This window comes from Rutilus rutilus (genome assembly GCF_951802725.1).
Source record: "Rutilus rutilus genome assembly, chromosome: 8".
Taxonomy (NCBI): Eukaryota; Metazoa; Chordata; class Actinopteri; order Cypriniformes; family Leuciscidae; genus Rutilus; species Rutilus rutilus.
Window position 1 is genome coordinate 10,343,936 of NC_140222.1, and position 144,179 is coordinate 10,488,114.

General features: G+C 42.5%; 2 protein-coding genes and 1 long non-coding RNA gene across 4 annotated transcripts; 2 read left to right on the forward strand and 1 right to left on the reverse strand.

Moving 5' to 3' along the window:
* The first annotated feature begins 26,264 nt into the window (after nt 1–26,264).
* On the forward strand, nt 26,265–90,243 carry LOC311294962 (galactose-specific lectin nattectin-like). 2 transcript variants are annotated; one of them, XM_084416091.1, is made up of 6 exons: nt 26,265–26,773; nt 27,287–27,354; nt 27,434–27,519; nt 28,653–28,778; nt 28,962–29,073; nt 29,230–29,378. In XM_084416091.1, exons 1-6 carry the CDS (start codon nt 26,643–26,645, stop codon nt 29,325–29,327), a joined length of 621 nt encoding a protein of 206 aa, XP_084272217.1. In that variant the 5' UTR covers nt 26,265–26,642; the 3' UTR covers nt 29,328–29,378. The 2 variants fall into 2 exon arrangements, with proteins under 2 accessions (XP_084272217.1, XP_084272218.1); XM_084416092.1 differs by lacking the exons at nt 28,653–28,778; nt 28,962–29,073; nt 29,230–29,378 and adding exons at nt 89,523–89,648; nt 89,832–89,943; nt 90,098–90,243 and having other exon boundaries at nt 26,266–26,773.
* LOC311296060 lies at nt 65,708–67,404 on the reverse strand. Its single transcript, XR_014628473.1, has 4 exons — nt 67,333–67,404; nt 66,797–66,836; nt 66,222–66,296; nt 65,708–66,131 (listed from the first exon to the last, which is right to left on the reverse strand). It is a non-coding gene; the product is annotated as an uncharacterized lncRNA (long non-coding RNA).
* A 41,957-nt stretch (nt 90,244–132,200) lies between the features above and the next one.
* LOC311294840 (galactose-specific lectin nattectin-like) lies at nt 132,201–135,102 on the forward strand. The gene is made up of 6 exons (XM_084415883.1): nt 132,201–132,412; nt 132,910–132,977; nt 133,057–133,142; nt 134,281–134,406; nt 134,593–134,704; nt 134,876–135,102. The coding sequence occupies exons 1-6, from the start codon at nt 132,282–132,284 to the stop codon at nt 134,974–134,976; spliced, it is 624 nt and encodes a 207-aa protein (XP_084272009.1). The 5' UTR covers nt 132,201–132,281; the 3' UTR covers nt 134,977–135,102.
* The last annotated feature ends 9,077 nt before the right edge of the window (nt 135,103–144,179 follow it).

The window sequence follows — 144,179 nt, forward strand, 5'->3', positions numbered from 1 at the left end:
TCCGAATCTGTCAGATCAATTTCTTCCCCAAAAAATGTGTGATTATCTGAATCACCTTTTCGCTCGTACCAAAAGCAAAACTCAGCCAATATGGTTCACGTTCACTCACAATTATCAAATTACACTCAACTTCAATAAAACAATTTTGCCGTTTCTTACCCAGATGCTTTTTTTCTGTTTCTCCCGCAATCCGCGGATTCTTTATTGTCCTGGTGGGAGCTTCCCCTTCTGGTCCTGAACGCGGTGTTGGCTCTTTCTCTCGTAATCTGTTGAGTTTCTATCTCAAACCGTCGAGGTATGAGACGGCTGCCTGTTGCTGCCGAGGTTGTGCACTTTCCCGTCAAATCCGTTCTCAGGACCAGGAGAAGAAGCGTCCGCACAGGATCCCACTTCTGACACCAGCTGTAATAGCAATTTTTATCTCACTGGGAAAAACAGCATCACAGGGTTTAAGGAACACTCAAAAGGCAAAATTGTAATAAAGAAGAAAAGGCTTTATTCTTTGAGGAATCTTTTCGCAACCGCAGCCACCCAGATGTGAAACAGAAAGCCTACTGACATAATAAAACTGAGACATTTTATACAGGTTTCTGACATTCTTGACTCCTCCTTTCCCAGTCTCTGTAAATTTCCTTAAAGACATCTAGTATGGACTGGTTCTACCCCCCCCCCCCCCCCCCCCCCCCCTGGGCAGGTCATGCTGTTCTTTGTCCCTGAGAAGCCAAAAGGCCTTCATTTACAATCTAAATGACCTCCTGCTTTCCTCAGGAGGGGGCCTGGGACCCTACTATATGACATCCTGTATTCTTCGACTAAGATTCTTTCTCGTGCCTAGGTGTTTGTTATCTCCCCGGGCTATCTGGTTTATTACATCTGCTCTTTCCTACCCCCAATTCAGCTGTTAGAAATGCTTTTACACACACTCAAATGAAATCAACAAGTTTTAAATGAATGGACACAAGAACAATGAATTTTTCATTAACAATACCACTAAACCGCCACCTGGTGTCCTAACCAGGAAATGACATTTTTCAAGATTTGCTCCAATTTACGCATGACAAATATGAAACAATTCGGTTTAATAAGTAAATTGGTTGATTATTCAGAAATGGCTCTTTATTGACATTGTTGGATAGAAGGCAACTGACAACCGACAGTCGTGAAGTTGCGAAACCTTTGCAAATAATTTGTTTCAAACCTGAATGTTGATGTCTGTATGCAAAACACAACAAATGATAACCATTAAATTAATTTAAATAAGACTAAATTAATTTCAACAAAACAAATTGCTGTCTTTGCTGTAGGCTACTAATAGGCTACTGACACATAAAAAAGGGCCCAAAAAAGCCAAAAAAATAGTACAACAAAGCAATTGCTTAATTTATGCATGTCGATGTGCACTCTGGGAGTCAGCATAATACACAGTAGTACACATTTCACTTTAAATTATTTAGTTGTTGAAAATAGTAATTCTGAGTAGCTATAGCCTATCAAGAAATCCTATAGGAAACCTATAAATGATCAAATATGCTATCTGTATTTTTTAGTTACTTGAATGAAAGTAAACTCCACTAAGCATTTGTCAGTACAACATACTATTTCTATTTCACTTTACTTAGTTTTTACTCAGTTTGCATTTTTTCTTTGTGACTGTAATTACAAAGAGAAAATTCAACTGTAACCAACTGTAGAAAAAATATAATTAGGGATAATACTGTGAAGAGGATATTGTTAAAGCAGAGGGATTGTTAAAGAAATTATTACACCAACAATTTTAAAATTGTAGTTTAAAATAGTAAAATCCCCCCCAAAAAAGCTTAATGAGCTGATCATGTAAAAAAGCATAATATCCTCTTTGAAGTTCAATTAGTTCACAGTTTACTGAGGAGATCTTCTATACTTCCAGCGGCTGTAGAAAATGAGGACCCAGCCTCGAACTAACTAAGGACACCAAAAACAAACATACAATATTTCACGAACATGCAGTTGATGTCATTTCTACAGGTTCTGATAGATCAACAGTACAGATAATTCTAGCAACGTACTAACATGCTGTTAGGTTCTTTACGCAAATGTGGTTACACACTCACTGATCTATATAAAATGACATTCTATATACAGTCATTCTATATAGATCAGTGGACACACTGAGTTCTCATTCATAAGAAACTCTCATAAGCTGTTGATTCTTCAACTGATCTTCCATTAGTCTCCTCCTCTTGTGGATCTAATGTCATAAACCAGAAGAATGACAGTAGCCACACCCACCACAGCAGAGGCGACCAATCGGATCACAGCTTCAGTAGATCCACAGCAGTGGACTTCTAAATAACCAATGATAAAATAGTGATTTTAGTGAGCTGACAGTCTGTTTCATGTTGTTTCTGTTTCAATGTTGAAAGAAAAAAAGAAAAATATTGTGGATTTATTTGGGGCACACAAAATGTGAATCAACAGCAACTTTCATTTTATGAAAGAGAGAGAGAGAAAAAACCATCACCATATATCATAAACCATATATCATCAGTGCTGTGGTACCTGCACATGTGTGACAGAGTGTGTTGATGTCCAGATGTGTGGTCTGGTTGCTGATGGGATTGTTCAGCACACAGCTGTAGGTGTTTTTATCCTGATATTCCACCTCCAGAGGTAGAGAGAGACTGATGCTGAGATCACACACACACTGATGCTGGACAATACACTGATTCCTGCGTACCAGGAGAGAGTCGCATCACACACATTCAACACTGATGAACACACCAGTGAACATGATGATGAACAGTGTGAAGAGTTACTTGAGATCAGAGGAACAGGCAGACGAGCTGATAAAGATTTGAATAAATCACTATCAATACTAAGATACATACTTCAGAGTTACACTGTAAAAAAAATTGTACAAAAAAAATACAGCAATGGTCAAATGACTGGCCATATCACAACCTGTAAATGTATATACATATATAGTGAAGGAAATAGTGAGATGGAGGAAAAATATTGCGTTCCCTCACAAATACTTTTGTGTTCCACTGAGAATCTTTGCATTCGTTCACAAAGAGATCAAACTTTCTATAATGCAAAGTTTCTTGGTGGATTGTTAAACATATAGGAGAGAACACAAACGCATTGACTTATTATTTTTCCTCCCATCTCATATTTGTTTTCTTCTACCATGTCCATTAAAGGCACCACACCAGTTGGTGGTGAATTCACAAATTATTATCACGATTATTTTTGTAAATTTACATAAGCTACATTTGTATGTTTAAGAAAAAATACAGTCATTAAAAAAAGAGAATTAGAGAAAAAGAGTTTAGAGTACAAATTTTGTCGGTAAAATTTGATTTGTTTTACAATGCAACAAATTAAAGAAACAAATATTAAACTCACAATAGACAATGACATTGAAACTCTTGCTCAGATTTCTGATCATCTGTAGTTTATAATCTCCAGCATGTTCAGTTGTGGTGTTTGTGATGGTCAGAGATCCAGTTTGATCGTCCAGCTTCAGTCTGTCTCTGAATCTCCCATCAGGAACATCATCATATACAGTGATGCTGTCGTCCTGTACATTGATTTCAGCTATTAAAGTGTTTTAATCTCCAAACCTCCACAGAATCTGATCATCATCCATCATCTCAGTGAGATCAGAGTTTAGAGAGACTGAATCTCCCTCCATCACTGACACTGACTTCACTGCATCTGTGTCAGCAAACACTCCTGGAGAACAGAGAGTTTGTAGATAAAAGCTACATTTATGTCAGTAGTTTGTAACTATTTCAAAGAGAAGTGAAGAACAAACAGACGAGAAGCACAGACAAAAAAAAAAAAAAAAAAAAAAAACCTAAATGAAAAGAAAATCAACAGACAGAAGAAGAAATGGGAATAATTGGTGATTACCGCTTAGGAAAACAATATTTATATACAGTACAAAACTCCTGGCCTTTGTATTTGAGATTATGAATTCTTTGTTTACTGATGTTGCACTACAGAAATAACAGTTTAGAAGATTTTTCTGCCTAAAGACTTTAAAACTAGATGTATATTTGCATCATATATTTTACTGGGATATTCAGATATGAAGAGTGTGTGTTTCTGATTGAATCTGTGTATAATGTGATGATCTGTGATGAAAAACCTGAATCCAAACGAGATCTTACAGTAATTTATCTGCTCTTCTTCAGAGTATTTTATCTGGAAAAAACTAATACAAATCCATCATATTACCCTTTATGAAAAGCAGAGCATAAACTGTGTGTATCCTCCCCCATCAGGACCACCTATCAGAGACCACCCACTAGATATTACTGTCTCAATACAGCATTTATTAAGACTCACTTAATACAACATTATGTAACAGGCAGTTATTAAAATTATACATTTGCAGAATTTCATCTTTTATTTCTTATTCAGTCTTTCTTAGAATTAAAAGGAAATAGGAAATAAAGACACTCTTTACCCACAAACAACTGACACACACACCAATGTGCCTAACAATACTACACACACAGGTTCCCTTTCGAAAGGGAACTCTACACTACGTCAGAATGACGCTATGGGGAACGCCTCAGGCGTGACAGGTGTCTGAAATAAATATCAACTCACGTCAATTATGTTGACCGGCGACAGCCCGTGAATCATCAGCTTGATTGATTAACGCGCAACCTGGATGTATAAAGGGAAGCCTTGCATACATGACAACATCTTTTCGTCTTCAGGGACTGTTTTTGTCTGGTAAGAATATCGCTTACAGTAATATTAAAATGAAACGTACAGAGAAGAAGCAGGGCTTCCGTAAGTGTGCAGACCCGTGCCCAAGGTTTTTGACGCCGGGTGACACACACGATCTGTGCGTTGTTTGTTTGGGTGAAGAGCATGCACGAGAGGCTCTCGAGAGAGCTTTTTGTGCGAACTGTGAGAGTTTTTCTTTGAAGACTCTCCGCTCTCGTCTGACCCTTTTCTCGAGGGAAGAGGGTTCAGCTTCTGAGCCGCGTGGTGCGGGTCCCGCTCGGGCTGAGGCTCAGCGGCGACTCTCATCATGGGGGTCTCAGAAGGAGCTGGCCGAGCGTCTTGAGAGGGAGGTTCACCTCTCAGACAGCTCGTCCACTGACGAGAATGAGCTGCAGGTAGATGATGACGTGTTATCACTATCACCAAATGCGTCTGCAGCTGCTGCTCTTCCGAACGGGCAGGAAATGATTGATGTCGTCAGTCTGGCAGATACTGAGCCATCTCAACCATCCTGCCCTGTGTATGCGGAGCTGGTGGATGTTATGGGGCGCGCCACCGACAGTTTGCAGCTGCCGTGGAGGCGCGTCAGGGAAGAAACCGCTCGTGGTCGTCTCGACGATCGGTTTCTTTCCAGCTATAGGCCACCAGCTCAGGTGAGCCTTCCATTCCTTCCAGATCTCCATGCTGAGATCAAGAAGGCATGGAAGAACCCGTACTCCGCTCGTATTCATCCACATCAGCGGGGTAGTTTCGCTGCTGTGGATGGAGCTGCGGAGCATGGGTATGTGTCGATGCCGCCCGTTGACGAGACGTTGGCTAACTATCTCGTCTCTGGGCAGGCATCGACACTAAGAGCTCCTACCCTGCCATCCAAGCCGCTTAAAATAACTTCGCGCTTGAATGGCAGAGCATACACTGCAGCAGGTCAGGCCGGTGCTGCTCTGCACACACTCGCTGTGTTACAGGCATACCAGGCCGACCTGCTGCGGGATCTCGACCAGGGGGCAGGACTGTCCCCTGAGGCGGTTATTGAGCTGCGCCGTACCACGGATCTGGCTCTCCGGGCTACCAAACAATCTGCTGCCGCCATTGGCCGGTCAATGGCGGCTATGGTGGCCACGGAGAGACATCTGTGGCTTAACCTGGCCGACATCGGGGAGAAAGAGAAGACCTTTCTTCTCGATTCGCCGGTTTCGCCCGCTGAACTTTTTGGCCCCTCCGTTCAGACGGTGGTTGAAAAGTTCAGGGAGGCGAGGGCGCGCTCAGCTGCATTCAAGAGCTGCATACCGCTGAGATCCGAGTCCGCGCCCAAACAGGCGGGCAGGCCTGGCCAGTCTGGGTCTGAGGGCCATAGACAGGCCCAGAGGGCCAGCATCTCTTCTCGTGCGCCTCCTCCGGTCCGGAGTAGGTCACAGAGGAGACGCAGTTCCCGCAGGAAGAAGGATCTGAGGGAGGTCATCCAGCAAAAGCGCACTCAGCGGCGCTAGGGATGATCCCCCCGGATGCCTTCTTCTGATGTTCCCCAGGCGTCTCTTACATCAGGCCTGGGGCTGGGTCTATGATGAATATCATGTCTGATGGCCCCCCCTTCAGCCTGGTTAGTAGAAGCGCCTCTTTCAGGCATGTAAGTGGTTAACCCAGGTACTCTTTTGGAAAAGAGAGAGTTCCTGACGTGTCTTTACTTTACACGCCGCAGGTGTACTGTCTGGTCTTCTTTGTATAATGTTTTTTGTGCGCAAATAACATATTTCTGTTTCTCTTACAGACCGAGTATCCTGTATAGAGTTTGGGGGCATGTGTTTGGTAAGAAGGTAAAAATAAGATTTTTGGAGGTGCTGTATGGCAGGTAGTAGGCCTTTGCAGGCCTCCTTGACCAGACAGTCTTCTTAAAAAAATTATATTGTGGTTGAACTCCCATATATTGTGGTTAGCAGGTCAGAGGCCCCACTAGGCCTTCCTGAATATGAGCTCCCACACACTGTGGCTGAAAATGTGTTCCCACATTCTGTGGTTATCAAGTTTAGGCCTCACTAAGCCTTCTTGAATATGAGCTCCCACATACTGTGGCTGTATATGAGCTCCCACATACCATAGTCGCCAGGTGATAGGCCTCACTAGGCCTTCCTGGTTACGAGCCTCCACATGTCAGGTTACAGGCCTCACCGGCCTTCCTGAAGGTGAGCTCCTACATACTGTGGTCGTCAGGTTACAGGCCTCATCTGGCCTTCCTGGTTATGAGCTCCCACATTCTGTGGTTATCAGGTCAGAGGCCTCACTAGGCCTTCCTGAGTGTGAGCTCCCACATACTGTGGTTGTATATGAGCTCCCACATACTGTAGTCGCCAGGTTATAGGCCTCACCAGGCCTTCTTGGCTAGGAGTTTTTCACATGTCAGGTTTCAGGCCTCGCCGGCCTTCCTGAATGTGAGCTCCTACATACTGTGGTCATCAGGTTACAGGCTTCATCTGGCCTTTCGGGTTATGAGCTCCCACATTCTGTGGTTATCAGGTCAGAGGCCTCACCAGGCCTTCCTGAGTATGAGCTCCCACATACTGTGGTTGTATATGAGCTCCCACATACTGTAGTCGCCAGGTTATAGGCCTCACCAGGCCTTCTTTGTTAGGAGCCTTCACATGTCCGGTTACAGGCCTCGCCGGCCTTCCTGAATGTGAGCTCCTACATACTGTGAGCTTCCACTTACTGTGGTTATCAAGTTTTAGGCCTTACCAGGCCTTCTTGGATATGAGCTCCCACATACTGTGGTTATCAAGTTATAGGCCTCACTAGGCCTTCTTGAATATGAGCTCCCACATACTGTGGTTATCAGGTCATAGGCCTCACTAGGCCTTCCTGAGTATAGCTCTCACATACTGTGGTTGAATATGAGCTCCCACATTCTGTGGTTATCAAGTTTTAGGCCTCACCAGGCCTTCTTGAATATGAGCCCCCACATTCTGTGGTTATCAGGTCAGAGGCCTCACCAGGCCTTCCTGGATGAGAGCTTCCACATATTTTGGTTGAATATGAGCTCCCACTTACTGTGGGTATCAAGTTATAGGCCTCACCAGGCCTTCTTGAATATGAGCTCCCACATACTGTGGTTATCAGGTCATAGGCCTCACTAGGCCTTCCTGAGTATAGCTCTCACATACTGTGGTTGAATGTGAGCTCCCACATTCTGTGGTTATCAAGTTTTAGGCCTCACCAGGCCTTCTTGAATATGAGCCTCCACATTCTGTGGTTATCAGGTTAGAGGCCTCACCAGGCCTTCCTGAATGAGTTTCCACATATTTTGGCTGAATATGAGCTCCCACTTACTGTGAGTATCAAGTTATAGGCCTCACCAGGCCTTCTTGAATATCAGCTCCCACATACTGTGGTTATCAGGTCATAGGCCTCACTAGGCCTTCCTGAGTATAGCTCTCACTTACTGTGGTTGAATATGAGCTCCCACATTCTGTGGTTATCAAGTTTTAGGCCTCACCAGGCCTTCTTGAATAGGAGCTCCCACATATTGTGGTTATCAGGTTGAGGCCTCTCCAGGCCATCCTATGAGCTCCCACGTGCTGTGGTCGTTAGGTCACAGGCCTCACCGGCCTTCCTGAGTTTTAACCTCCCACAATTAGTGGTCACCAGGCTTTAGGCCTCTGCGGCCTTCCTGGTTATGAGTTCTTTCATGTCAGCAGGCCTCTCCAGGCCTTACTGAATGAGAACTCCCACGTATTGTGTCTATCAGGTTGCAGGCTTCTTCTGGCTTTCCTGATTATAGGTTCCCATGTACGGTGGTTCCCTGGTTACAGGCCTCACCAGGCCTTCCTGGGTTTGAGCTTTTACATGTCAGGTTACAGGCCTCATCCGGCCTTCCCGAATGTGGGCTCACACATACTGTGTTTTTAGAGTGATGAAGTACGGGCAACCTTTACTTCATTCCTTTTTGGTACATACGTTCCGTACGTTTTTGTCCATGCTTTTGGTAAGTCACACGACTTATGTCTTGTGTACTTTCTAAATCCATTTTCTATGGTAAGGGTCATGCGCGTATCGCTTCTGTCCCTTCCTATGTGGATCAGACCCTGGGTTTACCTCGGGTCCCACTCTAGATGCGTCCTGTCGTCACTTTATTACGACAGACGCCTTTCTCTAGTTAACTTTCACATTCTGATGAGCTCCCACACATTGTGGTCACCGTGTTACAGGCCTCACCGGCCTTCTCGAGTATGAGCTCCCACATGCTGTGGTTGCCAGGTTAGAGGCCTTATCAGGCCTTCTTGGGTTCAGAATGGCTAAGTACATGTACTTTCTTTCATGTACTTTCTATTTTTTATGGTAAGGGTGTGCGCTATAAGCTTTATTCCCTTTCTAAAGTGAGCTCCCACATCCTGTGGTCGCCAGGTTAGAGGCCTCACCGGCCTTCCTGATATGAGCTCCCACATGATGTGGTCGCCGGGCTAGAGGCTTCACCGGCCTTCCTGATAGGAGCTCCCACATGCTGTGGTCACCAGGTTAGAGGCCTCCCCGGCCTTCCTGATAGGAGTTCCCACATGCTGTGGTTATGATTGAGCTCCCACATAGTGTGGTTAGCAGGTCAGAGGCCTCACAAGGCCTTCCTGAATATGAGTTCCCACATACTGTGGTTGTATTTGAGCTCCCACATGCTGTGGTTGGCAGGTCACAGGCCTCACACAGGCCTTCCTGTATTTGAGCTTCCATATATTATAAGCTCCCCCATGTTGTGGTCGCCAGGTTAGAGGTCCTACTAGGCCTTCCTGGAGGTAGCTCCTTTTTAGGCCCTCTCAGGCCTCCTCAGTGTTTTGGAAACACAAACACTGGGTAGATCCATGGATCGAGTAGAGAGACTCTATGCTGAGTCATACTCTCCAGGGTTTCCCGTCTCTGAGATTCGGGCCGAGTGGTTCACTGCCTGTTTTCCAGTCCCTCGGGTTGGATGCCTTCTTAAGGCAAGTGTCCAGAGGCTCTGTCTTCAGACAGACAGGAAGTGGCCAGACTCTAGTGTCTTATGTAGTGACACCAGGTCAGGCCTGCCTGGTGGTATTTCAGGTGGCACGCTCCCCTGAATAGTGACTGGCTGGGAGTCCCTTGGGCCCCCTAGCCACACTCCCTAGAAGGGACCCCTTCTTTTGGAAGCTGTGGTCCTAAGCCTTTGAGCTGGCCCAGATACCCCCCCATTAACTATGTTCTGGCGGTTTCTTGGTTCATTAGCTTGGGTGATGACCGGTAGGGAGTGCTGTCACTGACAGCCCGATGTGACCTAAGGGTGAGTGGTTCCAGTGTTTTCTGAATTACTGGTTCGGACAGTTGTCACTGCCTTTGGGCATGCACTCCCCTCAGCATGGTGGCGTTGGTATATCGTTCCCCATAGCGTCATTCTGACGTAGTGTAGAGTTCCCTTTCGAAAGGGAACGTCTCAGGTTACGACTGTAACCTATGTTCCCTGAGAACAGGGAACGAGACACTACGTCTTCCTGCCATGCCTCGGGGCCTGCCTGCAACAGTCCCTTCAGACGATAGGATGTTGTCATGTATGCAAGGCTTCCCTTTATACATCCAGGTTGCGCGTTAATCAATCAAGCTGATGATTCACGGGCTGTCGCCGGTCAACATAATTGACGTGAGTTGATATTTATTTCAGACGCCTGTCACGCCTGAGGCGTTCCCCATAGCGTCATTCTGACGTAGTGTCTCGTTCCCTGTTCTCAGGGAACATAGGTTACAGTCGTAACCTGAGACGTTTTCCACACATCAGGTCGAAGTTCTCTGGAAATAAATGAGACCGCAGAGGTTTCGCTTTGACACACAAACTGAGCTTCTGGTGTCACTGAATTGCGTTCATTCTCTGAGCTAGAAAAGAACATGCGCTGTGGTTTGTCTGTTTAAATAGAATGTGGTTTTTACCTTGTAATTAGTTCTAGTCTGACATATTCAAGCCTGTTTGCACATCAGTTGTGAACATGATTTGTCTTTCTCACTGAGGCTGGATTTACATGCTTTCTATAGCAAATACACACATGTATGAAAGCATGAATTGAAAATGTGCAACTTGAATGCAATTTTTTTGGGGGTGTATGCATGGGGGTAAATTCATCATCACCTACATTCACAGGCTAAAGTTACTCCATGAATTGCATCCTAATTCATTACAATAGTTTAGGTTTGTGCAGGGCTCATGTTATGAAGTTAGGTTCGGGGAGGAGCCTAATCATTCAGTCCTGCAGTTTCAGACCAGTGGGATAGAAGTGAGGGGCGGAGCTTATAGAGCTGGGCTACACACGTCATCACACTCAGTCCGCTTTCACAGCATCGTAAATAATTATGCTCATTAAACTATTATAACTCAAACGCTCTAAAAACTGAGAGAGTTATCGAAAGCTTAGTGATGGTGAGGTTGAAGTCGTGGGACCGTGGGTTAGTTCGATTATAACCTTGTTCTTCTGGCGACTGAGTTTAGGCTTCAAAATTCATAAAAGTTGTGTTTATTTGTGACAACTATCTTGATGGACAAGACATGCAAGTATAAACTCTTGTTGATCACAGAGCTTGTTTTTTGCGATAATCCAAATCCAATGAAAAAATCCTCTTAGGTTTTTGTTGAGGGAACCAGTGTGATGCGAACTGCCGATTGGCCTACTAATTGACATCATACCTCCTCCACATACCTTTTCGATTTTTTAAAAACTTTACAGATTCTAAATAAACTGTAAAAGTGGTTTGAAAATTAGTGAAAATTAGGTTTTTAATTACTCCATTTAGTTTGATGAATACAAAATTTTCTTACAGTTTTTTCCAACTGCTTACACACAAAATCTTTTCATGTCACACGATTTTTGAAACCTCTCACTCAAAGTGCAAAACTACATGCCAAATCTTCAAAACCATAAGCTATTTCTCAGCCTTTGACTCAGTTTTCAATTGCATAAAACACTTTTTGCAAAACACTACACACAATTCTCTACCTAAAACACAAAGATCTATCAGGAAGTGACTTGCTTTCCTTTTCATAGCATCAAAATGCTACACTTATTCACCAGGTCACACACACACTCCTCACATGTGCAAACACTAATTGCTTAACTGATCACTAACCAATCACTGCTTTACTGTAGTATAGGCCTATAATGTTAGATGTTACAGTAATGTTACAATAATGTTAGACCTAATAAATATTTTCTGTTTCTACATTGCATTGGTGTTTACAGTGTACTTGTTACATCAGATTACTTTCACTGTAGAACATTGTATTGAAATGTAGATACAGTTTTTGCCCGTTGCTTGAACACTATAGACCCATGCTTAGACTAGAGTAACACAACTTGAAGCTTTTGTTACCATACCTCAAACACATGTAGCCATACCTTAAACAAAAGCGCTGCTTTGCACTCTAGTTGCAATTCTGCAACACACTTATTCCTTTATGCAACACACTTGGTCCTAATACTACAGTCTATTTCATACATAAGACACTTAGTTCAAAAATGAAATCTCAGGGTGCCATTTGGAAAACACATGTATCCAAAATACAAAACACATCGGGTAATTGCAACCACTCAAATATACACATGAAGGCACTTACTTGCAAAACTGAACACCAATCAGCCAGCTACAAAAAGCCCTCAGTTTAGCCATTTCAAGAATTTTGCAAGCATAGAGGGAGGGAGAGCAAGAGGCAGAGGTAGAGGAAGAGGAAGAGGAAGAGGATGATGAGGATGAGGATGAGGATGATGATGATGATGAGGAGGAGGAGGAGGAGGAGGAGGAGGAGGAGAAGGAGGAGGAAGAGGAAGAGGATGATGAGGATGAGGATGATGATGATGAGGAGGAGGAGGAGGAGGAGGAGGAGGAGGAGGAGGAGGATGCCGCCATGCATGGACCCCTATTTCTGATGATATAAGAGCAACTTTGGTGGACCATGTCATCAACCATGGCCTGACTATGAGGGAAGCTGGGCAGAGAGTCCACCCGCATCTAAGCCGCTTCACAGTGGCATCTGTAATAAGAACATTCCGACTAGAAAAACAGGTATGTCTACCTTCTACTCTACTCAGATGGTATTTACAGCATTGTACTACAGTATATCACATTACCACATCACATGTAGGGTATTGCAGGGTGCTAATGCTCCTTTTGCAGCCAAAGTGGTAGTTTTTGTGAAACATACCATGATGATTACTTACAGTATATTGAGATGTTTCAGTACAATGGATAATACAGTATATACAGTAAAGTACTGTAAGAAAAAGAAGCAAACCGATGACAATTTGTGGTTGTATTTCTCTAGAATGACTAGAAGACCTTCTGGGGGAGGACGCCAACGCCTGTTCACACAACAGCAGGAACTTGCCATTGTGGACCTAGTGAGGGCAGACAATGCCATCCGTCTCCACCAGCTACAACAAAAACCATGTGAGCATCACCACCATCAGACGCATTTTTGGAAAACACAACATCACCATGAAGCAGCTCTACAGGGTCCCATTTGAGGTCCATACAATAGCCAACATATACTCACATTTCTAGATGCTCTCCATAATATAGTTGTACAGAACAGACCGGATCAGCCCAGGTTTGTGGTGGTATGGGATAATTTCCATCGGGCTGCTCTGGTCTAGGCCTGGTTCACCAACCACAATCAATTTGAGGTGGTATACTTGCCCCCTTACTCACCATATTTTAAACCCATTCTGTAACAGTCTCCCTATCCACTCTTAGTGAGACATGCTACAAGATAATTTTTGAGGGAGGGACTAACAGACCAAACTGGTTTTTAAAAATATAAAGAGTGTTAACAGTTCAAAGATAAATCTCAACACACCAATAGAAATGCTTTTAGTTTATATCAGATGACCCATACGAGTATATTTACATAGACACCACCCAGCAAAGCTTCAATATACAATAATATAAACCCCAAAGATTCACACAAAAGCAATACTGTCATTGATGAGTAGCAGCAGTAATAATGACTGATAACATTAGTTCCCTTTCGTGGTCACTCCGAGTTACGTCGGATGACGACGATTGGGGTTTCGCTTAGAAGCCTATCACCTTCGAGTATTAGAAAACGAGCCAATGGCAATGAAATGCCATGGGTCTGCGGAATTTGCATAGCGTAACTCCGCCTGCCGCAGGGGGTATATAAGGAAGTACGCGAGCACAATGCAGACATGCTTTCGCTTCGGAGCCGAGAACTTCTCCACTCCTGTAAGCCAAATATTCTGAGTTAGTCTTCTCTTACCTTCGAGACGAGCGAACTCTCCGGTGTTGGTGTGACGGCGATTTCAGCGAGTGCTCACTACCCTGCTGGTCTGTTCAGTGATCTGACAGTTAGTGTGTTTCTCCCTGTTCGCTTCAGCATCCGCGGAGTTTATCCTCTCACAAAAAGAGCTTGCACGCGGCACGTCTTTTTAAAGATGCCTCGCCCGTGCACTTCTGGTTGCGGTCGCGAGATATTTTTCTCTGATGGGCATGAACACTGCTTAGCGTGTTTGGGCGTTGATCACGCTAAAGCAGCGTTCATGGATGACTCATGTTCTCACTGCGGGAACATGACCATCTCCATGCTGCGGTCGAGACTCAATGAACTCACCAGAGCGAGAGTCCCCCTACCCACACCCCGATCTACTGACTCCGAGAGGGCTAGTACTTCGGCTGGTGGCCGGGGTGACCTGAGGGTGACTGTGTGGGACATACCGCCGACACGTCCGCGGTCCACACACCCCTCTTCAGCAGTGGTTCCCGCGAGTGTACAGACTGAGACCGCTGGTTCCTCTTCGGAGCCCCAGCGCGTCTCGTTTGGAGCTCCAGAGGAAGATACTATGTCGATCGCGGCATCACAAGGTGGGCGCGAGTCCTCGGGAAGTGAGGATTCGGCTGCGTTGCCGCCCTCGGGCGTGTCAGCGTTGCCCGAGTCTGATCCCGAGCTGACCGCCATGCTTTCCCGGGCAGCCGCGGCCATTGGTGTTGAGTGGTCCCCGCCACCTGATCCAGTGCGCTCGCGGCTGGACGATTGGTTTTTGGGAGCGGCCGCTGACACCCGTCGCCGCCCAACCCCAATTCCTTTCTTCCCGGAAGTGCATGAGGAAGTCACGCGGTCCTGGAAGGCTCCCATGTCTTCCCGTGATCGTTCGTCGGCTTTCTCCGCCTTTCCTCCCCTCGATAAAGCTGATGCTTGTGGGTACACTGGGATTCCCACGGTTGAACGTTCTGTCGCGATGCAGCTGTGTCCGGCAAGCGCTTCATCACGTGGTGATCCAAAGCACCCTTCCAAAGCCTGTAGATTCTCGTCTACTATGGTGGCGAAATCTTACAGAGCGGCGGGACAGGCAGCTGCTTCACTGCATGCCATGGCCATCTTACAGGTCTACCAGGCCAAGATGCTCCGTGACATGCACGAGGGTAGGACAGACCCAGGGCTCTTTGATGAGCTGCGCGCCGCCACTGACCTCGCTCTCCGGGCGACGAAAGTGACCGCGCGCTCCCTGGGTTTGGTGATGTCCACAGCTGTGGTCCAGGAGAGACACCTGTGGCTGAACCTGGCCGATATGCGTGAGCCTGAGCGGACTCGTCTGCTCAACGCTCCCATATCCCAGGCCGGCCTTTTCGGCGGTGCAGTCGAGGACTTTGCCCAACAGTTCTCGACTGCTCAGAAGCAGACTGAGGCCATTAAACATATTCTGCCCCGGCGTGCTGTTGCTGCTAAGCCACCGGTTCAGAGTCCTCAGCCTGCTCGCCGCCGAGGGCGCCCTCCTGCGGCTCCCGCCCCTCCCGCACGGCCCCAGCAGCAGTCATCGGGGTCGCGTCGTGGAGGAAGCCGCAGGAAGGCGCCACAGCCCTCTCCAGCCCCGCCGCCCGCTAAACGCCAGGCTAAGCGGCGCTCCTGAGACGGGCAGCTCAGGATTGGCTTTCCTTTCTGTTCAGGAGGTGGTAGCAGGGCCACTCCTTCCCCCGGTGGAGGGCCGGGGGAGAATCTTTTGTTCTCCACTCCCCGCTGCTCGTCCCACGACGGGCAGCACCCTAATGTGGTTAAAGACAGAATCGAAAATCCCAATCCTGAGCCCACAGAGCCCGAGGGCCGCAGTGCGCGCCACCCTCGGGTCCCGCCACTGCCGCCCTCCTCTGTCCCAGAGGTGCGGGATGACAGCACGCGCCGCCCACGGGCCTCGCTCCTCTCATCCCCCTCTGTCGCCAGACCCCTGCCAGAGCACGCCCCCGTGGGACGCGCGCCCTCCCCTGGCCTCCTCTGGCAGGACGCGGTTAATGACCGTGCCCCCGCACAGGGCCGCTATGCCACCCTCGCCGGTGCCGGTCATTCCGCCTCGCTGCCCCACCGACGGTACGTCTGTGGTTCGTATGACCCCGCTGGTGCACTTTCTGGAGGCCTGGCTAGAGCTTCCCAGACTGTCCCGCTGGGTCGCGAGAACCATCAGGCTCGGCTACGCGATTCAGTTCGCGCGATCTCCTCCCCGCTTCAGGGGAGTCCGCTTCACTATGGTCGGTGGCAATGCCCCTGTCATGAGAGCGGAGGTCGCCACCCTGCTGGCGAAGGGTGCGATCGAGATTGTCCCTCCAGCCGAAATGAAGTCTGGCTTCTACAGCCCTTACTTCATCGTACCCAAGAAGTCCGGTGGGTTACGGCCGATCCTCGACCTACGCGTCTTGAACCGCTCCCTTCACAGGCTGCCGTTCAAGATGCTAACGGCCAAACACATCCTCCAGTGTGTGCGGCCGCAGGATTGGTTTGCAGCGATCGACCTGAAGGACGCCTACTTCCATGTCTCCATTTTACCTCGACACAGACCGTTTCTACGGTTTGCTTTCGAGGGACAGGCATACCAGTACGCGGTTCTCCCTTTCGGACTAGCCCTGTCTCCTCGCGTCTTTACGAAGGTCGTCGAGGCAGCCCTTGTTCCCCTCCGGGAACACGGGGTTCGCATCCTGAACTATCTCGACGACTGGCTGATCCTAGCTCACTCTCGAGACCAGGTTTGCAAACACAGGGACCTAGTGCTCCGGCACCTAGTTCGTCTGGGCCTTCGGGTCAACTGGGAGAAGAGCAAACTCTGCCCCGTGCAGAGGATCTCTTTTCTCGGTATGGAGATCGACTCGGTCGCCATGTGCGCGCAGCTTACGAGCGAGCGCGCGCAGTCACTGCTGACTTGTCTTCGTCAGTTCGAGGGCAAGAGTGCGGTTCCACTGAAACTTTTTCAGAGGCTCCTGGGGCATATGGCATCCGCAGCCGCAGTAACGCCGCTGGGATTGCTTCATATGAGACCGCTTCAGCTGTGGCTTCGCGATCGAGTCCCGAGGTGGGCATGGCAACACGGCACGCTCCAAGTCCCAGTGACTCCAGCCTGCCGTCAGACCTTCACCCCGTGGGCGAACCTCAATTTTCTACGGGCCGGAGTGCCCTTAGAACGAGTTTCCCGGCATGTTGTTGTATCAACAGATGCCTCCAACACGGGCTGGGGCGCCATGTGCAATGGTCATGCTGCCGCGGGCTCCTGGACAGGACCCCAGCGCCTTTGGCATGTCAATTGCCTCGAGTTGCTGGCTGTACGTCTCGCCCTGCACCGCTTCCGGGCGTTGCTCAGGGGTCAGCACGTACTAGTCCGATCAGACAATACCGCAACAGTAGCGTACATCAACCATCAAGGTGGTCTACGCTCCCGCCGTATGTCGCAACTCGCTCGCCACCTCCTCATATGGAGTCAGAAGCATCTGAGGTCGCTTCGAGCCATTTATATCCCGGGACACCTGAACCAGGCGGCCGACGAGCTGTCTCGAGTTCGGCCTCTCGCTGGAGAATGGCGACTCCATCCCCGGACGGTTCAGCTGATTTGGGATCAGTTCGGCGACGCACAGGTAGACCTGTTTGCCTCCCACGACTCGTCCCACTGCGACCTGTTTTATTCCCTGACCGAGGGCACGCTCGGCACGGATGCACTGGCGCACAGCTGGCCGCGGGGCCTACGCAAATATGCGTTTCCCCCAGTGAGCCTCCTTGCGCAGACCTTGCGCAAGATCAGGGAGGACGAGGAGCAGGTCACTTTGGTTGCCCCGTATTGGCCCAACCGGACCTGGTTCTCCGAACTAGTACTCCTCGCGACAGCACCTCCCTGGCCAATTCCTCTGAGGAAGGACCTCCTTTCTCAGGGACGGGGCACCTTATGGCACCCTCGTCCCGATCTTTGGAACCTCCATGTGTGGCTCCTGGACGGGACGAGGCAGGTTTGAGTACCCTACCACCTGCGGTGGTGGCTACCATCACTTCCGCTAGAGCATCGTCCACGAGACATGCCTATGCGTTGAAGTGGAACCTCTTCGTCAACTGGTGTTCTTCTAAACATCAAGAACCCTCGAAATGCCCCATCAGTGTCGTGCTTTCCTTCCTGCAAGAAGGGTTGGAGCGAAGGCTGTCTCCCTCCACCCTGAAAGTGTATGTGGCCGCCATTGCCGCCCATCACGAAGCAGTCGATGGTAAGTCTCTGGGAAAGCACGACCTGATCGTCAGGTTCCTGAGGGGAGCCAGGAGACTAAATCCTCCTCGTCCTCCCCTCGTTCCCTCTTGGGACCTCTCAGTGGTTCTAACTGCCCTGCAGAGCGCTCCATTTGAGCCTTTGCAATCAGTGGAGCTTAAGTTCCTGTCAATGAAGACAGCGCTCCTGGTTGCATTGGCCTCCATCAAGAGGGTAGGGGACCTGCAGGCATTTTCGGTTGACGAAGCGTGCCTGGAATTCGGGCCGGCTGACTCTCACGTGATCCTGAGACCCCGGCTTGGATATGTGCCCAAGGTTCCTACCACACCCTTTCGAGACCAGGTAGTGAACCTGCAAGCGCTGCCCTTGGAGGAGGCAGACCCAGCCTTGGCACTGCTCTGTCCAGTACGCGCCCTCCGTGCTTATGTAGACAGAACGCGGTGTTTCAGGACCTCAGACCAGCTCTTTGTCTGTCATGGTGGGAAGCTGAAGGGAAAGGCTCTCTCAAAGCAAAGGTTATCACACTGGATAGTGGATACCATTGCGTTGGCATACCAGCAGCAAGGTCGTCCGTGCCCCCTTGGTGTGAAAGCCCACTCCACACGTAGTGTGGCTTCCTCTTGGGCTCTAGCGCATGGCGCCTCGCTAACAGACATTTGTAGAGCTGCAGGCTGGGCGACACCCAACACTTTCGCGAGATTTTATAATCTCAGAGTAGAGCCAGTTTCTTCTCATGTACTCGCTTCAACCAGCCGGTGCTAGATTCTGCTCAGGTGTCTTCGCTTGCTCGCCATTCCCCTCCACGGACGGGATACGTGCGATATTTTCCTCAGGTGAGTCTGATAAGCTCTGAGTTCCTCCAGCACTGCTTATGTCAACGCCTGAGTTATGCCAAAATTCCATACTCAGCTTTTGCGCTTGACTAGGTGCCACCATGTGCATGGTCCCCCCTCTGGGCGACCCCCACATGTGTATTCCGCTGTAAGTCTCCTTGTGAGCGTGTGTCTTTCCCTTGGCAAGCCACCTTGCCACCCCTGGGGTTTAAAATTCCACCTGCGGCTGGACACCTCAGTGATCTTCCATATGCAGCCTCTGGCCATATGTGTATTCTAAGTCCCCCCCATCAATGGCTGGGCATAATTGCATACTTCTCTCTGGAGATATGCTTCCCAGTGTACCTTGGTATCCCTGTGTTAAGTAGGACTCCTTCGTTCGTGCTAGTCTCACAACAGGGAGCTCAGACTTACGCAGGGCACTGGAAGACAGCCGAGGTGGCGTGATTAGACTGGAACCCCAATCGTCGTCATCCGACGTAACTCGGAGTGACCACGAAAGGGAACGTCTCGGTTACGGATGTAACCCTCGTTCCCTGAGTGGGAACGGAGACGTTACGTCTTCCTGCCACTTCCGCTGTACCGCTGAAAAACGCCTGGGGCCAGTCTCGGCTCCTCAGCGAAGGCATGTCTGCATTGTGCTCGCGTACTTCCTTATATACCCCCTGCGGCGGGCGGAGTTACGCTATGCAAATTCCGCAGACCCATGGCATTTCATTGCCATTGGCTCGTTTTCTAATACTCGAAGGTGATAGGCTTCTAAGCGAAACCCCAATCGTCGTCATCCGACGTAACGTCTCCGTTCCCACTCAGGGAACGAGGATTACATCCGTAACCGAGACGTTCTCAATTGTCCTGTGATCCATAGAGTTCATCCAATGTTTTGTATCATACAATGAATTGTTCCATTGGCAGTGATGGAGAGGAACAGAATAATAGTCCCGTGACTGAGATGAAGCAACAATTAGTAACAATCCACAATGACTTTCATCCAAACGAACACAGTCAGGCCTTGAAGACCCTGTCCATTAGGAACTCATGTTCCAGTTAGAATTTCAATCTTGAGCCTCATCACCAAACAGGAAAATAGATGATACTCAAAGAGTCCTTCTACAAACAAAACATACATACTAGCATTAACACGCTGGTTTCAAAACAAACAACATCCGAAAACCCAACTAAATACAGCTTACACATGAATAAACCACCGTTGACATAAATCAGAAAAAAAAACTCCCCCAGAAGGTCTTCTAGTCATTCTAGAGAAATACAACCACAAATTGTCATCGGTTTGCTTCTTTTTCTTACAGTACTTTACTGTATATACTGTATTATCCATTGTACTGAAACATCTCAATATACTGTAAGTAATCATCATGTTATGTTTCACAAAAACTACCACTTTGGCTGCAAAAGGAGCATTAGCACCCTGCAATACCCTACATGTGATGTGGTAATGTGATATACTGTAGTACAATGCTGTAAATACCATCTGAGTAGAGTAGAAGGTAGACATACCTGTTTTTCTAGTCGGAATGTTCTTATTACAGATGCCACTGTGAAGCGGCTTAGATGCGGGTGGACTCTCTGCCCAGCTTCCCTCATAGTCAGGCCATGGTTGATGACATGGTCCACCAAAGTTGCTCTTATATCATCAGAAATAGGGGTCCGTGCATGGCGGCATCCTCCTCCTCCTCCTCCTCCTCCTCCTCCTCCTCCTCCTCCTCCTCCTCCTCCTCCTCTTCCTCCTCCTCCTCCTCCTCCTCTTCCTCCTCCTCTTCCTCCTCCTCCTCTTCCTCCTCCTCTTGCTCTCCCTCCATCCATGCTTGCAAAGTTCTTGAAATGGCTAAACTGAGGGCTTTTGTAGCTGGTTGATTGGTGTTCAGTTTTGCAAGTAAGTGCCTTCATGTGTATATTTGAGTGGTTGCAATTACCCGATGTGTTTTGTATTTTGGATACATGTGTTTTCCAAATGGCACCCTGAGATTTCATTTTTGAACTAAGTGTCTTATGTATGAAATAGACACTAGTATTAGGACCAAGTGTGTTGCATAAAGGAATAAGTGTGTTGCAGAATTGCAACTAGAGTGCAAAGCAGCGCTTTTGTTTAAGGTATGGGTACATGTGTTTGAGGTATGGTAACAAAAGCTTCAAGTTGTGTTACTCTAGTCTAAGCATGGGTCTATAGTGTTGAAGCAACGGGCAAAAACTGTAACAGGCTATGATACTCCATGAATTGCATCCTAATTCATTACAATAGTTTAAGTTTGTGAAGGGCTTATGTTATAAAGTTCCAAACATAGGTTTGGGGAAGAGCCTAATCAAATCAGTCCTGTCAATCAAGCTCATTTATCAGCCATCATTGAGAGATCTCCAGCTGCAGAACCCAAGAGGGTAATCTAGCAGGAGAAGGAGAAAGAGGAGAGGAGAATCTCGCAGTCAATCGGGGGGACGTGGAGGCATAAAGTCAAGGGAGAAGCCCATAGAGAGTCATAAAGTTGCTCCTGCTGCTATCTCATGGACAGCTCCTACTCACACTCTCCGTCTCTGCAAGTTTCGGAAGGGAATGATTCAGATTTCTCTTGGCACAGCTAGAAGACAGACGGGTTGCTCACGTCACATCTACGTCATCAAGCTCAGTTTGAGTCTGCGCAGTACGCTCAACCATCAGGAAGTGAGTGCTTTTACTTCACTTTTCTCCCTTGAAGTCTATGTGGTCACTGTGTCCATTTCTTATACTGTCTATGGCAGAACTCCAGTGCCAGCAGTTTCTGAACAGCGGGATAAAAGTGAGGGGCGGAACTTATAAAAAAAGTTCCAGGACTACAGGACTTATCTGTCCTGTAAAAAAAGTAAATGTTCTGCACAGTATTTTCAGTATGTAAACATGATTTTTTTTTTTTATCATGCAGAAGAAATGACAGAACAGAATGTTTTTTATAGCAAAGCACACAAGAAGCACAGACCGTACATGAATGTGATTCACTGCAGACTCGAGCAGCTCAAAGTAAACCTCTATTGACTTCAGCACAGAGATGTGGTTTGATGTGTTGATGAAAATAAACCTTCAGCATCAGTGTGTCTTCAGACGTGTGGTTTGTGTGTGTGTGTGTGTGATCGGCTGATGGAAAACAAAGTTAGTGTTAGTTAGTAACCCTTAGTGACCATCCTAAGACCATTCCAGACTTTTAATGGCAAAATATTGATCATAGGCCTACAATAAAATATTAAAATGTACTGCTGCTTGCAAAAACAAAAACTGAAAAGGTATTGTGTCCGGTCCGCCAACTACAACAGTGCAATACTAATACAGATGAATATTAATAACCAGTGGAAGAGTAGCAGTACGTGTACAGTAAGAGGGCGGTCTGAAATATTATTGGTGGAGAATCAGACGCAGTAACACTATCTCACAGTTTAACACTGTCCTGTTAGTTCACAGTCTCTCTGTCTCTGAAGTGTTTACATATAGTGCTATTATCTGAAAATGCTTCACATGTGTGTGTTGTTCTGCGTGTGCCGTCTGGTCGGTGAGTTATCATATTCAGTTTAAGACTTCAGTTTTAATGCATTATATTTACAGATTTAATACAGAGCCATTATAAGTATACTTTTGATCAGATTTCAGATAAAAGATGCTCTACCCAAACTGAAAATAACCAAAAATCTAATTTAAATCACGGGGCAGGTGCAAAAACAGCAGAATCAGTTTGGAAACAATGACATCAAATGATTTTTGGTTAATATTGCTAGTTTGACGTTTATTTTACTGTTTGTTGTGTATAGTTTGTGGTTTCTTAATTAAAAAATAACAATGAAACATTAATACTACATTTTTAAACTAAGAGAGAACTATATATGTGTATGTGCAAGTATAAAGTAAAGTCAGTGGTTTTAAAGGCTGTTCATTTGGGTCTTTTAGTTCAAGTATGTTTCTCTGTGAAACATTAGTGGAGTGTTTTTCAATCACTTTTCCTGATTTGCTCTATTTGGCTTCCAATGACCCTTCATTCTCCAGAGCAGAGACACTGAAGGAGCCAATCAGATTTAAGATGAGACACAATCACCCGTGTGGCTCCTCCCACAGATCACCTGTATTGTGATAACAGTGATAAAAAATAATAAAAATAATATCATGAAAAAATGTAATCACTGGCTACTTCTGTGCCTGTGCTGCTGTTCTCCATTACCGTTGGTAATGAAAATTGTCTATTTAAGAAAATCAGCAAAGTTATTAATCTGTGACTCTGTTCTCCAGGTGTGTTTGCTGGTACAGATGCAGTGAAGTCAGTGTCAGTGATGGAGGGAGATTCAGTCTCTCTAAACTCGGATCTTACTGAAATGATGGATGAAGATCTGATTCTGTGGAGGTTTGGAAATGAAAACACTTTAATAGCTGAAATCAATGTACTGGCCGACAGAATCACTGTATATGATGATGTTCCTGATGGGAGATTCAGAGACAGACTGAAGCTGGATCATCAAACTGGATCTCTGACCATCACAAACATCACAGCTGAACATACTGGAGATTATCAACTAGAGACCAACAATGTGAGAAAGAGTTTCAGTCTCACAGTCTATGGTGAGTTAAATATTTGTTTCATCTGTTTTTTGCATCAAAGTGGGCGTATCTTAATTATTAAAATGATGAAATCATTTCTGTTAAGCATCATTTTCCTCTCTGATATTTCTCAATATGTGTAAATAATAATCTTTTATATGTATATGGAGAGGAATGAAGATCACACGAGACACTGACTGACACTGCTGCTGCAATAAACACTTTCTAAACTATTCACTTTTTTCTTTCTCAGCTCGTCTGCCTGTTCCTGTCATCAGCAGAGACTGTTCACACTGTTCTTCATTATCATCATCATCATCATCATCATCATCATCATGTTCATTGGTGTGTTCATCAGTGTTGAATGTGAGTGATGCGACTCTCTCCTGGTACGCAGGAATCAGTGTATTGTCCAGCATCAGTGTGTGTGATCTCAGCATCAGTCTCTCTCTACCTCTGGAGGTGGAATATCAGGATAAAAACACCTACAGCTGTGTGCTGAACAATCCCATCAGCAACCAGACCACACATCTGGACATCAACACACTCTGTCACACATGTGCAGGTACCACAGCACTGATGATATATTCAATGAATTAATTTGTTGATTCGAGACTGATAACTTAGGATGACTTAAAGAATGTAGGAGCTTCTGTCATCATTTACTTGTGTCTTTATGAAAAGTTTTTACCTTCTTTTTCTTGTGTGGAGCACAAAACAAGATCATTTTTAGGTCATGACAGAGACTAAAGTCAGCTTTTTGAAAATCTTAATTTAATTTATAATTTGTTTCATTAGTTTCTCCAGAAGGCCACGCCCCCTGTTGTGATTCTGTTGAAGCTGTGCTGCGATTGGTCGTCACTGCGCTGATGGGCGTGGCTTCTGCGGCTGCTGCTGTTCTTCTGGTCAATGACGTCAGAGCTTCAAGAGGATGACAGGAGAAAACAGAACAGACATTATAAATAGTGTGACATATATTGCATATATTGGTTTAAAATGAGTGTGGTCTAATTGTGTAGTGTTTGAAATGCTTTACTCTGAACTGGATTGTAAAGGCTTTATTACTCAAATCTGGTGTATTGGGCCATCTGGTGGCAAAAACGATACTATAAGTATTCTTGAATATTTCATTTTATTCTTTAATGTCATCCATTTTACATTTCTTTTCCACTGCAGTGTTGTTGTTTTGTATCTTTTCTTAATTTATGTTATGTTGCTTTTTTTAATTTTGTTGTAGGCTATAATTGTATGCAGCAACACCACAAATACAAGTGTATAACTATGTCACACCAATAAATCCCTGTAGAATTGAAGAGAAAACTAAATAGTGCTTATTGAACTATCATACATAATTTAAGGGTATAATAAAAGAGTCAAAGCTGATCATCATAAACATTACAGATATTACATCTTTAAAGACGGGATCAAAGACTGGAAGAGCATTTCAACTTCTGAGACTTTTGACCTTGTTTTGATGATACAGAGTAACCACATTCATTAATCTGTATGGTGATGGGCATTTTCAAAACACTGCTTCATGAAGCTTCTAAACATTTCCAAATCTTTTGTTTTGAATCAGTGGTTCGGAGCCATAGACAGTATGAAAATATGGACGTATGGTTTTATTCAGAAATATTTTTTTCTCCACAGTCTTTGGTGAAAGGCAATTTCTTTTTTTTTTTAAAAACAATTTCACCAGCTTTAGAGACACCGACTACTACAACCCACGGTGTTGCCATGGTTTGGCTTCACTTTTAAAAGAAATACAGCCGCCAGGTTTCAAACCTGTCAACACTGGGTTGGGCTGTCGAAGCAGTCAGGTGGTTCACTACAGGAGTGAACCAGTGTGTTTGCTTCAGAAGTCATTTTCACGTGACTAGTGACATAATGATACAAGCTCCGAAGCAGTGGTTCATTGCAAGGACCGATTTGCAACTGCCCACACTGCCAAAAGAACCAAAACCTGGTTCAATGACCATGGTATTACTGTGTGATTTCATGTAATATTCAAATGTTTTGAAATCCTGTTTCCGTGGGTTTTATGAGCTGGAAGCCCAAATTATGTACAAATAAACAACTAAATACTTCAAATCGTTTAAGTTGTGGGCCCTGAATCTATAATCTATAGAAGTTTAACGTTTTTTTATGGAATTATGGAAATAAATAAACTTTTACATGATATTCAAATATTTTGGAGAGGGTAGAACCATTGTCCACTTTAGAACAAATACCGACATGAACTTGTGTATGGAGACTTGTTGGAGAAGACGTATTTGTGATACCGATAATGAATATGAAGTGCAAGCTAAAGTCATGTCTAACCAATTTTTAGGAAAGGGGCTATCACACAGAAACTGTACAAGAGTGATCCTGTTCTTAAAGTTTTTTCTGCATCTCCAAAAATTAGTTTCACACTACAAGATAGTACCTAGTCATCTTCCTGCCAAAAAACAGATTACTTGGCTTTACAGACAGTTAAAATGTACTTACAAATGTGGGTCTTGTAATCATTGTTCTAAAGAAGGCAAATAATTCTGTAATTGCAAGACACATAAGATGTACAACATAAAAGCATTCATTAATTGCAATACTACTTTTGTGGTATATAGGTTATCATGCAAATGTGGATGCTTTTATGTAGGCCGGACCAAGAGACGTCTTAAAGACAGAGTATCGGAGCATAAAAATGCCATTAGAAAAGCTCATTTAGATTACCCTATGGCAAAACACTTCCAAAATGTGCTCAATATAATCCAGAAGCCCTAATGGTTGAGGGTTTACAAATGATTAAAAAGAGTATTCGGGGTGGTGACCGATTAAAGTAAATTTTACAGAGAGAAACATTCTATGAGCTACAGGCCACAGTATACCCTGGGTTGAATGAAGAAATAGACTTCAGTCCTTTTTTGTGATTTATGCTTTCTGTGTCTAGCCTACTTTTGTCTTTCATCATAATAGTTTTTTTTTTTTTTTTTTTTGGTCTTTGGATTCAATTTGCAATGTAGCCACCTAGTGGACTTTCTCTGTATGTGCATGTATTATGTCACTCAGGTGTTTCTAATTAGCACACATAAAAGAGGAAATTGTTTGGTTGGAAAGCACACTCTGAAGAAGGCTGTTTGTGCTGCTACACGTGGGTTGCTTTCAGAAATACTTGAGTAAGTAAAAATTACTCCACAAACTCTAACTGGCCAAGTTAAATTTACTTTGTTAATTTGTCTTAATTTGTTAATTCAGTACATGTGACATTTCCTTAAATAATATGAGTGCAAAAACTTTTTCCAAGTTTTTTTTTTCAGTGAAGAACTAGATTTTAAACTCAAGACATGCACGTGTTTTAACAATTGAACTATCTTAATTGTTACTATAAATCTATAACTAATATGCCAGAAATGGTAAAGTTTGATCTTTGCCCAGGAAACCTGGATGTTATTGCCTGATATTATGTGTATAAATATGATCCATCTTCATTCAATTGATATGAGACTGTTCTGGTGTTACACAGGCTCTGGCTATTCACAAAATCTTCCTCTGAGATTCTGACGGCAACACTTTAACAACCGGAGTTCTGAATAAATGTTTTTTAGTATTTTTGTGCTTTGTGTTTAAATGTGTTGAGAATATCAGTGTGCAGCGTATGAGTGCATGCAGACATTTCACTTTTCCTTCAGGTTCATCATGGCAATGCTGAAATGTTGTCTGCTTCTTTTCATCATCTTCTCCATGGGGGATACAGAAGGTAACCAAGACATTTTATTTAGTAAAAATCCTTGCTGTTTTAAAACCTTTTTGGAAACGTACAATATTTCTTTTATTAGACACAGTTTGCCCCACTGACTGGACGAAATTTGGACTCCGATGCTACAAATACTTTTCTGATCCGACTAACTGGATCACAGCAGAGGTAAAGTGTTACAACAAGATTTGGTCACACTTTATATTAGGTGTCTTTAACTACATCTAAAAGACAGGTCTAAAGACATGTACGCAATAAGTGTGTTGTATCAAATTATTAATTTAAACTGATAAAAATTATTCTCTAGTGAAGTAAATGCTGCAGAAAAAAACTAATATAATTTCTACATGGGGAAAGTTAAGTTCAGGCAAGACAAAGTCAATTCTATAATATCTTAAATATCAACAATATAAAAATAAGTAAAACCTATTCAACTTTTATAATACTGGTGTTCCCATCATGCACTGTGGCATGAATAATTAATAATGTTGACTTCACTGTTTTTTCAGCTGTATTTACACCTTTTTAATCATCGCTTTTGTTGGCAGGTTTAGTAATTTGCATTTTGTATAATCTGAATTAATTTTCTACTCAACTACACAATCACTCAAACAATCTATCGAAAGTTACCGTCATTGTGTACCAACCAAGTATTGAGGTGTTCAATTCAAATTTATTTGTATAGCGCTTTTCATAATACCCATTGTTTCAAAGCATTGTTTACACGATGAGGACTGCTGCCGCGGTGCACTAACCTATTTTATACACGCCTAATACCTCTTTATTGGATACAGCAGGTCCCACCCTCCTGTTTAGTCAAGCGAAACTTAACAAGTCACGACGCACAAACAACGTCACATGGGCACTTTTACCAGAGTAAAAACACAGTAAACAAAACAGGTGTTCAGGTGATTCAATGTATAGATTCAATATGTAATCTATTCAATATCTATTGTATTAAAATGTTTCTAAAAGCATACACTTTAAATGTGTGCTTTAATTCAGTATTATATTGTCAGAGTAAAAAGTTAAATTTACTAAAGTCTAAGTAGATGTTACTTAATTCTACATGTGAAATTAAATATAAAGTAATATTTACGTAAGTACTTCAATTAAATGTTAAGTATAATTTAAATGTCAAACTAACTTTAAGCCCAATATTAAGTAGATTTTACTTGATAACAGTTGTACAGAGCAGTAGCAGTAAAATGAACTTAATTCATTATCAAGTAAATCAGACTTTGCTTTATTCTAACAAAGAATTGGTTTTGTATTGACAATGAAAAAATCTGTCTCTTTAGAGAAACTGTCAAAGTCTTGGTGCGACTCTTGCATCTGTGCTTGATAAACTGGAAAATGATTTCCTGCTGAGTCTGTTGCCTTCTCCTTCCACACGTTCTTGGATTGGTGCTAATGATGCTGATCAAGTAAGTTCAATTGTATGTCCTAAAGATACCTATTTGTTTGTCTGCATTTACTGTTTAAAGCAGAAATTTTAGTGAAAAGTTTCTAATGAAAATGGTTTGAATTCAAATCTGGCCTTAATCCGCTTCTTCCTGAAGTCTGACAACAGTAGTGCACTCTTTGTCTTCACTCTCTTCACTCTTTAGGAAGGACGCTGGTTATGGAGTGATGGATCTCTGTTTTTGTATACCAACTGGTGTGCTGGAGAACCTAACAATGCTGGTGTTCCCGAGAACTGTTTGGAGATCAACTTTAGTTGTAAGAATGCAGTCTTTTTTTTTTTTTTTTTACTTTTTATATATACTTTCAGTTATAATCTAAAATCCAACAGTAGCTATTTATGAAATCTATTTTATTGTGATTCTAACAACACCATGTGATCAGAATAACTGATTTCAATATTCCACCTTGCAGCTAACCGTTGCTGGAACGATGTGCCCTGTTCAATCTCATTCTCCTATATCTGTGAAAAGCAAGGGATGGACCGTGGAGGAGCCATGGTATTATATTAGTATAATATTGTACATTAAAAACGTGAAATAAAAATAAATAAATGGACAGTGTTTGTGTTTGAGTGTTTGGTGAAACCATTTGTTTTGCGTGCAGATCTCAGAGCCTAGGCTGCCTACAGAGACGTGTTTTTTTTGACGGCATGCTTATGGGGCGGGCAGCTAGTGGATCGTTAGGAAAAAATATATATATATTTTTGGGCCTGAAATCACTGATACCACCTTTAAGGGCTAGGCTGTTGTCCATTACATGATGTTTTTACTACTGAAATTCCCACAAGGATATGAACATATTATTTTAATTGCATATAGATACATTTTCCAAAGATCTTTAAATGTTGTCCAAAAATATGTTGTAGGCTACTTGTTTAAATTTGAAAAATACGAATAACACACGTGACTAATCCTGATTGGTTTCAGAGCCGTTGAACGGCTGTGATTGGTTCTTGCTGTGTGTATGTTCCTTGAATGTGATTAGATTTAGAAGTCTAATGGCTCGTTTTCCATTGAGTGGTACGGTATGGTTCGGGTCGGAAAACCATGAATTGGCTAGCTTTTCCACTGCCAACAATACCCTTACTTGATAGGCGTGGTGTATGGTGGAAAGTAGTGATAATGTCACTTGATGGGTGTTGTGGAAAAATGTAGTGTTTCTTATATTCATTTGTTTTTCTAGCTGTTAATTCCATTTAATCATGTTTCTGTGAGGTTTTCTAGCAGCTGAAGGGAGACAGGAAAGAGTGGGCCAATAAAACCGATGGCCAGGAAAATAGTGAAACGCCTGAGCACGGGAAAGAGTTTGGTTGAAGGAATACGGGGGGGTTGAAGGAATACGGGGGGGTTGAAGGAATACGGGGGGGTTTAAGTAATAAAACACCAGGCCCTGTCCTGAGAGGAACAGGAGGCAATTTGGGTCATAAATGAAGGACTTTTGGTGTCTCAGGGACAAAGAACAGTGTGACCTGCGAAGGGGGGAAAAGCCAGTTCAAACCAGTCTCAAGATAGGGTTACAAGGAGCTGGGGAGGAGGAGTGAATGCCAAGAAACTGTAATTGTCTGTGCATTGTTTAGTCTGTAGGTATTTTGTTTTCCGAACTGGGTAGCTGCAGTTTGTGAAAAGAATCCTCAAAGAATAAACTTTTCTCTTTATTACAATTCTGCCTTTGAATGTTTCTTATGCCTTTGATGCTGTTGTAGGAAAATTGCCATTATAATAGGCGAGGTGTATGACCAGTGGCGGAACTAGAGTTTTATACATGGGGTGGCCAGGGGGTGGCCACTGCTACTTTCGGGGGTACACCGTGCACACACACACACACACATTACCGAAGAATCCCATTAGGGCAATGTTTCGAAAAAGACCCAAATATAGCCTATTCATACGCCTATTCATTCTTTTTTTTTTTTCTCACGTGAATGGGGTAAAATTTTTAACCTTTAGATATCAACATGAAAATTACTGAGTTGATTACTTGCAGCAAGACAAACAAAAAATGTATTCCAAGTTTTTTTTTTATTGTTTGTTAAGATGGACAAACGGTGCATAATCTAATTATGTATGTGCTAATTTGCATAAATACCACAACAGATCTAAACATTGGGTCTAGCCAAGTGAACATGTCTTGTTGACACATAACAGTAAAATACTTAATGTTAAAATGGAACCCATTTAGGCTTTGGGGTTTGGGGCTGGGGCTGGGGCTGTGGGGGACGAGTCTGAGGGAAGAACAGGAGACAATGGTAAGGAGAATGCAGAAGACAAAAGGCAGGTGAAATTAAAAAAATTAAAACTGTTTCTGGGGATTCAAAACTTTCCCCTTATTTGGGATTCTTCTGGACTTTTTTTTCCTTACTCGGGACATAATGAGGATACAATTTTTTTTTGAGTTTGCTTCTGTTGCAATTTGTTCAACCTTTTTTCATAAAATGACTGGACTATGTTTGTGCTTATTTAAAAAGAACTCTGGAAATCCCCTGGCACAGATGGTATTCCAATCGAAATATATACAGCTTTCTGGTCTGACTTAGGCCCTCTGATGTTGGATATGATACATTTTTCAGTTTCTCAAGGTGCATTTCACTCATCGATTAATATAGCTATTATTTCTCTCCTTTTAAAAAAAGATAAAGATCCGACTTCCTGTTCTAGCTATCGGCCACTTTCTTTGATAGGGACGGATGTTAAATTGTATGCAAAAGTGCTGGCCCGACGTTTAGAGAGATTTATGAATAGATTAGTTCATTATGACCAGACAGGGTTCATTAAATCTCGTTTCGCCTCGGATAACTTGCGCAGGCTATGTCGTATTGTTAATTCAGCGGGTATGTTGACTTCCCCTTGCACAGTATTATCTCTGGATGCGATGAAAGCTTTCGACCAGCTAGAATGGAACTATTTGTGGTTGGTTCTACAGCAACTGGGTTTAGGATCAAGATTCATAAACATGATTAAAATTCTGTACACCAATCCAGCAGCTACTGTTCTTACAGGTTCAGTTTGTTCAAATCCATTCTTTATACAGCGAGGTACTCGTCAGGGTTGTCCGCTTTCTCCCTTGTTGTTTGCTTTATCCTTGGAACCCTTAGCTCAAGCGGTCCAACAATCTGAAATTATCTCCCCAATAATAATAAGGAACACACACCATCATATTTCATTGTTTGCTGATGACATCTTATTGTTTTTGGAGAAACCGTCACATTCTATCCCTCAGGTGTTGAATTTATTTGACGATTTTGGATCCCTCTCTGGGTTTAAAATGAATTGGAGCAAGTCATGTTTACTCCCCCTCAACTTTAAAATTGAGTCCACGCCCCTATCCATATCTACTCCAGTGGTTCAATCCTTCATGGGGATAGATATTTTTCCATCCCTGCAGGATATTATCTCGAAAAACCTGAATAGTGTTTTAGCAAAAATGTCCTCAGATTTGGAGAATTGGTCTCGTCTCCCTACTTCTTTTCATGCTCGTATATCTGTAATTAAAACTAATGTGCTTGCACGTATTAATTTCTTTTCATCTATGATTCCTCTTTCTCCACCTGCTGGCTTCTGGAATAAACTCGATGCATGCGTTTCTCGTTATATATGGGATGGGAAACGTCCTCGAATCAAGCTGACTACCTTACAGCGTGGAAGATTACATGGAGGCCTGCATGTCTCTCCCTAATTTTAGACTTTATGCACAAGACTTTACCCTCCGCCCTTTATCAGTCTGGTTTGATCCGGATACCTCTGTGTCATGGAGAGCAATCGAGGAAGCGATTGTGTATCCCTATGAACTGAAGCATATTGTTTTTTCTGGGGTTCCACTGAGGCAGTGTAAATTTCAGTTTGGTCCTATTGTAACTCATCTTCTCTCCACTTGGAGGGAAGTCGAAAAGCAAACACATCAAGTTACAATCTGGCATAGGCATTCACCTATTTTCCGTAATAACTATCTTTTGTCTGGCAAGGTCCCTTTTTATTGTCCGCAATGGACGACAAAAAAAGTGAACACGTTGGGAGAGATCTATGACGATATGGGTCTAAACTCATTTCAGAACATTAAAGCTCAATATAATTTACAAGGTACATCTTTTTATATGTATTTGCAAATAAGGGGTGCCTTGGGATTTCCATTTACCTATTCACCCACTGCGAAAATTAATCCTTCCTTCTGAGAGATCTCCCTCTTTTGTTTCGGTTATTTATTCGTATCTTCTTGAGCACTCATACAAACCCTTATCTATTACAAATGTTTGGGCCAAGGATCTTAATGAAGATGCACAGTTTATTTTTGGATCAGGTATGGAGGATGTTTAAGCTGTCTTCAAAGAACCCAAATCACCAAATGATACACTGGGAATTACTACATAGGGTTTATTTGACTCCTATGAAACGTTTCTATATGAATCTATCCTCCTCTCCCATGTGCAATCTTTGTTCTCAAGGATCTCAAGGCACGTACTTACACTTCTTTTGGGACTGTCCCTCTCTCTCACCTTTTTGGACCCAGCTCTCACAGGACTTATCATATCTGTTGGACACTGATATTTCTTTGACCCCACATGTTTTTTTTTTCTTGAACGACTTTAGGGACCTTACCTTATCCATTCAACAAAGATATTTACTGTTAATCGTTCTCACAGCGGCAAAAAAAAAAAAAATGTTAGTTAACCGCTGGAATCCTCCTCACACAATGGACAGATGAACATGGACAGTGTCTTAGCTGGACATTATATCAATGGAACTCTCGACTTCTCGTCGTATACATGGATCCAATGTTAAGACTGTGAATTTATGGCATGCTGCTTTTGATATTGTGTTAACTTTTTTTAACATCTATGTCATTTATCTTTTTTTATTTTTTTTATTAATAGCGTTGTTGTTGTTGTTGTTGTTGTTGTTGACATTCTATGTCTGTATTTGAGTTTTATTTTCTTGAAGTCTACCAGGGGTGGGATGGGGTGGGTTCTGGATTTGTATTGTTGCTTTTTGCTTTGTATTTTTGTTTTTCTTGACTTTAAAAATAAAACTCAAACAGTTGTTAAAAAAAAGAACTCTGATATCTCTCCCTTTCTTTTAATGTTTAATTGACCCTGTTCAAAAATGACAAATTTAAAATATGATATTCATATTCTAATCATCATCCAATTACCAACAATTTTATCTTAACATTCTCGCCAGTGTAAAAAAAATAAAAAAGGTGTTTTTGGTCATTTTCACAATTTCATGGTGTTCAACAATTTCAATAATGTTTTATTCTAGCTTCGTGCGTCTTTTATCAACACTTGAATGTTGGAAAGTTTCATAAAAGCACCATGAGCAAAAAGCTGAGAAAATCACATTTTCGCAAAATAATAAATAATAATAAAAAAAATGTGTAGCTTTAACAAGAATCAGTGTATATCTAATTCATACAGTGAAAACTAAGAATCCTTACTTGCTATCCTTATCTATTCTATAAAAAAAATCTATACAATTATATGTTGTCATATATACAATTCTTCGCCTGATATTGCCCCAAATTTGTGAACGATTCCGGCGTAAAATGATTAGCACAGATACCTAACGTTAAGCTAGTGGGGAGGGTTGTAGGAACCGCGTAATTAAAAAAGAATTTAATCCACTGGTCCCTGACAGCTTGGTCCGTTCTTGTGAGAGAAAACACATTTACATGTTGATTCTGGCAGTCAACAACAGAGCAACTCACGTGTGCACTACGTTTCTGCATCTTTCGCGACTGAATATGAGGGGGAGAGGGGCAGGGCGGGCTTCCTGCAGCATAGGTCTGTGGTGTCCATATATGGTATATCCTGCCCCGTCATGACGTCAAGTCAGGGCAGAAATTAAAATCGAGACACCCCTCGCTGCAGCCTGTAGCACGATGACGTAGTTGGATGATCCAATAGAGCATCACAGTCCCGCCCACAGCCCGAGAGCGCTTTGGTTCCGGAAGTAAATTTCCCATTCATTTCTCCCATTGACGTTTTGGAAAATCCGTATTTAAAGAGTTTTAGAGCATGTCTGAGGATAACCAGCTACGGCTGAACTCATAGGCATACAAAATATCGTTTCGAGTTAAAAAACGACGAGAAAATCCCAAAAAAGTCAAAGGTACAAGACTGGGTACATATTTTCATTTCCGAGCGAAGGAACTACTCATCCCATAAACCACCGCGCCTCACTGAAGTCGACTGAAGCCACAACCGCGAAAGAGCCTTTAGAGCGACTTTCAAATCTGACCACAGCCACGCGAACTTTTTCTTGTGCAGTTTATAGCAGTTATTTCAGTAGTAATCGTGTAAATAATAGTGTTTTATAGGTATTGTGTATTGAATTTTATATTTATCATCGTGTATTTTATCGTGTATTTTATATTGTGTGCGTGTGTGAAAAGTGGTTAACGATAACGTTAGCAGCTAACAGTTAGGGTTATTTTGTGAAAAGACATGTTTAATGAGATGGTTTAGCGTGTGTTCAGTGTGTAGTTTGTGTGTTTATTTCAAAGCCCTTTATGACACAGGGACACTCTGCTACACACTGATGATGGCTTAGGTCGAAACGCGTCTGTGTTGACATGGTTACAATAAATTCATGAAATTATACCTTGAGAGTGCGGTTTTTCGTCTTTATTTTTGATAACTTTTTTTATTACTCGCACCCATAAATGATTTGGGAGTTGAGCGCGCCTGTTCTCAATATTACAGGACACTCTGCTGACAGGACAGGTTGAAGATGTTTTTGTTCAAAGGTTCCAAAACATGTAGCATGCATTCTAGCCTACTTTACAATTATTTGTAATGTCTAGCATGTTGTGTTGTGTGTCTGGACGTGTTTATGAAACTGCCGGTAGCCGGGTCACCAACAGCCTACAAGGTTTAATAGTTTTGGCGGTCCGCGGCGTTCTGCTCATCAGTTTCAGCGGCCCACGGGCAGGTTGCTGACAAATGCCTCAACAATTTCCCACTTGTGGTCCATGCTCATTTTATTCATGAAGTTATAGTTCATCCTTAATTGTAATAACATTTAATGTATTTTCTTAATTACAACAAGTGAAAATTAAACAGTGATGGTCAGCAAACCAGAAAGTGCATCATATTCAGTTTATTAACTTGCCATGAATAAATTATTACACAAATGTTCAGTAAATGCATGAAGAGGTATGCCTAAGCTAAATATTGTTTTGACAGTGGCATCATAAAATGCTTGATATGACTCATACCATATGGAGGCTACAGTAGCCTAGCTAAAGTGAACGATAATGCTAACTAACGTTGCCATCTCCCTGCAAAACTCACCACAACTTTGTAAGTCTTGTCCCTCATGCTGGCCCTTACAAAACCCACAAGCTGACCCTCAGACACGCTACACTCAACTACATGACCCGATTTTAAGTGGTTTTCACCCCCTTTAACACTTTTGTTTTCCTCCTTGAAAAAAGCCATCATGGCAGCCAAGGAGATCATGATTGCACTGATAAGTCTACCGTGCAAAAAACGCAACAAACACAGGTTTTTTTTTTTTTTTAATGATCTTCAGTCTTCACGGACTTTCGCGGGGTTTAACCAGACAGTTACACGAGCTCCACCAATCAGATGCATCACTGTGGGATTGTTCAGGATTGTGGGTAATGAAGTACTTCTCCGAGACATCGCGAATAAAAGGCATTTATCCCAAAACAAGGTTATTGCCCCATGAACTTTTGGCGGTTATATGAGCATATACAATCGCTTAATACAGCCGTGGCTGGTTTAAAGTCTACCATGTATGGTTACGTTTTTATGGCTTATATCCCAACTGTCAATGGAGAAATTGTATTGAATTTTTACTTCCGGAACCGGCTGTGGGCGGGACTGTGATGCTCTATACGTACTGGACGCGCATGCTGGACTGGACGCGTCACGCGCATGGTGCGTTTTGGTCTGTACAAATTTATTATTATTTAAAAAAAAAAAAAACCCTGAATTTAAGTTAAATATAAATGATCACTTGAGTGACAACTGCGTGATCTGAATGCTGTGATCAGTTTGTATATTAAACTTAAATTCAGGTTTAAAAAAAAAATTATGTAGGCTACATCATGGCATGATGTTCGTGCATAAAACTCCGTCGCTATAGAAACAAAGACGCTAAAATACAATCATGCAATGAGCTTCTCACTACTTATTGTGAAATTGATATTTTTATATTTGCTATTAGTATTATCCATACTGCAAAATCCTTATGTTTTTATTCAACTATGTGTGGGCCTAATGAAAAATACGGGACAAATCCCGTCCCTTATTGATTTGATACGGGACGCATCATCTTACTTGTAAATACGGGACGATTCCGTATTTTAAGGGACCTTATGTACAGAGCACTGTGGAAAAAATAGTATAGCCATTAAAGAAGGAACTCTTACCAGGCAAAATATCATTAAGCACTTTTTTTCTGACAAGATTTAGTGTCTTGATGCTGTTATTAGGGGTTCAAGCACGAAGTGCTGAAACCCTATTGTAATTGTGCTGATTTTTATTATTATTATTATTAGGGGTTCAAGCACGAAGTGCTGAAACCCTATTGTAATTGTACTGATTTTTATTATTATTATTATTCTTCTGCCGTAAAACGCATCGTGCAGCCCAAACCGTAAGTGCTAGAGACTTGAAACTTGGCCAGAAGGTAGTACAAAAATCGAGGAGAGGTTCAGAGAGTATGACCCCGATTGGCCCATAGGTGGCGCTATAGTGCCAAAAACCAAAAAAAATCACGGTTTTGCTTAAATCTCCTTAACCCTTTGTCACAGACTCAAGTGTCTTATATCACTGTAATCCTTGTCTCAAGACGGACAAAATGTATATCTTCAATTTCATTTCCGGTATGCAAATTTTTCCGCCATTTTGAATTTTGTCTAAAACCTACTTTTGCAAACTAGTAGAGGGTTTTTTTGGCCAATCGGAACCAAACCAGTGCAGAAATGTTCTCTGGAGTCTGATTATCAGTAATTATCGAAAAAAAGTTGAAATTTCGATCCACGGTTGCTAAGGGGCGTCAAAACGTTCGCAGGAGGCGGAGCCAGTTTACTAAAATGGTTATAACTCATGAACGAAATTAGATATTTTCACCAAACTCGGAACACATGTGTATGAGTTCAATCTGGGGTCACAGTAAAAAAATCGCGACGATTGAACACTAGGTGGCGTTATAACATGAAAAAAACATGAAAAGGGCTATAACCACCTGACCGTTAGTCCAATTGACTTGAAAATTGGTATGCAGTCTCATGGTCCAGGGTGCCATGTATGTGTATGAGGACATTGGCGTATCTCGAAAAACATGGCCGCCATCGGCCAATGAAGTTGAGCACCTATTAGACAAGGTTAACGGAGGCCGATCGGAACAAAACTCGATGGGCATGTTCAACTCATGGCCCTAGAGGTATGTGAGATTTTTGAAAGAAATCGGCCACTAGTTGGCGCTAACGAGTTGTATGGCTCTGTAATCACGTGGTGTTAAACTTATTGTCACATTATGCATATCATTTGATAGATCTGCTCATGCTGAACAACTTTGCCTCAAGAACCACTACTGTCAATCAAACTGTTCATTAAATATTCGCAAACATGTTAAAAACCTACTTTTGCGAACTAGTCCCTGGTTTTTTGCCCGATCAGAACCAGACCAGTCTAGGGTAATTCTCTGGACTCTCTAGATCAATAATTATCGAAAAAAAGTTGAACTTTTGCATTTGGATGGCTGTAATAGGGTCATTTAGAAAATGGGCGTGGCAAAATACACTAAAAAGCCTATAAATCCTAAATGAAAACTCAGAACTTCACAAAAATTGATGAGCATATGTGTCAGAACATGCTAAAGAAGCATGGACATTTTTATGGAGATCGGAGCATAGGTGGCGCTATAACTGTTAAAACGCTTTAAAACCATATATTTCCTATGGTAAATTGCCTGTATTTGCTGTAAATGGTGTCTTCTATCATCATATAATGTTCATATCATAATGTTCAAAACCAGTGCAGCACAATTCTCTGAACTCTCTAGATCAATAATTATCAGAAAAAAAGTTTAACTTCTTCAAAAGGTGATTTTATATGAATATAATGACATATTAAGCCAATAAGTGGTATTTTACTGCCCCCTGCTGTCATTTCATCATACTACTCCCTAATATTGTTATAAAATTCATATTTAGACTTTATAAAATCATTATTTTAACATTTACAATCACATTTTGTCAAAACTCATCTATTGAGTATTACTATTGACAATTGTGTTACACTGAGATATGGAAATGGACGAAAGTAAATGAATGAAATGAAACGAAAGTAACGGCATTTAAGCCACGCCCCCGAATACAAATTCATTCATAACTCGAAAACGGAAAGTCGTTGCGCGCTCAAATTTTGATGGTGAGGACCTCTCTGGGCTCTTGATCGAAACGTGTCGTCGCGGGCCTCGGGAGCGCGCCCCCCGCGCATCGCGAATCCGCGGGACCCCCGATTTTGAGCGGCCATTACTCCCGACCCAGACCACCCCGAACATTGTGTGAGAGCTCGTTGGAAAGGGCGCGTCCTTGGCTAGCTTCGATTCAAATGTGGTGTTATTTGCCCTGGGCATTCCAGAGATAATAGCCCGAACAGATATGCCTTATAACAATCATAACTCCCAGCCCCAATCGCCCAAAAACACGTTGATGGTCTCATTCAACAGGGCTCCTCAAGCACTATCTATGCTCTGAGTTTCAGAATTTTTCGCCTTTTGGTTCCTGAGATATAAGTAAAAAAACAAATTCCCATTCATTCATTCAAACACTTCAACTGTAAAATGTAAGCTATAATACCACTGTTGTCCACTAGAGGGAGCAGCAGGATTACGCATGATCTTTTAATTCGCTTCAGTATTGGGAAATAAACAAATGCTTTAAGAAGCAATCTTTTTTATTATGATGTTTTTTTTTTTATTATGATATTTTTTATACATTTTATTTTTTATTATGATTATGAACGGTTTGATTGACATTAGTGATTCTTGAGGCAAAGTTGTTCAAGATGAGGAGATGAAGATATTTTCACAATATCACATCCTAAAAACATTGAAAACATATTTGTCTTTGTGTGTGTGTGTGTGTGTGTGTGTGTGGATGTGTTTGTGTTTGTGTGTGTGTCTGTGTGTGTAAGCATGCTTAATGGAAAGAACATGGAGAAACTGCTTTGTTTTACTGGTGGATAAAAAAGTCTTTCAAATGAAAGTGAGTCAATTAGTGGTCTTCTCCTGCCCTCTGCAGGACATTCTACTTAATAAAATATTTTCATCTGTGCTTTTGCGTTAGTTTTTGGACTATATAAAATTACTTGCATGAAAATCACCTATTATAACACAGTCATGTTTTGTCAAAGTTTATCACTTCATTTTTACTGAGCTCTCAGTTTGAACAATTCTGCCTCTCAGTGATTAATTTGAAATCTGAAAATGGTGTTATACAGAGGAGATTTGCAATTATCATTTTGTTACCTATCTTTTATTTTAAATATCTACATCTACAACAAAATGTGTGTGCATGTGTGTGTTCAAGCATGGTTAGTGTATTAAGTATTATTGTTTAAGTATTATTGTTTTCATTTACATTTTAACCACCAGAAGAAGAACACTCATTGGTTCATTCTGCTCACTAAAATATTATTTTTCATTTTTTTTCCATTTGAAATATTGTTTAAACTTAATAAAATCATTAAAATAACATTTCAAATCATATTTTGTCTGTTTATAAATCCCACAGACTCACATTGGCTGCAATACTAATGTTTTTGTAAAACACAGACCTGATAGTCTAATCTGTGTGTATTGTGCATATATTATTGATATTATTACTATTGCAAATCATGTTATTGTAACTCATATCTTAATTGAATATTATTTGTAATTTTAATTCTTTATTTCTTAATTGTTTTTTTATGATTACTACAGATATTATCACCAAAGATATCAACTACACCTTCACTTTTAGTATTGACACGCTGCACACACAGCACAATCACACACTCACTAATGCATTCAAATAAATGGAATCTTATTGTGCTACTTTATTTGTACATGATTAGAATGAACAGAAATCTAAGACTATTTTTCTTCTTTTGTTAAAGCCATTTCAGACTCCAAGTAAGCATTATATTACTAATCATCTATTTTAAAGGTGCCATACAATTGAAAACTGTATTTATCTTGGCATAGTTGAATGATAAGAGTTCTGGACATGGAACTGACATACCGTGAGCCTCAAACACCATTGTTTCCTCCTTCATGTGTAAATCTCTTGTTTGCAAAAGACCGCTGAAAAATGAGTGAATCCCACCATAACACCGACTGTGACGTTGGAGTCAGGATCATTAATATTTATACCCCCCAAATTTGCATTTTCCAGTCCATGTTCTAGGCCAGGCAGTGTTAATGTGGACCTGCACAGCCGAATCATCAGAAGATCTGCAGGTATTGTGAAGAAGCAAGCAAGGACAATAGTGAAAATGGCAGATCATGGATATAAATGTTATGTCTGAGGCTGTGCTGCGAATTTGAGAACTTTTCATTCCCTTCCCACAAAAGAGAACTGTCAACAGGCATGGTTGATGTTTACAACAGGATAAACTCACCATTTTAATTCAAAGCTGTTAGTTTACTCTTAACGGAGGCCGATCAGAACGAAACTCGGTGGGCATGTTCGACTCGTGGCCCTAGAGGTCCGTAAGAATTTTGAAAAATCAGCCACTAGTTGACGCTAACAGGTTTTACGGCTATGTAATCACGTGATGCATATCATTTGATAGATCTCCTCATACTGAACAACTTTGCCTCAAGAACTACTGCTGTCAATCAATTTGTTCATTAAATACTTGCGATTATGTTAAAAACCTACTTTTGCAAACTAGTCCTAGGTTTTTCGCCCGATCGGAAATATACCAGTGCAGTACAATTCTCTGGAAGCTCTAGATTATTAATTATATAAAAAACTTTAACTTTACCCATTGGGTAGCCATAACAGGATCATTTAGAAAATGGGTATGGCAAAAAACACTCAAAAGCCTGTAAATCCTAAACAAAAACTCAGACAACTCACTAAACTGCCTTATGTGCTTAAAGACCCTAAATGCTTGAACCCCGCTAAATGCTGCTTGCAGCTTTAATTATTAGGGGTTCAAGCATGAAATGCTGAAACCCTATTGTAATTGTGCTGATTTTTATTATTATTATTATTATTCCGCCGTAAAACGCATCGTGCAGCCTAAACCGTAAGTGCTAGAGACTTGAAACTTGGCCAGAAGGTAGTACAAAAATCGAGGAGAGGTTCAGAGAATATGAGCTAGATTGGCCAATAGGTGGCGCTACAGTGCAAAAAACAAAAAAATGGCATATTTTTGCTTAAATCTCATCAACCCTTTGTCACAGACTCAAGTGTCTTATATCTTTGGAATCCTTGGGTCAAGCCGAACAAAAAAGGCCTCAAGGATTTCATTTCCGGTATGCAAATTTTCCCGCCATTTTGGATTATGTCCAAAACCTACTTTTGCGAACTAGTCCCTGGTTTTTCGCCCGATCGGAACCAAACCAGTGCAGAAATATTCACAGGAGTCTGAAGATCAATAATTATCGAAAAAAATGTAAAATTTCGATCCACGGTTGCTAAGGGGCATCAAAACGTTCGCAGGAGGCGGAGCTAATTATACGAAAATGGCTATAACTCGTGAACGAAATGAGATATTTTCACCAAACTCGGTACACATATGTAAGAGCTCAAGTTGAGGTCACAGTAAAAAAATCGCGGTGATTGGCCTCATGGTGGCGCTATAACATGAAAAAAACATAAAACAGGCTATAACCACCTGACCGTTAGTCCGATTGACTTGAAAATTGGTATGCAGTGTCTTGGTCCAAGGTGCCATGTATGTGTATGAGGACATTGGCGTATCTCAAAAAACATGGCCGCCATCGGCCAATGAAGTTTGAGCACCTATTAGACAAGGGTAACGGAGGCCGATCGGATCGAAACTCAATGGGCATGTTCGGCTCATGGCCCTAGAGGTCTGTAAGAATTTTGAAAGAAATCGGCCACTAGTTGGCGCTAATGAGTTTTATGGCTCTGTAATCACGTGGTGTTACACTTATCATCACAAAATGCATATCATTTGATAGATCTGCTTATGCTGAACAACTTTGCCTCTAGAACCATTGCTGTCAATCAAACAGTTTATTAATTATTCACGAATATGTTAAAAACCTACTTTTGCGAACTAGTCCCTGGTTTTTTGCCCGATCGGAACCAAACGAGTCTAGGACAATTCTCTGGACTCTCTAGATCAATAATTATCAAAAAAAAGTTGAACTTTTGCATTTGGATGGCTGTAATAGGGTAATTTATAAAATGGGCGTGTCAAAATACATTAAAAAGCCTATAAATCCTAAATAAAAACTCAGAACTTCACAAAAATTGGTCAGCATATGTGACGTAACATCATTAACAAGCATGAAAAATTCTATGGAGATCGGACGATAGGTGGCGCTATAACTGTTAAAAAGCTTTAAAATCCTATATTTCCTATGGTAAACTGCCTGTATTGGCTGTAAATGGTCTTTTCCATCTCTGATCATATAATTTTCATATCATAATGTTCAAAACTAGTGCAATACAATTCTCTGGACTCACTAGATCAATAATTGTCAGAAAAAGTTGAACTACTTCATTTGGATAGCTATAATAGGTTCACTTCAAAATCTGGCCTTTACCAAGTGTCCCCGAAAGCCTATATCTCTTTAATCAATGCTCAGACCTTCTTAAAAACAAGTCAGAACGTGTGAAATATCACCCTGAACAAGCATGAAAATTTTCAGACAGATCGGACAAAATTTGCCTCTATAACAGTTAAAAAGGTGAAAATGATATGAATTAATGGCATGTTAAGCCAATAAGTGGTATTTTACTGCCCCCTGCTGTTTAAAATAGTCATTTTCTCATATTGGTATTGGTATCAGCCATGGTAAATCATGATAAATGATGGTGTGTGTGTGTGTGTGTTTGTGTGTGTGTGTGTGTGTGTGTGTGTGTGTGTGTGTGTGTGTGTGTGTGTGTGTGTGTGTGTGTGTGTGTGTGTGTGTGTGTGTGTGTGTGTGTGTGGTACAAATATAACAAAGGTTTTATTTTCCAACATGAAAACAAACATAACAGAGTGCTAGTGCACAAACAATAACCGACAATGATAATGGATGAGAGGGGAACTTAAATACACAGATCAAGACAAGGACAACAGGTGACGGTTATGATGATGAGGAGCAGGTGATGATGAGGAGGGTGATGAGGAGCAGGTGCAGGTGATGACGACAGATGGTGAATGTGATGAAGACAGAAGGTGAATGTGATGAAGGTGAATGTGACACCAATATCACTGAAACATTTGTGTGTGTGTGTGTGTGTGTGTGTGTGTGTGTGTGTGTGTAGCATTATTGTGTGTAGCATATGTAGCAAGTATGCATTATTGAGTTAACATGGAAACACTGGTTTGCTTTAGTGCAGAAAACTGGTCAAAATCATGAGGTTTAAAGTGAAAGTGAGCCAATAAGTGGTATTCTACTGCCCTCTGCTGGCCATTCTACTTATTAATTAAATTTTTCCACATGTGCTTGCATTTATACTTGAATACACACTAAAAATCACTTATATAGCAATAACTATTATAACACAATCATATTTTGTCAGTGTTAATCACTTTATTTGCACCGACACTTCAAATAATTGCTAGTAATGTGGTAAATCATGGTAAATCATGGTTAACTATGCTGTGTGTGTGTGTGTGTGTGTGTGTGTGTGTGTGTGTGTGTGTGTGTGTGTGTGTGTGTGTGTGTGTGTGTGTGTGTGTGTGTGTGTGTAAGCATGCATTGAGTTAACATGGATAAACTGGTTTGCTTTAGTGCAGAAAACTGGTTTAAAGTGAAAGTGAGCCAATAAGTGGTCTTCTACTGCCCTCTGCTGGCCATTCTACTTATTAATGAAATATTTCAACATGTGCTTGCATTCATACTTGAATACACACTAAAAATCACGTATATAACTAACTATTATAACACAATAATATTTTGTCAGTGTTCATCACCTCATTTGCACTGACACTTCACATAATTGCTAGTAATGTGGTTAATCATGCTAGAAACATTGTAAATCATAGTAAATAATACTGAAATGAGGTGTATCAAGGTAAATCATGCTAGAATCCTAATAAATCATTCTGGAACATAGTATATGATAGTAAATCATGCTAGAATCATATTAAATAATTCTAGAATGTGGCAAATCGTTGTGGGAGGAGCCTATTTTACTCAAATGGCTATAACTCAAGAAGTAAATGAGATATCTTCACCAAACTCAGTACACATGTTTATGGGTTCAATTTGAGGTCACAGTAAACAATTTTATGGAGATCGGACCATAGGTGGCGCTATAACTGTTAAAAAGTTTTAAAACCATATATATCCCATGGCAAATTGCCTGTATTGGCTGTAAATGGTCTTTTCCATCTATTATGTCAGTGGTTACATGCTTGCTAAATAAATCTTAATAACTTTTGATGCTTTTGTGCTTAAATGCCTTAAAGGCCTTAACTGCTTGAACCCCGATAAATGCTGCTTGCAGCTTTAATTATTATTATTATTATTATTATTATTCCGCCGTAAAACGCATCGTGCAGCCCAAACCGTAAGAGCTGGAACTTTGAAACTTTGACAGATGGTAGTACAAAAATCGAGGAAAGGTTCAGAGATTATGACCCCGATTGGCCCATAGGTGGCGCTATAGCAACCAAAAGCGCGAAACTGTTCATAACTCCTAGACCGTATGTCGTAGACTCAAGTGTCTTATATCATTGGAAAGCTGGATGCCTGACGAACAAAACGTATATCTCCGATTTCATTTCCGCCATGATAGATTTTCCGCCATTTTGAATTTTGTCAAAAACCTACTTTTGCGAACTAGTCCCTGGTTTTTTGCCCGATTGGAACCAAACCAGTGCAGAAATGTTCTCTGGAGTCTGAATATCAATAATTATCGAAAAAAAGTGGAAATTTCGATTCACGGTCGCTAAGGGGCGCCAAAACGTACGTTGTGGGAGGGGCCTATTTTACTAAAATGGCTATAACTCCCGATGTAAATGAGGTATCTTCACCAAACTTGGTACACATGTGTATGAGTTCAATCTGGGGTCACAGTAAAAAAATCGCGACGATTGGCCTCATGGTGGCGCTATAAAATGAAAAAAACATAAAACAGGCTATAACCACCTGACCGTTAGTCCGATTGACTTGAAAATTGGTATGCAGTGTCTTGGTCCAAGGTGCCATGTATGTGTATGAGGACATTGGCGTATCTCAAAAAACATGGCCGCCATCGGCCAATGAAGTTTGAGCACCTATTAGACAAGGTTAACGGAGGCCGATCGGAACGAAACTCAATGGGCATGTTCGGCTCATGGCCCTAGAGGTCTGTAAGAATTTTGAAAGAAATCGGCCACTAGTTGGCGCTAATGAGTTTTATGGCTCTGTAATCACGTGGTGTTACACTTATCATCACAAAATGCATATCATTTGATAGATCTGCTTATGCTGAACAACTTTGCCTCTAGAACCATTGCTGTCAATCAAACCGTTCATTAAATATTCGCGAACATGTTAAAAACCTACTTTTGCGAACTAGTCCCTGGTTTTTCGCCCGATCGGAACCAAACCAGTCTAGGACAATTCTTTGGACTCTCTAGATCAATAATTATCAAAAAAAAGTTGAACTTTTGCATTTGAATGGCTGTAATAGGGTCATTTATAAAATGGGCGTGGCAAAATACACTAAAAAGTCTATAAATCCTAAATAAAAACTCAGAACTTCACAAAAATTGGTGAGCATATGTGACATAACATCCTTAACAAGCATGCAACATTTCATGGAGATCGGACAATAGGTGGCGCTATAACTGTTAAAACGCTTTAAAATCATATATTATATGGTAAATTGCCCGTATTGGCTGTAAATGGTATTTTCCATCTATAATCATATAATGTTCATATAATAATGTTCAAAACCAGTGCAGTGCAATTCTCTGGACTCTCTAGATCAATAATTGTCAGAAAAAGTTGAACTACTTCATTTGGATAGATATAATAGGTTCACTTCAAAATGTAGCCTTTACCAAGTGTCCCCGAAAGCCTATATCTCTTTAATGAATGACTCAGACCTTCTTAAAAAGCCAGTGAAATATCACTCTGAACATGCATGAAAATTTTCAGACCGATCGGACAAAATTTGCCTCTATAACAGTTAAAAAGTGAAAATTATATGAATATAATGGCATATTAAGCCAATAAGTTGTATTTTACTGCCCCCTGCTGTTTAAAATTTATAAAATCACTATTTTAACATTTACAATTACATTTAGTCAAAATCCGTCCGTTAAAGTATTAGTATTGACAGTTTTATCACATCATATATTTCAAATGTCTGTATCTACAACATAATGTGTTTGTGTAGTCTTAGGTTTCTGAATAAATTCTGAATCTTCTGATTAATAGCTAACAAAGACTTTGTGAAATGTTTATAGACCATTCAAATATATTTTCATTATGACATATCCCAATAGCATTGAAAAAACAACAACAACATTTGTCTTCGTGTGTGTGTGTGTGTGTGTGTGTGTGAGTGTGTGTGTGTAAGCATGCATGATTGAGTTAACATGGAAAAACTGGTTTGCTTTAGTGCAGAAAACTGCTAAACTATAACTATATAGTTATAACTATAAATCCTAAATGAAAACTCAGAACTTCACAAAAATTGATGAGCATATGTGTCATAACCTGCTAAAGAAGCATGGAAAATATTATGGAGATCGGACCATAGTTGGCGCTATAACTGTTAAAACGCTTTAAAACCATATATTTCCTATGGTAAATTGCCTGTATTTGCTGTAAATGGTGTCTTCTATCTATTATCGTATAATGTTCATATCATAATGTTCAAAACCAGTGCAGCACAATTCTCTGAACTCTCTAGATCAATAATTATCAGAAAAAAAGTTTAACTTCTTCAAAAGGTGATTTTATATGAATATAATGACATATTAAGCCAATAAGTGGTATTTTACTGCCCCCTGCTGTCATTTCATCATACTACTCCCTAATATTGTTATAAAATTCATATTTAGACTTTATAAAATCATTACTTTAACATTTACAATCACATTTTGTCAAAACTCATCTATTGAGTATTACTATTGACAATTGTGTTACACTGAGATATGGAAATGGACGAAAGTAAGTGAATGAAATGAAACGAAAGTATAACGGCATTTAAGCCACGCCCCCGAATACAAATTCATTCATAACTCGAAAACGGAAAGTCGTTGCGCGCTCAAATTTTGATGGTGAGGACCTCTCCGGGCTCTTGATCGAAACGTGTCGTCGCGGGCCTCGGGAGCGCGCCCCCCGCGCATCGCCAGCCCGCGGGACCCCCGATTTTGAACGGCCATTACTCCCGACCCAGACCACCCCGAACATTGTGTGAGAGCTCGTTGGAAAGGGCACGTCCTTGGCTAGCTTCGATTCAAATGTGGTGTTATTTGCCCTGGGCATTCCAGAGATAATAGCCCGAACAGATATGCCTTATAACAGTCATAACTCCCAGCCCCAATCGCCCAAAAACACCTTGATGGTCTCATTCAACAGGGCTCCTCAAGCACTATCTATGCTCTGAGTTTCAGAATTTTTCGCCTTTTGGTTCCTGAGATATAAGTAAAAAAACAAATTCCCATTCATTCATTCAAACACTTCAACTGTAAAATGTAAGCTATAATACCACTGTTGTCCACTAGAGGGAGCAGCAGGATTACGCATGATCTTTTAATTCGCTTCAGTATTGGGAAATAAACAAATGCTTTAAGAAGCAATCTTTTTTATTATGATGGTTTTTTTTTTTATTATGATTTGTATATATTTTTTTATTATGATTATGAACGGTTTGATTGACATTAGTGATTCTTGAGGCAAAGTTGTTCAAGATGAGGAGATGAAGATATTTTCACAATATCACATCCTAAAAACATTGAAAACATATTTGTCTTTGTGTGTGTGTGGATGTGTTTGTGTTTGTGTGTGTGTCTGTCTGTGTAAGCATGCTTAATGGAAAGAACATGGAGAAACTGCTTTGTTTTACTGGTGGATAAAAAAGTCTTTCAAATGAAAGTGAGTCAATTAGTGGTCTTCTACTGCCCTCTGCAGGACATTCTACTTAATAAAAATATTTTCATCTGTGCTTTTGCATTAGTTTTTGGACTATATCAAATTACTTGCATGAAAATCACCTATTATAACACAGTCATGTTTTGTCAAAGTTTATCACTTCATTTTTACTGAGCTCTCAGTTTGAACAATTCTGCCTCTCAGTGATTAATTTGAAATCTGAAAATGGTGTTATACAGAGGAGATTTGCAATTATCATTTTGTTACCTATCTTTTATTTTAAATATCTCCATCTACAACAAAATGTGTGTGCATGTGTGTGTTCAAGCATGGTTAGTGTATTAAGTATTATTGTTTAAGTATTATTGTTTTCATTTACATTTTAACCACCAGATGAAGAACACTCATTGGTTCATTCTGCTCACTAAAATATTATTTTTTCATTATTATTATTTGTCTGTTTATAAATCCCACAGACTCACATTGGCTGCAATACTAACGTTTTTGTAAAACACAGACCTGATAGTCTAATCTGTGTGTATTGTGCATATATTATTGATATTATTACTATTGCAAATCATGTTATTGTAACTCATATCTTAATAGAATATTATTTGTAATTTTAATTCTTTATTTCTTAATTGTTTTTTTATGATTACTACAGATATTATCAACAAAGATATCAACTACACCTTCACTTTTAGTATTGACACGCTGCACACACAGCACAATCACACACTCACTAATGCATTCAAATAAATGTAATCTTACTGTGCTACTTTATTTGTACATGATTGGAATGAACAGAAATCTAAGAATATTTTTCTTCTTTTGTTAAAGCCATTTCAGACTCCAAGTAAGCATTATATTACTAATCATCTATTTTAAAGGTGCCATACAATTGAAAACTGTATTTATCTTGGCATAGTTGAATGATAAGAGTTCTGGACATGGAACTGACATACCGTGAGCCTCAAACACCATTGTTTCCTCCTTCATGTGTAAATCTCCTGTTTGCAAAAGACCGCTGAAAAATGAGTGAATCCCACCATAACACCGACTGTGACGTTGGAGTCAGGATCATTAATATTTATACCCCCCAAATTTGCATTTTCCAGTCCATGTTCTAGGCCAGGCAGTGTTAATGTGGACCTGCACAGCCGAATCATCAGAAGATCTGCAGGTATTGTGAAGAAGCAAGCAAGGACAATAGTGAAAATGGCAGATCATGGATATAAATGTTATGTCTGAGGCTGTGCTGCGGATTTGAGAACTTTTCATTCCCTTCCAACAAAAAAGAGAACTGTCAACAGGCATGGTTGATGTTTACAACAGGATACCTCACCATTTTAATTCAAAGCTGTTAGTTTGCTCTTAACGGAGGCCGATCAGAATGAAACTCGGTGGGCATGTTCGACTCGTGGCCCTAGAGGTCTGTAAGAATTTTTAAAAATCAGCCACTAGTTGGTGCTAACAGGTTTTACGGCTATGTAATCATGTGATGCATATCATTTGATAGATCTCCTCATACTGAACAACTTTGCCTCAAGAACTACTGCTGTCAATCAATTTGTTCATTAAATACTTGCGATTATGTTAAAAACCTACTTTTGCGAACTAGTCCTAGGTTTTTCGCCCGATCGGAAATATACCAGTGCAGTACAATTCTCTGGAAGCTCTAGATTATTAATTATATAAAAAACTTTAACTTTAACCATTGGGTAGCCATAACAGGATCATTTAGAAAATGGGTATGGCAAAAAACACTCAAAAGCCTGTAAATCCTAAACAAAAACTCAGACAACTCACTAAACTGCCATATGTGCTTAAAGACCCTAAATGCTTGAACCCCGCTAAATGCTGCTTGCAGCTTTAATTATTTTTGAATTTTCCCTTGAATGTGTAGCCTTGTAAGTTGTTAATTCTATGATTAAAATTACAGAGACAATTACTTGACTCATTTTTGCTTTCACTCAACAGCAAATGTGACCTGAATAAAATAAAATGGCTTTATTTTAAAATGTTCTGTATACACGCATTAGGTTTAAAATCATGCGATTTAAAATTTTGTAAAATTAACTATTTTGCATGTATGTAGAGAGAAACCAGGAAAGCATCACATTTATGTAAATAATTACTTAATCATCAATAATTACTTATTACTATTTATCAGTAGGCTACTACTACTACTACACAGGTTAAAACATAATCTCACTTAAGACCAGCGCATGCGAATTATGTTCATGAACGTGACAAATGAACGAAAGACTCGGAAGGTAAAGTAGGCTGATTATTTATGTTCCCTGTAAATGATTTTTGACTGCATTATAATGATTTCTTAATTCAGAATATGATCAAGATTGCGTAGGTGGATGTGTTCGGGGAATTTGCCAGTTAAAAGTATAATATTTAAAGCCCGAACGAACGAAATGACTCGAAAAAAGATTCATTCATTTTGATGAACGAGATCGAACAAGTGAGTCAGCAAAATGATCCGAACCTCCCCATCCAATACGTATTGGATCATCCAACTACGTCATCGTTCTACAGGCTGCAGCGAGGCCGAGGACTTCTTGTTAAAATCTCGTATTTGAGTGCGCGTGCACGTGGGCTGGTTTACGAACCCAGGGGTAAACAAACGCTTCACTTTTAAATATCGGCTTCCCGGCCAGTGTATAATCGTTAGGCAATCATAACATACATTGATTCTCGTGGAAAAGTGAAAATTACAGGTCATGACTCCTTTAACCCTTGTGCATTGTTCAAATTTACAACCTTTCGTTATGTTCGTGGCTGAAAACAGCCACTACTTTAAACTGCTGTAAAAATGTATCAGATAAATATTTTTTTCAATTTTTTTTGCATAAATCTATTAATAAACCTCAGTCCTGCTCAAAAATACTAAATGTTTAAAAAAAATTCAGGATTTTAACTCTTTAATTGCCAAATTCGTAAATGATGTCACTGATTTGGGAAAAAAAAACACACAAAATGACTCATTTTCAATATAAAATGTGATTGTGGACTGGATTTTCTTTTACCTTTTATCACAGTCTTGGACATGTCAAAGATTAGAAACAACATTGGTTTTGATGCATTGTTAGTTTTTGTGCAGCATCAGATTTTAACTTTTTCTCCCTCATTTACTGTTCGTGGCTGTTTTTGCCCCATTGACTTCCATTATAACCACATTTTTTGATTGCAAAGCCATGACACCATATAATCATGCATTTTTGATTGTTGGTGGTTTTCCCTGTTGGGAAGAGGTAAAATTTGTAATTTTTACTGTTGATAACCAGGTGGAACCATTAACCCTTTAGATAGGCCTGTGCAAAAAAAAAGCTTAGTTTCTGGCTTTTACATGGAGTTATATGGAGTTTATAAGGAGTATAATAGCATAATAAAGTGTGTGTGTGTGTGTGTGTGTGTGTGTGTGTGTGTGTGTGTGTGTGTGTGTGTGTGTGTTTGTGTGTGTGTGTGTGTGTGTGTGTGTGTGTGTGTGTGTGAACTCACCTTGATGCATCTGAGAAAATCAAAATATGCACCTCAGCTCTAAGAACTACATGGAGTAAACAAAAACAAAGTAAGTGTATTTATGCATCTGCTACCTTTTGATGGTGAGAAATGCAGACTAAACAAAAACAAAGCAAGTGGATTTAAACGCGTGCATGCAAGCCTGCTGGTCATTTGATGGTGAGAAGAGCAGCAAGCAACATGAGAAAGGGCTTGACTTGTAGTGAAGTTTAAGAGATGATTATGCAGCCTGACCCTTCCAGCGAGCTGCAGGATGTACCGTCTTCTCCCTCTGACACCACAGACTCAGGAGAGTCAGATCCTGATTTGGATGTGGCACCCTCATCATCCTCTCTAGCTTCCACTGAAGGCGAGGAGGATTCGGAGGATCCTGGATCTGGGTGGATTGGGAGAAACGGCGAAGTGTGGTTTTCCACCAACGCGGAGACAACTCCCTTTCTTCAGCCTGCCAGAGGCGTGACTCCAGGGCCGACGCGCTATGCCATCACAAGGCATAGTCATACATGTTTGTATGACTGTACAAACATGTATGTGTTGACGCAAGTCATGCTGACAATGAGGTCAATCATCTCCTCCGTAAAAAAACAGATTGAACACGGAATCCATGTTCTGGACCCTTGCGAAGGCATAGCGCGTCGGCCCTGGAGTCACGCCTGTAAACCTGTAAATTTCTTGTGGAGTCCCACAGGGGGCAGTTTTAGGCCAGAAATTGTTTCTTATTTATATTAATGATTTATGCCAAGTGTCAGAAGTATTGAAATTAGTGTTGTTTGCTGATGACACTGATATTTTTTGTTCAGGCAGTGATCTTCAGTTGCTAGTGCAGGAGACAAATAAGGAATTAGAGAAGATTAAATTATGGTTTGATACAAACAAAATATCACTAAATTTAAATAGAGTCAGAAGTTTACATGAAAAGACTGTATATTTCCCTCCATTGTCAAAATCTAACACCCGCGAAAACACAGATCGTTAGCGCCTATTTTACCACATTGTTATGCAAATTAGCTCGCGCACGCTCTCACATTAAGTACAGGATTGTTCTCAGTTTAATGCACATCTTAATGATTGAAAATGACTTATTTTAAAAACGTAATTCAAAGACTGAATGTCTAGTTTGGCGGTTAGTGTACCCTGTGATTCTATAGTCTCCATTTATTTTAAACAGACAAATAATCATCAATTAACTTGTACTTTTGACAATAAAACAAAAATATATTAATCAGAATGTGGCTTATTTTGTTTACATTTTAAGTGTTTTTATGATAAAAATGCAATACCCCACCCATTGGTAAGGGGGCCCAGCAAGATGGTTTGTACCCAGGGCCCAAAATTTGGTGCTACGCCCCTGAGTAGAAGTATAATAAATATAAATGAATAAATCGTTTTTTTACCGATGCAAATATGTTAGAAACGATGCATCGCGATACAAATGCCAACTTATCCGATGCACACTTATTTAAATCGATGCATCGCATCGTTAGCTTTTATGCCGATGCATCGATGCGAATCGGTTAAAGGAGAACTTGGTAACTTTTTTAACTTAATAAAACTGTCTAGAAATCATTTGGATGGTTAAACAACCTGTTCTGGTGATATGGGCAGTGGGCAGGTCTAACGGACCTGTACGGGAGAGTAAGACGACCCCGCCCTACCACGAGTCATAGGGGCTCACCATGGGCAAGTGACAGTACCCCTTTATGCCTCCCAACTATGGGTCAAATAGTAGATGTCAACTCGGCAGCAGGGGTTGGCAGCTGTTGTAGAGCATTGGAACATTCCTGGTTGGTCTACCACAGCTTCCTCAGTGGGCGGAGGATCCTTTACAGGACAACGGTCAGCGTGTATCAGGCCAAGTTAGTAGGCTACTGCGGGGCGATCCTGCTTTGCTCTTGACTGTCGTGCTTTGCACTCCGTCGGATCTAGTGGTGCAGGACCCAGAGGAAGACTGTTGTCCTGGGCAAACATCCGTCTTCTGCACTTTGCCCCGGCATTCGGTGCTATAGCATGCATGGAAAGTAATACACATATTCAGCGACTGGCAAATCGGGAGCCCTTGCACTGCTGTGCAAGGGCTGTCGTTGCTCGGCAGGACACGCGTGTAAGGCAGGCGCGGTCAGGTCGACATTCTGCGACTGCCTTCTCTTCATCTTCCTCTTCTTCTTCTTTGACATTGGCGGGCTGGAACATCAGAAGTCTTGGAGTGCACTCCGATCTCAACAGTGCTCCTCCTCGGAAATCAGCCGTCATTGACTGTGAACTATCTCGCCTCAGAGTGGATATTGCTGCTATAAGCGAGACTTGGCTGTTGGGCAGTGGTTCGGTGCGCGAGAGGAACTACACCTTTTTCTGGCATGGTTACCCAGACGACCATCATCCAATGCATGGAGTCGGCTTTGTTGTGCGAAACACCCTGCTGTCCACAGTCTCTCAACCAACTGCTTGCTCTCCACGTCTAATGTCCCTGCGGATGTCACACTCAGCTGGCTTTCTCACTCTCCTCTCTGCCTATGCACCCACTCTTGACGCATCTCCTGAGGACAAGGATGCCTTTTATGCCCACGTTAGCGAGGTCATTCATTCCGTTCCAGCTGGGGATGATCTAGCTCTGCTTGGGGACTTCAACGCCAGAGTTGGAGGGGATGTCATTGCCTGGAGGCCGGTCTTGGGTCATTTTGGGATTGGTAATATCAATGACAACGGCCAACGTCTCCTTGAGTTGTGCGCTGCTCATGACCTATGCTTACCGTCTTCCTTCTCATCTGGACCTATTAGATCCAAGGTTACCTGGATGCACCCCCGGTCCAAACATTGGCACCAACTTGATCACATTATTGTCAGGAGGCGCCAACTCAACGCTGTGAAGAGGTACAGGAGCATGCACTCTGCTGACTGTGACACCGACGACGCCCTTGTCCGCTGCTTTTTAAAACTCACTCCAAAGAAGTTTCACAGTGCCACTCCAAAGCCCATCCCAAAGTTAAACACTGAGTTGATGCGGAAACATGAATACGTGGCAAGATTTTGTGCGCGTATGGAGGGCCTTCACCTCAGAGCTGACGACACTCCTGAAAACATCTGGGCCGAGCTAAGAGGTTCCATGATGGAGGCTGCATCTGAGGTCTTTGGCCTTTGTAGTAGGAAACAGCCGGACTGGTTCCTTGCAAGCTCTGCTACTCTGCTCCCGGCCCTTGCTGACAAGCGTGCTGCCCGCCTCAGTGTTCTCCAAGATAGAAACGACTCCACTATCGCTCACTATCGTAAGGCCAGGAATGACGTTAAGCGTATCACACGCCAGGCCCACGAGCAGTACTGGCAGGATCTTAGTCAGAGGGTAGAACGGTGTGCAAGCACTGGGGACATACGCGGCATGTACAGCGGCATCAATGAGGCACTCGGTCCTACAGTGAAAAAAACAGCACCTTTGCGAGCCAATGATGGGACCATCATCAACGACCTTCCAGGCCAGCTTGATAGATGGGTTGAGCATTACAGCTTGCTGAATGGCACTCCTGTGGATGCCGACTTGAACGCTGTTTCTGCTGCAGTACCACAACTACCTGTCTTTAACGAGCTGGATGCGGAGATCTCAACAATGGAAATCGAGTGTGCGATTGCAGCCATGAAGGATAACAAGTCACCGGGCAGCGATGGAATTCCAGCAGAGCTGCTGAAGTGTGGCGGGGCAGTGTTGGTCAGACGGCTTCACTGCTTGTTTCGATACTGTTGGCAGAATAAATGCATCCCTAGCGAACTCAAAGATGCCAACATCATCACTCTTTATAAAAACAAGGGCGACAGGCAGGACTGCAACAACTATCGAGGCATTTCACTCCTTAGCCTTTCAGAAAATGCCTTGCCCGTGCAATCCTCCCAAGACTGCAGCGTGTTGCTGACCAGGTTCTGCCGGAAAGTCAGTGCGGCTTCCGTGCTGGTCGCTCGACCTTGGACATGATCTTCTCAGTACGCCAGCTTCAGGAAAAGTGTGTGGAACAGCAATGCCCATTGTACATGGTGTTTGTCGATCTGACTAAGGCTTTCGATTATGTGAGTCGCTCTGGTCTCTTCCACGTTCTGCAGCGACTCGGTTGTCCGGCAACTCTTTTGGCAATACTCCAAGGTTTCCATGATGGGATGCGGGCAACCGTACAGTTCAACGGTGCCCGCTCAAACGAGTTTGATGTCTGCTGCGGAGTAAAGCAAGGGTGTGTCCTCGCTCCCACCTTGTTTGGCATCTATTTCTCAGCTGTGCTGCGACGGGCGTTTCCGGATCCAGGTGGGGTTCTGCTGCACACCAGGTGTGATGGCAACTTCTTCAGCCTGGCTCGTCTAAGGGCCAGAACCAGGGTGAAGCGCGTACTTGTGCGCGAGTTGCTCTACGCAGACGACGCTGCATTCGTGGCTCACACTGAACAAGAAATTCAGGAGATGTGCAATTCTTTTGCCACTGCCTGCACAGAGTTCGGACTCACCATAAACCTCAGTAAGACAGTGGTGATGGCTCAGAACGTTCCTGCTCCCCCTCACGTCACCATCAATGGCACAGTGCTGTCGGTTGTTGAAAAATTTGTCTATCTCGGCTCAACTCTGACAGCAAACAACAGCCTTGAAGCTGAACTGAATACTAGGATCGGTCGTGCCTCAACAACCTTTGGGCGTCTTCAGTCTCGTGTCTGGAACAACAGCCACCTTTCTCTCAAAGTAAAGGTGCGCGTATATGAATCCTGTGTGCTTTCTGTTTTATTATATGGAAGTGAAACGTGGCCTACATACCGGCGGGAGGAGCACAAGCTTAATGCTTTCCACTTCCGTTGTCTACGACGGATCCTTGGCCTGTCATGGCAGGATCGGGTCCCGAACACCACCGTGCTGAAGCTCACTAACAGCAGTGACATGTACACCGCAATCCGGAGGAGACGTCTTGGATGGATCGGCCATGTGCGTCGTATGCCGGATGAACGTATCCCAAAATCCATCTTCCATGGGGAGTTAGCTGTTGGACACCGCCCTCGTGGCCGACCCAAGCTCCGTTTCAAGGATGTCATCAAGCGGGATATGAATGTCTTTAACATCAACCCTGACCGATGGCATCATATTGCGGAAGACAGGGCAGCTTGGCGGTCTGCATTGACAGAGGGCATGACTCTGTCATGCCAAGCTTACAATAGCTTTTGCACAGAAAGACGGCATGCTAGACATCGTTTAGATCGGCGCTCGCGCTGCAAAAGGCCTTGATGATGATCTGGTGATATTGGTGACTTTCCCCGCTCCCCCCAGCGTTCCCAGGCGGAAAACCAACCTTGCAACTTGGGGACTACCGTCCCGGCAAGATAGAAATTGGAAGTCTCGTGAGAAGCGAGAACGAGAACGAGCGCGAAACACAAATTGCTTTACGGCAATTCGACATAAACACACAAGCATGTATGATGTATTACCAGATTACCCACCTCGGTAGACATAGCTCCACACGATACAGTTGGCTTGCTCCGATCAAAACAAACGCACATGAGCAGCGGTAGAGAGGGGGGGGAGGCCGCCGCAAGTGAGTTTTTTACGACTGTGTTGTGAAATATACGCCCCCCCACAGCTGTAGGGGGAGCTCATGGGGAAAACATGCGACAACAAAAGGGAAAATCAGCGAAGAAGTGACTAGAGTTCGCTAGAGTTACCGAGTTCTCCTTTAATCTTACCATCCCTAATTTACAACCTTATAGTTCCTCAGAACACTATTCAGGATCGTAATTTTCTACATCTAGTAAGAAAAGTGTAATATAAAATCAGTTGAAATCAGATTTACAACGTTGAAATTGGATATACGGGTGTATGACGACACCACGCGAACATGGCGCTGTCACCAGGGAGTTGTACAACAAGCAGCAGATGGATGAAGCGCGCCAAATTATCTTCTTTGTTCATAACTCTATATTACAGTTTTACTATACAAGTGCTAGAGCAGTGTTTATCCCCTGTGACTCGGCTGCTAGGAGACTTTTGCGTTGAACAACTGAACAAAACTATTCAACTGTAAAGCGTTAATGTTTTTCCTTACACGTCATCGAGCAACGGACCGCCTTTTTGGTCGGAACAGAAGGATGATGACGTTCTCATCAAGTGGAAATATTCAACATGCAAATTTTTGTTTCCAACTTATGCTTCTGTATCTTAAACATGGGTTCATATGCCGGTTATTGACCGAGTCTACTACCTCATTAACTTCCTCTGCTTCGTGTATTGGAAGTGGAGCCCAAAGTTAGCAGATGATGTGAAACTATAAACAAATGAAACTGTAACAACAGCATTTGACCACTAGAGGGATGAGTACGCATATTGTAATTGTATACCACTAAAGCGCCACCTGGTGTCCTAACCAGGAAATGACATTTTTCAAGATTTGCTCCAATTTACGCATGACAAATATGAAACAATTCGGTTTAATAAGTAAATTGGTTGATTATTCAGAAATGGCTCTTTATTGACATTGTTGGATAGAAGGCAACTGACAACCGACAGTCGTGAAGTTGCGAAACCTTTGCAAATAATTTGTTTCAAACCTGAATGTTGATGTCTGTATGCAAAACACAACAAATGATAACCATTAAATTAATTTAAATAAGACTAAATTAATTTCAACAAAACAAATTGCTGTCTTTGCTGTAGGCTACTAATAGGCTACTGACACATAAAAAAGGGCCCAAAAAAGCCAAAAAAATAGTACAACAAAGCAATTGCTTAATTTATGCATGTCGATGTGCACTCTGGGAGTCAGCATAATACACAGTAGTACACATTTCACTTTAAATTATTTAGTTGTTGAAAATAGTAATTCTGAGTAGCTATAGCCTATCAAGAAATCCTATAGGAAACCTATAAATGATCAAATATGCTATCTGTATTTTTTAGTTACTTGAATGAAAGTAAACTCCACTAAGCATTTGTCAGTACAACATACTATTTCTATTTCACTTTACTTAGTTTTTACTCAGTTTGCATTTTTTCTTTGTGACTGTAATTACAAAGAGAAAATTCAACTGTAACCAACTGTAGAAAAAATATAATTAGGGATAATACTGTGAAGAGGATATTGTTAAAGCAGAGGGATTGTTAAAGAAATTATTACACCAACAATTTTAAAATTGTAGTTTAAAATAGTAAAATCCCCCCCAAAAAAGCTTAATGAGCTGATCATGTAAAAAAGCATAATATCCTCTTTGAAGTTCAATTAGTTCACAGTTTACTGAGGAGATCTTCTATACTTCCAGCGGCTGTAGAAAATGAGGACCCAGCCTCGAACTAACTAAGGACACCAAAAACAAACATACAATATTTCACGAACATGCAGTTGATGTCATTTCTACAGGTTCTGATAGATCAACAGTACAGATAATTCTAGCAACGTACTAACATGCTGTTAGGTTCTTTACGCAAATGTGGTTACACACTCACTGATCTATATAAAATGACATTCTATATACAGTCATTCTATATAGATCAGTGGACACACTGAGTTCTCATTCATAAGAAACTCTCATAAGCTGTTGATTCTTCAACTGATCTTCCATTAGTCTCCTCCTCTTGTGGATCTAATGTCATAAACCAGAAGAATGACAGTAGCCACACCCACCACAGCAGAGGCGACCAATCGGATCACAGCTTCAGTAGATCCACAGCAGTGGACTTCTAAATAACCAATGATAAAATAGTGATTTTAGTGAGCTGACAGTCTGTTTCATGTTGTTTCTGTTTCAATGTTGAAAGAAAAAAAGAAAAATATTGTGGATTTATTTGGGGCACACAAAATGTGAATCAACAGCAACTTTCATTTTATGAAAGAGAGAGAGAGAAAAAACCATCACCATATATCATAAACCATATATCATCAGTGCTGTGGTACCTGCACATGTGTGACAGAGTGTGTTGATGTCCAGATGTGTGGTCTGGTTGCTGATGGGATTGTTCAGCACACAGCTGTAGGTGTTTTTATCCTGATATTCCACCTCCAGAGGTAGAGAGAGACTGATGCTGAGATCACACACACACTGATGCTGGACAATACACTGATTCCTGCGTACCAGGAGAGAGTCGCATCACACACATTCAACACTGATGAACACACCAGTGAACATGATGATGAACAGTGTGAAGAGTTACTTGAGATCAGAGGAACAGGCAGACGAGCTGATAAAGATTTGAATAAATCACTATCAATACTAAGATACATACTTCAGAGTTACACTGTAAAAAAAATTGTACAAAAAAAATACAGCAATGGTCAAATGACTGGCCATATCACAACCTGTAAATGTATATACATATATAGTGAAGGAAATAGTGAGATGGAGGAAAAATATTGCGTTCCCTCACAAATACTTTTGTGTTCCACTGAGAATCTTTGCATTCGTTCACAAAGAGATCAAACTTTCTATAATGCAAAGTTTCTTGGTGGATTGTTAAACATATAGGAGAGAACACAAACGCATTGACTTATTATTTTTCCTCCCATCTCATATTTGTTTTCTTCTACCATGTCCATTAAAGGCACCACACCAGTTGGTGGTGAATTCACAAATTATTATCACGATTATTTTTGTAAATTTACATAAGCTACATTTGTATGTTTAAGAAAAAATACAGTCATTAAAAAAAGAGAATTAGAGAAAAAGAGTTTAGAGTACAAATTTTGTCGGTAAAATTTGATTTGTTTTACAATGCAACAAATTAAAGAAACAAATATTAAACTCACAATAGACAATGACATTGAAACTCTTGCTCAGATTTCTGATCATCTGTAGTTTATAATCTCCAGCATGTTCAGTTGTGGTGTTTGTGATGGTCAGAGATCCAGTTTGATCGTCCAGCTTCAGTCTGTCTCTGAATCTCCCATCAGGAACATCATCATATACAGTGATGCTGTCGTCCTGTACATTGATTTCAGCTATTAAAGTGTTTTAATCTCCAAACCTCCACAGAATCAGATCATCATCCATCATCTCAGTAAGATCAGAGTTTAGAGTGACTGAATCTCCCTCCATCACTGACACTGACTTCACTGCATCTGTGTCAGCAAACACTCCTGGAGAACAGAGAGTTTGTAGATAAAAGCTACATTTATGTCAGTAGTTTGTAACTATTTCAAAGAGAAGTGAAGAACAAACAGACGAGAAGCACAGACAAAAAAAAAAAAAAAAAAAAAAACCTAAATGAAAAGAAAAATCAACAGACAGAAGAAGAAATGGGAATAATTGGTGATTACCGCTTAGGAAAACAATATTTATATACAGTACAAAACTCCTGGCCTTTGTATTTGAGATTATGAATTCTTTGTTTACTGATGTTGCACTACAGAAATAACAGTTTAGAAGATTTTTCTGCCTAAAGACTTTAAAACTAGATGTATATTTGCATCATATATTTTACTGGGATATTCAGATATGAAGAGATTGAATCTGTGTATAATGTGATGATCTGTGATGAAAAACCTGAATCCAAACGAGATCTTACAGTAATTTATCTGCTCTTCTTCAGAGTATTTTATCTGGAAAAAACTAATACAAATCCATCATATTACCCTTTATGAAAAGCAGAGCATAAACTGTGTGTATCCTCCCCCATCAGGACCACCTATCAGAGACCACCCACTAGATATTACTGTCTCAATACAGCATTTATTAAGACTCACTTAATACAACATTATGTAACAGGCAGTTATTAAAATTATACATTTGCAGAATTTCATCTTTTATTTCTTATTCAGTCTTTCTTAGAATTAAAAGGAAATATGAAATAAAGACACTCTTTACCCACAAACAACTGACACACACACCAATGTGCCTAACAATACTACACACACAGGTTCCCTTTCGAAAGGGAACTCTACACTACGTCAGAATGACGCTATGGGGAACGCCTCAGGCGTGACAGGTGTCTGAAATAAATATCAACTCACGTCAATTATGTTGACCGGCGACAGCCCGTGAATCATCAGCTTGATTGATTAACGCGCAACCTGGATGTATAAAGGGAAGCCTTGCATACATGACAACATCTTTTCGTCTTCAGGGACTGTTTTTGTCTGGTAAGAATATCGCTTACAGTAATATTAAAATGAAACGTACAGAGAAGAAGCAGGGCTTCCGTAAGTGTGCAGACCCGTGCCCAAGGTTTTTGACGCCGGGTGACACACACGATCTGTGCGTTGTTTGTTTGGGTGAAGAGCATGCACGAGAGGCTCTCGAGAGAGCTTTTTGTGCGAACTGTGAGAGTTTTTCTTTGAAGACTCTCCGCTCTCGTCTGACCCTTTTCTCGAGGGAAGATGGTTCAGCTTCTGAGCCGCGTGGTGCGGGTCCCGCTCGGGCTGAGGCTCAGCGGGCGACTCTCATCATGGGGGTCTCAGAAGGAGCTGGCCGAGCGTCTTGAGAGGGAGGTTCACCTCTCAGACAGCTCGTCCACTGACGAGAATGAGCTGCAGGTAGATGATGACGTGTTATCACTATCACCAAATGCGTCTGCAGCTGCTGCTCTTCCGGACGGGCAGGAAATGATTGATGTCGTCAGTCTGGCAGATACTGAGCCATCTCAACCATCCTGCCCTGTGTATGCGGAGCTGGTGGATGTTATGGGGCGCGCCACCGACAGTTTGCAGCTGCCGTGGAGGCGCGTCAGGGAAGAAACCGCTCGTGGTCGTCTCGACGATCGGTTTCTTTCCAGCCATAGGCCACCAGCTCAGGTGAGCCTTCCATTCCTTCCAGATCTCCATGCTGAGATCAAGAAGGCATGGAAGAACCCGTACTCCGCTCGTATTCATCCACATCAGCGGGGTAGTTTCGCTGCTGTGGATGGAGCTGCGGAGCATGGGTATGTGTCGATGCCGCCCGTTGACGAGACGTTGGCTAACTATCTCGTCTCTGGGCAGGCATCGACACTAAGAGCTCCTACCCTGCCATCCAAGCCGCTTAAAATAACTTCGCGCTTGAATGGCAGAGCATACACTGCAGCAGGTCAGGCCGGTGCTGCTCTGCACACACTCGCTGTGTTACAGGCATACCAGGCCGACCTGCTGCGGGATCTCGACCAGGGGGCAGGACTGTCCCCTGAGGCGGTTATTGAGCTGCGCCGTACCACGGATCTGGCTCTCCGGGCTACCAAACAATCTGCTGCCGCCATTGGCCGGTCAATGGCGGCTATGGTGGCCACGGAGAGACATCTGTGGCTTAACCTGGCCGACATCGGGGAGAAAGAGAAGACCTTTCTTCTCGATTCGCCGGTTTCGCCCGCTGAACTTTTTGGCCCCTCCGTTCAGACGGTGGTTGAAAAGTTCAGGGAGGCGAGGGCGCGCTCAGCTGCATTCAAGAGCTGCATACCGCTGAGATCCGAGTCCGCGCCCAAACAGGCGGGCAGGCCTGGCCAGTCTGGGTCTGAGGGCCATAGACAGGCCCAGAGGGCCAGCGTCTCTTCTCGTGCGCCTCCTCCGGTCCGGAGTAGGTCACAGAGGAGACGCAGTTCCCGCAGGAAGAAGGATCTGAGGGAGGTCATCCAGCAAAAGCGCACTCAGCGGCGCTAGGGATGATCCCCCCGGATGCCTTCTTCTGATGTTCCCCAGGCGTCTCTTACATCAGGCCTGGGGCTGGGTCTATGATGAATATCATGTCTGATGGCCCCCCCTTCAGCCTGGTTAGTAGAAGCGCCTCTTTCAGGCATGTAAGTGGTTAACCCAGGTACTCTTTTGGAAAAGAGAGAGTTCCTGACGTGTCTTTACTTTACACGCCGCAGGTGTACTGTCTGGTCTTCTTTGTATAATGTTTTTTGTGCGCAAATAACATATTTCTGTTTCTCTTACAGACCGAGTATCCTGTATAGAGTTTGGGGGCATGTGTTTGGTAAGAAGGTAAAAATAAGATTTTTGGAGGTGCTGTATGGCAGGTAGTAGGCCTTTGCAGGCCTCCTTGACCAGACAGTCTTCTTAAAAAAATTATATTGTGGTTGAACTCCCATATATTGTGGTTAGCAGGTCAGAGGCCCCACTAGGCCTTCCTGAATATGAGCTCCCACACACTGTGGCTGAAAATGTGTTCCCACATTCTGTGGTTATCAAGTTTAGGCCTCACTAAGCCTTCTTGAATATGAGCTCCCACATACTGTGGCTGTATATGAGCTCCCACACTGTAAAAATTAAAGGTGCCTGGAGGAACCTTTTGGGGTTCTTCACTTTGCCACACCGGCGGAACCGTCTGTAGATCCTCTAGGCACCCTTTAAAAAGGGGCGGTTCTCTGAGGAACCACACAGGTTTCCTGAGGAACTCTTATATGAAGCACTGTGTGGAACCACTGTGGGTGCCTCCAAGAACCACTTTTTTTTTTATTATTATTTGTATTAAATTAATTTCATGTTGTTACTATGGTTACCATAAACTTCTATTATAATAAACAAACTGAACCAAATACAAAATAAGAATTGTTTATTACATATTTTAGATCCATTTTAATACATACACTTCAATGCACTTGGGGAAAAAAGCTAGTAATAGATTAATATCAATGAATACACACAAAAAAAAAATTGTATAATACATAAGTAACATGAATAATCAACCATGTGTATACAATAGGCTACACAAGAAAAGACATCTCAACAAAATGCATAGAAAACACGTTCCATGTAATAAATCAATGTAAAAAATTAAAATTGACTAATTAAAATTGTTCATCTTCACTTAATTTTAAACCGTGTTTCAGTTCGCTTAAGTCTGACGCAACTGTTTCCAAGTCCAAAAGCTCTAGGCACCCTTTAAAAAGGGTGCCTAAAAACAAACAGTGCTAATATGCACTCATTGTTCAGTAATATTCCTGAAAATTATGATCCTAACCTTTGTCTCTATTGCGAATTCTCAGATGGTTTAGTTATTCAGCTATTTTGAATCATAAAATGTTGAACTCTAGGATGCTGAGAGACTGGAGACTGTAATGTACACTATGGCTTTTGAAAAGCTTAAATGTGACTTGAATCAACAGTTCCCATAAATGATTGTTGAGTATTCTCAATATCTAGAAACAAGATAAAGGAAGTAGAAGTAGAGGCTTCAACCCGGAAACAGTATTCCTTATGTTACAACAAGCAGAAAACATTTTCCATTTGAACAGAGTTAAGGTGCAGTAAAATTATCTGTTGTTTTGTGAATGTTCACTGGTGAATTCAAGTCATTTCAGTAAGAATCCACACGATCAGCAATTTTGTGTGGCGCTTCATACATTACATTGCTACACTGCTGACAATGGTCAATGGACCTTTTTGCCTGTGTAATTTCACGAAATTCACAAATGTGACGCACCTTTACTCGCTGCAACATAAAATGCAATCAATTATAAAATCTTCACAAGGGACATGTGAGGTACTTAACGAGTTAGAAAAGTGAAAAGGTGCATCAGCTTCATTTTCCGTTTGTTTTTCCTCTTTTTTGGTGGATGGTCCAGGCTCTTCAGTGATTTTCAGGTCTACAGGAGGATTTTTATTCTTGTTCAAACTTGTATTTCAGCATACAGAAGTCCCTGCAAAGAACAAAATTTACTGTTAGTAAGGTTATTAAAGTGATAGTTGTGAAATTTAAATAATTTCCTCAGCCTTGTGACGTTCCAAACCTGTTTGACTTTCTGTCTGTGGACCCCAAAAGCAGATCTCAGGCATAATGCAACCCCAGTCACCATTCAGTTTCACTGCATGAAACACAGGCAGAAAAAAAAATTTGTAAATCATTCATGAAACCATTCTTATGCACACTTGTTTAGTTCAATTCAATGCAACAATTTATATAAAAATGGTTAAGCTCCAAAAATGTCCCAGAAAAGATCCTAAAAATAATCAATTAATTCACAACTCATGTGTTATGGGTTGTGTTGTAAGTCTTATGAAGCCATTTAATAGCTTTTTCCTTTTTTTGTCGAAAAAGACCAAACTTGAAGTTATAATTCAGGGTTCAAATGTCTTATATTCAAATGAATATGATTAAGGTATAGCCTATAAAAAATGCATAGCATTATTGGCTCCAAACCTGTGATATTACATGAATGTAACATGAATGAGATTTGAGAGCATGAGGGAAGAAGATTTTCAGAGAATAACTGATTAAAAAACACAAGTACACAGTCAAACAATACAATTGCACACAGAGAAAGTTCATAGTAATAAAGTACTTGCATGTGGTGCAGGTACTTACTGTAATTCAATGTTGCCACTGAAACATTGTACTGGTTGTTCTGGGGAAACAAAATAACAAAGCTGATTATTCACAACATAGTATTTATTGACCACTAAATGGATTCAAAATGATATTTGAGAGAATGAGGGCACCTGTAGTAAGTAAAGTTAGGCTAAACAAAAACAGACCAAACTATATTAACCTGCTTTTGTTATTCATAACAAACGCCAATGACGACAGCAGGAATCAGCTAAATTAGTTAGGCTGTAAGTTATATCAGCAATTTCAAGACACAGTTGTACAGAATATGTTGAATTGAATGACTAACTTTAAATCAATCTAAGACAATAAGTCAATAATTTCTATTTGTTCATTAGATCAACGTAGTTAGTATCGCGGCTAAAACCTTCATACCAGATACTGTACAATAAACCATAGCAATAAACGAGTGGTAAACACTGTAAAAACGTAGTAATGTATAATAAATTTAGTTTATATATGTGTGTGTTTGAATATATAGTGAGTATTTATATTTCTTTGGCGAGTTTACAAACCTTGTAACGGAGAGCCGAACAAACGGCGGAAGATCCGGCAGGCTTTGATGAGGAGAGCCGTTACTTTCAAACTCTTGATGACGATCAGCTGAGCTTTGTTGCGCTCGCGCGAGCATCACTGAAGCGACGACAGCAGAAGAATAGCAGCAGTTTCGTGACTGAATAAAACCTTTATCCTCCTGATTCTTCTTCTTCAAATAATAATTTGTGAAGAAGTAAAAAATATTATTTTATTACTATTATTTATTCAATAATAATTAATTAATTTTTTATTAATATTATTATTTAGTGTTGTTGTTTAAGGTTTAAATTAATCAATAAAATAGGCCTATACTAAATAAATGTAAGCTACCCAGGTGAAAAAGACGTAGGCTACTGTTAAATGTATTAAAATGCATTAAAGTAGGTTATATTTGTATTGAAGACCTACTAAAAACACACTCAAGTACATTTTTAATAGTAGCCTATACGTATTTTTCACCTGGGTATATATAGCCTACTGAATCAAACTTAAGTAATAATAGGATAATAATAATATCATTCTGGCCTCACTGAACCATTGGGTTCCTCCAGATGCTGGCTTTAACATAAGAGATCCTCCAGGAACCACTTAAATGTTAAAAGATCTTCCAATAACCCTTCTATCGCATTCAAGTTCCTCTATTATCCCCCAAAGCACTTCGAGGTCTCATGGTGATGAAAAGGTGACTCCAGAACCTCTGAACTAAATACAAAGTGCTTAAAGGATCCCATAAGTTCCAGCAAGAACCTCAAATATTGTCAATGCTCCTCCAGTAACCCTACTATAGGAGAAAGAGCTTTGAGGCACTTAAATTACATTTTTAAGTTCCTTGAGTATCCGACAGGATATTTGAGGCTCCTTTAGTTTTTACAGTGCACATACCATAGTCGCCAGGTGATAGGCCTCACTAGGCCTTCCTGGTTACGAGCCTCCACATGTCAGGTTACAGGCCTCACCGGCCTTCCTGAAGGTGAGCTCCTACATACTGTGGTCGTCAGGTTACAGGCCTCATCTGGCCTTCCTGGTTATGAGCTCCCACATTCTGTGGTTATCAGGTCAGAGGCCTCACTAGGCCTTCCTGAGTGTGAGCTCCCACATACTGTGGTTGTATATGAGCTCCCACATACTGTAGTCGCCAGGTTATAGGCCTCACCAGGCCTTCTTGGCTAGGAGTTTTTCACATGTCAGGTTTCAGGCCTCGCCGGCCTTCCTGAATGTGAGCTCCTACATACTGTGGTCATCAGGTTACAGGCTTCATCTGGCCTTTCGGGTCATGAGCTCCCACATTCTGTGGTTATCAGGTCAGAGGCCTCACCAGGCCTTCCTGAGTATGAGCTCCCACATACTGTGGTTGTATATGAGCTCCCACATACTGTAGTCGCCAGGTTATAGGCCTCACCAGGCCTTCTTTGTTAGGAGCCTTCACATGTCCGGTTACAGGCCTCGCCGGCCTTCCTGAATGTGAGCTCCTACATACTGTGAGCTTCCACTTACTGTGGTTATCAAGTTTTAGGCCTTACCAGGCCTTCTTGGATATGAGCTCCCACATACTGTGGTTATCAAGTTATAGGCCTCACTAGGCCTTCTTGAATATGAGCTCCCACATACTGTGGTTATCAGGTCATAGGCCTCACTAGGCCTTCCTGAGTATAGCTCTCACATACTGTGGTTGAATATGAGCTCCCACATTCTGTGGTTATCAAGTTTTAGGCCTCACCAGGCCTTCTTGAATATGAGCCCCCACATTCTGTGGTTATCAGGTCAGAGGCCTCACCAGGCCTTCCTGGATGAGAGCTTCCACATATTTTGGTTGAATATGAGCTCCCACTTACTGTGGGTATCAAGTTATAGGCCTCACCAGGCCTTCTTGAATATGAGCTCCCACATACTGTGGTTATCAGGTCATAGGCCTCACTAGGCCTTCCTGAGTATAGCTCTCACATACTGTGGTTGAATGTGAGCTCCCACATTCTGTGGTTATCAAGTTTTAGGCCTCACCAGGCCTTCTTGAATATGAGCCTCCACATTCTGTGGTTATCAGGTTAGAGGCCTCACCAGGCCTTCCTGAATGAGTTTCCACATATTTTGGCTGAATATGAGCTCCCACTTACTGTGAGTATCAAGTTATAGGCCTCACCAGGCCTTCTTGAATATCAGCTCCCACATACTGTGGTTATCAGGTCATAGGCCTCACTAGGCCTTCCTGAGTATAGCTCTCACTTACTGTGGTTGAATATGAGCTCCCACATTCTGTGGTTATCAAGTTTTAGGCCTCACCAGGCCTTCTTGAATAGGAGCTCCCACATATTGTGGTTATCAGGTTGAGGCCTCTCCAGGCCATCCTATGAGCTCCCACGTGCTGTGGTCGTTAGGTCACAGGCCTCACCGGCCTTCCTGAGTTTTAACCTCCCACAATTAGTGGTCACCAGGCTTTAGGCCTCTGCGGCCTTCCTGGTTATGAGTTCTTTCATGTCAGCAGGCCTCTCCAGGCCTTACTGAATGAGAACTCCCACGTATTGTGTCTATCAGGTTGCAGGCTTCTTCTGGCTTTCCTGATTATAGGTTCCCATGTACGGTGGTTCCCTGGTTACAGGCCTCACCAGGCCTTCCTGGGTTTGAGCTTTTACATGTCAGGTTACAGGCCTCATCCGGCCTTCCCGAATGTGGGCTCACACATACTGTGTTTTTAGAGTGATGAAGTACGGGCAACCTTTACTTCATTCCTTTTTGGTACATACGTTCCGTACGTTTTTGTCCATGCTTTTGGTAAGTCACACGACTTATGTCTTGTGTACTTTCTAAATCCATTTTCTATGGTAAGGGTCATGCGCGTATCGCTTCTGTCCCTTCCTATGTGGATCAGACCCTGGGTTTACCTCGGGTCCCACTCTAGATGCGTCCTGTCGTCACTTTATTACGACAGACGCCTTTCTCTAGTTAACTTTCACATTCTGATGAGCTCCCACACATTGTGGTCACCGTGTTACAGGCCTCACCGGCCTTCTCGAGTATGAGCTCCCACATGCTGTGGTTGCCAGGTTAGAGGCCTTATCAGGCCTTCTTGGGTTCAGAATGGCTAAGTACATGCACTTTCTTTCATGTACTTTCTATTTTTTATGGTAAGGGTGTGCGCTATAAGCTTTATTCCCTTTCTAAAGTGAGCTCCCACATCCTGTGGTCGCCAGGTTAGAGGCCTCACCGGCCTTCCTGATATGAGCTCCCACATGATGTGGTCGCCGGGCTAGAGGCCTCACCGGCCTTCCTGATAGGAGCTCCCACATGCTGTGGTCACCAGGTTAGAGGCCTCCCCGGCCTTCCTGATAGGAGTTCCCACATGCTGTGGTTATGATTGAGCTCCCACATAGTGTGGTTAGCAGGTCAGAGGCCTCACAAGGCCTTCCTGAATATGAGTTCCCACATACTGTGGTTGTATTTGAGCTCCCACATGCTGTGGTTGGCAGGTCACAGGCCTCACACAGGCCTTCCTGTATTTGAGCTTCCATATATTATAAGCTCCCCCATGTTGTGGTCGCCAGGTTAGAGGTCCTACTAGGCCTTCCTGGAGGTAGCTCCTTTTTAGGCCCTCTCAGGCCTCCTCAGTGTTTTGGAAACACAAACACTGGGTAGATCCATGGATCGAGTAGAGAGACTCTATGCTGAGTCATACTCTCCAGGGTTTCCCGTCTCTGAGATCCGGGCCGAGTGGTTCACTGCCTGTTTTGCAGTCCCTCGGGTTGGATGCCTTCTTAAGGCAAGTGTCCAGAGGCTCTGTCTTCAGACAGACAGGAAGTGGCCAGACTCTAGTGTCTTATGTAGTGACACCAGGTCAGGCCTGCCTGGTGGTATTTCAGGTGGCACGCTCCCCTGAATAGTGACTGGCTGGGAGTCCCTTGGGCCCCCTAGCCACACTCCCTAGAAGGGACCCCTTCTTTTGGAAGCTGTGGTCCTAAGCCTTTGAGCTGGCCCAGATACCCCCCCATTAACTATGTTCTGGCGGTTTCTTGGTTCATTAGCTTGGGTGATGACCGGTAGGGAGTGCTGTCACTGACAGCCCGATGTGACCTAAGGGTGAGTGGTTCCAGTGTTTTCTGAATTACTGGTTCGGACAGTTGTCACTGCCTTTGGGCATGCAGTCCCCTCAGCATGGTGGCGTTGGTATATCGTTCCCCATAGCGTCATTCTGACGTAGTGTAGAGTTCCCTTTCGAAAGGGAACGTCTCAGGTTACGACTGTAACCTATGTTCCCTGAGAACAGGGAACGAGACACTACGTCTTCCTGCCATGCCTCGGGGCCTGCCTGCAACAGTCCCTTCAGACGATAGGATGTTGTCATGTATGCAAGGCTTCCCTTTATACATCCAGGTTGCGCGTTAATCAATCAAGCTGATGATTCACGGGCTGTCGCCGGTCAACATAATTGACGTGAGTTGATATTTATTTCAGACACCTGTCACGCCTGAGGCGTTCCCCATAGCGTCATTCTGACGTAGTGTCTCGTTCCCTGTTCTCAGGGAACATAGGTTACAGTCGTAACCTGAGACGTTTTCCACACATCAGGTCGAAGTTCTCTGGAAATAAATGAGACCGCAGAGGTTTCGCTTTGACACACAAACTGAGCTTCTGGTGTCACTGAATTGCGTTCATTCTCTGAGCTAGAAAAGAACATGCGCTGTGGTTTGTCTGTTTAAATAGAATGTGGTTTTTACCTTGTAATTAGTTCTAGTCTGACATATTCAAGCCTGTTTGCACATCAGTTGTGAACATGATTTGTCTTTCTCACTGAGGCTGGATTTACATGCTTTCTATAGCAAATACACACATGTATGAAAGCATGAATTGAAAATGTGCAACTTGAATGCAATTTTTTTGGGGGTGTATGCATGGGGGTAAATTCATCATCACCTACATTCACAGGATAAAGTTACTCCATGAATTGCATCCTAATTCATTACAATAGTTTAGGTTTGTGCAGGGCTCATGTTATGAAGTTAGGTTCGGGGAGGAGCCTAATCATTCAGTCCTGCAGTTTCAGACCAGTGGGATAGAAGTGAGGGGCGGAGCTTATAGAGCTGGGCTACACACGTCATCACACTCAGTCCGCTTTCACAGCATCGTAAATAATTATGCTCATTAAACTATTATAACTCAAACGCTCTAAAAACTGAGAGAGTTATCAAAAGCTTAGTGATGGTGAGGTTGAAGTCGTGGGACCGTGGGTTAGTTCGATTATAACCTTGTTCTTCTGGCGACTGAGTTTAGGCTTCAAAATTCATAAAAGTTGTGTTTATTTGTGACAACTATCTTGATGGACAAGACATGCAAGTATAAACTCTGGTTGATCACAGAGCTTGTTTTTTGCGATAATCCAAATCCAATGAAAAAATCCTCTTAGGTTTTTGTTGAGGGAACCAGTGTGATGCGAACTGCCGATTGGCCTACTAATTGACATCATACCTCCTCCACATACCTTTTCGATTTTTTAAAAACTTTACAGATTCTAAATAAACTGTAAAAGTGGTTTGAAAATTAGTGAAAATTAGGTTTTTAATTACTCCATTTAGTTTGATGAATACAAAATTTTCTTACAGTTTTTTCCAACTGCTTACACACAAAATCTTTTCATGTCACACGATTTTTGAAACCTCTCACTCAAAGTGCAAAACTACATGCCAAATCTTCAAAACCATAAGCTATTTCTCAGCCTTTGACTCAGTTTTCAATTGCATAAAACACTTTTTGCAAAACACTACACACAATTCTCTACCTAAAACACAAAGATCTATCAGGAAGTGACTTGCTTTCCTTTTCATAGCATCAAAATGCTACACTTATTCACCAGGTCACACACACACTCCTCACATGTGCAAACACTAATTGCTTAACTGATCACTAACCAATCACTGCTTTACTGTAGTATAGGCCTATAATGTTAGATGTTACAGTAATGTTACAATAATGTTAGACCTAATAAATATTTTCTGTTTCTACATTGCATTGGTGTTTACAGTGTACTTGTTACATCAGATTACTTTCACTGTAGAACATTGTATTGAAATGTAGATACAGTTTTTGCCCGTTGCTTGAACACTATAGACCCATGCTTAGACTAGAGTAACACAACTTGAAGCTTTTGTTACCATACCTCAAACACATGTAGCCATACCTTAAACAAAAGCGCTGCTTTGCACTCTAGTTGCAATTCTGCAACACACTTATTCCTTTATGCAACACACTTGGTCCTAATACTACAGTCTATTTCATACATAAGACACTTAGTTCAAAAATGAAATCTCAGGGTGCCATTTGGAAAACACATGTATCCAAAATACAAAACACATCGGGTAATTGCAACCACTCAAATATACACATGAAGGCACTTACTTGCAAAACTGAACACCAATCAGCCAGCTACAAAAAGCCCTCAGTTTAGCCATTTCAAGAATTTTGCAAGCATAGAGGGAGGGAGAGCAAGAGGCAGAGGTAGAGGAAGAGGAAGAGGAAGAGGATGATGAGGATGAGGATGAGGATGAGGATGATGATGATGATGAGGAGGAGGAGGAGGAGGAGGAGGAGGAGGAGGAAGAGGAAGAGGATGATGAGGATGAGGATGATGATGATGAGGAGGAGGAGGAGGAGGAGGAGGAGGAGGAGGAGGAGGAGGAGGAGGATGCCGCCATGCATGGACCCCTATTTCTGATGATATAAGAGCAACTTTGGTGGACCATGTCATCAACCATGGCCTGACTATGAGGGAAGCTGGGCAGAGAGTCCACCCGCATCTAAGCCGCTTCACAGTGGCATCTGTAATAAGAACATTCCGACTAGAAAAACAGGTATGTCTACCTTCTACTCTACTCAGATGGTATTTACAGCATTGTACTACAGTATATCACATTACCACATCACATGTAGGGTATTGCAGGGTGCTAATGCTCCTTTTGCAGCCAAAGTGGTAGTTTTTGTGAAACATACCATGATGATTACTTACAGTATATTGAGATGTTTCAGTACAATGGATAATACAGTATATACAGTAAAGTACTGTAAGAAAAAGAAGCAAACCGATGACAATTTGTGGTTGTATTTCTCTAGAATGACTAGAAGACCTTCTGGGGGAGGACGCCAACGCCTGTTCACACAACAGCAGGAACTTGCCATTGTGGACCTAGTGAGGGCAGACAATGCCATCCGTCTCCACCAGCTACAACAAAAACCATGTGAGCATCACCACCATCAGACGCATTTTTGGAAAACACAACATCACCATGAAGCAGCTCTACAGGGTCCCATTTGAGGTCCATACAATAGCCAACATATACTCACATTTCTAGATGCTCTCCATAATATAGTTGTACAGAACAGACCGGATCAGCCCAGGTTTGTGGTGGTATGGGATAATTTCCATCGGGCTGCTCTGGTCTAGGCCTGGTTCACCAACCACAATCAATTTGAGGTGGTATACTTGCCCCCTTACTCACCATATTTTAAACCCATTCTGTAACAGTCTCCCTATCCACTCTTAGTGAGACATGCTACAAGATAATTTTTGAGGGAGGGACTAACAGACCAAACTGGTTTTTAAAAATATAAAGAGTGTAAACAGTTCAAAGATAAATCTCAACACACCAATAGAAATGCTTTTAGTTTATATCAGATGACCCATACGAGTATATTTACATAGACACCACCCAGCAAAGCTTCAATATACAATAATATAAACCCCAAAGATTCACACAAAAGCAATACTGTCATTGATGAGTAGCAGCAGTAATAATGACTGATAACATTAGTTCCCTTTCGTGGTCACTCCGAGTTACGTCGGATGACGACGATTGGGGTTTCGCTTAGAAGCCTATCACCTTCGAGTATTAGAAAACGAGCCAATGGCAATGAAATGCCATGGGTCTGCGGAATTTGCATAGCGTAACTCCGCCCGCCGCAGGGGGTATATAAGGAAGTACGCGAGCACAATGCAGACATGCTTTCGCTTCGGAGCCGAGAACTTCTCCACTCCTGTAAGCCAAATATTCTGAGTTAGTCTTCTCTTACCTTCGAGACGAGCGAACTCTCCGGTGTTGGTGTGACGGCGATTTCAGCGAGTGCTCACTACCCTGCTGGTCTGTTCAGTGATCTGACAGTTAGTGTGTTTCTCCCTGTTCGCTTCAGCATCCGCGGAGTTTATCCTCTCACAAAAAGAGCTTGCACGCGGCACGTCTTTTTAAAGATGCCTCGCCCGTGCACTTCTGGTTGCGGTCGCGAGATATTTTTCTCTGATGGGCATGAACACTGCTTAGCGTGTTTGGGCGTTGATCACGCTAAAGCAGCGTTCATGGATGACTCATGTTCTCACTGCGGGAACATGACCATCTCCATGCTGCGGTCGAGACTCAATGAACTCACCAGAGCGAGAGTCCCCCTACCCACACCCCGATCTACTGACTCCGAGAGGGCTAGTACTTCGGCTGGTGGCCGGGGTGACCTGAGGGTGACTGTGTGGGACATACCGCCGACACGTCCGCGGTCCACACACCCCTCTTCAGCAGTGGTTCCCGCGAGTGTACAGACTGAGACCGCTGGTTCCTCTTCGGAGCCCCAGCGCGTCTCGTTTGGAGCTCCAGAGGAAGATACTATGTCGATCGCGGCATCACAAGGTGGGCGCGAGTCCTCGGGAAGTGAGGATTCGGCTGCGTTGCCGCCCTCGGGCATGTCAGCGTTGCCCGAGTCTGATCCCGAGCTGACCGCCATGCTTTCCCGGGCAGCCGCGGCCATTGGTGTTGAGTGGTCCCCGCCACCTGATCCAGTGCGCTGGACGATTGGTTTTTGGGAGCGGCCGCTGACACCCGTCGCCGCCCAACCCCAATTCCTTTCTTCCCGGAAGTGCATGAGGAAGTCACGCGGTCCTGGAAGGCTCCCATGTCTTCCCGTGATCGTTCGTCGGCTTTCTCCGCCTTTCCTCCCCTCGATAAAGCTGATGCTTGTGGGTACACTGGGATTCCCACGGTTGAACGTTCTGTCGCGATGCAGCTGTGTCCGGCAAGCGCTTCATCACGTGGTGATCCAAAGCACCCTTCCAAAGCCTGTAGATTCTCGTCTACTATGGTGGCGAAATCTTACAGAGCGGCGGGACAGGCAGCTGCTTCACTGCATGCCATGGCCATCTTACAGGTCTACCAGGCCAAGATGCTCCGTGACATGCACGAGGGTAGGACAGACCCAGGGCTCTTTGATGAGCTGCGCGCCGCCACTGACCTCGCTCTCCGGGCGATGGGGTTTAACCACCCTAATGTGGTTAAAGACAGAATCGAAAATCCCAATCCTGAGCCCACAGAGCCCGAGGGCCGCAGTGCGCGCCACCCTCGGGTCCCGCCACTGCCGCCCTCCTCTGTCCCAGAGGTGCGGGATGACAGCACGCGCCGCCCACGGGCCTCGCTCCTCTCATCCCCCTCTGTCGCCAGACCCCTGCCAGAGCACGCCCCCGTGGGACGCGCGCCCTCCCCTGGCCTCCTCTGGCAGGACGCGGTTAATGACCGTGCCCCCGCACAGGGCCGCTATGCCACCCTCGCCGGTGCCGGTCATTCCGCCTCGCTGCCCCACCGACGGTACGTCTGTGGTTCGTATGACCCCGCTGGTGCACTTTCTGGAGGCCTGGCTAGAGCTTCCCAGACTGTCCCGCTGGGTCGCGAGAACCATCAGGCTCGGCTACGCGATTCAGTTCGCGCGATCTCCTCCCCGCTTCAGGGGAGTCCGCTTCACTATGGTCGGTGGCAATGCCCCTGTCATGAGAGCGGAGGTCGCCACCCTGCTGGCGAAGGGTGCGATCGAGATTGTCCCTCCAGCCGACATGAAGTCTGGCTTCTACAGCCCTTACTTCATCGTACCCAAGAAGTCCGGTGGGTTACGGCCGATCCTCGACCTACGCGTCTTGAACCGCTCCCTTCACAGGCTGCCGTTCAAGATGCTAACGGCCAAACACATCCTCCAGTGTGTGCGGCCGCAGGATTGGTTTGCAGCGATCGACCTGAAGGACGCCTACTTCCATGTCTCCATTTTACCTCGACACAGACCGTTTCTACGGTTTGCTTTCGAGGGACAGGCATACCAGTACGCGGTTCTCCCTTTCGGACTAGCCCTGTCTCCTCGCGTCTTTACGAAGGTCGTCGAGGCAGCCCTTGTTCCCCTCCGGGAACACGGGGTTCGCATCCTGAACTATCTCGACGACTGGCTGATCCTAGCTCACTCTCGAGACCAGGTTTGCGAACACAGGGACCTAGTGCTCCGGCACCTAGTTCGTCTGGGCCTTCGGGTCAACTGGGAGAAGAGCAAACTCTGCCCCGTGCAGAGGATCTCTTTTCTCGGTATGGAGATCGACTCGGTCGCCATGTGCGCGCAGCTTACGAGCGAGCGCGCGCAGTCACTGCTGACTTGTCTTCGTCAGTTCGAGGGCAAGAGTGCGGTTCCACTGAAACTTTTTCAGAGGCTCCTGGGGCATATGGCATCCGCAGCCGCAGTAACGCCGCTGGGATTGCTTCATATGAGACCGCTTCAGCTGTGGCTTCGCGATCGAGTCCCGAGGTGGGCATGGCAACACGGCACGCTCCAAGTCCCAGTGACTCCAGCCTGCCGTCAGACCTTCACCCCGTGGGCGAACCTCAATTTTCTACGGGCCGGAGTGCCCTTAGAACGAGTTTCCCGGCATGTTGTTGTATCAACAGATGCCTCCAACACGGGCTGGGGCGCCATGTGCAATGGTCATGCTGCCGCGGGCTCCTGGACAGGACCCCAGCGCCTTTGGCATGTCAATTGCCTCGAGTTGCTGGCTGTACGTCTCGCCCTGCACCGCTTCCGGGCATTGCTCAGGGGTCAGCACGTACTAGTCCGATCAGACAATACCGCAACAGTAGCGTACATCAACCATCAAGGTGGTCTACGCTCCCGCCGTATGTCGCAACTCGCTCGCCACCTCCTCATATGGAGTCAGAAGCATCTGAGGTCGCTTCGAGCCATTTATATCCCGGGACACCTGAACCAGGCGGCCGACGAGCTGTCTCGAGTTCGGCCTCTCGCTGGAGAATGGCGACTCCATCCCCGGACGGTTCAGCTGATTTGGGATCAGTTCGGCGACGCACAGGTAGACCTGTTTGCCTCCCACGACTCGTCCCACTGCGACCTGTTTTATTCCCTGACCGAGGGCACGCTCGGCACGGATGCACTGGCGCACAGCTGGCCGCGGGGCCTACGCAAATATGCGTTTCCCCCAGTGAGCCTCCTTGCGCAGACCTTGCGCAAGATCAGGGAGGACGAGGAGCAGGTCACTTTGGTTGCCCCGTATTGGCCCAACCGGACCTGGTTCTCCGAACTAGTACTCCTCGCGACAGCACCTCCCTGGCCAATTCCTCTGAGGAAGGACCTCCTTTCTCAGGGACGGGGCACCTTATGGCACCCTCGTCCCGATCTTTGGAACCTCCATGTGTGGCTCCTGGACGGGACGAGGCAGGTTTGAGTACCCTACCACCTGCGGTGGTGGCTACCATCACTTCCGCTAGAGCATCGTCCACGAGACATGCCTATGCGTTGAAGTGGAACCTCTTCGTCAACTGGTGTTCTTCTAAACATCAAGAACCCTCGAAATGCCCCATCAGTGTCGTGCTTTCCTTCCTGCAAGAAGGGTTGGAGCGAAGGCTGTCTCCCTCCACCCTGAAAGTGTATGTGGCCGCCATTGCCGCCCATCACGAAGCAGTCGATGGTAAGTCTCTGGGAAAGCACGACCTGATCGTCAGGTTCCTGAGGGGAGCCAGGAGACTAAATCCTCCTCGTCCTCCCCTCGTTCCCTCTTGGGACCTCTCAGTGGTTCTAACTGCCCTGCAGAGCGCTCCATTTGAGCCTTTGCAATCAGTGGAGCTTAAGTTCCTGTCAATGAAGACAGCGCTCCTGGTTGCATTGGCCTCCATCAAGAGGGTAGGGGACCTGCAGGCATTTTCGGTTGACGAAGCGTGCCTGGAATTCGGGCCGGCTGACTCTCACGTGATCCTGAGACCCCGGCTTGGATATGTGCCCAAGGTTCCTACCACACCCTTTCGAGACCAGGTAGTGAACCTGCAAGCGCTGCCCTTGGAGGAGGCAGACCCAGCCTTGGCACTGCTCTGTCCAGTACGCGCCCTCCGTGCTTATGTAGACAGAACGCGGTGTTTCAGGACCTCAGACCAGCTCTTTGTCTGTCATGGTGGGAAGCTGAAGGGAAAGGCTCTCTCAAAGCAAAGGTTATCACACTGGATAGTGGATACCATTGCGTTGGCATACCAGCAGCAAGGTCGTCCGTGCCCCCTTGGTGTGAAAGCCCACTCCACACGTAGTGTGGCTTCCTCTTGGGCTCTAGCGCATGGCGCCTCGCTAACAGACATTTGTAGAGCTGCAGGCTGGGCGACACCCAACACTTTCGCGAGATTTTATAATCTCCGAGTAGAGCCAGTTTCTTCTCATGTACTCGCTTCAACCAGCCGGTGCTAGATTCTGCTCAGGTGTCTTCGCTTGCTCGCCATTCCCCTCCACGGACGGGATACGTGCGATATTTTCCTCAGGTGAGTCTGATAAGCTCTGAGTTCCTCCAGCACTGCTTATGTCAACGCCTGAGTTATGCCAAAATTCCATACTCAGCTTTTGCGCTTGACTAGGTGCCACCATGTGCATGGTCCCCCCTCTGGGCGACCCCCACATGTGTATTCCGCTGTAAGTCTCCTTGTGAGCGTGTGTCTTTCCCTTGGCAAGCCACCTTGCCACCCCTGGGGTTTAAAATTCCACCTGCGGCTGGACACCTCAGTGATCTTCCATATGCAGCCTCTGGCCATATGTGTATTCTAAGTCCCCCCCATCAATGGCTGGGCATAATTGCATACTTCTCTCTGGAGATATGCTTCCCAGTGTACCTTGGTATCCCTGTGTTAAGTAGGACTCCTTCGTTCGTGCTAGTCTCACAACAGGGAGCTCAGACTTACGCAGGGCACTGGAAGACAGCCGAGGTGGCGTGATTAGACTGGAACCCCAATCGTCGTCATCCGACGTAACTCGGAGTGACCACGAAAGGGAACTTCTTACGTCTTCCTGCCACTTCCGCTGTACCGCTGAAAAACGCCTGGGGCCAGTCTCGGCTCCTCAGCGAAGGCATGTCTGCATTGTGCTCGCGTACTTCCTTATATACCCCCTGCGGCGGGCGGAGTTACGCTATGCAAATTCCGCAGACCCATGGCATTTCATTGCCATTGGCTCGTTTTCTAATACTCGAAGGTGATAGGCTTCTAAGCGAAACCCCAATCGTCGTCATCCGACGTAACGTCTCCGTTCCCACTCAGGGAACGAGGGTTACATCCGTAACCGAGACGTTCTCAATTGTCCTGTGATCCATAGAGTTCATCCAATGTTTTGTATCATACAATGAATTGTTCCATTGGCAGTGATGGAGAGGAACAGAATAATAGTCCCGTGACTGAGATGAAGCAACAATTAGTAACAATCCACAATGACTTTCATCCAAACGAACACAGTCAGGCCTTGAAGACCCTGTCCATTAGGAACTCATGTTCCAGTTAGAATTTCAATCTTGAGCCTCATCACCAAACAGGAAAATAGATGATACTCAAAGAGTCCTTCTACAAACAAAACATACATACTAGCATTAACACGCTGGTTTCAAAACAAACAACATCCGAAAACCCAACTAAATACAGCTTACACATGAATAAACCACCGTTGACATAAATCAGAAAAAAAAACTCCCCCAGAAGGTCTTCTAGTCATTCTAGAGAAATACAACCACAAATTGTCATCGGTTTGCTTCTTTTTCTTACAGTACTTTACTGTATATACTGTATTATCCATTGTACTGAAACATCTCAATATACTGTAAGTAATCATCATGTTATGTTTCACAAAAACTACCACTTTGGCTGCAAAAGGAGCATTAGCACCCTGCAATACCCTACATGTGATGTGGTAATGTGATATACTGTAGTACAATGCTGTAAATACCATCTGAGTAGAGTAGAAGGTAGACATACCTGTTTTTCTAGTCGGAATGTTCTTATTACAGATGCCACTGTGAAGCGGCTTAGATGCGGGTGGACTCTCTGCCCAGCTTCCCTCATAGTCAGGCCATGGTTGATGACATGGTCCACCAAAGTTGCTCTTATATCATCAGAAATAGGGGTCCGTGCATGGCGGCATCCTCCTCCTCCTCCTCCTCCTCCTCCTCCTCCTCCTCCTCCTCTTCCTCCTCCTCCTCCTCCTCCTCTTCCTCCTCCTCTTCCTCCTCCTCCTCTTCCTCCTCCTCTTGCTCTCCCTCCATCCATGCTTGCAAAGTTCTTGAAATGGCTAAACTGAGGGCTTTTGTAGCTGGTTGATTGGTGTTCAGTTTTGCAAGTAAGTGCCTTCATGTGTATATTTGAGTGGTTGCAATTACCCGATGTGTTTTGTATTTTGGATACATGTGTTTTCCAAATGGCACCCTGAGATTTCATTTTTGAACTAAGTGTCTTATGTATGAAATAGACTGTAGTATTAGGACCAAGTGTGTTGCATAAAGGAATAAGTGTGTTGCAGAATTGCAACTAGAGTGCAAAGCAGCGCTTTTGTTTAAGGTATGGGTACATGTGTTTGAGGTATGGTAACAAAAGCTTCAAGTTGTGTTACTCTAGTCTAAGCATGGGTCTATAGTGTTCAAGCAACGGGCAAAAACTGTAACAGGCTATGATACTCCATGAATTGCATCCTAATTCATTACAATAGTTTAAGTTTGTGAAGGGCTTATGTTATAAAGTTCCAAACATAGGTTTGGGGAAGAGCCTAATCAAATCAGTCCTGTCAATCAAGCTCATTTATCAGCCATCATTGAGAGATCTCCAGCTGCAGAACCCAAGAGGGTAATCTAGCAGGAGAAGGAGAAAGAGGAGAGGAGAATCTCGCAGTCAATCGGGGGGACGTGGAGGCATAAAGTCAAGGGAGAAGCCCATAGAGAGTCATAAAGTTGCTCCTGCTGCTATCTCATGGACAGCTCCTACTCACACTCTCCGTCTCTGCAAGTTTCGGAAGGGAATGATTCAGATTTCTCTTGGCACAGCTAGAAGACAGACGGGTTGCTCACGTCACATCTACGTCATCAAGCTCAGTTTGAGTCTGCGCAGTACGCTCAACCATCAGGAAGTGAGTGCTTTTACTTCACTTTTCTCCCTTGAAGTCTATGGGGTCACTGTGTCCATTTCTTATACTGTCTATGGCAGAACTCCAGTGCCAGCAGTTTCTGAACAGCGGGATAAAAGTGAGGGGCGGAACTTATAAAAAAAAGTTCCAGGACTACAGGACTTATCTGTTCTGTAAAAAAAGTAAATGTTCTGCACAGTATTTTCAGTATGTAAACATGATTTTTTTTTTTTATCATGCAGAAGAAATGACAGAACAGAATGTTTTTTATAGCAAAGCACACAAGAAGCACAGACCGTACATGAATGTGATTCACTGCAGACTCGAGCAGCTCAAAGTAAACCTCTACTGACTTCAGCACAGAGATGTGGTTTGATGTGTTGATGAAAATAAACCTTCAGCATCAGTGTGTCTTCAGACGTGTGGTTTGTGTGTGTGTGTGTGTGATCGGCTGATGGAAAACAAAGTTAGTGTTAGTTAGTAACCCTTAGTGACCATCCTAAGACCATTCCAGACTTTTAATGGCAAAATATTGATCATAGGCCTACAATAAAATATTAAAATGTACTGCTGCTTGCAAAAACAAAAACTGAAAAGGAATTGTGTCCGGTCCGCCAACTACAACAGTGCAATACTAATACAGATGAATATTAATAACCAGTGGAAGAGTAGCAGTACGTGTACAGTAAGAGGGCGGTCTCAAATATTATTGGTGGAGAATCAGACGCAGTAACACTATCTCACAGTTTAACACTGTCCTGTTAGTTCACAGTCTCTCTGTCTCTGAAGTGTTTACATATAGTGCTATTATCTGAAAATGCTTCACATGTGTGTGTTGTTCTGCGTGTGGCGTCTGGTCGGTGAGTTATAATCATATTCATTTTAAGACTTCAGTTTTAATGCATTATATTTACAGATTTAATACAGAGCCATTATAAGTACTTTTGATCAGATTTCAGATAAAAGATGCTCAACCCAAACTGAAAATAACCAAAAACTCACTCATTTAAATCACGGGGCAGGGGCAAAAACAGCAGAATCAGTTTGGAAACAATGACATCAAATGATTTTTGGTTAATATTGCTAGTTTGACGTTTATTTTACTGTTTGTTGTGTATAGTTTGTGGTTTCTTAATTAAAAAATAACAATGAAACATTAATACTACATTTTTAAACTAAGAGAGAACTATATATGTGTATGTGCAAGTATAAAGTAAAGTCAGTGGTTTTAAAGGCTGTTCATTTGGGTCTTTTAGTTCAAGTATGTTTCTCTGTGAAACATTAGTGGAGTGTTTTTCAATCACTTTTCCTGATTTGCACTATTTGGCTTCCAATGACCCTTCATTCTCCAGAGCAGAGGCACTGAAGGAGCCAATCAGATTTAAGATGAGACACAATCACCCCTGTGGCTCCTCCCTCAGATCACCTGTATTGTGATAACAGTGATAAAAAATAATAAAAATAATATCATGAAAAAATGTAATCACTGGCTACTTCTGTGCCTGTGCTGCTGTTCTCCATTACCGTTGGTAATGAAAATGGTCTATTTAAGAAAATCAGCAAAGTTATTAATATGTGACTCTGTTCGGTTTGTTTGCTAACACAGATGCAGTGAAGTCAGTGTCAGTGATGGAGGGAGATTCAGTCTCTCTAAACTCGGATCTTACTGAAATGATGGATGAAGATCTGATTCTGTGGAGGTTTGGAAATGAAAACACTTTAATAGCTGAAATCAATGTACTGGCCGACAGCATCACTGTATATGATGATGTTCCTGATGGGAGATTCAGAGACAGACTGAAGCTGGATCATCAAACTGGATCTCTGACCATCACAAACATCACAGCTGAACATACTGGAGATTATCAACTAGAGACCAACAATGTGAGAAAGAGTTTCAGTCTCACAGTCTATGGTGAGTTAAATATTTGTTTCATCTGTTTTTTGCATCAAAGTGGGCGTATCTTAATTATTAAAATGATGAAATCATTTCTGTTAAGCATCATTTTCCTCTGATATTTCTCAATATGTGTAAATAATAATCTTTTATATGTATATGGAGAGGAATGAAGATCACACGAGACACTGACTGACACTGCTGCTGCAATAAACACTTTCTAAACTATTCACTTTTTTCTTTCTCAGCTCGTCTGCCTGTTCCTGTCATCAGCAGAGACTGTTCACACTGTTCTTCATTATCATCATCATCATCATCATCATCATCATCATGTTCATTGGTGTGTTCATCAGTGTTGAACGTGTGTGATGCGACTCTCTCCTGGTACGCAGGAATCAGTGTATTGTCCAGCATCAGTGTGTGTGATCTCAGCATCAGTCTCTCTCTACCTCTGGAGGTGGAATATCAGGATAAAAACACCTACAGCTGTGTGCTGAACAATCCCATCAGCAACCAGACCACACATCTGGACATCAACACACTCTGTCACACATGTGCAGGTACCACAGCACTGATGATTTATTCAATGAATTAATTTGTTGATTCGAGACTGATAACTATAGGATGACTTAAAGAATGTAGGAGCTTCTGTCATCATTTACTTGTGTCTTTATGAAAAGTTTTTACCTTCTTTTTCTTGTGTGGAGCACAAAACAAGATCATTTTTAGGTCATGACAGAGACTAAAGTCAGCTTTTTGAAAATCTTAATTTAATTTATAATTTGTTTCATTAGTTTCTCCAGAAGGCCACGCCCCCTGTTGTGATTCTGTTGAAGCTGTGCTGCGATTGGTCGTCACTGCGCTGATGGGCGTGGCTTCTGCGGCTGCTGCTGTTCTTCTGGTCAATGACGTCAGAGCTTCAAGAGGATGACAGGAGAAAACAGAACAGACATTATAAATAGTGTGACATATATTGCATATATTGGTTTAAAATGAGTGTGGTCTAATTGTGTAGTGTTTGAAATGCTTTACTCTGAACTGGATTGTAAAGGCTTTATTACTCAAATCTGGTGTATTGGGCCATCTGGTGGCAAAAACGATACTATAAGTATTCTTGAATATTTCATTTTATTCTTTAATGTCATCCATTTTACATTTCTTTTCCACTGCAGTGTTGTTGTTTTTTATCTTTTCTTAATTTATGTTATGTTGCTTTTTTAAATTTTGTTGTAGGCTATAATTGTATGCAGCAACACCACAAATACAAGTGTATAACTATGTCACACCAATAAATCCCTGTAGAATTGAAGAGAAAACTAAATAGTGCTTATTGAACTATCATACATATGATAATTTAAGGGTATAATAAAAGAGTCAAAGCTGATCATCATAAACATTACAGATATTACATCTTTAAAGACGGGATCAAAGACTGGAAGAGCATTTCAACTTCTGAGACTTTTGACCTTGTTTTGATGATACAGAGTAACCACATTCATTAATCTGTATGGTGATGGGCATTTTCAAAACACTGCTTCATGAAGCTTCTAAACATTTCCAAATCTTTTGTTTTGAATCAGTGGTTCGGAGCCATAGACAGTATGAAAATATGGACGTATGGTTTTATTCAGAAATATTTTTTTCTCCACAGTCTTTGGTGAAAGGCAATTTCTTTTTTTTTTTTAAAACAATTTCACCAGCTTTAGAGACACCGACTACTACAACCCACGGTGTTGCCATGGTTTGGCTTCACTTTTAAAAGAAATACAGCCGCCAGGTTTCAAACCTGTCAACACTGGGTTGGGCTGTCGAAGCAGTCAGGTGGTAGCCTGGCTGCGCCCTCCTACGCACTTCCGCTCAATTTCATTTTCCTTCAGTACTACGTCTGGGACTGCTGTATATTCTTAGGTTTCCAGAAATCAATTTTTTGTAGGACCAATCAGCGAACAGAGGGAGTGGCTGAGAACGATGACGTTGATGTGATCACACACATGACTGGCGTCGGCCAATAGTGTGACGTACAACACAGACGCGCTGCTCTATCAAACTGCTCTATCTATCGAGAGAAGGAAATGAATAGTGGAATAAAGTCGTTATTTTTGTTTGTTTTTGCGCACAAAAAGTATTCTCGTCGCTTTATAAACTTTATAAAAGACAGACATCTTATTCTAAACATAATCCTCTGATCATTCGGACTTGTTGTTTCCGGCCGGTTTCGGCGCATGACATTACGTTACGACCACATGTTAGCGATTGGCTATGGCAGATCCTGAGTGACTCTGGGCAGATCCAATAGTTTTGAACTTTAACAGAGAACCCGCCTACAAGGAAGTAAACGTTTCTCAATGGAGAGAGGCCAGACTCTCTGTACAAATGAAATGTACGAGAGTCTGGTAGAACCAGGCTAGTCAGGTGGTTCACTACAGGAGTGAACCAGTGTGTTTGCTTCAGAAGTCATTTTCACGTGACTAGTGACATAATGATACAAGCTCCGAAGCAGTGGTTCATTGCAAGGACCGATTTGCAACTGCCCACACTGCCAAAAGAACCAAAACCTGGTTCAATGACCATGGTATTACTGTGTGATTTCATGTAATATTCAAATGTTTTGAAATCCTGTTTCCGTGGGTTTTATGAGCTGGAAGCCCAAATTATGTACAAATAAACAACTAAATACTTCAAATCGTTTAAGTTGTGGGCCCTGAATCTATAATCTATAGAAGTTTAACGTTTTTTTATGGAATTATGGAAATAAATAAACTTTTACATGATATTCAAATATTTTGGAGAGGGTAGAACCATTGTCCACTTTAGAACAAATACCGACATGAACTTGTGTATGGAGACTTGTTGGAGAAGACGTATTTGTGATACCGATAATGAATATCTGAAGTGCAAGCTAAAGTCATGTCTAACCAATTTTTAGGAAAGGGGCTATCACACAGAAACTGTACAAGAGTGATCCTGTTCTTAAAGTTTTTTCTGCATCTCCAAAAATTAGTTTCACACTACAAGATAGTACCTAGTCATCTTCCTGCCAAAAAACAGATTACTTGGCTTTACAGACAAATGTGGGTCTTGTAATCGTTGTTCTAAAGAAGGCAAATAATTCTGTAATTGCAAGACACATAAGATGTACAACATAAAAGCATTCATTAATTGCAATACTACTTTTGTGGTATACAGGTTATCATGCAAATGTGGATGCTTTTATGTAGGCCGGACCAAGAGACGTCTTAAAGACAGAGTATCGGAGCATAAAAATGCCATTAGAAAAGCTCATTTAGATTACCCTATGGCAAAACACTTCCAAAATGTGCTCAATATAATCCAGAAGCCCTAATGGTTGAGGGTTTACAAATGATTAAAAAAGTATTCGGGGTGGTGACCGATTAAAGTAAATTTTACAGAGAGAAACATTCTATGAGCTACAGGCCACAGTATACCCTGGGTTGAATGAAGAAATAGACTTCAGTCCTTTTTTGTGATATATGCTTTCTGTGTCTAGCCTACTTTTGTCTTTCATCATAATAGTTTATTTTTTTTTATTTTTTTGGTCTTTGGATTCAATTTGCAATGTAGCCACCTAGTGGACTTTCTCTGTATGTGCATGTATTATGTCACTCAGGTGTTTCTAATTAGCACACATAAAAGAGGAAATTGTTTGGTTGGAAAGCACACTCTGAAGAAGGCTGTTTGTGCTGCTACACGTGGGTTGCTTTCAGAAATACTTGAGTAAGTAAAAATTACTCCACAAACTCTAACTGGCCAAGTTAAATTTACTTTGTTAATTTGTCTTAATTTGTTAATTCAGTACATGTGACATTTCCTTAAATAATGTGAGTGCAAAAACTTTTTCCAAGTTTTTTTTTTCAGTGAAGAACTAGATTTAAAATAATTGCTACAAATACTTTTCTGATCCGACTAACTGGATCACAGCAGAGGTAAAGTGTTACAACAAGATTTGGTCACACTTTATATTAGGTGTCTTTAACTACATCTAAAAGACAGGTCTAAAGACATGTACGCAATAAGTGTGTTGTATCAAATTATTAATTTAAACTGATAAAAATTATTCTCTAGTGAAGTAAATGCTGCAGAAAAAAACTAATATAATTTCTACATGGGGAAAGTTAAGTTCAGGCAAGACAAAGTCAATTCTATAATATCTTAAATATCAACAATATAAAAATAAGTAAAACCTATTCAACTTTTATAATACTGGTGTTCCCATCATGCACTGTGGCATGAATAATTAATAATGTTGACTTCACTGTTTTTTCAGCTGTATTTACACCTTTTTAATCATTGCTTTTGTTGGCAGGTTTAGTAATTTGCATTTTGTATAATCTGAATTTTCTACTCAACTACACAATCACTCAAACAATCTATCGAAAGTTACCGTCATTGTGTATTGTGTACCAACCAAGTATTGAGGTGTTCAATTCAAATTTATTTGTATAGCGCTTTTCATAATACCCATTGTTTCAAAGCATTGTTTACACGATGAGGACTGCTGCCGCGGTGCACTAACCTATTTTATACACGCCTAATACCTCTTTATTGGATACAGCAGGTCCCAGCCTCCTGTTTAGTCAAGCGAAACTTAACAAGTCACGACGCACAAACAACGTCACATGGGCACTTTTACCAGAGTAAAAACACAGTAAACAATACAAAACAGGTGTTCAGGTGATTCAATGTATAGATTCAATATGTAATCTATTCAATATCTATTGTATTAAAATGTTTCTAAAAGCATACACTTTAAATGTGTGCTTTAATTCAGTATTATATTGTCAGAGTAAAAAGTTAAATTTACTAAAGTCTAAGTAGATGTTACTTAATTCTACATGTGAAATTAAATATAAAGTAATATTTACGTAAGTACTTCAATTAAATGTTAAGTATAATTTAAATGTCAAACTAACTTTAAGCCCAATATTAAGTAGATTTTACTTGATAACAGTTGTACAGAGCAGTAGCAGTAAAATGAACTTAATTCATTATCAAGTAAATCAGACTTTGCTTTATTCTAACAAAGAATTGGTTTTGTATTGACAATGAAAAAATCTGTCTCTTTAGAGAAACTGTCAAAGTCTTGGTGCGCGTCTTGCATCTGTGCTTGATAAACTGGAAAATGATTTCCTGCTGAGTCTGTTGCCTTCTCCTTCCACACGTTCTTGGATTGGTGCTAATGATAATGTACAAGTAAGTTCAATTGTATGTCCTAAAGATACCTATTTGTTTGTCTGCATTTACTGTTTAAAGCAGAAATTTTAGTGACAAGTTTCTAATGAAAATGGTTTGAATTCAAATCTGGCCTTAATCCGCTTCTTCCTGAAGTCTGACAACAGTAGTGCACTCTTTGTCTTCACTCTCTTCACTCTTTAGGAAGGACGCTGGTTATGGAGTGATGGATCTCTGTTTTTGTATACCAACTGGTGTGCTGGAGAACCTAACAATGCTGGTGTTCCCGAGAACTGTTTGGAGATCAACTTTAGTTGTAAGAATGCAGTCTTTTTTTTTTTTTTTACTTTTTATATATACTTTCAGTTATAATCTAAAATCCAACAGTAGCTATTTATGAAATCTATTTTATTGTGATTCTAACAACACCATGTGATCAGAATAACTGATTTCAATATTCCACCTTGCAGCTAACCGTTGCTGGAACGATGTGCCCTGTTCAATCTCATTCTCCTATATCTGTGAAAAGCAAGGGATGGACCGTGGAGGAGCCATGGTATTATATTAGTATAATATTGTACATTAAAAACGTGAAATAAAAATAAATAAATGGACAGTGTTTGTGTTTGAGTGTTTGGTGAAACCATTTGTTTTGCGTGCAGATCTCAGAGCCTAGGCTGCCTACAGAGACGTGTTTTTTTTGACGGCATGCTTATGGGGCGGGCAGCTAGTGGATCGTTAGGAAAAAATATATATATATTTTTGGGCCTGAAATCACTGATACCACCTTTAAGGGCTAGGCTGTTGTCCATTACATGATGTTTTTACTACTGAAATTCCCACAAGGATATGAACATCATATTATTTTAATTGCATATAGATACATTTTCCAAAGATCTTTAAATGTTGTCCAAAAATATGTTGTAGGCTACTTGTTTAAATTTGAAAAATACGAATAACACACGTGACTAATCCTGATTGGTTTCAGAGCCGTTGAACGGCTGTGATTGGTTCTTGCTGTGCGTATGTTCCTTGAATGTGATTAGATTTAGAAGTCTAATGGCTCGTTTTCCATTGAGTGGTACGGTATGGTTCGGGTCGGAAAACCATGAATTGGCTAGCTTTTCCACTGCCAACAATACCCTTACTTGATAGGCGTGGTGTATGGTGGAAAGTAGTGATAATGTCACTTGATGGGTGTTGTGGAAAAATGTAGTGTTTCTTATATTCATTTGTTTTTCTAGCTGTTAATTCCATTTAATCATGTTTCTGTGAGGTTTTCTAGCAGCTGAAGGGAGACAGGAAAGAGTGGGCCAATAAAACCGATGGCCAGGAAAATAGTGAAACGCCTGAGCACGGGAAAGAGTTTGGTTGAAGGAATACGGGGGGGTTGAAGGAATACGGGGGGGTTGAAGGAATACGGGGGGGTTGAAGGAATACGGGGGGGTTGAAGGAATACGGGGGGGTTTAAGTAATAAAACACCAGGCCCTGTCCTGAGAGGAACAGGAGGCAATTTGGGTCATAAATGAAGGACTTTTGGTGTCTCAGGGACAAAGAACAGTGTGACCTGCGAAGGGGGGAAAAGCCAGTTCAAACCAGTCTCAAGATAGGGTTACAAGGAGCTGGGGAGGAGGAGTGAATGCCAAGAAACTGTAATTGTCTGTGCATTGTTTAGTCTGTAGGTATTTTGTTTTCCGAACTGGGTAGCTGCAGTTTGTGAAAAGAATCCTCAAAGAATAAACTTTTCTCTTTATTACAATTCTGCCTTTGAATGTTTCTTATGCCTTTGATGCTGTTGTAGGAAAATTGCCATTATAATAGGCGAGGTGTATGACCAGTGGCGGAACTAGAGTTTTATACATGGGGTGGCCAGGGGGTGGCCACTGCTACTTTCGGGGGTACACCGTGCACACACACACACACACATTACCGAAGAATCCCATTAGGGCAATGTTTCGAAAAAGACCCAAATATAGCCTATTCATACGCCTATTCATTCTTTTTTTTTTTTCTCACGTGAATGGGGTAAAATTTTTAACCTTTAGATATCAACATGAAAATTACTGAGTTGATTACTTGCAGCAAGACAAACAAAAAATGTATTCCAAGTTTTTTTTTTATTGTTTGTTAAGATGGACAAACGGTGCATAATCTAATTATGTATGTGCTAATTTGCATAAATACCACAACAGATCTAAACATTGGGTCTAGCCAAGTGAACATGTCTTGTTGACACATAACAGTAAAATACTTAATGTTAAAATGGAACCCATTTAGGCTTTGGGGTTTGGGGCTGGGGCTGGGGCTGTGGGGGACGAGTCTGAGGGAAGAACAGGAGACAATGGTAAGGAGAATGCAGAAGACAAAAGGCAGGTGAAATTAAAAAAATGAAAACTGTTTCTGGGGATTCAAAACTTTCCCCTTATTTGGGATTCTTCTGGACTTTTTTTTCCTTACTCGGGACATAATGAGGATACAAAATTATTTGAGTTTGCTTCTGTTGCAATTTGTTCAACCTTTTTTCATAAAATGACTGGACTATGTTTGTGCTTATTTAAAAAGAACTCTGGAAATCCCCTGGCACAGATGGTATTCCAATCGAAATATATACAGCTTTCTGGTCTGACTTAGGCCCTCTGATGTTGGATATGATACATTTTTCAGTTTCTCAAGGTGCATTTCACTCATCGATTAATATAGCTATTATTTCTCTCCTTTTAAAAAAAGATAAAGATCCGACTTCCTGTTCTAGCTATCGGCCACTTTCTTTGATAGGGACGGATGTTAAATTGTATGCAAAAGTGCTGGCCCGACGTTTAGAGAGATTAATATGAATAGATTAGTTCATTATGACCAGACAGGGTTCATTAAATCTCGTTTCGCCTCGGATAACTTGCGCAGGCTATGTCGTATTGTTAATTCAGCGGGTATGTTGACTTCCCCTTGCACAGTATTATCTCTGGATGCGATGAAAGCTTTCGACCAGCTAGAATGGAACTATTTGTGGTTGGTTCTACAGCAACTGGGTTTAGGATCAAGATTCATAAACATGATTAAAATTCTGTACACCAATCCAGCAGCTACTGTTCTTACAGGTTCAGTTTGTTCAAATCCATTCTTTATACAGCGAGGTACTCGTCAGGGTTGTCCGCTTTCTCCCTTGTTGTTTGCTTTATCCTTGGGACCCTTAGCTCAAGCGGTCCAACAATCTGAAATTATCTCCCCAATAATAATAAGGAACACACACCATCATATTTCATTGTTTGCTGATGACATCTTATTGTTTTTGGAGAAACCGTCACATTCTATCCCTCAGGTGTTGAATTTATTTGACGATTTTGGATCCCTCTCTGGGTTTAAAATGAATTGGAGCAAGTCATGTTTACTCCCCCTCAACTTTAAAATTGAGTCCACGCCCCTATCCATATCTACTCCAGTGGTTCAATCCTTTAAGTACCTGGGGATAGATATTTTTCCATCCCTGCAGGATATTATCTCGAAAAACCTGAATAGTGTTTTAGCAAAAATGTCCTCAGATTTGGAGAATTGGTCTCGTCTCCCTACTTCTTTTCATGCTCGTATATCTGTAATTAAAACTAATGTGCTTGCACGTATTAATTTCTTTTCATCTATGATTCCTCTTTCTCCACCTGCTGGCTTCTGGAATAAACTCGATGCATGCGTTTCTCGTTATATATGGGATGGGAAACGTCCTCGAATCAAGCTGACTACCTTACAGCGTGGAAGATTACATGGAGGCCTGCATGTCTCTCCCTAATTTTAGACTTTATGCACAAGACTTTACCCTCCGCCCTTTATCAGTCTGGTTTGATCCGGATACCTCTGTGTCATGGAGAGCAATCGAGGAAGCGATTGTGTATCCCTATGAACTGAAGCATATTGTTTTTTCTGGGGTTCCACTGAGGCAGTGTAAATTTCAGTTTGGTCCTATTGTAACTCATCTTCTCTCCACTTGGAGGGAAGTCGAAAAGCAAACACATCAAGTTACAATCTGGCATAGGCATTCACCTATTTTCCGTAATAACTATCTTTTGTCTGGCAAGGTCCCTTTTTATTGTCCGCAATGGACGACAAAAAAAGTGAACACGTTGGGAGAGATCTATGACGATATGGGTCTAAACTCATTTCAGAACATTAAAGCTCAATATAATTTACAAGGTACATCTTTTTATATGTATTTGCAAATAAGGGGTGCCTTGGGATTTCCATTTACCTATTCACCCACTGCGAAAATTAATCCTTCCTTCTGAGAGATCTCCCTCTTTTGTTTCGGTTATTTATTCGTATCTTCTTGAGCACTCATACAAACCCTTATCTATTACAAATGTTTGGGCCAAGGATCTTAATGAAGATGCACAGTTTATTTTTGGATCAGGTATGGAGGATGTTTAAGCTGTCTTCAAAGAACCCAAATCACCAAATGATACACTGGGAATTACTACATAGGGTTTATTTGACTCCTATGAAACGTTTCTATATGAATCTATCCTCCTCTCCCATGTGCAATCTTTGTTCTCAAGGATCTCAAGGCACGTACAGTACTTACACTTCTTTTGGGACTGTCCCTCTCTCTCACCTTTTTGGACCCAGCTCTCACAGGACTTATCATATCTGTTGGACACTGATATTTCTTTGACCCCACATGTTTTTTTTTTCTTGAACGACTTTAGGGACCTTACCTTATCCATTCAACAAAGATATTTACTGTTAACCATTCTCACAGCTCCTCACACAATGGACAGACGAACATGGACAGTGTCTTAGCTGGACATTATATCAATGGAACTCTCAACTTCTCGTCGTATACATGGATCCAATGTTAAGACTGTGAATTTATGGCATGCTGCTTTTGATATTGTGTTAACTTTTTTTAACATTTATGTCATTTATCTTTTTTTATTTTTTTTTATTAATAGCGTTGTTGTTGTTGTTGTTGTTGACATTCTATGTCTGTATTTGAGTTTTATTTTCTTGAAGTCTACCAGGGGTGGGATGGGGTGGGTTCTGGATTTGTATAGTTGCTTTTTGCTTTGTGTATTTTTGTTTTTCTTGACTTTAAAAATAAAACTCAAACAGTTGTTAAAAAAAAGAACTCTGATATCTCTCCCTTTCTTTTAATGTTTAATTGACCCTGTTCAAAAATGACAAATTTAAAATATGATATTCATATTCTAATCATCATCCAATTACCAACAATTTTATCTTAACATTCTCGCCAGTGTAAAAAAAATAAAAAAGGTGTTTTTGGTCATTTTCACAATTTCATGGTGTTCAACAATTTCAATAATGTTTTATTCTAGCTTCGTGCGTCTTTTATCAACACTTGAATGTTGGAAAGTTTCATAAAAGCACCATGAGCAAAAAGCTGAGAAAATCACATTTTCGCAAAATAATAAATAATAATAAAAAAAATGTGTAGCTTTAACAAGAATCAGTGTATATCTAATTCATACAGTGAAAACTAAGAATCCTTACTTGCTATCCTTATCTATTCTATAAAAAAAATCTATACAATTATATGTTGTCATATATACAATTCTTCGCCTGATATTGCCCCAAATTTGTGAACGATTCCGGCGTAAAATGATTAGCACAGATACCTAACGTTAAGCTAGTGGGGAGGGTTGTAGGAACCGCGTAATTAAAAAAGAATTTAATCCACTGGTCCCTGACAGCTTGGTCCGTTCTTGTGAGAGAAAACACATTTACATGTTGATTCTGGCAGTCAACAACAGAGCAACTCACGTGTGCACTACGTTTCTGCATCTTTCGCGACTGAATATGAGGGGGAGAGGGGCAGGGCGGGCTTCCTGCAGCATAGGTCTGTGGTGTCCATATATGGTATATCCTGCCCCGTCATGACGTCAAGTCAGGGCAGAAATTAAAATCGAGACACCCCTCGCTGCAGCCTGTAGCACGATGACGTAGTTGGATGATCCAATAGAGCATCACAGTCCCGCCCACAGCCCGAGAGCGCTTTGGTTCCGGAAGTAAATTTCCCATTCATTTCTCCCATTGACGTTTTGGAAAATCCGTATTTAAAGAGTTTTAGAGCATGTCTGAGGATAACCAGCTACGGCTGAACTCATAGGCATACAACATATCGTTTCGAGTTAAAAAACGACGAGAAAATCCAAAAAAAGTCAAAGGTACAAGACTGGGTACATATTTTCATTTCCGAGCGAAGGAACTACTCATCCCATAAACCACCGCGCCTCACTGAAGTCGACTGAAGCCACAACCGCGAAAGAGCCTTTAGAGCGACTTTAAAATCTGACCACAGTCACGCAAACTTTTTCTTGTGCAGTTTATAGCAGTTATTTCAGTAGTAATCGTGTAAATAATAGTGTTTTATAGGTATTGTGTATTGAATTTTATATTTATCATCGTGTATTTTATCGTGTATTTTATATTGTGTGCGTGTGTGAAAAGTGGTTAACGATAACGTTAGCAGCTAACAGTTAGGGTTATTTTGTGAAAAGACATGTTTAATGAGATGGTTTAGCGTGTGTTCAGTGTGTAGTTTGTGTGTTTATTTCAAAGCCCTTTATGACACAGGGACACTCTGCTACACACTGATGATGGCTTAGGTCGAAACGCGTCTGTGTTGACATGGTTACAATAAATTCATGAAATTATACCTTGAGAGTGCGGTTTTTCGTCTTTATTTTTGATAACTTTTTTTATTACTCGCACCCATAAATGATTTGGGAGTTGAGCGCGCCTGTTCTCAATATTACAGGACACTCTGCTGACAGGACAGGTTGAAGATGTTTTTGTTCAAAGGTTCCAAAACATGTAGCATGCATTCTAGCCTACTTTACAATTATTTGTAATGTCTAGCATGTTGTGTTGTGTTGTGTGTGGACGTGTTTATGAAACTGCCGGTAGCCGGGTCACCAACAGCCTGCAAGGTTTAATAGTTTTGGCGGTCCGCGGCGTTCTGCTCATCAGTTTCAGCGGCCCACGGGCAGGTTGCTGACAAATGCCTCAACAATTTCCCACTTGTGGTCCATGCTCATTTTATTCATGAAGTTATAGTTCATCCTTAATTGTAATAACATTTAATGTATTTTCTTAATTACAACAAGTGAAAATTAAACAGTGATGGTCAGCAAACCAGAAAGTGCATCATATTCAGTTTATTAACTTGCCATGAATAAATTATTACACAAATGTTCAGTAAATGCATGAAGAGGTATGCCTAAGCTAAATATTGTTTTGACAGTGGCATCATAAAATGCTTGATATGACTCATACCATATGGAGGCTACAGTAGCCTAGCTAAAGTGAACGATAATGCTAACTAACGTTGCCATCTCCCTGCAAAACTCACCACAACTTTGTAAGTCTTGTCCCTCATGCTGGCCCTTACAAAACCCACAAGCTGACCCTCAGACACGCTACACTCAACTACATGACCCGATTTTAAGTGGTTTTCACCCCCTTTAACACTTTTGTTTTCCTCCTTGAAAAAAGCCATCATGGCAGCCAAGGAGATCATGATTGCACTGATAAGTCTACCGTGCAAAAAACGCAACAAACACAGGTTTTTTTTTTTTTTTAATGATCTTCAGTCTTCACGGACTTTCGCGGGGTTTAACCAGACAGTTACACGAGCTCCACCAATCAGATGCATCACTGTGGGATTGTTCAGGATTGTGGGTAATGAAGTACTTCTCCGAGACATCGCGAATAAAAGGCATTTATCCCAAAACAAGGTTATTGCCCCATGAACTTTTGGCGGTTATATGAGCATATACAATCGCTTAATACAGCCGTGGCTGGTTTAAAGTCTACCATGTATGGTTACGTTTTTATGGCTTATATCCCAACTGTCAATGGAGAAATTGTATTGAATTTTTACTTCCGGAACCGGCTGTGGGCGGGACTGTGATGCTCTATACGTACTGGACGCGCATGCTGGACTGGACGCGTCACGCGCATGGTGCGTTTTGGTCTGTACAAATTTATTATTATTTTTTTAAAAAAAAAACCCCTGAATTTAAGTTAAATATAAATGATCACTTGAGTGACAACTGCGTGATCTGAATGCTGTGATCAGTTTGTATATTAAACTTAAATTCAGGTTTAAAAAAAAAAATTATGTAGGCTACATCATGGCATGATGTTCGTGCATAAAACTCCGTCGCTATAGAAACAAAGACGCTAAAATACAATCATGCAATGAGCTTCTCACTACTTATTGTGAAATTGATATTTTTATATTTGCTATTAGTATTATCCATACTGCAAAATCCTTATGTTTTTATTCAACTATGTGTGGGCCTAATGAAAAATACGGGACAAATCCCGTCCCTTATTGATTTGATACGGGACGCATCATCTTACTTGTAAATACGGGACGATTCCGTATTTTAAGGGACCTTATGTACAGAGCACTGTGGAAAAAATAGTATAGCCATTAAAGAAGGAACTCTTACCAGGCAAAATATCATTAAGCACTTTTTTTCTGACAAGATTTAGTGTCTTGATGCTGTTATTATTTTTGAATTTTCCCTTGAATGTGTAGCCTTGTAAGTTGTTAATTCTATGATTAAAATTACAGAGACAATTACTTGACTCATTTTTGCTTTCACTCAACAGCAAATGTGACCTGAATAAAATAAAATGGCTTTATTTTAAAATGTTCTGTATACACGCATTAGGTTTAAAATCATGCGATTTAAAATTTTGTAAAATTAACTATTTTGCATGTATGTAGAGAGAAACCAGGAAAGCATCACATTTATGTAAATAATTACTTAATCATCAATAATTACTTATTACTATTTATCAGTAGGCTACTACTACTACTACACAGGTTAAAACATAATCTCACTTAAGACCAGCGCATGCGAATTATGTTCATGAACGTGACAAATGAACGAAAGACTCGGAAGGTAAAGTAGGCTGATTATTTATGTTCCCTGTAAATTATTTTTGACTGCATTATAATGATTTCTTAATTCAGAATATGATCAAGATTGCGTAGGTGGATGTGTTCGGGGAATTTGCCAGTTAAAAGTATAATATTTAAAGCCCGAACGAACGAAATGACTCGAAAAAAGATTCATTCATTTTGATGAACGAGATCGAACAAGTGAGTCAGCAAAATGATCCGAACCTCCCCATCCAATACGTATTGGATCATCCAACTACGTCATCGTTCTACAGGCTGCAGCGAGGCCGAGGACTTCTTGTTAAAATCTCGTATTTGAGTGCGCGTGCACGTGGGCTGGTTTACGAACCCAGGGGTAAACAAACGCTTCACTTTTAAATATCGGCTTCCCGGCCAGTGTATAATCGTTAGGCAATCATAACATACATTGATTCTCGTGGAAAAGTGAAAATTACAGGTCATGACTCCTTTAACCCTTGTGCATTGTTCAAATTTACAACCTTTCGTTATGTTCGTGGCTGAAAACAGCCACTACTTTAAACTGCTGTAAAAATGTATCAGATAAATATTTTTTTCAAATTTTTTTGCATAAATCTATTAATAAACCTCAGTCCTGCTCAAAAATACTAAATGTTTAAAAAAAATTCAGGATTTTAACTCTTTAATTGCCAAATTCGTAAATGATGTCAAAAAAAACACACAAAATGACTCATTTTCAATATAAAATGTGATTGTGGACTGGATTTTTTTTTACCTTTTATCACAGTCTTGGACATGTCAAAGATTAGAAACAACATTGGTTTTGATGCATTGTTAGTTTTTGTGCAGCATGAGATTTTAACTTTTTCTCCCTCATTTACTGTTCGTGGCTGTTTTTGCCCCATTGACTTCCATTATAACCACATTTTTTGATTGCAAAGCCATGACACCATATAATCATGCATTTTTGATTGTTGGTGGTTTTCCCTGTTGGGAAGAGGTAAAATTTGTAATTTTTACTGTTGATAACCAGGTGGAACCATTAACCCTTTAGATAGGCCTGTGCAAAAAAAAAGCTTAGTTTCTGGCTTTTACATGGAGTTATATGGAGTTTATAAGGAGTATAATAGCATAATAAAGTGTGTGTGTGTGTGTGTGTGTGTGTGTGTTTGTGTGTGTGTGTGTGTGTGTGTGTGTGTGTGAACTCACCTTGATGCATCTGAGAAAATCAAAATATGCACCTCAGCTCTAAGAACTACATGGAGTAAACAAAAACAAAGTAAGTGTATTTATGCATCTGCTACCTTTTGATGGTGAGAAATGCAGACTAAACAAAAACAAAGCAAGTGGATTTAAACGCGTGCATGCAAGCCTGCTGGTCATTTGATGGTGAGAAGAGCAGCAAGCAACATGAGAAAGGGCTTGACTTGTAGTGAAGTTTAAGAGATGATTATGCAGCCTGACCCTTCCAGCGAGCTGCAGGATGTACCGTCTTCTCCCTCTGACACCACAGACTCAGGAGAGTCAGATCCTGATTTGGATGTGGCACCCTCATCATCCTCTCTAGCTTCCACTGAAGGCGAGGAGGATTCGGAGGATCCTGGATCTGGGTGGATTGGGAGAAACGGCGAAGTGTGGTTTTCCACCAACGCGGAGACAACTCCCTTTCTTCAGCCTGCCAGAGGCGTGACTCCAGGGCCGACGCGCTATGCCATCACAAGGCATAGTCATACATGTTTGTATGACTGTACAAACATGTATGTGTTGACGCAAGTCATGCTGACAATGAGGTCAATCATCTCCTCCGTAAAAAAACAGATTGAACACGGAATCCATGTTCTGGACCCTTGCGAAGGCATAGCGCGTCGGCCCTGGAGTCACGCCTGTAAACCTGTAAATTTCTTGTGGAGTCCCACAGGGGGCAGTTTTAGGCCAGAAATTGTTTCTTATTTATATTAATGATTTATGCCAAGTGTCAGAAGTATTGAAATTAGTGTTGTTTGCTGATGACACTGATATTTTTTGTTCAGGCAGTGATCTTCAGTTGCTAGTGCAGGAGACAAATAAGGAATTAGAGAAGATTAAATTATGGTTTGATACAAACAAAATATCACTAAATTTAAATAGAGTCAGAAGTTTACATGAAAAGACTGTATATTTCCCTCCATTGTCAAAATCTAACACCCGCGAAAACACAGATCGTTAGCGCCTATTTTACCACATTGTTATGCAAATTAGCTCGCGCACGCTCTCACATTAAGTACAGGATTGTTCTCAGTTTAATGCACATCTTAATGATTGAAAATGACTTATTTTAAAAACGTAATTCAAAGACTGAATGTCTAGTTTGGCGGTTAGTGTACCCTGTGATTCTATAGTCTCCATTTATTTTAAACAGACAAATAATCATCAATTAACTTGTACTTTTGACAATAAAACAAAAATATATTAATCAGAATGTGGCTTATTTTGTTTACATTTTAAGTGTTTTTATGATAAAAATGCAATACCCCACCCATTGGTAAGGGGGCCCAGCAAGATGGTTTGTACCCAGGGCCCAAAATTTGGTGCTACGCCCCTGAGTAGAAGTATAATAAATATAAATGAATAAATCGTTTTTTTACCGATGCAAATATGTTAGAAACGATGCATCGCGATACAAATGCCAACTTATCCGATGCACACTTATTTAAATCGATGCATCGCATCGTTAGCTTTTATGCCGATGCATCGATGCGAATCGGTTAAAGGAGAACTTGGTAACTTTTTTAACTTAATAAAACTGTCTAGAAATCATTTGGATGGTTAAACAACCTGTTCTGGTGATATGGGCAGTGGGCAGGTCTAACGGACCTGTACGGGAGAGTAAGACGACCCCGCCCTACCACGAGTCATAGGGGCTCACCATGGGCAAGTGACAGTACCCCTTTATGCCTCCCAACTATGGGTCAAATAGTAGATGTCAACTCGGCAGCAGGGGTTGGCAGCTGTTGTAGAGCATTGGAACATTCCTGGTTGGTCTACCACAGCTTCCTCAGTGGGCGGAGGATCCTTTACAGGACAACGGTCAGCGTGTATCAGGCCAAGTTAGTAGGCTACTGCGGGGCGATCCTGCTTTGCTCTTGACTGTCGTGCTTTGCACTCCGTCGGATCTAGTGGTGCAGGACCCAGAGGAAGACTGTTGTCCTGGGCAAACATCCGTCTTCTGCACTTTGCCCCGGCATTCGGTGCTATAGCATGCATGGAAAGTAATACACATATTCAGCGACTGGCAAATCGGGAGCCCTTGCACTGCTGTGCTCTTCATCTTCCTCTTCTTCTTCTTTGACATTGGCGGGCTGGAACATCAGAAGTCTTGGAGTGCACTCCGATCTCAACAGTGCTCCTCCTCGGAAATCAGCCGTCATTGACTGTGAACTATCTCGCCTCAGAGTGGATATTGCTGCTATAAGCGAGACTTGGCTGTTGGGCAGTGGTTCGGTGCGCGAGAGGAACTACACCTTTTTCTGGCATGGTTACCCAGACGACCATCATCCAATGCATGGAGTCGGCTTTGTTGTGCGAAACACCCTGCTGTCCACAGTCTCTCAACCAACTGCTTGCTCTCCACGTCTAATGTCCCTGCGGATGTCACACTCAGCTGGCTTTCTCACTCTCCTCTCTGCCTATGCACCCACTCTTGACGCATCTCCTGAGGACAAGGATGCCTTTTATGCCCACGTTAGCGAGGTCATTCATTCCGTTCCAGCTGGGGATGATCTAGCTCTGCTTGGGGACTTCAACGCCAGAGTTGGAGGGGATGTCATTGCCTGGAGGCCGGTCTTGGGTCATTTTGGGATTGGTAATATCAATGACAACGGCCAACGTCTCCTTGAGTTGTGCGCTGCTCATGACCTATGCTTACCGTCTTCCTTCTCATCTGGACCTATTAGATCCAAGGTTACCTGGATGCACCCCCGGTCCAAACATTGGCACCAACTTGATCACATTATTGTCAGGAGGCGCCAACTCAACGCTGTGAAGAGGTACAGGAGCATGCACTCTGCTGACTGTGACACCGACGACGCCCTTGTCCGCTGCTTTTTAAAACTCACTCCAAAGAAGTTTCACAGTGCCACTCCAAAGCCCATCCCAAAGTTAAACACTGAGTTGATGCGGAAACATGAATACGTGGCAAGATTTTGTGCGCGTATGGAGGGCCTTCACCTCAGAGCTGACGACACTCCTGAAAACATCTGGGCCGAGCTAAGAGGTTCCATGATGGAGGCTGCATCTGAGGTCTTTGGCCTTTGTAGTAGGAAACAGCCAGACTGGTTCCTTGCAAGCTGTGCTACTCTGCTCCCGGCCCTTGCTGACAAGCGTGCTGCCCGTCTCAGTGTTCTCCAAGATAGAAACGACTCCACTATCGCTCACTATCGTAAGGCCAGGAATGACGTTAAGCGTATCACACGCCAGGCCCACGAGCAGTACTGGCAGGATCTTAGTCAGAGGGTAGAACGGTGTGCAAGCACTGGGGACATACGCGGCATGTACAGCGGCATCAATGAGGCACTCTGTCCTACAGTGAAAAAAACAGCACCTTTGCGAGCCAATGATGGGACCATCATCAACGACCTTCCAGGCCAGCTTGATAGATGGGTTGAGCATTACAGCTTGCTGTATGGCACTCCTGTGGATGCCGACTTGAACGCTGTTTCTGCTGCAGTACCACAACTACCTGTCTTTAACGAGCTGGATGCGGAGATCTCAACAATGGAAATCGAGTGTGCGATTGCAGCCATGAAGGATAACAAGTCACCGGGCAGCGATGGAATTCCAGCAGAGCTGCTGAAGTGTGGCGGGGCAGTGTTGGTCAGACGGCTTCACTGCTTGTTTCGATACTGTTGGCAGAATAAATGCATCCCTAGCGAACTCAAAGATGCCAACATCATCACTCTTTATAAAAACAAGGGCGACAGGCAGGACTGCAACAACTATCGAGGCATTTCACTCCTTAGCCTTTCAGGAAAATGCCTTGCCCGTGCAATCCTCCCAAGACTGCAGCGTGTTGCTGACCAGGTTCTGCCGGAAAGTCAGTGCGGCTTCCGTGCTGGTCGCTCGACCTTGGACATGATCTTCTCAGTACGCCAGCTTCAGGAAAAGTGTGTGGAACAGCAATGCCCATTGTACATGGTGTTTGTCGATCTGACTAAGGCTTTCGATTATGTGAGTCGCTCTGGTCTCTTCCACGTTCTGCAGCGACTCGGTTGTCCGGCAACTCTTTTGGCAATACTCCAAGGTTTCCATGATGGGATGCGGGCAACCGTACAGTTCAACGGTGCCCGCTCAAACGAGTTTGATGTCTGCTGCGGAGTAAAGCAAGGGTGTGTCCTCGCTCCCACCTTGTTTGGCATCTATTTCTCAGCTGTGCTGCGACGGGCGTTTCCGGATCCAGGTGGGGTTCTGCTGCACACCAGGTGTGATGGCAACTTCTTCAGCCTGGCTCGTCTAAGGGCCAGAACCAGGGTGAAGCGCGTACTTGTGCGCGAGTTGCTCTACGCAGACGACGCTGCATTCGTGGCTCACACTGAACAAGAAATTCAGGAGATGTGCAATTCTTTTGCCACTGCCTGCACAGAGTTCGGACTCACCATAAACCTCAGTAAGACAGTGGTGATGGCTCAGAACGTTCCTGCTCCCCCTCACGTCACCATCAATGGCACAGTGCTGTCGGTTGTTGAAAAATTTGTCTATCTCGGCTCAACTCTGACAGCAAACAACAGCCTTGAAGCTGAACTGAATACTAGGATCGGTCGTGCCTCAACAACCTTTGGGCGTCTTCAGTCTCGTGTCTGGAACAACAGCCACCTTTCTCTCAAAGTAAAGGTGCGCGTATATGAATCCTGTGTGCTTTCTGTTTTATTATATGGAAGTGAAACGTGGCCTACATACCGGCGGGAGGAGCACAAGCTTAATGCTTTCCACTTCCGTTGTCTACGACGGATCCTTGGCCTGTCATGGCAGGATCGGGTCCCGAACACCACCGTGCTGAAGCTCACTAACAGCAGTGACATGTACACCGCAATCCGGAGGAGACGTCTTGGATGGATCGGCCATGTGCGTCGTATGCCGGATGAACGTATCCCAAAATCCATCTTCCATGGGGAGTTAGCTGTTGGACACCGCCCTCGTGGCCGACCCAAGCTCCGTTTCAAGGATGTCATCAAGCGGGATATGAATGTCTTTAACATCAACCCTGACCGATGGCATCATATTGCGGAAGACAGGGCAGCTTGGCGATCTGCATTGACAGAGGGCATGACTCTGTCATGCCAAGCTTACAATAGCTTTTGCACAGAAAGACGGCATGCTAGACATCGTTTAGATCGGCGCTCGCGCTGCAAAAGGCCTTGATGATGATCTGGTGATATTGGTGACTTTCCCCGCTCCCCCCAGCGTTCCCAGGCGGAAAACCAACCTTGCAACTTGGGGACTACCGTCCCGGCAAGATAGAAATTGGAAGTCTCGTGAGAAGCGAGAACGAGAACGAGCGCGAAACACAAATTGCTTTACGGCAATTCGACATAAACACACAAGCATGTATGATGTATTACCAGATTACCCACCTCGGTAGACATAGCTCCACACGATACAGTTGGCTTGCTCCGATCAAAACAAACGCACATGAGCAGCGGTAGAGAGGGGGGGGAGGCCGCCGCAAGTGAGTTTTTTACGACTGTGTTGTGAAATATACGCCCCCCCACAGCTGTAGGGGGAGCTCATGGGGAAAACATGCGACAACAAAAGGGAAAATCAGCGAAGAAGTGACTAGAGTTCGCTAGAGTTACCGAGTTCTCCTTTAATCTTACCATCCCTAATTTACAACCTTATAGTTCCTCAGAACACTATTCAGGATCGTAATTTTCTACATCTAGTAAGAAAAGTGTAATATAAAATCAGTTGAAATCAGATTTACAACGTTGAAATTGGATATACGGGTGTATGACGACACCACGCGAACATGGCGCTGTCACCAGGGAGTTGTACAACAAGCAGCAGATGGATGAAGCGCGCCAAATTATCTTCTTTGTTCATAACTCTATATTACAGTTTTACTATACAAGTGCTAGAGCAGTGTTTATCCCCTGTGACTCGGCTGCTAGGAGACTTTTGCGTTGAACAACTGAACAAAACTATTCAACTGTAAAGCGTTAATGTTTTTCCTTACACATCATCGAGCAACGGACCGCCTTTTTGGTCGGAACAGAAGGATGATGACGTTCTCATCAAGTGGAAATATTCAACATGCAAATTTTTGTTTCCAACTTATGCTTCTGTATCTTAAACATGGGTTCATATGCCGGTTATTGACCGAGTCTACTACCTCATTAACTTCCTCTGCTTCGTGTATTGGAAGTGGAGCCCAAAGTTAGCAGATGATGTGAAACTATAAACAAATGAAACTGTAACAACAGCATTTGACCACTAGAGGGATGAGTACGCATATTGTAATTGTATACCACTAAAGCGCCACCTGGTGTCCTAACCAGGAAATGACATTTTTCAAGATTTGCTCCAATTTACGCATGACAAATATGAAACAATTCGGTTTAATAAGTAAATTGGTTGATTATTCAGAAATGGCTCTTTATTGACATTGTTGGATAGAAGGCAACTGACAACCGACAGTCGTGAAGTTGCGAAACCTTTGCAAATAATTTGTTTCAAACCTGAATGTTGATGTCTGTATGCAAAACACAACAAATGATAACCATTAAATTAATTTAAATAAGACTAAATTAATTTCAACAAAACAAATTGCTGTCTTTGCTGTAGGCTACTAATAGGCTACTGACACATAAAAAAGGGCCCAAAAAAGCCAAAAAAATAGTACAACAAAGCAATTGCTTAATTTATGCATGTCGATGTGCACTCTGGGAGTCAGCATAATACACAGTAGTACACATTTCACTTTAAATTATTTAGTTGTTGAAAATAGTAATTCTGAGTAGCTATAGCCTATCAAGAAATCCTATAGGAAACCTATAAATGATCAAATATGCTATCTGTATTTTTTAGTTACTTGAATGAAAGTAAACTCCACTAAGCATTTGTCAGTACAACATACTATTTCTATTTCACTTTACTTAGTTTTTACTCAGTTTGCATTTTTTCTTTGTGACTGTAATTACAAAGAGAAAATTCAACTGTAACCAACTGTAGAAAAAATATAATTAGGGATAATACTGTGAAGAGGATATTTTTAAAGCAGAGGGATTGTTAAAGAAATTATTACACCAACAATTTTAAAATTGTAGTTTAAAATAGTAAAATCCCCCCCAAAAAAGCTTAATGAGCTGATCATGTAAAAAAGCATAATATCCTCTTTGAAGTTCAATTAGTTCACAGTTTACTGAGGAGATCTTCTATACTTCCAGCGGCTGTAGAAAATGAGGACCCAGCCTCGAACTAACTAAGGACACCAAAAACAAACATACAATATTTCACGAACATGCAGTTGATGTCATTTCTACAGGTTCTGATAGATCAACAGTACAGATAATTCTAGCAACGTACTAACATGCTGTTAGGTTCTTTACGCAAATGTGGTTACACACTCACTGATCTATATAAAATGACATTCTATATACAGTCATTCTATATAGATCAGTGGACACACTGAGTTCTCATTCATAAGAAACTCTCATAAGCTGTTGATTCTTCAACTGATCTTCCATTAGTCTCCTCCTCTTGTGGATCTAATGTCATAAACCAGAAGAATGACAGTAGCCACACCCACCACAGCAGAGGCGACCAATCGGATCACAGCTTCAGTAGATCCACAGCAGTGGACTTCTAAATAACCAATGATAAAATAGTGATTTTAGTGAGCTGACAGTCTGTTTCATGTTGTTTCTGTTTCAATGTTGAAAGAAAAAAAGAAAAATATTGTGGATTTATTTGGGGCACACAAAATGTGAATCAACAGCAACTTTCATTTTATGAAAGAGAGAGAGAGAAAAAACCATCACCATATATCATAAACCATATATCATCAGTGCTGTGGTACCTGCACATGTGTGACAGAGTGTGTTGATGTCCAGATGTGTGGTCTGGTTGCTGATGGGATTGTTCAGCACACAGCTGTAGGTGTTTTTATCCTGATATTCCACCTCCAGAGGTAGAGAGAGACTGATGCTGAGATCACACACACACTGATGCTGGACAATACACTGATTCCTGCGTACCAGGAGAGAGTCGCATCACACACATTCAACACTGATGAACACACCAGTGAACATGATGATGAACAGTGTGAAGAGTTACTTGAGATCAGAGGAACAGGCAGACGAGCTGATAAAGATTTGAATAAATCACTATCAATACTAAGATACATACTTCAGAGTTACACTGTAAAAAAAATTGTACAAAAAAAATAAAGCAATGGTCAAATGACTGGCCATATCACAACCTGTAAATTTATATACATATATAGTGAAGGAAATAGTGAGATGGAGGAAAAATATTGCGTTCCCTCACAAACACTTTTGTGTTCCACTGAGAATCTTTGCATTCGTTCACAAAGAGATCAAACTTTCTATAATGCAAAGTTTCTTGGTGGATTGTTAAACATATAGGAGAGAACACAAACGCATTGACTTATTATTTTTCCTCCCATCTCATATTTGTTTTCTTCTACCATGTCCATTAAAGGCACCACACCAGTTGGTGGTGAATTCACAAATTATTATCACGATTATTTTTGTAAATTTACATAAGCTACATTTGTATGTTTAAGAAAAAATACAGTCATTAAAAAAAGAGAATTAGAGAAAAAGAGTTTAGAGTACAAATTTTGTCGGTAAAATTTTATTTGTTTTACAATGCAACAAATTAAAGAAACAAATATTAAACTCACAATAGACAATGACATTGAAACTCTTGCTCAGATTTCTGATCATCTGTAGTTTATAATCTCCAGCATGTTCAGTTGTGGTGTTTGTGATGGTCAGAGATCCAGTTTGATCGTCCAGCTTCAGTCTGTCTCTGAATCTCCCATCAGGAACATCATCATATACAGTGATGCTGTCGTCCTGTACATTGATTTCAGCTATTAAAGTGTTTTAATCTCCAAACCTCCACAGAATCTGATCATCATCCATCATCTCAGTAAGATCAGAGTTTAGAGTGACTGAATCTCCCTCCATCACTGACACTGACTTCACTGCATCTGTGTCAGCAAACACTCCTGGAGAACAGAGAGTTTGTAGATAAAAGCTACATTTATGTCAGTAGTTTGTAACTATTTCAAAGAGAAGTGAAGAACAAACAGACGAGAAGCACAGACAAAAAAAAAAAAAAAAAAAAAAAACCTAAATGAAAAGAAAAATCAACAGACAGAAGAAGAAATGGGAATAATTGGTGATTACCGCTTAGGAAAACAATATTTATATACAGTACAAAACTCCTGGCCTTTGTATTTGAGATTATGAATTCTTTGTTTACTGATGTTGCACTACAGAAATAACAGTTTAGAAGATTTTTCTGCCTAAAGACTTTAAAAACTAGATGTATATTTGCATCATATATTTTACTGGGATATTCAGATATGAAGAGTGTGTGTTTCTGATTGAATCTGTGTATAATGTGATGATCTGTGATGAAAAACCTGAATCCAAACGAGATCTTACAGTAATTTATCTGCTCTTCTTCAGAGTATTTTATCTGGAAAAAACTAATACAAATCCATCATATTACCCTTTATGAAAAGCAGAGCATAAACTGTGTGTATCCTCCCCCATCAGGACCACCTATCAGAGACCACCCACTAGATATTACTGTCTCAATACAGCATTTATTAAGACTCACTTAATACAACATTATGTAACAGGCAGTTATTAAAATTATACATTTGCAGAATTTCATCTTTTATTTCTTATTCAGTCTTTCTTAGAATTAAAAGGAAATAGGAAATAAAGACACTCTTTACCCACAAACAACTGACACACACACCAATGTGCCTAACAATACTACACACACAGGTTCCCTTTCGAAAGGGAACTCTACACTACGTCAGAATGACGCTATGGGGAACGCCTCAGGCGTGACAGGTGTCTGAAATAAATATCAACTCACGTCAATTATGTTGACCGGCGACAGCCCGTGAATCATCAGCTTGATTGATTAACGCGCAACCTGGATGTATAAAGGGAAGCCTTGCATACATGACAACATCTTTTCGTCTTCAGGGACTGTTTTTGTCTGGAAAGAATATCGCTTACAGTAATATTAAAATGAAACGTACAGAGAAGAAGCAGGGCTTCCGTAAGTGTGCAGACCCGTGCCCAAGGTTTTTGACGCCGGGTGACACACACGATCTGTGCGTTGTTTGTTTGGGTGAAGAGCATGCACGAGAGGCTCTCGAGAGAGCTTTTTGTGCGAACTGTGAGAGTTTTTCTTTGAAGACTCTCCGCTCTCGTCTGACCCTTTTCTCGAGGGAAGAGGGTTCAGCTTCTGAGCCGCGTGGTGCGGGTCCCGCTCGGGCTGAGGCTCAGCGGCGACTCTCATCATGGGGGTCTCAGAAGGAGCTGGCCGAGCGTCTTGAGAGGGAGGTTCACCTCTCAGACAGCTCGTCCACTGACGAGAATGAGCTGCAGGTAGATGATGACGTGTTATCACTATCACCAAATGCGTCTGCAGCTGCTGCTCTTCCGGACGGGCAGGAAATGATTGATGTCGTCAGTCTGGCAGATACTGAGCCATCTCAACCATCCTGCCCTGTGTATGCGGAGCTGGTGGATGTTATGGGGCGCGCCACCGACAGTTTGCAGCTGCCGTGGAGGCGCGTCAGGGAAGAAACCGCTCGTGGTCGTCTCGACGATCGGTTTCTTTCCAGCCATAGGCCACCAGCTCAGGTGAGCCTTCCATTCCTTCCAGATCTCCATGCTGAGATCAAGAAGGCATGGAAGAACCCGTACTCCGCTCGTATTCATCCACATCAGCGGGGTAGTTTCGCTGCTGTGGATGGAGCTGCGGAGCATGGGTATGTGTCGATGCCGCCCGTTGACGAGACGTTGGCTAACTATCTCGTCTCTGGGCAGGCATCGACACTAAGAGCTCCTACCCTGCCATCCAAGCCGCTTAAAATAACTTCGCGCTTGAATGGCAGAGCATACACTGCAGCAGGTCAGGCCGGTGCTGCTCTGCACACACTCGCTGTGTTACAGGCATACCAGGCCGACCTGCTGCGGGATCTCGACCAGGGGGCAGGACTGTCCCCTGAGGCGGTTATTGAGCTGCGCCGTACCACGGATCTGGCTCTCCGGGCTACCAAACAATCTGCTGCCGCCATTGGCCGGTCAATGGCGGCTATGGTGGCCACGGAGAGACATCTGTGGCTTAACCTGGCCGACATCGGGGAGAAAGAGAAGACCTTTCTTCTCGATTCGCCGGTTTCGCCCGCTGAACTTTTTGGCCCCTCCGTTCAGACGGTGGTTGAAAAGTTCAGGGAGGCGAGGGCGCGCTCAGCTGCATTCAAGAGCTGCATACCGCTGAGATCCGAGTCCGCGCCCAAACAGGCGGGCAGGCCTGGCCAGTCTGGGTCTGAGGGCCATAGACAGGCCCAGAGGGCCAGCGTCTCTTCTCGTGCGCCTCCTCCGGTCCGGAGTAGGTCACAGAGGAGACGCAGTTCCCGCAGGAAGAAGGATCTGAGGGAGGTCATCCAGCAAAAGCGCACTCAGCGGCGCTAGGGATGATCCCCCCGGATGCCTTCTTCTGATGTTCCCCAGGCGTCTCTTACATCAGGCCTGGGGCTGGGTCTATGATGAATATCATGTCTGATGGCCCCCCCTTCAGCCTGGTTAGTAGAAGCGCCTCTTTCAGGCATGTAAGTGGTTAACCCAGGTACTCTTTTGGAAAAGAGAGAGTTCCTGACGTGTCTTTACTTTACACGCCGCAGGTGTACTGTCTGGTCTTCTTTGTATAATGTTTTTTGTGCGCAAATAACATATTTCTGTTTCTCTTACAGACCGAGTATCCTGTATAGAGTTTGGGGGCATGTGTTTGGTAAGAAGGTAAAAATAAGATTTTTGGAGGTGCTGTATGGCAGGTAGTAGGCCTTTGCAGGCCTCCTTGACCAGACAGTCTTCTTAAAAAAATTATATTGTGGTTGAACTCCCATATATTGTGGTTAGCAGGTCAGAGGCCCCACTAGGCCTTCCTGAATATGAGCTCCCACACACTGTGGCTGAAAATGTGTTCCCATATTCTGTGGTTATCAAGTTTAGGCCTCACTAAGCCTTCTTGAATATGAGCTCCCACATACTGTGGCTGTATATGAGCTCCCACATACCATAGTCGCCAGGTGATAGGCCTCACTAGGCCTTCCTGGTTACGAGCCTCCACATGTCAGGTTACAGGCCTCACCGGCCTTCCTGAAGGTGAGCTCCTACATACTGTGGTCGTCAGGTTACAGGCCTCATCTGGCCTTCCTGGTTATGAGCTCCCACATTCTGTGGTTATCAGGTCAGAGGCCTCACTAGGCCTTCCTGAGTGTGAGCTCCCACATACTGTGGTTGTATATGAGCTCCCACATACTGTAGTCGCCAGGTTATAGGCCTCACCAGGCCTTCTTGGCTAGGAGTTTTTCACATGTCAGGTTTCAGGCCTCGCCGGCCTTCCTGAATGTGAGCTCCTACATACTGTGGTCATCAGGTTACAGGCTTCATCTGGCCTTTCGGGTTATGAGCTCCCACATTCTGTGGTTATCAGGTCAGAGGCCTCACCAGGCCTTCCTGAGTATGAGCTCCCACATACTGTGGTTGTATATGAGCTCCCACATACTGTAGTCGCCAGGTTATAGGCCTCACCAGGCCTTCTTTGTTAGGAGCCTTCACATGTCCGGTTACAGGCCTCGCCGGCCTTCCTGAATGTGAGCTCCTACATACTGTGAGCTTCCACTTACTGTGGTTATCAAGTTTTAGGCCTTACCAGGCCTTCTTGGATATGAGCTCCCACATACTGTGGTTATCAAGTTATAGGCCTCACTAGGCCTTCTTGAATATGAGCTCCCACATACTGTGGTTATCAGGTCATAGGCCTCACTAGGCCTTCCTGAGTATAGCTCTCACATACTGTGGTTGAATATGAGCTCCCACATTCTGTGGTTATCAAGTTTTAGGCCTCACCAGGCCTTCTTGAATATGAGCCCCCACATTCTGTGGTTATCAGGTCAGAGGCCTCACCAGGCCTTCCTGGATGAGAGCTTCCACATATTTTGGTTGAATATGAGCTCCCACTTACTGTGGGTATCAAGTTATAGGCCTCACCAGGCCTTCTTGAATATCAGCTCCCACATACTGTGGTTATCAGGTCATAGGCCTCACTAGGCCTTCCTGAGTATAGCTCTCACATACTGTGGTTGAATGTGAGCTCCCACATTCTGTGGTTATCAAGTTTTAGGCCTCACCAGGCCTTCTTGAATATGAGCCTCCACATTCTGTGGTTATCAGGTTAGAGGCCTCACCAGGCCTTCCTGAATGAGTTTCCACATATTTTGGCTGAATATGAGCTCCCACTTACTGTGAGTATCAAGTTATAGGCCTCACCAGGCCTTCTTGAATATCAGCTCCCACATACTGTGGTTATCAGGTCATAGGCCTCACTAGGCCTTCCTGAGTATAGCTCTCACTTACTGTGGTTGAATATGAGCTCCCACATTCTGTGGTTATCAAGTTTTAGGCCTCACCAGGCCTTCTTGAATAGGAGCTCCCACATATTGTGGTTATCAGGTTGAGGCCTCTCCAGGCCATCCTATGAGCTCCCACGTGCTGTGGTCGTTAGGTCACAGGCCTCACCGGCCTTCCTGAGTTTTAACCTCCCACAATTAGTGGTCACCAGGCTTTAGGCCTCTGCGGCCTTCCTGGTTATGAGTTCTTTCATGTCAGCAGGCCTCTCCAGGCCTTACTGAATGAGAACTCCCACGTATTGTGTCTATCAGGTTGCAGGCTTCTTCTGGCTTTCCTGATTATAGGTTCCCATGTACGGTGGTTCCCTGGTTACAGGCCTCACCAGGCCTTCCTGGGTTTGAGCTTTTACATGTCAGGTTACAGGCCTCATCCGGCCTTCCCGAATGTGGGCTCACACATACTGTGTTTTTAGAGTGATGAAGTACGGGCAACCTTTACTTCATTCCTTTTTGGTACATACGTTCCGTACGTTTTTGTCCATGCTTTTGGTAAGTCACACGACTTATGTCTTGTGTACTTTCTAAATCCATTTTCTATGGTAAGGGTCATGCGCGTATCGCTTCTGTCCCTTCCTATGTGGATCAGACCCTGGGTTTACCTCGGGTCCCACTCTAGATGCGTCCTGTCGTCACTTTATTACGACAGACGCCTTTCTCTAGTTAACTTTCACATTCTGATGAGCTCCCACACATTGTGGTCACCGTGTTACAGGCCTCACCGGCCTTCTCGAGTATGAGCTCCCACATGCTGTGGTTGCCAGGTTAGAGGCCTTATCAGGCCTTCTTGGGTTCAAAATGGCTAAGTACATGCACTTTCTTTCATGTACTTTCTATTTTTTATGGTAAGGGTGTGCGCTATAAGCTTTATTCCCTTTCTAAAGTGAGCTCCCACATCCTGTGGTCGCCAGGTTAGAGGCCTCACCGGCCTTCCTGATATGAGCTCCCACATGATGTGGTCGCCGGGCTAGAGGCCTCACCGGCCTTCCTGATAGGAGCTCCCACATGCTGTGGTCACCAGGTTAGAGGCCTCCCCGGCCTTCCTGATAGGAGTTCCCACATGCTGTGGTTATGATTGAGCTCCCACATAGTGTGGTTAGCAGGTCAGAGGCTTCACAAGGCCTTCCTGAATATGAGTTCCCACATACTGTGGTTGTATTTGAGCTCCCACATGCTGTGGTTGGCAGGTCACAGGCCTCACACAGGCCTTCCTGTATTTGAGCTTCCATATATTATAAGCTCCCCCATGTTGTGGTCGCCAGGTTAGAGGTCCTACTAGGCCTTCCTGGAGGTAGCTCCTTTTTAGGCCCTCTCAGGCCTCCTCAGTGTTTTGGAAACACAAACACTGGGTAGATCCATGGATCGAGTAGAGAGACTCTATGCTGAGTCATACTCTCCAGGGTTTCCCGTCTCTGAGATCCGGGCCGAGTGGTTCACTGCCTGTTTTGCAGTCCCTCGGGTTGGATGCCTTCTTAAGGCAAGTGTCCAGAGGCTCTGTCTTCAGACAGACAGGAAGTGGCCAGACTCTAGTGTCTTATGTAGTGACACCAGGTCAGGCCTGCCTGGTGGTATTTCAGGTGGCACGCTCCCCTGAATAGTGACTGGCTGGGAGTCCCTTGGGCCCCCTAGCCACACTCCCTAGAAGGGACCCCTTCTTTTGGAAGCTGTGGTCCTAAGCCTTTGAGCTGGCCCAGATAACCCCCCATTAACTATGTTCTGGCGGTTTCTTGGTTCATTAGCTTGGGTGATGACCGGTAGGGAGTGCTGTCACTGACAGCCCGATGTGACCTAAGGGTGAGTGGTTCCAGTGTTTTCTGAATTACTGGTTCGGACAGTTGTCACTGCCTTTGGGCATGCACTCCCCTCAGCATGGTGGCGTTGGTATATCGTTCCCCATAGCGTCATTCTGACGTAGTGTAGAGTTCCCTTTCGAAAGGGAACGTCTCAGGTTACGACTGTAACCTATGTTCCCTGAGAACAGGGAACGAGACACTACGTCTTCCTGCCATGCCTCGGGGCCTGCCTGCAACAGTCCCTTCAGACGATAGGATGTTGTCATGTATGCAAGGCTTCCCTTTATACATCCAGGTTGCGCGTTAATCAATCAAGCTGATGATTCACGGGCTGTCGCCGGTCAACATAATTGACGTGAGTTGATATTTATTTCAGACACCTGTCACGCCTGAGGCGTTCCCCATAGCGTCATTCTGACGTAGTGTCTCGTTCCCTGTTCTCAGGGAACATAGGTTACAGTCGTAACCTGAGACGTTTTCCACACATCAGGTCGAAGTTCTCTGGAAATAAATGAGACCGCAGAGGTTTCGCTTTGACACACAAACTGAGCTTCTGGTGTCACTGAATTGCGTTCATTCTCTGAGCTAGAAAAGAACATGCGCTGTGGTTTGTCTGTTTAAATAGAATGTGGTTTTTACCTTGTAATTAGTTCTAGTCTGACATATTCAAGCCTGTTTGCACATCAGTTGTGAACATGATTTGTCTTTCTCACTGAGGCTGGATTTACATGCTTTCTATAGCAAATACACACATGTATGAAAGCATGAATTGAAAATGTGCAACTTGATTGCAATTTTTTTGGGGGTGTATGCATGGGGGTAAATTCATCATCACCTACATTCACAGGCTAAAGTTACTCCATGAATTGCATCCTAATTCATTACAATAGTTTAGGTTTGTGCAGGGCTCATGTTATGAAGTTAGGTTCGGGGAGGAGCCTAATCATTCAGTCCTGCAGTTTCAGACCAGTGGGATAGAAGTGAGGGGCGGAGCTTATAGAGCTGGGCTACACACGTCATCACACTCAGTCCGCTTTCACAGCATCGTAAATAATTATGCTCATTAAACTATTATAACTCAAACGCTCTAAAAACTGAGAGAGTTATCGAAAGCTTAGTGATGGTGAGGTTGAAGTCGTGGGACCGTGGGTTAGTTCGATTATAACCTTGTTCTTCTGGCGACTGAGTTTAGGCTTCAAAATTCATAAAAGTTGTGTTTATTTGTGACAACTATCTTGATGGACAAGACATGCAAGTATAAACTCTTGTTGATCACAGAGCTTGTTTTTTGCGATAATCCAAATCCAATGAAAAAATCCTCTTAGGTTTTTGTTGAGGGAACCAGTGTGATGCGAACTGCCGATTGGCCTACTAATTGACATCATACCTCCTCCACATACCTTTTCGATTTTTTAAAAACTTTACAGATTCTAAATAAACTGTAAAAGTGGTTTGAAAATTAGTGAAAATTAGGTTTTTAATTACTCCATTTAGTTTGATGAATACAAAATTTTCTTACAGTTTTTTCCAACTGCTTACACACAAAATCTTTTCATGTCACACGATTTTTGAAACCTCTCACTCAAAGTGCAAAACTACATGCCAAATCTTCAAAACCATAAGCTATTTCTCAGCCTTTGACTCAGTTTTCAATTGCATAAAACACTTTTTGCAAAACACTACACACAATTCTCTACCTAAAACACAAAGATCTATCAGGAAGTGACTTGCTTTCCTTTTCATAGCATCAAAATGCTACACTTATTCACCAGGTCACACACACACTCCTCACATGTGCAAACACTAATTGCTTAACTGATCACTAACCAATCACTGCTTTACTGTAGTATAGGCCTATAATGTTAGATGTTACAGTAATGTTACAATAATGTTAGACCTAATAAATATTTTCTGTTTCTACATTGCATTGGTGTTTACAGTGTACTTGTTACATCAGATTACTTTCACTGTAGAACATTGTATTGAAATGTAGATACAGTTTTTGCCCGTTGCTTGAACACTATAGACCCATGCTTAGACTAGAGTAACACAACTTGAAGCTTTTGTTACCATACCTCAAACACATGTAGCCATACCTTAAACAAAAGCGCTGCTTTGCACTCTAGTTGCAATTCTGCAACACACTTATTCCTTTATGCAACACACTTGGTCCTAATACTACAGTCTATTTCATACATAAGACACTTAGTTCAAAAATGAAATCTCAGGGTGCCATTTGGAAAACACATGTATCCAAAATACAAAACACATCGGGTAATTGCAACCACTCAAATATACACATGAAGGCACTTACTTGCAAAACTGAACACCAATCAGCCAGCTACAAAAAGCCCTCAGTTTAGCCATTTCAAGAATTTTGCAAGCATAGAGGGAGGGAGAGCAAGAGGCAGAGGTAGAGGAAGAGGAAGAGGATGATGAGGATGAGGATGATGATGATGATGAGGAGGAGGAGGAGGAGGAGGAGGAGAAGGAGGAGGAAGAGGAAGAGGATGATGAGGATGAGGATGATGATGAGGAGGAGGAGGAGGAGGAGGAGGAGGAGGAGGAGGAGGAGGAGGAGGAGGATGCCGCCATGCATGGACCCCTATTTCTGATGATATAAGAGCAACTTTGGTGGACCATGTCATCAACCATGGCCTGACTATGAGGGAAGCTGGGCAGAGAGTCCACCCGCATCTAAGCCGCTTCACAGTGGCATCTGTAATAAGAACATTCCGACTAGAAAAACAGGTATACCTGTTACCTTCTACTCTACTCAGATGGTATTTACAGCATTGTACTACAGTATATCACATTACCACATCACATGTAGGGTATTGCAGGGTGCTAATGCTCCTTTTGCAGCCAAAGTGGTAGTTTTTGTGAAACATACCATGATGATTACTTACAGTATATTGAGATGTTTCAGTACAATGGATAATACAGTATATACAGTAAAGTACTGTAAGAAAAAGAAGCAAACCGATGATAATTTGTGGTTGTATTTCTCTAGAATGACTAGAAGACCTTCTGGGGGAGGACGCCAACGCCTGTTCACACAACAGCAGGAACTTGCCATTGTGGACCTAGTGAGGGCAGACAATGCCATCCGTCTCCACCAGCTACAACAAAAACCATGTGAGCATCACCACCATCAGACGCATTTTTGGAAAACACAACATCACCATGAAGCAGCTCTACAGGGTCCCATTTGAGGTCCATACAATAGCCAACATATACTCACATTTCTAGATGCTCTCCATAATATAGTTGTACAGAACAGACCGGATCAGCCCAGGTTTGTGGTGGTATGGGATAATTTCCATCGGGCTGCTCTGGTCTAGGCCTGGTTCACCAACCACAATCAATTTGAGGTGGTATACTTGCCCCCTTACTCACCATATTTTAAACCCATTCTGTAACAGTCTCCCTATCCACTCTTAGTGAGACATGCTACAAGATAATTTTTGAGGGAGGGACTAACAGACCAAACTGGTTTTTAAAAATATAAAGAGTGTAAACAGTTCAAAGATAAATCTCAACACACCAATAGAAATGCTTTTAGTTTATATCAGATGACCCATACGAGTATATTTACATAGACACCACCCAGCAAAGCTTCAATATACAATAATATAAACCCCAAAGATTCACACAAAAGCAATACTGTCATTGATGAGTAGCAGCAGTAATAATGACTGATAACATTAGTTCCCTTTCGTGGTCATTCCGAGTTACGTCGGATGACGACGATTGGGGTTTCGCTTAGAAGCCTATCACCTTCGAGTATTAGAAAACGAGCCAATGGCAATGAAATGCCATGGGTCTGCGGAATTTGCATAGCGTAACTCCGCCCGCCGCAGGGGGTATATAAGGAAGTACGCGAGCACAATGCAGACATGCTTTCGCTTCGGAGCCGAGAACTTCTCCACTCCTGTAAGCCAAATATTCTGAGTTAGTCTTCTCTTACCTTCGAGACGAGCGAACTCTCCGGTGTTGGTGTGACGGCGATTTCAGCGAGTGCTCACTACCCTGCTGGTCTGTTCAGTGATCTGACAGTTAGTGTGTTTCTCCCTGTTCGCTTCAGCATCCGCGGAGTTTATCCTCTCACAAAAAGAGCTTGCACGCGGCACGTCTTTTTAAAGATGCCTCGCCCGTGCACTTCTGGTTGCGGTCGCGAGATATTTTTCTCTGATGGGCATGAACACTGCTTAGCGTGTTTGGGCGTTGATCACGCTAAAGCAGCGTTCATGGATGACTCATGTTCTCACTGCGGGAACATGACCATCTCCATGCTGCGGTCGAGACTCAATGAACTCACCAGAGCGAGAGTCCCCCTACCCACACCCCGATCTACTGACTCCGAGAGGGCTAGTACTTCGGCTGGTGGCCGGGGTGACCTGAGGGTGACTGTGTGGGACATACCGCCGACACGTCCGCGGTCCACACACCCCTCTTCAGCAGTGGTTCCCGCGAGTGTACAGACTGAGACCGCTGGTTCCTCTTCGGAGCCCCAGCGCGTCTCGTTTGGAGCTCCAGAGGAAGATACTATGTCGATCGCGGCATCACAAGGTGGGCGCGAGTCCTCGGGAAGTGAGGATTCGGCTGCGTTGCCGCCCTCGGGCGTGTCAGCGTTGCCCGAGTCTGATCCCGAGCTGACCGCCATGCTTTCCCGGGCAGCCGCGGCCATTGGTGTTGAGTGGTCCCCGCCACCTGATCCAGTGCGCTCGCGGCTGGACGATTGGTTTTTGGGAGCGGCCGCTGACACCCGTCGCCGCCCAACCCCAATTCCTTTCTTCCCGGAAGTGCATGAGGAAGTCACGCGGTCCTGGAAGGCTCCCATGTCTTCCCGTGATCGTTCGTCGGCTTTCTCCGCCTTTCCTCCCCTCGATAAAGCTGATGCTTGTGGGTACACTGGGATTCCCACGGTTGAACGTTCTGTCGCGATGCAGCTGTGTCCGGCAAGCGCTTCATCACGTGGTGATCCAAAGCACCCTTCCAAAGCCTGTAGATTCTCGTCTACTATGGTGGCGAAATCTTACAGAGCGGCGGGACAGGCAGCTGCTTCACTGCATGCCATGGCCATCTTGCAGGTCTACCAGGCCAAGATGCTCCGTGACATGCACGAGGGTAGGACAGACCCAGGGCTCTTTGATGAGCTGCGCGCCGCCACTGACCTCGCTCTCCGGGCGACGAAAGTGACCGCGCGCTCCCTGGGTTTGGTGATGTCCACAGCTGTGGTCCAGGAGAGACACCTGTGGCTGAACCTGGCCGATATGCGTGAGCCTGAGCGGACTCGTCTGCTCAACGCTCCCATATCCCAGGCCGGCCTTTTCGGCGGTGCAGTCGAGGACTTTGCCCAACAGTTCTCGACTGCTCAGAAGCAGACTGAGGCCATTAAACATATTCTGCCCCGGCGTGCTGTTGCTGCTAAGCCACCGGTTCAGAGTCCTCAGCCTGCTCGCCGCCGAGGGCGCCCTCCTGCGGCTCCCGCCCCTCCCGCACGGCCCCAGCAGCAGTCATCGGGGTCGCGTCGTGGAGGAAGCCGCAGGAAGGCGCCACAGCCCTCTCCAGCCCCGCCGCCCGCTAAACGCCAGGCTAAGCGGCGCTCCTGAGACGGGCAGCTCAGGATTGGCTTTCCTTTCTGTTCAGGAGGTGGTAGCAGGGCCACTCCTTCCCCCGGTGGAGGGCCGGGGGAGAATCTTTTGTTCTCCACTCCCCGCTGCTCGTCCCACGACGGGCAGCACCCTAATGTGGTTAAAGACAGAATCGAAAATCCCAATCCTGAGCCCACAGAGCCCGAGGGCCGCAGTGCGCGCCACCCTCGGGTCCCGCCACTGCCGCCCTCCTCTGTCCCAGAGGTGCGGGATGACAGCACGCGCCGCCCACGGGCCTCGCTCCTCTCATCCCCCTCTGTCGCCAGACCCCTGCCAGAGCACGCCCCCGTGGGACGCGCGCCCTCCCCTGGCCTCCTCTGGCAGGACGCGGTTAATGACCGTGCCCCCGCACAGGGCCGCTATGCCACCCTCGCCGGTGCCGGTCATTCCGCCTCGCTGCCCCACCGACGGTACGTCTGTGGTTCGTATGACCCCGCTGGTGCACTTTCTGGAGGCCTGGCTAGAGCTTCCCAGACTGTCCCGCTGGGTCGCGAGAACCATCAGGCTCGGCTACGCGATTCAGTTCGCGCGATCTCCTCCCCGCTTCAGGGGAGTCCGCTTCACTATGGTCGGTGGCAATGCCCCTGTCATGAGAGCGGAGGTCGCCACCCTGCTGGCGAAGGGTGCGATCGAGATTGTCCCTCCAGCCGAAATGAAGTCTGGCTTCTACAGCCCTTACTTCATCGTACCCAAGAAGTCCGGTGGGTTACGGCCGATCCTCGACCTACGCGTCTTGAACCGCTCCCTTCACAGGCTGCCGTTCAAGATGCTAACGGCCAAACACATCCTCCAGTGTGTGCGGCCGCAGGATTGGTTTGCAGCGATCGACCTGAAGGACGCCTACTTCCATGTCTCCATTTTACCTCGACACAGACCGTTTCTACGGTTTGCTTTCGAGGGACAGGCATACCAGTACGCGGTTCTCCCTTTCGGACTAGCCCTGTCTCCTCGCGTCTTTACGAAGGTCGTCGAGGCAGCCCTTGTTCCCCTCCGGGAACACGGGGTTCGCATCCTGAACTATCTCGACGACTGGCTGATCCTAGCTCACTCTCGAGACCAGGTTTGCGAACACAGGGACCTAGTGCTCCGGCACCTAGTTCGTCTGGGCCTTCGGGTCAACTGGGAGAAGAGCAAACTCTGCCCCGTGCAGAGGATCTCTTTTCTCGGTATGGAGATCGACTCGGTCGCCATGTGCGCGCAGCTTACGAGCGAGCGCGCGCAGTCACTGCTGACTTGTCTTCGTCAGTTCGAGGGCAAGAGTGCGGTTCCACTGAAACTTTTTCAGAGGCTCCTGGGGCATATGGCATCCGCAGCCGCAGTAACGCCGCTGGGATTGCTTCATATGAGACCGCTTCAGCTGTGGCTTCGCGATCGAGTCCCGAGGTGGGCATGGCAACACGGCACGCTCCAAGTCCCAGTGACTCCAGCCTGCCGTCAGACCTTCACCCCGTGGGCGAACCTCAATTTTCTACGGGCCGGAGTGCCCTTAGAACGAGTTTCCCGGCATGTTGTTGTATCAACAGATGCCTCCAACACGGGCTGGGGCGCCATGTGCAATGGTCATGCTGCCGCGGGCTCCTGGACAGGACCCCAGCGCCTTTGGCATGTCAATTGCCTCGAGTTGCTGGCTGTACGTCTCGCCCTGCACCGCTTCCGGGCGTTGCTCAGGGGTCAGCACGTACTAGTCCGATCAGACAATACCGCAACAGTAGCGTACATCAACCATCAAGGTGGTCTACGCTCCCGCCGTATGTCGCAACTCGCTCGCCACCTCCTCATATGGAGTCAGAAGCATCTGAGGTCGCTTCGAGCCATTTATATCCCGGGACACCTGAACCAGGCGGCCGACGAGCTGTCTCGAGTTCGGCCTCTCGCTGGAGAATGGCGACTCCATCCCCGGACGGTTCAGCTGATTTGGGATCAGTTCGGCGACGCACAGGTAGACCTGTTTGCCTCCCACGACTCGTCCCACTGCGACCTGTTTTATTCCCTGACCGAGGGCACGCTCGGCACGGATGCACTGGCGCACAGCTGGCCGCGGGGCCTACGCAAATATGCGTTTCCCCCAGTGAGCCTCCTTGCGCAGACCTTGCGCAAGATCAGGGAGGACGAGGAGCAGGTCACTTTGGTTGCCCCGTATTGGCCCAACCGGACCTGGTTCTCCGAACTAGTACTCCTCGCGACAGCACCTCCCTGGCCAATTCCTCTGAGGAAGGACCTCCTTTCTCAGGGACGGGGCACCTTATGGCACCCTCGTCCCGATCTTTGGAACCTCCATGTGTGGCTCCTGGACGGGACGAGGCAGGTTTGAGTACCCTACCACCTGCGGTGGTGGCTACCATCACTTCCGCTAGAGCATCGTCCACGAGACATGCCTATGCGTTGAAGTGGAACCTCTTCGTCAACTGGTGTTCTTCTAAACATCAAGAACCCTCGAAATGCCCCATCAGTGTCGTGCTTTCCTTCCTGCAAGAAGGGTTGGAGCGAAGGCTGTCTCCCTCCACCCTGAAAGTGTATGTGGCCGCCATTGCCGCCCATCACGAAGCAGTCGATGGTAAGTCTCTGGGAAAGCACGACCTGATCGTCAGGTTCCTGAGGGGAGCCAGGAGACTAAATCCTCCTCGTCCTCCCCTCGTTCCCTCTTGGGACCTCTCAGTGGTTCTAACTGCCCTGCAGAGCGCTCCATTTGAGCCTTTGCAATCAGTGGAGCTTAAGTTCCTGTCAATGAAGACAGCGCTCCTGGTTGCATTGGCCTCCATCAAGAGGGTAGGGGACCTGCAGGCATTTTCGGTTGACGAAGCGTGCCTGGAATTCGGGCCGGCTGACTCTCACGTGATCCTGAGACCCCGGCTTGGATATGTGCCCAAGGTTCCTACCACACCCTTTCGAGACCAGGTAGTGAACCTGCAAGCGCTGCCCTTGGAGGAGGCAGACCCAGCCTTGGCACTGCTCTGTCCAGTACGCGCCCTCCGTGCTTATGTAGACAGAACGCGGTGTTTCAGGACCTCAGACCAGCTCTTTGTCTGTCATGGTGGGAAGCTGAAGGGAAAGGCTCTCTCAAAGCAAAGGTTATCACACTGGATAGTGGATACCATTGCGTTGGCATACCAGCAGCAAGGTCGTCCGTGCCCCCTTGGTGTGAAAGCCCACTCCACACGTAGTGTGGCTTCCTCTTGGGCTCTAGCGCATGGCGCCTCGCTAACAGACATTTGTAGAGCTGCAGGCTGGGCGACACCCAACACTTTCGCGAGATTTTATAATCTCCGAGTAGAGCCAGTTTCTTCTCATGTACTCGCTTCAACCAGCCGGTGCTAGATTCTGCTCAGGTGTCTTCGCTTGCTCGCCATTCCCCTCCACGGACGGGATACGTGCGATATTTTCCTCAGGTGAGTCTGATAAGCTCTGAGTTCCTCCAGCACTGCTTATGTCAACGCCTGAGTTATGCCAAAATTCCATACTCAGCTTTTGCGCTTGACTAGGTGCCACCATGTGCATGGTCCCCCCTCTGGGCGACCCCCACATGTGTATTCCGCTGTAAGTCTCCTTGTGAGCGTGTGTCTTTCCCTTGGCAAGCCACCTTGCCACCCCTGGGGTTTAAAATTCCACCTGCGGCTGGACACCTCAGTGATCTTCCATATGCAGCCTCTGGCCATATGTGTATTCTAAGTCCCCCCCATCAATGGCTGGGCATAATTGCATACTTCTCTCTGGAGATATGCTTCCCAGTGTACCTTGGTATCCCTGTGTTAAGTAGGACTCCTTCGTTCGTGCTAGTCTCACAACAGGGAGCTCAGACTTACGCAGGGCACTGGAAGACAGCCGAGGTGGCGTGATTAGACTGGAACCCCAATCGTCGTCATCCGACGTAACTCGGAGTGACCACGAAAGGGAACGTCTCGGTTACGGATGTAACCCTCGTTCCCTGAGTGGGAACGGAGACGTTACGTCTTCCTGCCACTTCCGCTGTACCGCTGAAAAACGCCTGGGGCCAGTCTCGGCTCCTCAGCGAAGGCATGTCTGCATTGTGCTCGCGTACTTCCTTATATACCCCCTGCGGCGGGCGGAGTTACGCTATGCAAATTCCGCAGACCCATGGCATTTCATTGCCATTGGCTCGTTTTCTAATACTCGAAGGTGATAGGCTTCTAAGCGAAACCCCAATCGTCGTCATCCGACGTAACGTCTCCGTTCCCACTCAGGGAACGAGGGTTACATCCGTAACCGAGACGTTCTCAATTGTCCTGTGATCCATAGAGTTCATCCAATGTTTTGTATCATACAATGAATTGTTCCATTGGCAGTGATGGAGAGGAACAGAATAATAGTCCCGTGACTGAGATGAAGCAACAATTAGTAACAATCCACAATGACTTTCATCCAAACGAACACAGTCAGGCCTTGAAGACCCTGTCCATTAGGAACTCATGTTCCAGTTAGAATTTCAATCTTGAGCCTCATCACCAAACAGGAAAATAGATGATACTCAAAGAGTCCTTCAACAAACAAAACATACATACTAGCATTAACACGCTGGTTTCAAAACAAACAACATCCGAAAACCCAACTAAATACAGCTTACACATGAATAAACCACCGTTGACATAAATCAGAAAAGAAAACTCCCCCAGAAGGTCTTCTAGTCATTCTAGAGAAATACAACCACAAATTGTCATCGGTTTGCTTCTTTTTCTTACAGTACTTTACTGTATATACTGTATTATCCATTGTACTGAAACATCTCAATATACTGTAAGTAATCATCATGTTATGTTTCACAAAAACTACCACTTTGGCTGCAAAAGGAGCATTAGCACCCTGCAATACCCTACATGTGATGTGGTAATGTGATATACTGTAGTACAATGCTGTAAATACCATCTGAGTAGAGTAGAAGGTAGACATACCTGTTTTTCTAGTCGGAATGTTCTTATTACAGATGCCACTGTGAAGCGGCTTAGATGCGGGTGGACTCTCTGCCCAGCTTCCCTCATAGTCAGGCCATGGTTGATGACATGGTCCACCAAAGTTGCTCTTATATCATCAGAAATAGGGGTCCGTGCATGGCGGCATCCTCCTCCTCCTCCTCCTCCTCCTCCTCCTCCTCCTCCTCCTCCTTCTCCTCCTCTTCCTCCTCCTCCTCCTCCTCCTCTTCCTCCTCCTCTTCCTCCTCCTCCTCTTCCTCCTCCTCTTGCTCTCCCTCCATCCATGCTTGCAAAGTTCTTGAAATGGCTAAACTGAGGGCTTTTGTAGCTGGTTGATTGGTGTTCAGTTTTGCAAGTAAGTGCCTTCATGTGTATATTTGAGTGGTTGCAATTACCCGATGTGTTTTGTATTTTGGATACATGTGTTTTCCAAATGGCACCCTGAGATTTCATTTTTGAACTAAGTGTCTTATGTATGAAATAGACTGTAGTATTAGGACCAAGTGTGTTGCATAAAGGAATAAGTGTGTTGCAGAATTGCAACTAGAGTGCAAAGCAGCGCTTTTGTTTAAGGTATGGGTACATGTGTTTGAGGTATGGTAACAAAAGCTTCAAGTTGTGTTACTCTAGTCTAAGCATGGGTCTATAGTGTTCAAGCAACGGGCAAAAACTGTAACAGGCTATGATACTCCATGAATTGCATCCTAATTCATTACAATAGTTTAAGTTTGTGAAGGGCTTATGTTATAAAGTTCCAAACATAGGTTTGGGGAAGAGCCTAATCAAATCAGTCCTGTCAATCAAGCTCATTTATCAGCCATCATTGAGAGATCTCCAGCTGCAGAACCCAAGAGGGTAATCTAGCAGGAGAAGGAGAAAGAGGAGAGGAGAATCTCGCAGTCAATCGGGGGGACGTGGAGGCATAAAGTCAAGGGAGAAGCCCATAGAGAGTCATAAAGTTGCTCCTGCTGCTATCTCATGGACAGCTCCTACTCACACTCTCCGTCTCTGCAAGTTTCGGAAGGGAATGATTCAGATTTCTCTTGGCACAGCTAGAAGACAGACGGGTTGCTCACGTCACATCTACGTCATCAAGCTCAGTTTGAGTCTGCGCAGTACGCTCAACCATCAGGAAGTGAGTGCTTTTACTTCACTTTTCTCCCTTGAAGTCTATGGGGTCACTGTGTCCATTTCTTATACTGTCTATGGCAGAACTCCAGTGCCAGCAGTTTCTGAACAGCGGGATAAAAGTGAGGGGCGGAACTTATAAAAAAAGTTCCAGGACTACAGGACTTATCTGTCCTGTAAAAAAAGTAAATGTTCTGCACAGTATTTTCAGTATGTAAACATGATTTTTTTTTTTTTATCATGCAGAAGAAATGACAGAACAGAATGTTTTTTATAGCAAAGCACACAAGAAGCACAGACCGTACATGAATGTGATTCACTGCAGACTCGAGCAGCTCAAAGTAAACCTCTACTGACTTCAGCACAGAGATGTGGTTTGATGTGTTGATGAAAATAAACCTTCAGCATCAGTGTGTCTTCAGACGTGTGGTTTGTGTGTGTGTGTGTGTGATCGGCTGATGGAAAACAAAGTTAGTGTTAGTTAGTAACCCTTAGTGACCATCCTAAGACCATTCCAGACTTTTAATGGCAAAATATTGATCATAGGCCTACAATAAAATATTAAAATGTACTGCTGCTTGCAAAAACAAAAACTGAAAAGGAATTGTGTCCGGTCCGCCAACTACAACAGTGCAATACTAATACAGATGAATATTAATAACCAGTGGAAGAGTAGCAGTACGTGTACAGTAAGAGGGCGGTCTCAAATATTATTGGTGGAGAATCAGACGCAGTAACACTATCTCACAGTTTAACACTGTCCTGTTAGTTCACAGTCTCTCTGTCTCTGAAGTGTTTACATATAGTGCTATTATCTGAAAATGCTTCACATGTGTGTTGTTCTGCGTGTGCCGTCTGGTCGGTGAGTTATCATATTCAGTTTAAGACTTCAGTTTTAATGCATTATATTTACAGATTTAATACAGAGCCATTATAAGTATACTTTTGATCAGATTTCAGATAAAATATGCTCTACCCAAACTGAAAATAACCAAAAATCTCATTTAAATCACGGGGCAGGTGCAAAAACAGCAGAATCAGTTTGGAAACAATGACATCAAATGATTTTTGGTTAATATTGCTAGTTTGACGTTTATTTTACTGTTTGTTGTGTATAGTTTCTGGTTTCTTAATTAAAAAATAACAATGAAACATTAATACTACATTTTTAAACTAAGAGAGAACTATATATGTGTATGTGCAAGTATAAAGTAAAGTCAGTGGTTTTAAAGGCTGTTCATTTGGGTCTTTTAGTTCAAGTATGTTTCTCTGTGAAACATTAGTGGAGTGTTTTTCAATCACTTTTCCTGATTTGCTCTATTTGGCTTCCAATGACCCTTCATTCTCCAGAGCAGAGACACTGAAGGAGCCAATCAGATTTAAGATGAGACACAATCACCCGTGTGGCTCCTCCCACAGATCACCTGTATTGTGATAACAGTGATAAAAAATAATAAAAATAATATCATGAAAAAATGTAATCACTGGCTACTTCTGTGCCTGTGCTGCTGTTCTCCATTACCGTTGGTAATGAAAATGGTCTATTTAAGAAAATCAGCAAAGTTATTAATATGTGACTCTGTTCGGTTTGTTTGCTAACACAGATGCAGTGAAGTCAGTGTCAGTGATGGAGGGAGATTCAGTCTCTCTAAACTCTGATCTTACTGAAATGATGGATGAAGATCTGATTCTGTGGAGGATTGGAAATGAAAACACTTTAATAGCTGAAATCAATGTACTGGCCGACAGCATCACTGTATATGATGATGATCCTGATGGGAGATTCAGAGACAGACTGAAGCTGGACGATCAAACTGGATCTCTGACCATCACAAACATCACAGCTGAACATACTGGAGATTATCAACTAGAGATCAACAATGTGAGAAAGAGTTTCAGTCTCACAGTCTATGGTGAGTTAAATATTTGTTTCATCTGTTTTTTGCATCAAAGTGGGCGTATCTTAATTATTAAAATGATGAAATCATTTCTGTTAAGCATCATTTTCCTCTCTGATATTTCTCAATATGTGTAAATAATAATCTTTTATATGTATATGGAGAGGAATGAAGATCACACGAGACACTGACTGACACTGCTGCTGCAATAAACACTTTCTTAACTATTCACTTTTTTCTTTCTCAGCTCGTCTGCCTGTTCCTGTCATCAGCAGAGACTGTTCACACTGTTCTTCATTATCATCATCATCATCATCATCATCATCATCATCATCATCATCATGTTCATCATCATCATCAAATTGTTCACTGGTGTGTTCATCAGTGTTGAATGTGTGTGATGTGACTCTCTCCTGGTACAGAGGAATCAGTGTATTGTCCAGCATCAGTGTGTGTGATCTCAGCATCAGTCTCTCTCTACCTCTGGAGGTGGAATATCAGGATAAAAACACCTACAGCTGTGTGCTGAACAATCCCATCAGCAACCAGACCACACATCTGGACATCAACACACTCTGTCACACATGTGCAGGTACCACAGCACTGATGATATATTCAATGAATTAATTTGTTGATTCGAGACTGATAACTTAGGATAACTTAAAGAATGTAGGAGCTTCTGTCATCATTTACTTGTGTCTTTATGAAAAGTTTTTACCTTCTTTTTCTTGTGTGGAGCACAAAACAAGATCATTTTTAGGTCATGACAGAGACTAAAGTCAGCTTTTTGAAAATCTTAATTTAATTTATAATTTGTTTCATTAGTTTCTCCAGAAGGCCACGCCCCCTGTTGTGATTCTGTTGAAGCTGTGCTGCGATTGGTCGTCACTGCGCTGATGGGCGTGGCTTCTGCGGCTGCTGCTGTTCTTCTGGTCAATGACGTCAGAGCTTCAAGAGGATGACAGGAGAAAACAGAACAGACATTATAAATAGTGTGACATATATTGCATATATTGTTTTAAAATGAGTGTGGTCTAATTGTGTAGTGTTTGAAATGCTTTACTCTGAACTGGATTGTAAAGGCTTTATTACTCAAATCTGGTGTATTGGGCCATCTGGTGGCAAAAACGATACTATAAGTATTCTTGAATATTTCATTTTATTCTTTAATGTCATCCATTTTACATTTCTTTTCCACTGCAGTGTTGTTGTTTTTTATCTTTTCTTAATTTATGTTATGTTGCTTTTTTAATTTTGTTGTAGGCTATAATTGTATGCAGCAACAACACAAATACAAGTGTATAACTATGTCACACCAATAAGAATAGAATTGAAGAGAAAACTAAATAGTGCTTATTGAACTATCATACATATGATAATTTAAGGGTATAATAAAAGAGTCAAAGCTGATCATCATAAACATTACAGATATTACATCTTTAAAGACGGGATCAAAGACTGGAAGAGCATTTCAACTTCTGAGACTTTTGACCTTATTTTGATGATACAGAGTAACCACATTCATTAATCTGTATGGTGATGGGCATTTTCAAAACACTGCTTCATGAAGCTTCTAAACATTTCCAAATCTTTTGTTTTGAATCAGTGGTTCGGAGCCATAGACAGTAAGAAAATATGGACGTATGGTTTTATTCAGAAATATTTTTTTCTCCACAGTCTTTGGTGAAAGGCAATTTCTTTTTTTTTTTTAAAACAATTTCACCAGCTTTAGAGACACCGACTACTACAACCCACGGTGTTGCCATGGTTTGGCTTCACTTTTAAAAGAAATACAGCCGCCAGGTTTCAAACCTGTCAACACTGGGTTGGGCTGTCGAAGCAGTCAGGTGGTAGCCTGGCTGCGCCCTCCTACGCACTTCCGCTCAATTTCATTTTCCTTCAGTACTACGTCTGGGACTGCTGTATATTCTTAGGTTTCCAGAAATCAATTTTTTGTAGGACCAATCAGCGAACAGAGGGAGTGGCTGAGAACGATGACGTTGATGTGATCACACACATGACTGGCGTCGGCCAATAGTGTGACGTACAACACAGACGCGCTGCTCTATCAAACTGCTCTATCTATCGAGAGAAGGAAATGAATAGTGGAATAAAGTCGTTATTTTTGTTTGTTTTTGCGCACAAAAAGTATTCTCGTCGCTTTATAAACTTTATAAAAGACAGACATCTTATTCTAAACATAATCCTCTGATCATTCGGACTTGTTGTTTCCGGCCGGTTTCGGCGCATGACATTACGTTACGACCACATGTTAGCGATTGGCTATGGCAGATCCTGAGTGACTCTGGGCAGATCCAATAGTTTTGAACTTTAACAGAGAACCCGCCTACAAGGAAGTAAACGTTTCTCAATGGAGAGAGGCCAGACTCTCTGTACAAATGAAATGTACGAGAGTCTGGTAGAACCAGGCTAGTCAGGTGGTTCACTACAGGAGTGAACCAGTGTGTTTGCTTCAGAAGTCATTTTCACGTGACTAGTGACATAATGATACAAGCTCCGAAGCAGTGGTTCATTGCAAGGACCGATTTGCAACTGCCCACACTGCCAAAAGAACCAAAACCTGGTTCAATGACCATGGTATTACTGTGTGATTTCATGTAATATTCAAATGTTTTGAAATCCTGTTTCCGTGGGTTTTATGAGCTGGAAGCCCAAATTATGTACAAATAAACAACTAAATACTTCAAATCGTTTAAGTTGTGGGCCCTGAATCTATAATCTATAGAAGTTTAACGTTTTTTTTATGGAATTATGGAAATAAATAAACTTTTACATGATATTCAAATATTTTGGAAAGGGTAGAACCATTGTCCACTTTAGAACAAATACCGACATGAACTTGTGTATGGAGACTTGTTGGAGAAGACGTATTTGTGATACCGATAATGAATATCTGAAGTGCAAGCTAAAGTCATGTCTAACCAATTTTTAGGAAAGGGGCTATCACACAGAAACTGTACAAGAGTGATCCTGTTCTTAAAGTTTTTTCTGCATCTCCAAAAATTAGTTTCACACTACAAGATAGTACCTAGTCATCTTCCTGCCAAAAAACAGATTACTTGGCTTTACAGACAAATGTGGGTCTTGTAATCGTTGTTCTAAAGAAGGCAAATAATTCTGTAATTGCAAGACACATAAGATGTACAACATAAAAGCATTCATTAATTGCAATACTACTTTTGTGGTATACAGGTTATCATGCAAATGTGGATGCTTTTATGTAGGCCGGACCAAGAGACGTCTTAAAGACAGAGTATCGGAGCATAAAAATGCCATTAGAAAAGCTCATTTAGATTACCCTATGGCAAAACACTTCCAAAATGTGCTCAATATAATCCAGAAGCCCTAATGGTTGAGGGTTTACAAATGATTAAAAAAGTATTCGGGGTGGTGACCGATTAAAGTAAATTTTACAGAGAGAAACATTCTATGAGCTACAGGCCACAGTATACCCTGGGTTGAATGAAGAAATAGACTTCAGTCCTTTTTTGTGATATATGCTTTCTGTGTCTAGCCTACTTTTGTCTTTCATCATAATAGTTTATTTTTTTTTATTTTTTTGGTCTTTGGATTCAATTTGCAATGTAGCCACCTAGTGGACTTTCTCTGTATGTGCATGTATTATGTCACTCAGGTGTTTCTAATTAGCACACATAAAAGAGGAAATTGTTTGGTTGGAAAGCACACTCTGAAGAAGGCTGTTTGTGCTGCTACACGTGGGTTGCTTTCAGAAATACTTGAGTAAGTAAAAATTACTCCACAAACTCTAACTGGCCAAGTTAATTTGTCTTAATTTGTTAATTCAGTACATGTGACATTTCCTTAAATAATATGAGTGCAAAAACTTTTTCCAAGTTTTTTTTTTCAGTGAAGAACTAGATTTTAAACTCAAGACATGCACGTGTTTTAACATTTGAACTCTCTTAATTGTTACTATAAATCTATAACTAATATGCCAGAAATGGTAAAGTTTGATCTTTGCCCAGGAAACCTGGATGTTATTGCCTGATATTATGTGTATAAATATGATCCATCTTCATTCAATTGATATGAGACTGTTCTGGTGTTACACAGGCTCTGGCTATAAACAAAATCTTCCTCTGAGATTCTGACGGCAACACTTTAACAACCGGAGTTCTGAATAAATGTTTTTTAGTATTTTTGTGCTTTGTGTTTAAATGTGTTGAATATCAGTGTGCAGCGTATGAGTGCATGCAGACATTTAACTTTTCCTTCAGGTTCATCATGGCAATGCTGAAATGTTGTCTGCTTCTTTTCATCATCTTCTCCATGGGGGATACAGAAGGTAACCAAGACATTTTATTTAGTAAAAATCCTTGCTGTTTTAAAACCTTTTTGGAAACGTACAATATTTCTTTTATTAGACACAGTTTGCCCCACTGACTGGACGAAATTTGGACTCCGATGCTACAAATACTTTTCTGATCCGACTAACTGGATCACAGCAGAGGTAAAGTGTTACAACAAGATGATTTGGTCACACTTTATATTAGGTGTCTTTAACTACATCTAAAAGACAGGTCTAAAGACATGTACGCAATAAGTGTGTTGTATCAAATTATTAATTTAAACTGATAAAAATTATTCTCTAGTGAAGTAAATGCTGCAGAAAAAAACTAATATAATTTCTACATGGGGAAAGTTAAGTTCAGGCAAGACAAAGTCAATTCTATAATATCTTAAATATCAACAATATAAAAATAAGTAAAACCTATTCAACTTTTATAATACTGGTGTTCCCATCATGCACTGTGGCATGAATAATTAATAATGTTGACTTCACTGTTTTTTCAGCTGTATTTACACCTTTTTAATCATTGCTTTTGTTGGCAGGTTTAGTAATTTGCATTTTGTATAATCTGAATTAATTTTCTACTCAACTACACAATCACTCAAACAATCTATCGAAAGTTACCGTCATTGTGTATTGTGTACCAACCAAGTATTGAGGTGTTCAATTCAAATTTATTTGTATAGCGCTTTTCATAATACCCATTGTTTCAAAGCATTGTTTACACGATGAGGACTGCTGCCGCGGTGCACTAACCTATTTTATACACGCCTAATACCTCTTTATTGGATCCAGCAGGTCCCACCCTCCTGTTTAGTCAAGCGAAACTTAACAAGTCACGACGCACAAACAACGTCACATGGGCACTTTTACCAGAGTAAAAACACAGTAAACAAAACCGGTGTTCAGGTGATTCAATGTATAGATTCAATATGTAATCTATTCAATATCTATTGTATTAAAATGTTTCTAAAAGCATACACTTTAAATGTGTGCTTTAATTCAGTATTGTCAGAGTAAAAAGTTAAATTTACTAAAGTCTAAGTAGATGTTACTTAATTCTACATGTGAAATTAAATATAAAGTAATATTTACGTAAGTACTTCAATTAAATGTTAAGTATAATTTAAATGTCAAACTAACTTTAAGCCCAATATTAAGTAGATTTTACTTGATAACAGTTGTACAGAGTAGTAGCAGTAAAATGAACTTAATTCATTATCAAGTAAATCAGACTTTGCTTTATTCTAACAAAGAATTGGTTTTGTATTGACAATGAAAAAATCTGTCTCTTTAGGAAAACTGTCTAAGTCTTGGTGCGCGTCTTGCATCTGTGCATGATAAACTGGAAAATGATTTCCTGCTGAGTCTGTTGCCTTCTCCTTCCACACGTTCTTGGATTGGTGCTAATGATGTTGATCAAGTAAGTTCAATTGTATGTCCTAAAGATACCTATTTGTTTGTCTGCATTTACTGTTTAAAGCAGAAATTTTAGTGAAAAGTTTCTAATGAAGATGGTTTGAATTCAAATCTGGCCTTAATCCGCTTCTTCCTGAAGTCTGACAACAGTAGTGCACTCTTTGTATTCACTCTCTTCACTCTCTTTTAGGAAGGACGCTGGTTATGGAGTGATGGATCTGTGGTTGTGTATACCAAATGGTGCGCTGGAGAACCTAACAATGCTGGTGTTCCCGAGAACTGTTTGGAAATCAACTTTAGTTGTAAGAATGCAGTTTTTTTTTATTTATTTTTTATTTTTTATTTTTATATTTATATATATATATATATATATATATATATATATATATATATATACTTTCAGTTATAATTTTATTGTGATTCTAACAACACCATATGATCAGAATAACTGATTTCAATATTCCACCTTGCAGCTAACCATTGCTGGAACGATGTGCCCTGTTCAATCTCATTCTCCTATATCTGTGAAAAGCAAGTGAGCGGCCATGGAGGATATGGAGCCGTGCCATTATAGTATAATAGTACATTAAAAACGTGAAATAAAAATAAATAAATGGCAGCGTTAACTAACTCTCGTATGCCTAATGTAGTGAGTCTTCAAGCTAAGGAGAAAATGCCGGACTCAAGCGCACGGCCGCACGCATAAAGATTGCCACAAAGAACCGGCAAAAGTATGAATGTGTCAAAAATAGCAAGGAGACATTTAATTGTTTATTAATAAACTGGTGTTTTCTGTGTTGCTGCAAAGATGAAGTTGACGATGCGGACTCGCCATGAACACCAGAGAGAAATGCACATTTCATATGGATTACTCAGAGTAGCCTATTTCTTTTCGTTTTGAATAGTTTCGTTTAAAAGTTGACCTTTTTTTTTTGAGTGTTTGGTGAAACCATTTGTTTTGCGTGCAGATCTCAGAGCCTAGGCTGCCTACAGAGACGTGTTTTTTTTTTTTTTTGACGGCATGCTTATGGGGCGGGCAGCTAGTGGATCGTTAGGAAAAAAAATATATATATTTTTGGGCCTGAAATCACTGATACCACCTTTAAGGGCTAGGCTGTTGTCCATTACATGATGTTTTTACTACTGAAATTCCCACAAGGATATGAACATCATATTATTTTAATTGCATATAGATACATTTTCCAAAGATGTTTAAATGTTGTCCAAAAATATGTTGTAGGCTACTTGTTTAAATTTGAAAAATACGAATAACACACGTGACTAATCCTGATTGGTTTCAGAGCCGTTGAACGGCTGTGATTGGTTCTTGCTGTGCGTATGTTCCTTGAATGTGATTAGATTTAGAAGTCTAATGGCTCGTTTCCATTGAGTGGTACGGTACGGTTCGGGTCGGAAAACCATGAATTGGCTAGCGTTTCCACTGCCAACAATACCCTTACTTGATAGGCGTGGTGTATGGCGGAAAGTAGTGATAATGTCACTTGATGGGTGTTGTGGAAAAATTGAGTTTCTTATATTCATTTGTTTTTCTAGCTGTTAATTCCATTTAATCATGTTTCTGTGAGGTTTTCTAGCAGCTGAAGGGAGACAGGAAAGAGTGGGCCAATAAAACAGATGGCCAGGAAAATAGTGAAACACCTGAGCACGGGAAAGAGTTTGGTTGAAGGAATACGGGGGGTTTTAAGTAATAAAACACCAGGCCCTGTCCTGAGAGGAACAGGAGGCAATTTGGGTAATAAATGAAGGACTTTTGGTGTCTCAGGGACAAAGAACAGTGTGACCTGCGAAGGGGGGGAAAAGCCAGTTCAAACCAGTCTCAAGATAGGGTTACAAGGAGCTGGGGAGGAGGAGTGAATGCCAAGAAACTGTAATTGTCTGTGCATTGTTTAGTCTGTAGGTATTTTGTTTTCCGAACTGGGTAGCTGCAGTTTGTGAAAAGAATCCTCAAAGAATAAACTTTTCTCTTTATTACAATTCTGCCTTTGAATGTTTCTTATGCCTTTGATGCTGTTGTAGGAAAATTACCATTATAATAGGCGAGGTGTATGACCAGTTGCGGAACTAGAGTTTTATACATGGGGTGGCCAAGGGGCGGCCACTGCTACTTTCGGGGGTACACCGTACACACACACACCACACACACACACCACACCACACCACACCACACACACACACACACACACACACACACACACACACACACACACACACACACACACACACACACACACACACACACACACACACACACACACACACACACACACACACACACACACACACACACACACACACACACACACACACACACACACACACACACACACACACACACACACCACACACACCACACACACCACACACACCACACACACCACACACACCACACACACCACACACCACACACACACACACAGGAAAAGCTTGTGGAAGGAATTGGGTCACTCTGTTTGTGTCTATGTGTTGAACATCCAAAATATTTGCAGAAAACAAAGCTGAAGCACCAAGGAGATAAGATACCGCATATGTCTGTTATGAACTGCTGCGTTTATTTACTTTTTTTTTATTAGATATAGTAGGCATCAAGCAGACATGTCCTTGAAAAATGTAAACAATTTTATTGCCCATCAATATAAAAGCTTATCCTAGGAAGATTTAATACAACATAATTCTTTCTTTATAATAATTTATAAAAATTCTTTCTAATTATTTATTTGTTTATTTTTGTCTGAACTATCCTTTTAATCTGGCAAAATCATCTCAACTTAAATTCCTGAATTTGGTATATTATTGACTGCCTGTGTCTGGTAGATGCACCTGTTGCTGGTTCTGAAGTCTGACCACACTGACTCTGACTAGCCAGTGGTGATGCAAGGGCTGGGGTCTGTTTGCACCTGATCTGCCTGTTAGTCCAGTCATTTTAAGACAAAGTCCCGAAGAATCCCATTAGGGCAATGTTTCGAAAAAGACCCAAATATAGCCTATTCATACGCCTATTCATTCTTTTTTTTTTTCTCACGTGAATGGGGTAAAAATTTTAACCTTTAGATATCAACATGAAAATTACTGAGTTGCTTACTTGCAGCAAGACAAACAAAAAATGTATTCCAAGTTTTTTTTTTTTATTGTTTGTTAAGATGGACAAACGGTGCATAATCTAATTATGTATGTGCTAATTTGCATAAATACCACAACAGATCTAAACATTGGGTCTAGCCAAGTGAACATGTCTTGTTGACACATAACAGTAAAATACTTAATGTTAAAATGGAACCCATTTAGGCTACCCATGAACATTAATACATAGAGGCAGGAAGTACTTTAGAAACCAGCCTTTATTAATTTTTAAGATGGGGTTTGGGGCTGGGGCTGGGGCTGGGGCTGTGGGGGACGAGTCTGAGGGAAGAACAGGAGACAATGGTAAGGAGAATGCAGAAGACAAAAGGCAGTTAAAATAAAAAAAAATGAAAACTGTTTCTGGGGATTCAAAACTTTCCCCTTATTTGGGATTCTTCTGGACTTTTTTTTCCCTTACTCGGGACATAATGAGGATACAAAATTATTTGAGTTTGCTTCTGTTGCAATTTGTTCAACCTTTTTTCATAAAATGACTGGACTATGTTTGTGCTTATTTAAAAAGAACTCTGGAAATCCCCTGGCACAGATGGTATTCCAATCGAAATATATACAGCTTTCTGGTCTGACTTAGGCCCTCTGTTGGATATGATACATTTTTCAGTTTCTCACGGTGCATTTCACTCATCGATTAATATAGCTATTATTTCTCTCCTTTTAAAAAAAGATAAAGATCCGACTTCCTGTTCTAGCTATCGGCCACTTTCTTTGATAGGGACGGATGTTAAATTGTATGCAAAAGTGCTGGCCCGACGTTTAGAGAGATTTATGAATAGATTAGTTCATTATGACTAGACAGGGTTTATTAAATCTCGTTTCGCCACGGATAACTTGCGCAGGCTATATGTTGACTTCCCCTTGCACAGTATTATCTCTGGATGCGATGAAAGCTTTCGACCAGCTAGAATGGAACTATTTGTGGTTGGTTCTACAGCAACTGGGTTTAGGATCAAGATTCATAAACATGATTAAAATTCTGTACACCAATCCAGCAGCTACTGTTCTTACAGGTTCAGTTTGTTCAAATCCATTCTTTATACAGCGAGGTACTCGTCAGGGTTGTCCGCTTTCTCCCTTGTTGTTTGCTTTATCCTTGGAACCCTTAGCTCAAGCGGTCCAACAATCTGAAATTATCTCCCCAATAATAATAAGGAACACACACCATCATATTTCATTGTTTGCTGATGACATCTTATTGTTTTTGGAGAAACCGTCACATTCTATCCCTCAGGTGTTGAATTTATTTTGGATCCCTCTCTGGGTTTAAAATGAATTGGAGCAAGTCATGTTTACTCCCCCTCAACTTTAAAATTGAGTCCACGCCCCTATCCATATCTACTCCAGTGGTTCAATCCTTTAAGTACCTGGGGATAGTTATTTTTCCATCCCTGCAGGATATTATCTTGAAAAACCTGGGGCCTGTTTCAGAAAGGAGGTTAAGTGAAAACTCTGAGTATGTTAACCCTGAAATGAGGGAAACTCTGAGTTTTCTGTTTCAGAATGGGAGGTATGTTAAACCTGAGAAAGCAGAGTAAGTCAAGCCCGTTTCTGAAAGAGAGGTAACTTATACTCAGAGTCAGTTACCATGGTAACTTACTCTGTGAACCTAACCTGGTCAGGAGCAGGTTTTCTTCGGTAAACCCAGAGTTTCTTTCGGTCTCCTCCCCTTTTTTAAAGGGGAAGCGGTGTTTAAACAACTCATTCATTCTTTCAGTAATTTTTTATTAATACAATTAATATTTTATTAATAAATAAAATATTGCTATTTTTATTGCAGTTTTTTTTCTGTTTTTTTTTTAATAAGATGAAGTCTATATAACTCCTTAACTGGCAACTGAAAATACAGTAGTAGATTAGAGTTACATAATGTAGTTCTAAACAAATTCTACAGAATTAAACTGTGGCATTTACTGGAAATCACTGAACTGTTCATCTGTGCAACAGAAGTTGCTGGACCGTCCTCCTGCTGTTCTTCCACACTCTTGGGGCGGGGGGAGAGATAAGAATACCCGTTTATACTTAGATTTAAACTTAGATTATCCACATAAAAATTTGAAAAAATCTGAATGTGTAGATTGTTTGATGTGTAGACACATAATATTAACATTACCTCTGTAGGCCTCTCTGTGGCAGCAGAAACTATTTATCCTCATCGTCCTGTGAAGGTGAGCATTTGGTCGAGTGCACTTTATAACACTATTTGTCATAATTTCTGGTGTATTGAGTGGCTGCTTACAACTGCCTGGGGTTCTGTTGGGACAGGAGGCTCCAAAAGACAGACATTACCATCAGAATCTGTTAGGACCAACAAAAAACCCAACCTCAAAGTAAAATAAATGGAAATATCAAAAATAGCCTATCTAAAAAATAACACATGTAAACCTCTTACATTTTATGAGGCCCTTGGATCTTTGGGACTGGCTCTGAAGTCCCTCCAGGAATTCCCTCAGCTGTAAATGCTGCTGCACTGCTAGACACTGGATGCTATTTAGTTATTTAATATGTCAAATGTTTGTAAAGTCAGGTAGCCTACACCCATGATATGCTCAAGCCTTACCTGATTGAATTATGTTTTTATATTTAATTTTCAGCTGCTGCCATGTTCTTTTAATACCTGCAGGATTGCTCCACATGAAAATTAAAATTAGGTTTAATAACATAGGCCTACTGTTCTTCCAGTTTCACCTCTGATATTATAACAGTTGGGTAAGTTACTCTAAAATAGTTATCAATGTTATCTTCAACAGTGTAATTAGATTAATGTAATAATTACTATCTTTAGAAAGTATTGGTTTACTTATTACTAATTACTAAATCCCATATCAACCTCAACCACTTGAACAATACAAGGAGAGACAAGAAACTGCACGTTTAATGCTTTCAAATAAACAATATACAATTGCATGAACTATTCTTGAATTGACCAAAGTGTGTAGAGGGAGAAGGTTACATAAAAAATATACCTTTTAAAAATGTATGTTAAATCCACTATTGTTTTATACAGAATTGTTCTCTATAGTCTATGCAGTAGCCTATTTAATGTAATTACATCAGATTTTATTTTAAATTACAGAAGAATTAAGAGTTATCCCTTTAATTAAATCACAATATTTAGATTACTTGGTAATTATTAATTACACCCAACACTGTATAACAGTAATTCCTCTTTTTGTTTGGCGCTGTTGCCATGGTGACTCGTAATATCTGTGCTCCATTGATAATGGCTTTTTATAGTTGTGGTGCACGCGCTAAACTCAGAGTAGGTCAACTCGGAGTTGATTGAACTAACTAATTTCAGCTGTTCTGTAACCGAAAACTCAGAGTTTCCCATCTCAGGGTAAGTCAACTCAGAGTTCAAGTTTTAACTCAGAGTTGGTTGAACCTCCTTATTGAAACAGGCCCCTGAATAGTGTTTTAGCAAAAATATCCTCAGATTTGGAGAATTGGTCTCGTCTCCCTACTTCTTTTCATGCTCGTATATCTGCAATTAAAATGAATGTGCTCGCACGTATTAATTTCTTTTCATCTATGATTCCTCTTTCTCCACCTGCTGGCTTCTGGAATAAACTCGATGCATGCGTTTCTCGTTATATATGGGATGGGAAACGTCCTCGAATCAAGCTGACTACCTTACAGCGTGGAAGATTACATGGAGGCCTGTCTCTCCCTAATTTTAGACTTTATGCACAAGACTTTACCCTCCGCCCTTTATCAGTCTGGTTTGATCCGGATACCTCTGTGTCATGGAGAGCAATCGAGGAAGCGATTGTGTATCCCTATGAACTGAAGCATATTGTTTTTTCTGGGGTTCCACTGAGGCAGTGTAAATTTCAGTTTGGTCCTATTGTGACTCATCTTCTCTCCACTTGGAGGGAAGTCGAAAAGCAAACACACCAAGTTACAATCTGGCATAGGCATTCACCTATTTTCCGTAATAACTATCTTTTGTCTGGCAAGGTCCCTTTTTATTGTCTGCAATGGACGACAAAAAAAGTGAACACGTTGGGAGAGATCTATGACGATATGGGTCTAAACTCATTTCAGAACATTAAAGCTCAATATAATTTACAAGGTACATCTTTTTATATGTATTTGCAAATAAGGGGTGCCTTGGGATTTCCATTTACCTATTCACCCACTGCGAAAATTAATCCTTCCTTCTGAGAGATCTCCCTCTTTTGTTTCGGTTATTTATTCGTATCTTCTTGAGCACTCATACAAACCCTTATCTATTACAAATGTTTGGGCCAAGGATCTTAATGAAGATACACAGTTTATTTTTGGATCAGGTATGGAGGATGTTTAAGCTGTCTTCAAAGAACCCAAATCACCAAATGATACACTGGGAATTACTACATAGGGTTTATTTGACTCCTATGAAACGTTTCTATATGAATCTATCCTCCTCTCCCATGTGCAATCTTTGTTCTCAAGGATCTCAAGGCACGTACTTACACTTCTTTTGGGACTGTCCCTCTCTCTCACCTTTTTGGACCCAGCTCTCACAGGACTTATCATATCTGTTGGACACTGATATTTCTTTGACCCCACATGTTTTTTTTTTTTCTTGAACGACTTTAGGGACCTTACCTTATCCATTCAACAAAGATATTTACTGTTAACCGTTCTCACAGCTCCTCACACAATGGACAGACGAACATGGACAGTGTCTTAGCTGGACATTATATCAATGGAACTCTCAACTTCTCGTCGTATACATGGATCCAATGTTAAGACTGTGAATTTATGGCATGCTGCTTTTGATATTATGTTAACTTTTTTTAACATCTATGTCATTTATCTTTTTAAAAAATGTTTTATTAATAGCGTTGTTGTTGTTGTTGACATTCTATGTCTGTATTTGAGTTTTATTTTCTTGAAGTCTACTAGGGGTGGGATGGGGTGGGTTCTGGATTTGTGTAGTTGCTTTTTGCTTTGTATTTTTGTTTTTCTTGACTTTAAAAATAAAACTCAAACAGTTGTTAAAAAAAAAGAACTCTGATAGCTCTCCCTTTCTTTTAATGTTTAATTGACCCTGTTCAAAAATGACAAATTTAAAATATGATATTCATATTCTAATCATCATCCAATTACCAACAATTTTATCTTAACATTCTCGCCAGTGTAAAAAAAATAAAGAAGGTGTTTTTGGTCATTTTCACAATTTCATGGTGTTCAACAATTTCAATAATGTTTTATTCTAGCTTCGTGCGTCTTTTATCAACACTTGAATGTTGGCAAGTTTCATAAAAAGCACCATGAGCAAAAAGCTGAGAAAATCGCATTTTCGCAAAATAATAAATAATAATAAAAAAAAATGTGTAGCTTTAACAAGAATCAGTGTATATCTAATTCATACAGTGAAAACTAAGAATCCTTACTTGCTATCCTTATCTATTCTATAAAAAAAATCAATACAATTATATGTTGTCATATATACAATTCTTCGCCTGATATTGCCCCAAATTTGTGAACGATTCCGGCGTAAAATGATTAGCACAGATACCTAACGTTAAGCTAGTGGGGAGGGTTGTAGGAACCGCGTAATTAAAAAAGAATTTAATCCACTGGTCCCTGACAGCTTGGTCCGTTCTTGTGAGAGAAAACACATTTACATGTTGATTCTGGCAGTCAACAACAGAGCAACTCACGTGTGCACTACGTTTCTGCATCTTTCGCGACTGAATATGAGGGGGAGAGGGGCAGGGCGGGCTTCCTGCAGCATAGGTCTGTGGTGTCCATATATGGTATATCCTGCCACGTCATGACGTCAAGTCAGGGCAGAAATTAAAATCGAGACACCCCTCGCTGCAGCCTGTAGCACGATGACGTAGTTGGATGATCCAATAGAGCATCACAGTCCCGCCCACAGCCCGAGAGCGCTTTGGTTCCGGAAGTAAATTTCCCATTCATTTCTCCCATTGACTTTTTGGAAAATCCGTATTTAAAGAGTTTTAGAGCATGTCTGAGGATAACCAGCTACGGCTGAACTCATAGGCATACAACATATCGTTTCGAGTTAAAAAACGACGAGAAAATCCAAAAAAAGTCAAAGGTACAAGACTGGGTACATATTTTCATTTCCGAGCGAAGGAACTACTCATCCCATAAACCACCGCGCCTCACTGAAGTCGACTGAAGCCACAACCGCGAAAGAGCCTTTAGAGCGACTTTAAAATCTGACCACAGCCACGCGAACTTTTTCTTGTGCAGTTTATAGCAGTTATTTCAGTAGTAATCGTGTAAATAATAGTGTTTTATAGGTATTGTGTATTGAATTTTATATTTATCATCGTGTATTTTATCGTGTATTTTATATTGTGTGCGTGTGTGAAAAGTGGTTAACGATAACGTTAGCAGCTAACAGTTAGGGTTATTTTGTGAAAAGACATGTTTAATGAGATGGTTTAGCGTGTGTTCAGTGTGTAGTTTGTGTGTTTATTTCAAAGCCCTTTATGACACAGGGACACTCTGCTACACACTGATGATGGCTTAGGTCGAAACGCGTCTGTGTTGACATGGTTACAATAAATTCATGAAATTATACCTTGAGAGTGCGGTTTTTCGTCTTTATTTTTGATAACTTTTTTTATTACTCGCACCCATAAATGATTTGGGAGT

Coding starts and splice junctions, on each gene's coding strand:
- LOC311294840 (XM_084415883.1), top strand. CDS start 132,282: ATGTGCATGTATTATGTCACTCAGGTGTTTCTAATTAGCACACATAAA. Junction 134,407..134,592: donor GTGCTAATGATGTTGATCAA/GTAAGTTCAATT, acceptor ACTCTCTTTTAG/GAAGGACGCTGGTTATGGAG. Junction 134,705..134,875: donor TTTGGAAATCAACTTTAGTT/GTAAGAATGCAG, acceptor TCCACCTTGCAG/CTAACCATTGCTGGAACGAT.
- LOC311294962 (XM_084416091.1), top strand. CDS start 26,643: ATGTGCATGTATTATGTCACTCAGGTGTTTCTAATTAGCACACATAAA. Junction 26,774..27,286: donor TTGCTTTCAGAAATACTTGA/GTAAGTAAAAAT, acceptor CTTTTCCTTCAG/GTTCATCATGGCAATGCTGA. Junction 27,520..28,652: donor CTAACTGGATCACAGCAGAG/GTAAAGTGTTAC, acceptor CTGTCTCTTTAG/AGAAACTGTCAAAGTCTTGG.